This window comes from Camellia sinensis, chromosome 5, assembly GCF_055761805.1.
Source record: "Camellia sinensis isolate YWXY chromosome 5, ASM5576180v1, whole genome shotgun sequence".
Taxonomy (NCBI): domain Eukaryota; kingdom Viridiplantae; phylum Streptophyta; class Magnoliopsida; order Ericales; family Theaceae; genus Camellia; species Camellia sinensis.
In genome coordinates, this window is record NC_138965.1 from 195685719 (window position 1) to 195820914 (window position 135196).

The 135196-nt window shown below is 35.1% G+C and overlaps 5 protein-coding genes, 2 long non-coding RNA genes and 2 pseudogenes across 10 annotated transcripts; 4 read left to right on the forward strand and 5 right to left on the reverse strand.

The window, feature by feature from the left end:
* Positions 1-19295: 19295 nt before the first annotated feature.
* Positions 19296-22076, reverse strand: LOC114315880 (uncharacterized). The gene has a single exon (XM_028262504.2). The coding sequence runs from the start codon at positions 21165-21167 to the stop codon at positions 19758-19760; it is 1410 nt and encodes a 469-aa protein (XP_028118305.2). The 5' UTR covers positions 21168-22076; the 3' UTR covers positions 19296-19757.
* Positions 22077-22286: 210 nt separating this feature from the next.
* Positions 22287-33364, reverse strand: LOC114315881 (galactoside 2-alpha-L-fucosyltransferase). The gene is made up of 2 exons (XM_028262505.2): positions 32886-33364; positions 22287-24001 (listed from the first exon to the last, which is right to left on the reverse strand). The coding sequence occupies exons 1-2, from the start codon at positions 33148-33150 to the stop codon at positions 22545-22547; spliced, it is 1722 nt and encodes a 573-aa protein (XP_028118306.2). The 5' UTR covers positions 33151-33364; the 3' UTR covers positions 22287-22544.
* A 1398-nt stretch (positions 33365-34762) lies between these two features.
* Positions 34763-37148, reverse strand: LOC114315837 (putative fucosyltransferase 8 pseudogene; annotated as a pseudogene).
* Positions 37149-38741: 1593 nt separating this feature from the next.
* Positions 38742-41377, forward strand: LOC114315882 (uncharacterized). Its single transcript, XR_003647948.2, has 2 exons — positions 38742-39120; positions 41009-41377. It is a non-coding gene; the product is annotated as an uncharacterized LOC114315882 (long non-coding RNA).
* A 5952-nt stretch (positions 41378-47329) lies between these two features.
* Positions 47330-50941, reverse strand: LOC145791108 (uncharacterized). Its single transcript, XR_014330774.1, has 3 exons — positions 50862-50941; positions 49053-49149; positions 47330-47773 (listed from the first exon to the last, which is right to left on the reverse strand). It is a non-coding gene; the product is annotated as an uncharacterized LOC145791108 (long non-coding RNA).
* A 13910-nt stretch (positions 50942-64851) lies between these two features.
* LOC114315883 (uncharacterized) lies at positions 64852-75955 on the forward strand. The gene has a single exon (XM_082871005.1). It carries the CDS (start codon positions 75138-75140, stop codon positions 75726-75728), a length of 591 nt encoding a protein of 196 aa, XP_082727131.1. The 5' UTR covers positions 64852-75137; the 3' UTR covers positions 75729-75955.
* A 128-nt stretch (positions 75956-76083) lies between these two features.
* Positions 76084-78411, forward strand: LOC114315838 (uncharacterized; annotated as a pseudogene). Its single transcript, XR_014330773.1, has one exon. The product of XR_014330773.1 is annotated as an uncharacterized LOC114315838 (transcript).
* A 28769-nt stretch (positions 78412-107180) lies between these two features.
* On the forward strand, positions 107181-114634 carry LOC114315886 (cystathionine gamma-synthase 1, chloroplastic). 2 transcript variants are annotated; one of them, XM_028262508.2, is made up of 11 exons: positions 107181-109324; positions 111511-111614; positions 111732-111805; positions 111905-112073; positions 112653-112712; positions 112819-113022; positions 113130-113216; positions 113507-113614; positions 113925-114020; positions 114122-114240; positions 114331-114634. In XM_028262508.2, exons 1-11 carry the CDS (start codon positions 108856-108858, stop codon positions 114452-114454), a joined length of 1614 nt encoding a protein of 537 aa, XP_028118309.1. In that variant the 5' UTR covers positions 107181-108855; the 3' UTR covers positions 114455-114634. The 2 variants fall into 2 exon arrangements, with proteins under 2 accessions (XP_028118309.1, XP_028118310.1); XM_028262509.2 differs by lacking the exon at positions 111511-111614 and having other exon boundaries at positions 108701-109324.
* Positions 113275-120740, reverse strand: LOC114315884 (phosphate transporter PHO1 homolog 3). 2 transcript variants are annotated; one of them, XM_082871006.1, is made up of 14 exons: positions 119797-120611; positions 118396-118747; positions 118170-118218; positions 118000-118071; positions 117724-117853; positions 117484-117604; positions 116942-117200; positions 116748-116852; positions 116614-116658; positions 116370-116519; positions 115606-115884; positions 115372-115508; positions 115126-115269; positions 113275-113695 (listed from the first exon to the last, which is right to left on the reverse strand). In XM_082871006.1, exons 1-13 carry the CDS (start codon positions 120392-120394, stop codon positions 115170-115172), a joined length of 2397 nt encoding a protein of 798 aa, XP_082727132.1. In that variant the 5' UTR covers positions 120395-120611; the 3' UTR covers positions 113275-113695; positions 115126-115169. The 2 variants fall into 2 exon arrangements, with proteins under 2 accessions (XP_082727132.1, XP_028118308.2); XM_028262507.2 differs by lacking the exon at positions 113275-113695 and having other exon boundaries at positions 114977-115269; positions 119797-120740.
* Between the last annotated feature and the right edge of the window lie 14456 nt (positions 120741-135196).

The following is a 135196-nucleotide window of genomic DNA, read 5'->3' on the forward strand; positions in this document are numbered from 1 at the left end:
GAACATGACAAAGTGCTACAACAAGAGAGAAAGTAAAGCATGAATAGGGTTTTTTTATTACCACGAGTACTAAGTCATGATTATCAAATTGATCAAATTTTTCTTATAAAAAATTGCATGCCAAATTTTTTTAAATAATAAAATATTCAAATTATAAAACCAGACTAATAATAACATTTTTTGAAATTCATATTTGAATTCCAAAGACATAAGTGTAGAACTTAAGACGAAAATAACTGTATTTCCTCATGTCTGAGTATGCCTACTACATCTCTTTTGAATCAGAAGGGAAATAAATGGAAATAATGCTTCCAACAATGATTAAGCAATTAAACAGGAGATGTTAACTTCCCAATGACTATACATACCAAATTTGTCTCTATGTTGAAAAGGAGCAAACATGGCTATTGGACCAAATTAACGGACCCAAAAAAACATTCATTTCTAGTAATAAATTACGACAAACTTTACACCCTTTTAATCGCAGAAACGCCTTTAATCTCTCAACCCTCTGTTTCTCACTCTCATTGCATTCCATTATGCGTTTCATCACTCCTCTCTCTGCCATCTACACATCAAGATTCAAGTAAGTTCTATTCTTTTTTCTTTCTTTTTTTTATGCCTTAATTTGTTATTCGTAAGATACTTGTTCATGTTACGTGAAAATACATTTATTTGGAAGTAAGTTTTTGATCCAATCAAATAGAAAAAGCAAATATAATTTGGTAGACCTTTATATAGGAATGTTACTCAAGGTTTGTTTTCTATTATTTTTTTTTTTGGGGATTTTTTTTTTTTTTAGTTGAACATTTAAGTTTTATCTCACCCACTTGTAAATGTGAATGAAACTTTTTTTTTACTATTGCAATTGCAGCATCATACCATCAAATTCCAATTCAAATATTCAGCCATGGTCAATAAACATACAATCGCATATTACCAACCATACATGCAAATAAACACATAGCAATGGATTAGGGCTTTCAAACTACTGAGAGATAGGAACAAAGAGAGGGAAATATATCACACCAGTAAAATATTTACCCAATTTCAGAAATTACAAACCAATGTCATAAATCAAACTAGTTGAACCCATAAAAGTAGTTGAACCCAATTTCGAAAATGGATTAGGGCTAACTATTTTGACCATCAAACCCTTAAAACTAAAGAAAACAAACCAGTTGAACCAAACCAATTTCAGAAATAAACACAAAATTAAACTAAAAAAATCATATCAAACCCTAGAGTATTGTGTGAGAAATGGGGAAATAGATGAAGCGAGAGTGAGAGAGAGGGAGAGAGAGAGAGAGAGACCGAGATTGACAGAGAATGATAGACACCGAGAGTGAGAGAGAGAGAGAAACAAGTGATTCGCGGCAGTGGGGGGGGTGGTGATTTGCGGCGGTGGCGGTGGCGGTGGCGGTGGCGACGTGCAAGGCTGGTGAGCGACGGTGGCCAGTGATGGTGGTGTGCGATGGTAGTGAGTGGGGGTCAGGTTTGGTGCTGACTCTGTTCTTTGTGTGTGTGACACAAACAAAGAGCAATCTATGTAAATGTAGAGAGAAGACACGGGAGCTAATATTAATTCGTTTCCCTCTAAAAAAAAAATTCAACCTTTAGTGACCAAAAAACATTCTGTAGCCAAAAGATAGGTTATTGGCGACTAAACTTTCGTAGCCTAAAGTACCATTTCGCCACTATTTTTTTTTTTTTGGTCGGCAAAAAGTTATTATACAACGACTAAATTTTTTTAGTCACCAAAACCTCATATTTGGCGACCAAATTCTTTGGTCGGCAAAGAGTAAAAAACAAAAAAAATCGCTAACTATTTGGCAACTAAAATTTCTTTTGTTGGCAAATAATTGTATTTGGTGACCAAATTAAATTTTTAGTAGCCTAAAGTGCAGACTATCACCGACTAATAGTTTTTTAGTCGCCTATTAGTGAATATTTAGCAACTAAATATTTTTTTAGTTGCCAATAAATAAGATATCTCAATTAAAATAATATAGTAGCTGAAACTTGAATCAACGCCGACTAATTTTTTTTTTTAGTCGCCAAACCTATCATTTTTGGCGACTAATTTTATTTTGGTCACCAAATTTAGTCGCCAAATGTGTAATTTTTTGTAGTGGATGTTGATAATAAAAAAATTATTTGCGACAACAAAAAATTCATTGTTAAAAAACTATTGTTGTACTGTTTATAAATGTCATTGAAAACTATTTGCGACGATAACAAAATGGTCACCAAAAGACCTGTTAGTATTTTTTCTTTGTTTGTTTGTACGGCAAAATAGCGGTCGCCATAAGTAGTTTAGGTGGTCACAAATAATTTGCACTACTACTTTGCCGTCGCAAAAAGTATTTGCCATCCCCACATTTGCATCTCCCATTTGCAGTCGCAGGGCCGTCGCAAAAGATCTTTTGTGACTGTATTTTTATTATTTGCGATGGTGTGTGACGATCACAAAAAGTACTTTTTCTAGTAGTGTATATGTATTAGCTGTAAACTGATAAAGAAGATGAATTGAAAGCTACTTAAACCAAACCAACTTTGAAATTGAAGAGTTAAATACAACAAAACCTAATACCAAGAAAGAGCAAGGTTCTTGGGCTCTATTTTCTACCCATGTTTGGAAAAAACTAGTTTTCAGTACAAGTCGTCATGCCTAGAACATCAAAATAGGAACCACAAGGCAGTTCGGTAAACTCAACGAACCTAGAGCTTCTATTCTTCATATCATAATAAAGCACCGGTATGCTAACTCCCCACAACAAAAATGGATTGATGAAAGTTAATAGCAAGATCTCACCAGTAGGTATAGAACCAACTGGATAAAAATTTTCATATCGGTAGGATGGATAAGATGAAAAATCAATATTGATAATATGTTTGATCCAAACATGTCTTTGGTAATCCTCCAACACCCTCATCACCATCATTTTATTTAAGGGAATGATTTCCCTCTAGTCTGTGATCGGACTAAAGGGTACTACAACTGTTGGACTCGTGGGGGTCACTATGGGTCCCGTTTTGATAATTCGAACCGTTTAATATGTAGAACTCGTTGAGTACTATATGCCTGTAAAAAAATTACGATGATCGGATATCGATAGCTATGTGATGAAATTAGATTTTTGTAAGATATTTATTTTTTACCGTCTATTTTTTTTATATACAAAGCTGATTTGATCACATAACTATTGATATCCGATGCATATAGTAATTGAACGGTTCGAATTATCGAAATGGAACCCGTGATAAGCCTCTACAGACCCAACAATACCCTCTCGTCCGTGATTGAGTTGGAGGGAAACCATTCCCCTTATTTAATTGATCACTTCGAACGACTGCCAAACATCCTTTCACTTCAATTAGAACAGTGGACCATTCTTCGAAATATGACGCATGGCTACCCACAACAACCCTTTTGGCCAATGGCATTACATGAAATTTCTCGTGTTTCAAGTCAAATACTACAATTTCTCTGTGCAATTCAAGCAACCAATGCATTGCGCCATTTAAACAAACACATTCGTCAAACGAATTGCACCCATCAAACGACAAGGTGAGAGGTAGTTTTCGCCATCCACTGCCACCGCCCAAAGTCAAGACCCAGAACATGGCGTTGGCCTCTGTAGAAAATTCGGACTGAGAAATGTGAATATGAAGCGCTTTGAACTTGGTCGTGGATGGATCGAAACCAAGGAAATAACAAACAGGTTGATGAGTGTAGCCGCCGGGAATGATGGGACGGCGTGGGCCGCGAAGTTTGAGGAATTGTTGAGTGTTGGGAATGCAAACATAAGAGCATGTACTGGAAAAAGGGGGCACCGGAGACACAGAGCAAGCAATTGACGCAGTGAGAGACGAAGCCATACTTATGATCTACATGGGGCAGTGTTAAGAGGGGAGTAAGTGGTCCTCTGTCAAGTCCAGCTAAATCGACAGAGGGACTTTACAGGTAGTCTGGTGAATATCTCGGTGATTAGGAGTTGGAGAGGTATATTCACCGACGATTGATCATCGTCGTCATCAGTGTTTGCCCTCATTTTCTTCCCTTAATTTGATATAAGTTATTCCAATTCTTTCATCAAATTTTGATCAAAATCTTTTAAAAATTTATTTTTTATCCCAAATTTTACTTTTTATCAATTTTCATTATAAAAAAAAAACCCCCAGTTTCAATCTTTTTTTTTTAAATTTATTTTTTTGATTCAAATGAAAGGTTAAAGATACAGTTACAGTCCTGGGATAACTTACTCCCTGCTAGAGTTAGCATTTCTCATATGGTGATTAACATGGAAAGGATGGAACTTGGTGAATCTTCCAAAAAGATGGTATGCCCTTGTTGGTTGACACCTAGGTTGGCCAAAGCATCTGCACTATGGTTAGCTTCCCTGGAAATGGCTTGGATTGTGCATTGACATCTCCTTAAGAGGAAGTTAGCATCTTTAATGAGTGCTCTATAAGGTGAGTTCACTTCTGCTCCATCTCGAATAAGCTCCATAGCTCTCTGTGAATCTGTCTCGATTGCAATGTTGGTCATCCCTTTCTGCATGATGATGGTTAATTCTCTGTAGATGCCCCAAAGCTCAGCTTCCAGGCTGATACAATTACCTAAGTAGCCATAGTACCCCCACACTCAGGTTCTAACTTCATCTCTGAATAGCCCTTCATATCCTGACTGTCCAGGGTCTCCTTTGGAGCTGCCATCTGTGTTTAGCTTGAGCTTACCTATAATAGGACAAGACCACATCATAGTTTAGAATCTCTAAAATTTGGGTTCAGGATGGCCTAGAAGGCGTCCTGGGTTTCCATGGCTTGTTTAAAGATGGAGTTAACACTGATATGGATAGGCTAGGAGAGGTTGTCGAACACTTCCTTGTTTCTCTCTTTCCAAATGTTCCAGATTGCTGTCAAGAACACTATAGGCCATTGAGTGTTATTTACTTGGCCATTACTTCTCATATTGATTTTGATCCATTCCTGCAGAGGGATGTTGTTGTTGTGTTGCCACCATCCAAAGCTTTTGAGGTTGGGCTATATTACCTTGGCTTTAAGGAAGCCTCTAAGTAGATGGTGCATATCTTCTCTGTGAGCTTGACACCTGGGACATGTCTCAAAGTTTGAAAGGTTCCTGATGAGCCTCATATGGTTAGTTAGAAGCCTCTCATGTATGACAAGCCAAAGAAAGTTTTTGAGGTTATGAGGAGCCTTAACTTTCCATATCCACTGCCAATTTACTCCTTCTCTTTCTTTGTTCAATATAGCTCAGTATGCTGCTGCTGTTGAATAGTTGCCAATAAGGGAGCCTTTCCAATGGGGTGTGTCATTGAAAGTCACATACTGGGGTCTATATATGCTAAGAATTCATTTTTCTCTTGTTGGGAGATAAGATCTTGAATGGAGGTTAAGTCCCAGTTTCCATCTTCATCAGTAATAGACCTGTTCCCTTTGTTGTGAAATACACAGAGGTTGATTCCCACACCACCAGTCTGTCCATAAGGATATGGTCTCTCTTGTACCAACATTCCATTTTAAATTCCTGTCCAAGACACCCTTATTTTTTATGATGCTTTTCCATGTGTGTGATGCTCTTCTCTGAGTGGGCTAGTTAGAGACTGAATGATCCTTAAGATATTTAGCTTTTAGAATTTTTCACCAGAGCTCATCAGAATTGGAAGTCAATTTCCATCCCAACTTAGAAATAAGTGTTGAGTTCTGTTCTCTGGCTTTTCTGATGCCTAGGCCCCCATTCCTCTTAGACTTACACATCTGTTGCCAATTAACAAGATGAATTTTCTTTCTATTTTTAGTACGCCCCAGAGAAAATTTATGTTTAGCCTATCAATTTGGTCATAGAACTGCCTAGGAATTTTCATGGTTTGCATGAGATGATTAGACATAGAATAGGTAACAACCTTGACAAGGGTAGTTTTATCTGCTAAGGATAGATTTTTTACTTTCCAACCAGAGAGTCTTTTGCTCATTTTGTCAATGATGTCTCTCAAATGATTTTTGCTGATTTTGTTATGGAGTAGAGGAGTACCCAGGTATTTCCCTACATCATTGGTGATAGAGATGCCACACATATAGCTAAGAGGAAGTGCTTCTTTTCTGGGAATGTTAGAAGAAATAAACATTTTGGATTTATGAAAATTAATTTTTTGCCCAGACATACCACAGAATTCAGAGAGCACATCCATAATACAAACACAATTACTTTTATTGGCTTTAGCAAAAAGGATCAAATTATCAGCAAAGAATAAGTGGGAAATAGAAAGGGTATTATTGAACACTTTGAGTCCCTTCCATTTTCCACTTTCAGCCTTAAGTCGAATCATGTTGGACAGATTTTCCATGCAAAGAACAAACAAGTAGGGGGAGAGAGGATCCCCTTGCCTGAGGCCTCTTCACATGCTAATATTAGGTAAGGTTTCCCCATTCCAAATTATAGCAGGGTTGACATTAGTCACACAGTTCATGATAAGGGTAATCCAGTCAGGATTAAGATTGAATTCATTAAGAGTATGGTGAACGAAATCCTAGGAAATACGATCATAAGGTTTCTCAAGATCAATTTTGATGACCATGCCACCAGACTTGCCTTTTTTACATCGAAGTGTATGGAGGATCTCTTGGGTTATGACAATATTATCAGTGATGGTTCTTCCGGGGATGAAACTGCTTTGGTTGGGACTGATAAGATCAAAGAAGAGAGGTCCTCTACACCATTGCTAAACAGATAGGGAAACCACTCGAGATTGACCTTAATGGCTATGGTCACAAGAGACAAATACGCACGAGTCTGCATCGAAATGGATCTAAACAAACCACTATGCCCCAAATTTCTTTTAGTTAAGAAAAACTATAATATTGAATATGAATCCATTCATTCCATTTGCTTTCTTTGTGGCAGGGTGGACCATCGAAGGGAGCTATGTCGATTTAAGGTAACAAACCACAATTCATAGGCATCTCAAAACACTACCTCGTCGCCGGCCGGAAAGGAAATAGTCGTTTCAGAGAACCCTCAAACGGCACAATTTCAGGAAAATGGCAACCTACAAAATTCAAAGGTAAATGATGTTAACTTTAGGCTGTGGATGTTAGTTACCAAAAGAAGCCGGAGGCCCACACCCAATAGAAAAGCCCAGAACAATGGGCCTAATCCAAACTCCAATAGGTTGCTGAATTGGGCACTACTAATCACCAGGAGGAGGGACCTAGCAAAGGTAAAAAGACCAATAGACTGGGCCTTGAAAAGGAGGCCTTTCCATTCTTTAGTGTCATAACCCTTCCTAGACAGGAAAATACCATTGCTCACCAAAGGAGTCCTAACACCCAGATATCAAACCATACTAATGGCCCAGTCAATGCCCTAAACCACCCTCCACCACATGTACCATCTAACTCACGTGACAACCCACTCTTGAGCTCTGGACCCAAAACAGACAAAGACAACACACCAAAAGAGACCATGCTTATACTAGACCCTATAACTCCTAATCTGAAGAATTCAGCTAGCAAATCTCCAGAAATCCCAGTGGAAGTGACAATTGAAGACACCTCTAACTCTCACCTATCCAACCTACTCTCTTTAAACCAAACCATATCTCTCAGAGAAGGGAAGGCAAGAGCTCGGAAACCACCAGATTCAGATAGCAAACATGGGAGCGGAGATGAACTACCTGGCAGTATCAGTCTACAAGATGGAGGGTACTGCGTTGGGGTTGTTGTTAGAGACAGAGACAGAAGCAATTCACTGCATCGACATAATCTGGTGGATAGGGCAAATCCAATTGAGAATAGAACCAGGGTGGAGCACCACAACAAACCCTCCACCCCACTCGCTGTAGATGGCCTCCATGAGGTCAATCGACTAGGATCATTGTAGGATCTGTAGCCTCTACCAAGTCTTGTTACCGATCCCCTATCTCTATTTCTATTCATGGATTCTCTCAAAATTCTGATTTGGAACTGCCACGAGGCTGGTAACAATACCTTTAGAAGAAACATGCGTAAACTTCTCCACGCCCACCAACTTGGGATTCTTATTCTCATGGAAATGAAAGTCTCACATAGTTCTATAGGAAATTTCTTCAACAACATAGGATTCACAGTAGCTACCATTGTCTACCCAGTTGGATGGTTAGGTGGAATCTAGTTAATTTGGGATACTGACCAAGTCAACGTTCGAGCTTCCGCTGTTTCTAACCAATGCATACAAGTTATAATCCGTAAAGAGGATTATGAGGAATGGGTTCTTAATGCAGTAAATGCCAGGCCCAATCCCTCACTAAGAGAGATACTTCGGCAAGATCTTGAAGACACAGCGAGGAACTTGAATAAGCCTTGGCTTGTAGTCGGAGATTTCAACGACTATGCCAACCAAAGCGAGAGGATGAGCTTTTCACATACCCATAACCTGAACAGAACTTAGAGGTTTATAAAAAGGATCAATAATTGTAACCTCAATGATTTAGGAAGTGTTGCTCCTCTTCTCACGTGGACTAGCAACCGTCAAGGCTTGGCTAACTCCATTGAAATGTTGGATAGAGCAATGAGCAATGATCAATGGCGCGCCTTTCTTCCTGAAGGCACTGTGAGGACTCTCCCAAGAACCTATTCGGATCACTCTACATTGGTGATATATACACAAGGTATGCGTCTCTTTAACCCTGAGAATAGGCCTTTTAGATTTGAAGTGGCGTGGCTTTGCCACCCTAATTTCTCTGAGATTGTGCATATTTCTTGGTTAAATAAGGATTTTCATTTTTTAATAATTTCATCAAACATAAATGGAAAAGGACTTGATGAAAATCCAATGAAAGATTTAGTTCATTTTTGATTTCATGAAAATTTTGTTTCTCCCTTAATTTGATACAAGTTGATAAAATGAATAGTTCTCATTTTCACCAAAAATTTCATTCAATTTAAATTTGATGAATGATTTAGTGAAAGATTTGAGATGCTCTAAGATCAAATGTATTTGTTTGTGTATTAATGTGGTGGTAGTAGTTGATAATAATTAAATTTATGAAATTACGTAAAAAATTTCATTGTATAAAAATTAATTTTGTTGTTTTTGTAATATGGGGACAAAATTGTCTTTTTCATAACCAAATTCCATAGGATTGAATTAGCAACACACTCCTCCCATGAGAAAGCTACTCATGAGTTATGTAGGACATACATAGCCTTCGTTTGGGATGTGGGTTGACTTTTTAGTTTTTTGGCTATTTTAGCCTGGGGCTAAAAAGCCTCGTTTGGAATAGGCTTTTTGGCTTTTTTGACTTTTGTGAGAGAAAAAATGAAATGATTATGATTTAGATGTGATGTTTTGTCTTATTGGACTAAATAAGTTTTTTTTTTAATTTTGTGTGTGTGTGTGTGGCTATTTTAGCCCAAGACCCATATCCCAAACATAGTCATAAATTACTAATTCAATCCCCTTACGTATGTATGGGAGTGACTATCTTCTAGAATGATTTTTTTTTAGAATGCATTATTTTAGTGTAGGATATAAACAAACATAACCTAAGGTCTATTGAAGTTACACCATAATATCATAATTAATTTTGTTTTCAATCATAATTAAAAAAAAAATTATAACTAAACACTAGACGCCCATGTCCTTTTTTTTTTTTTTTTTTGATTCAGATGAAAGCATAAAGAAATAGAGAAAGGTTCTCAAAGAACAAACATCAATTTAGAGGCTAATTCCTCTCAAAATGGGCTCCATTCATATCATCTATGACCACAGCTATTACATTTTCTAGGGGGTCCTCTAGAATAACCACATGGTTATCTTGTTCAACTCCTATGTTTGCCAATCTGTCAGGGTGTGGCCCAGTGTACAGTTACATCTTTTCATCAAGAACTTTATATCTTCTATGATGGCCTTGTAAGGGGAGTTGTGGTTTGGCCCATCCTTGATTAGCTTGATGACTTGAGTGGCATCAGTTTCAATTTCCACATCTATGGTGCCTTTCTGAAACAATATTGTGAGGCCCTTGTAGATGGCCCATAGCTCCGCCTCCACACTGGTATAATGGCCCAACTTTCTATAGTAACCCCATAGCCATGTGCCTGTTACATTCCTCAAGAGCCCTTCATACCCTGCCTGTCCAGGATCCCCTTTGGAGTAGCCATTAGTGTTTAATTTCAGGTTACCTGCATTAGGGAAACACCAATGAATTAGTACAGGTAGAGATTGATTAGGGTGGAGAGGAGATTGGAATGCCTCATCAATCTCAAGAACATAGTCTCTAATTCTCTTGAGACTAACTTGAATGGGATGAATAACGTTATCAAAAACCATTTGATTTATGCTTTTCTAGATCTGCCAGAGGCTAACAATGAAATAAAGATACCATTTTTTGCCCTTTTTTTTTTGTCCCCTTCATATTGGAAGTCACCCATTCAGTTAGGGGCAATCGACAACATTCCTCCCACCATGTGGTATCTTTGAGTTCAATCCAGATAGCCCTGGAATTGGTACACTCTCTTAGAAGGTGGTTCATATCCTCACTGGATGCCCCACATCTAGGACATAAATCAGAGTTAGTCATGTGTCTTCTGAGTCGCATTTGATTGGTTAGCAGTCTGTCCTTGAGTATGAGCCAGAGAAAGCATTTCAATTTCTGAGGGGTTTTGGGCTTCCATAACCATTTCCAGTTAGTCCCATCCAGCTCATGGTTGGCAATAAGTTTATAAGCAGATGCAGTTGAGAAATTTCCTCCAGAGGAGCCAATCCAGGTAGGGGCATCTGTGTAGGTTACATAGTTAGGTCTATGTATCTATAGAATCTCTTGGAGGTCTTGCTAGGACGCAGTATTCATAATGGTTTCAGGGTTCTATTTGCCTTCATCATTAAGGGGTAGACTTACCCTATCTTTTTCATTAATCTAAGTAGAATATTTTTTATCAAAAGGTTTTGGTCCACACCACCAGTCATGCCATAGGGAAGTATTCTCCCCATTGCCCACATTCCATTTAATCCCTTTTCGAAGAATGTCTCTGTTTTTGCAGATGCTTTTCCAAATGTGGGAGGCTCTACACTTGAGAGGCCAAGAATAAAGGGTGTGTCTCTATAAGTACTTGGCTTGAAGAACTTTACACCAAAGTGTATTAGGCTCAGTTAGCATTTTCCAGCCAAGTTTGGTTAGAAGTGCAGCATTATGATCTCTAGCTCGTCTAAGGCCAAGACCCCCCTCCTCTTTAGTTCTGCACACACTATTCTAGTTAACGAGGTGGACTCTCTTGTTGTTGTCAGTCTCTCCCCAAAGAAAGTTCCTATTGATTTTATCAATTTCATCACAAAAACTCCTAGGGAGTTCCATAACTTGCATATTGTATCTAGGAATTGCAGAGGTAGTAGTTTGTATGAGCGTAGCTCAACCAGCTAAGGATAAAGTTCTAGCCTTCCAGCCTGAGAGTCTAGTTTTTAGTTTCTCAAGGGTTTCATTAAACATGACTTTGCTCACTTTATTGTGGAGAAGAGGTGATCCCAAGTATTTGCCAAGGTCCTGGGTGAGGGGGATGCCACAGTGGGAGCTTAGGGCTCTAGCTTGGTTAAAGGGAATATTTTTGGACACAAAAAGCTTAGACTTCAAGAAGTTGATTTTCTGTCCAGAGACAGCACAAAATTCATTAAGGACTCCAATGATGGTCTCACAAGTAGTGTGGTCCGCCTTGGCAAAGAGGATGAGGTCATCAACAAAGAATAGATAGGATAGGACTGGACAATTGTTTGAAGCCTTTAAACCTTTCCAAGACCCCTCTTTCACTTTTGATATGATCATGTTAGATAATCTTTCCATACAAAGAACAAAGAGGTAAGGGGAGAGAGGGTCACCCTGTCTAAGACCCCTCTCATTGTGGATACCCTCAAAAGTTTCCCTATGCCAAAGGATAGAAGAATGGTTGTTAGTGACATAGTTCATGATCAAATCTACCCATTTATCATTGAGTTTAAACTCCTGCAAGGTGTCTTTGTTAAAATCCCAAGATAGTCTATCATAGGCCTTTTCAAGATCAATTTTGAAAATCATACCACCACCTTTTCCCTTCTTGCATCTCAGAGTGTGAAGGATTTCCTGAGTGATAATGATATTATCAGTGGTATTTCTACCAGGAATAAAGCTGCTCTGATTGGGGCTAATTAGTGTATCCAGGAGAGGTCTAATTCTACCCATAATTAGCTTAGTGATGATTTGGTAGGTGACATTACAAAGACTTATGGGTCGAAATTGTTTGATTGTATCAGGGTTCTCAATTTTTGGGATCAGGAAAATAAGAGTGTCATTAACAGCAGTGAGCACCATATTAGTTTGGAAACATGAGTGAACAAAATCATACACAGATTGACCAACAAATTGCCAGTACTTTTGGTAGAATAAAGCTTGAATACCATCTTTGCATGCTGCTTTAAGTGCACCAATGCTTTTAACAGCTTTTAAGATTTCAAAATTAGTTATGGGTTATAGCATACTCGCATTGTCCTCCTGGGTAAAATAGGTTAGGACCAGGTTTTTCCAATGGTCCAAATGCTGAATAGCCTCATTTTTGAACAGGTCGTTGAAATAATCCATAACATTTCTAATAATATCAGCTTTTCCAGTAATCCAATTACCTTCATTATCTTTAATGGCATTAATCTTCAATTTTCTCCGTTTGGTGATGGTAGAAATATGGAAATACCTTGTGTTTCTATCTCCAAGGGTAATGGTCCTAGATCTGGATTTTTGAAACCACCGCATCTCTTCTTGTAGAAGAACATTATTAAATTGAGTAATGAGATTTTTCTCTAAGGTGAATAGACTATGAGAAAAATTATCAGTCAAGGCTTTTTGGATGCCTTCAATTATGGCCAATAAATGTCTTTTCTTTTTAAAGATATTGTCGAAAACCTCTCGATTTCATTTCTGAACTCTAATAGTAAATTCAGTAGTGGAATCCAGGAGCTTGTTGTTCATATCAGACCAAGAGGAGTTAATAACATCCAAAAGGCCAGAATGAGACATCCAAGCAGCCTCGAATCTAAATGGTCTATTTGAGGGATTGAGAGAGTGCATACCTTCAGGCCATGTTTGTTTGGGTGGACATGAGCTTGGGATTGGACTAATAGTCCAATAAAATTATTAATCCGATGTTTGGTTAAACAATTGAAGTAGGGACTAATTATTTTAAACTTGATTATTAGTTAAGATAGGATACATAATCCAACGGATTCGTAGTCCTAGGACTATTAGTCATGGGAATGCTAATCCAGTCCGCTCAAACAAACATAGCCTCAGTGTACACGATGAGAGGAGAGTGGTTTGAATATATTCGAGGGAGCACTTTCACAGTCGCTTCAGGATATAACGTGCGCCAAGCTACATTGCACATTGCCCTGTCCAATCTTTCCATAGTGTTAGCTAGCCCGTGTCGGTTGTTAGTCCAAGTCATTCGGGGTCCTGAGCTTCCCAAATTGATTAGGTTACAATTGTTAATTCTTTCAAGGAATTTCTAGGTCCTGGTTACGCTTTGGCTATTTGAAAAACTCCATCGTTAGCTCTGATTTTCATAATCGTTGAAATCTCCTGCAACTAGCCACGGTTTATCCATATTTTCTGCTACTTTTTCTAATTCATTCCATAGAGTCTCTCTTAGGACAGGGTTTGGGCTAGCGTATACAGCGGCTAGGGCCCATTCTTCGTAGTCCTCCTTATGGATAATTGCATGGATGACTTGAGAACTTACATAGGAGGCTCTCACGTTGACATGGCTGGTGTCCCAGATTATCCATATCCCACCAACTCTACCCACAGGGTCCACAATAGTAGAAGCTGTAAAGCCTTGGCGATTGAAAAAGTTGCCCATTTTGCTGTGAAGGACTTTAGTCTCCATGAGGATTAAGATTTCTGATTTGTGAGTCTGAAGTATCTCTATGATGTTGTGCTTGAAATTTTTATTGCCAGCACCACGGCAATTCCAGAAGAGCAATTTGAGTAAATCCATAGATGGAAAGTTAGGTGGGTCAGACTCCAAATCCCTAATGATGCTGCGTATTCTCTGATGATCGTCTTCCATTGATCTCATGGAAGCCATTTGAACCGAGTGGAATGGTCTCGCTGGATTGTTCTCCCAGTTTGGTTCTATTGTCAGTCAGATTTGCTCTATCAACAAGACGAAAGCGACAAAGTGAATTGTTTCGCTCTCAGGTTCGAACAACAAACTCAGTGCACTGGTCTGCTTCACATGTTCTTGCTCTTCTAGTGTCTGCTTCTCTCGGTCCATCTTCTCTTTCCGTTTCGTCTCTCAAGTCGCTAGGATCTGGAGGGATTGAGGCTTTCCTCCAGTAATATTTAGAAGTCGTATTTGTATTTGTAGGGGTTTGTTGTACTACCTGAGTTGGCAATGAGTTGTCTCTACCATGGTTGAGTCTATATGGCGTGTTGAATCTGTCAAGGAACAGGGTATGGCAGGAAGGTGTGAATGGGGTTGGTGGTCTTTATTGTGCCTGGTAAGGTCTGCCTGTTCACAGACTTCTGGTGCTGACAGTATCTCTGGAGCTTGATTTGTGCTAATCTCCTCCATTGGTTCTAGTTCTGAATGCTTTTGTTATAAGTCTGATTGATCAGTTTTGTGATGGGCTAGACCAATCTTGGTTTTACCTTTGGGGTCGTTGTATTGGAGTGGGCCAATCTGGGGGTTGTGTTCTCCTTGGGCTTTATCAAGCCCTGCTCTTGTTGTTTTTTTTCCCCTAGAGCTAGGAATGGCAATGGGCCGGGGCGGGGCCGGGGATGACACTCCCCGTCCTCAATCCCCGAAGGTAGAAAAATCCCCGTCCCCGCCCCCGATCCCCGATGGGGAACCCCTCACCTCCCCCACCCCCGTCCCCTAACGAGGATCGGGTTTCCCCGACCCCGAAACATCCCCGGCAGATCTGTTCAACACACAACCAAAAAAAAAAAAAAATCTGTAGAATGGAGGCTTCATGGTTCATGATCTGTTCTTCAACACACAACAATCATCAACAACAACAGCAAATATATATAACTTTAAAAAAAAAATGTTCTTCAACAACATATATATATATATATATATATATAGAGAGAGAGAGAAAGAGGGCAACCGAGGATTCATGGTTCATGATCTGTTTCACTATCTTTTTTTTCTTCAACAACAAATATATATATATATATAATGTTCCAGCCAGTCACAGAGATACATACTGATCTGTATATGTAACATACAGAATCAACATCAAAAAAAATAGATCGGTATATGTAACATACAGATCTGTGTATCTGTGTCAGAGAGAGAGAGAGAGGAGGCCGATCGCGACGCCGACAGTGGCGATGAGCGACAGAGGAGGCCGATTGGCGGAGGAGGCAGATCTGTGGCTGTGAACGACGCTGTGAACGACGGAGGAGGCCGATCGTGACACCGACAGTGGCGATGACCAACGGAGGAGGCCGATCGCGAAGCCGCGACGCCGACAGTGGCGATGATCAACGTCGTGAACAGGGCCAAAGAGAGTAGAGGGGGTAGAGAGAGAGAGACGGAAGACAACTGGATGAGGATTTGGTTTGGTTACTATGTGTGTCTATATATGTATCTAGGGGTAAATTAGTAATTTTAATTCGGGGAAAAACCGGGCCGGGTACGGGGTTGGGATACTTATCCCCATCGCCGGCCCGAATCTATTCAGGAATTGATTTTTAAATACCATCCCCATCCCGTCGGGGGTATTTTTCGGAAAAAACCCGCACAATTCGGGATCGGGGGGTCGGGTCCCCATCGGGCCGGTTTCAAATTGCCATCTCTACCTAGAGCTTTCTCCTTGGCCATCTAAGCCATCATCCAAATATTTGAATCTATTCTGTTGGAGGGTTGGGTTCGTTGGAATTTGGGCTTTTTTATGTTGGGCCGGTCTTCTTCCTCTTTTTGTTGCTAGCATCCAAGGCCCAAAGGCCTCTTCCTCAGTCTGCTTGTGTTGCAGGTTACCGTTGGTTTCAATGCTACCTGTGGGCAAAGTTTGCTCACCGAAAATGGCTAGATTTTTTGCCGACGGTTGACTGGGTGGTTCCTTGAATCGACATGCTTACTTACGGTGATCAATTTGTCCACAAAGGAAGCAAAAGGAGTGTAAAGACTCATATTCTATATTGTAGTACCTACCTTCCAGAATAAATTTGGGTTTTAGAGGCTTTGTGAGGTCCATTTCGACGCAGATCTGGGAAAATTTCCCCTTTGTTGCCATGGATGTTGTCCAATCGATTTTGAGAGGTTTACCAATTGTTTGCGTAATACCATATAAGACTTTATCCTGGTAGTATTCGATCAGAAGCTCTGGAAACCGGACCCAGACTGCGGTCGTGGTTTCAAGTGCTTCAAATGATTTGAAATTTGGTTCCCATTACCTCACTGTGAGGTAGTGATCCATGATGACCCATGGTCCCCCTGTGTATACCCTGGTATAATCTTCCCTCTCAGAGAATTTGAAAATGAAATAATTGCTGGCCAGGTCAATTGCATTGAACTCCCCTTGGAGTCCCCAAATTTTGGCAACTCTCGTGCATAGCATCTTGTAGCCTATGTTCTTTTCCAACAACCTTACAATTAATGCATTCTCCCAAGGTTTTCGGATTTTCTCCAGGAGCTTTTTAGGCAAAGAGATCATGGGGAATCCCACGTGTTCAGAGTGGATAGTGGCCGTGGTGGAGATGCATCTTTGTTCATCATCCTCCTCATCAAACGACAGGATGTCAACTCCAGCATCAAAAAGATAGTCACTATTCTTCACTGCAGTGAGGGCTTCCTTGAAGGATTTGGGAGGGGGAAGTGCATCAGGTGCTTCCTGTGTGTTGACCACCTCTGTAAGGACTTTAGTTTCCATGGCCATTTCTTGCGCCAACTCATTTTCCGTTGGTTGATTCGCACTATTAATTTTTTTGGTGCTTCGGATTAGATGATCCTCCTCTTCCGTTGATTTTCCAAGGTTTGGTGAGGCTCAATGGTCAGAGTTTTGGTCGAAAAGAGTGCCTGGCATTGCTCTCTCTGAGGATTTGCTTTAGCTATACTCACACCACAACACTGACACATTACACTAGACGCCCATGTTTGTTTATCGGCATGCGAGGGGAGATTGGAGTGTTATGGCCGTGACTCTTACCCACAGCTTGTTTGGTGGTGTTTTGGGAGGGGAAGTAATAGTTCGACGGATTTAGTTAGCTTAGCTTAACTGGATTTTGAGCGAGAATAGAAAAATAGTGAGCAGATTAAATTTATTTTATATTAAAGTTTTATTTTTTTAGTTTTTATTTTTACTAAGTATACCTGTTTGTTTTAATTTTTTTTTTTAGTTTTTTTTAATAGAAATAATTTTTTATTTATTTTATGTAAAAATAATTTTACAATCCCATCACTAATCATCTCCCATACTATCTTCACAACAAACACACTTTTACTTAATCCCTTCATTGACAATCTTTACATTAACAATATATTCACTAACTATCCTCTCACTAACAATCTCATCCAACTTAATTCGCCAAACAAACGTGGCCAATAAGATATAGGCAATGTTTTTTTCGATCATAATCAAAACAATAATAATAAGAGTAATGTTATTCAAACAAAAAAAAAAAAATCTCACTTTTCAAACCTAATAATTAATCAATTAATTACTCTTATGTTTTATTTCTCTTTCATATTGTTGTTTTGGGAAGTAGATTAAAAGTTAACTTTTTAATTTTTTTTTTTTTAAAACGTGTAAAAAAATAAAGAAGTAATATGACCCAAAATAGGTTAAAAGTCAAAAAAATGACTTTTAACCTTTTCTCCAAAAGAAGACATCTTCTTTAATTATCAACTAAGGAAAATGCTATAGGCCCCAAATTCTACCAAATAAATGACCAAATATCTCACTTGGGTGTGGGGTCCACAAAATTACGGATTCCATACCAACGTGAAACATTTAGTCATTTATTTGGTAGAAAATTTGATATTCGTAATGTTATCCAAAAATCATCTCACTTACACATCATTAAGTCTAAATAGTGAATCTAAAAAATAAAATTGTATATCATTTTTCTAATCACAATATATCATACTCTTTCCGTCCCAAACTATTAGTCTCTTATTTAATTTTTCATTATCTCAAAATATTAGTCCATTTTCAAAAATTAAGGAAGAAAATAATTTGAATTTACTATTTTGCCCTTCTTTTAAATTCATTAATAACACAAAAGGTACAATTATGATAATTGATATTCTCAAAAATATATACTATCAATGGGTAATTTTAAAAAATTAATATTTTTAAAATGTAATAATTATCCTATAAAAATAAATTAATTTTTCAAAAAAGACTATTATTTCGAGACTGAAGAAGTAACTAATATTATAATGAATTATAATCTACCTCACACTATAGAACCAAATAGCATAAATGTCATAAGTGAGCATATACTATACGGGCCTAACGGCCCTCCCATCACAGATCGGATTGGAGGGTGTTATTAGACTTGTGGGGGTCTATCATGAGATTTATTTTGATAATCCGAACTGTTTAATATGTAGAACTCATTGAGTACTATATGCCTATAAAAAATCACATTAATCGGATATTAATAGTTACGTGATCAAATCAGTTTTGTATAAAAAAAATAGAAGGTGAAAAAATAAACAGTTGATAGAAAACTGATCCAATGAGATAGCTATCAATATCCGATCAACTTGATTTTTCACAAGACTATAATACTCGACGAGTTCTACATATTGAACGGTTCGAATTATCGAAACAGGACCCGTGGTGGATCTCCATAGGTCTAACAGCACCCTCCAGTCCGAGGAAAGTCAGTGCCATATTATACGGTCCAAAATAAGGGATGTATTATAAAATTTCCGCTCCTATTAATTAAATCTAACTTATGATATGCCCCCATCTGATTTCGAAATTGGTTTTAACAAATTGACTTCAATAACACGTGTTGGTAATTTCAATTTCGGCTCAATCCGATATGAATAATTCCAAGTCTATTCAGTTTGAAAATTAACAAAATAATGATAATAACAAAAAATTAAAAAAAGAAGACGACATGTTAGAAAATGGGCATGCAATCAAATCCTAACCTGAGGACTAAAAAAACCTAAAAAGTTTACAACCTGACGTCACTACAAAGAAAAAAAAATTGACTGTACAGCATCATAAAAAGAGGTTCTCAATTTGATATGTTCATTCAATCTAAAAATAAATTAAAAAATTGATATGTTCATGTTATTAGAAACAAAAATTGAGCAAAAGAAAAGCATACAGGTCATTCATTTCAGTTTAAGATACAAGAATCACATGCTCCTTTGATGAAAAGACACATTTTAGAGAAATTACACAAGAACAGAGATCATATTGAGATAATAATATCAAATCACATATTTCAACCAATCTCAATCTCATCTCATCACTGACTTGGAACTGATACATAAGTGAATGCATTCTTTAGACTCTGAATCTTGAGAAGCCTACGCAATATTGCAGTCCACATGGACTGTATTCTTGAATTCACATAATGATACAAAAGAGAGACTAAATTCAAAGCTCTTGGTCATGAACTGGAATTCTATAGCTCATTTCAAAAAACAAAAAAGAATCATTATCCATCAACCACAAACCAATTTTGCAATTAGACAGTAGAGTTCGCTTTGTTTCATCCAACGGCTTCATTACCAAATCATGTTGAGAATAATAAGTCGTCGAACTATACATGAAATCCTGTCCATCTTCTGAAACTTCTAATCTCAGTTCCTTCAGACACGGCCATCCCAATTCCCATCTGTCCTCCTCGGCCAATTCCTCTATAATACAACCTCCATTCATCTGCAACCCCATCCATCTGAACAAGACATGGCGATCCCACTCCTTTATTATCCCACCCATCTTCTTCCGATGGCTTTAAAACCGCCTCACTTTGAACTCTCCGCCAAACCTTCAAGCCATCTGTAGACTCCGCCAATCCAATACTCCTTCCCCCGTCTGCAGCAACACCTTCATAAACCATCATATATTTTCCTTCTTTCCGATTTCTCACAACATGAGCATTCACCACCCCAAATTCATCGAAAGCACCATTCCCTCCTCCCCCAATTATTTTCCCCAATTTCACCCACTTAATCCCATCTCTTGACCTTGCAATCCCAACAGAAAACACACCGTTTTCCACATCGAATGAATGATAATACATTCTAAGATCACCAGTACCATGAAAGACAACATATGGAGAGGCAACAAATGTAGAATCCCACTCACCATTAGAACCCACATCAAATAAAGCCCCGGTATGATGTTCCCCTTCAATTCTAGCCCAATGCCTCCCATCTTGACTCATTGCCAAGCCCGGTAAAGATTTAAAAACCTTACTAATCCCACCATTCTCACCATTAAAAATTCGAGCCCTTTCTGGGTTCTGCAATGTGAATTCCACAGAATTATCCCAAATATCAACCTTTTCAGAGCTAAACCCAGTATAGTAAAGCCAATACACAGCATTGTTTGCTCTGACCTTTGTACTAGACATAATCACAACCTCACAAGGCCTGATACTCTGCGTATCAAATGCCCACCAATCTTTACTGCAATTCATGACCAAACCCGAATCCCCACTCGACCGAACTGGTCCACCGCCTCTTTCCCAATGAACACCATTGCTTGAAACCGCCAAACCAACTGAATCCGAACCCGGATTTCCATCAGACCTTCCATGGTACCACATGTACCACCTCTCCTCCTCATCACTGAGGTACCTTTTCACAACAGGGGACCCAATTTCAAAACTGTCCCAAGAGTTCTTGGGGCCCAAATCGAACACCAAACCTCTAGAAAACGATGAATTCGGAGAAGAAAGGGGTTGATTCGAATTGGGTTTTGTGGGTTCTTCTTGAAAATTCGAATTTGAGCTGGGTTCAACGGTCGAATTTCTGTTGTCTCTGTCTGTGTTTGGTTTTGTGGAGCAGTGAGTGAGAAAGAGGGGACGAGCTCTGTTTCTAGGGCTAGAGGCATAAAGATCAAGCATGCTTGGTCTGGTGATACAACAAGAACGGGCTAAGGCGGGAGTTGTGAGGACGTTAACAGTGTTGGTCATGGTGATTGCTGCTGTCAATGCAGTGTCCATTGTTGGACTCCGGAGGGGTCTCAAGTGTGAAGAGATCAAATGAAAATGGAGAGTTTTTGGAGGGTGAAGGACCAATTAAATGGCGACACGTTTGAATGAATATATCACCTATGAGTGAATAGAGAAAAAAAATGTTTTGGATGATATCTCTAAGGCAATGTAAAAACATTCATTTCATGTTATGGATAATATGCTTTTTTTTGAATAGTGGCAAATATCTAGTTTCACCTTTTTTTTTTTTTTTTTTTTGACATTCCATGTAACGTTCGCATATTTATTTTTTAAATAATTGTAGGAAGTGATATTTTATATTATGTACCCAATAAATGCAAATGCTATATTTTATATTTTTTTCAAAAAATAATAAAAAGAATTGCTACTGTGGGCTCATTATGGTGGAGGAAGAGAAATAGAGCTTCAACAAATTTTAACTCAAATTTAACATAAAATTTATAAATGTTATTATTTGATAAGAGTTTGGGCACGCCATTAAACAATTTTTTTTTTTTAAGTTGTGAAATTTTTGCCTCAGCAAAAGATGTATAGCATACAATGACGTTTCCTATCATAGTATAGAGAGGAAGCCCTCTGAAAGTTGATCAATTTAGAGCTGGCAAATTAAAGTAAAATAATATAAAGTATGTACAAATTAATGAATTTGTTGGGTAAAGATAAAAAGAATGATATGAAAAAAAGGAAAAGAGGATCGTATTCTTGGCTATCAAGAAAGGGACATATACATAGACAAGAAAATCTATTGGGTCTTCTACTGTCAGATTCTGCTAGTGACAGTAATGGTGTCATGTGAAGAAATGAGATTCAAATGATGAAGGGTTGTTTGGTTTGCTTCACAATGTGAAGTTCACATGAACTCCCCTTTATGCATTTACTGAAAATACTTTTTAGGTTTGAGATTATATTTTAAAATTATTGATTAATTTATTGGAGAAAAGCAATTTGTTGCCCATTCCTCTTTAGAGTCCTCAACAAATCAAAACTTCGAACACAAGGTTAATTTTATCCTAGAATTATTTAATCCTAAAGTGTATCCTGTTTATTGCTCGGGCATAATCATGGGTTCAAATTCCTTGTACTTGCTAACCATAATATATAATAAAATGACAATAATGATCAGCCCTTGTTGAATTCTGGTACAATTACATAAGGATCACAACTATTCATAATATCTTCTAGTGTCACAACGAAAAGATTAGTAACATTCTCAGACTTTGCAAATAAATTTGGTTTACGCCAGTCTAATTCGGAAAATTTAGAGACATCAACACAATATGCAAACAATTATAAGGTAAAAAGTTGAATTCCTCTGAATCAATTTTCTACTTGCATCCAAAATTGTATAGACAGTTGTATATATAGTCATGATATATCATCATTGACCCCATCAACTAGCTTCAGACCCCATTTCATATCCTCGCAATGCCTAACGTAAGGAACAACAGAACCGGTATCAACCCCTTTCTTTGCTTTGCAGTCGTAGAATGGAGGAGCGTGAAAACAAGGTTCCATCGACATGCCCCAACGACAAGGTGGATCTGGAGCCATCCGATTCTCAGGCTTGTACAGAATCAAAGGGTTAATACCCGCCAAACCCTGAGCCACGTAGCCAAATGTTGACCATGAACTTGTGACCAAGTAATCAGTCAAACTAAGGAGATAGATCTCTGCCCATGCCTTCAAGTTGTGCATCTGCTTCTCAGTCTGTTGGTGCTCTTCATGACTCGGTTGGTAAATTCTGATCACTTCCCCAGTAACGGTCGGGTGTTCCCAATACATCTTTCTCAAATTCTCAGAGTACCCAGGATATAAAGAAGTTATTAAAACTGCTTTTGTTTTCTGGTTTCTAGGCAGAGCTATCACGGGTTCATGAACGTTGACTTGTGGAAGTAATTTGTTCTGTAGAGTACAGGCTAAAATTTGATCCATTACGTGTGGAAACGTTTCGGTTCCAATGTCGAAGACTCTTATTTGGATCCCAATTCGCTCGTCTGCATTTGCTAAGTAAGCCTGATAGTACCTCGTGATTAGTCCCCAGACTTCGTTCGTTGGATGAAAAAGATACCGACCCAAGTGATGGAAAACATTTCCTTTCTCGGGGAATAAATTGCCTAGTTCTTGCTCGAAGGATGGAATCAAGAAGAGAGAAGGGACGAAGTAGTTATCAGTTTTCATAATCAACCAAGGAACTTTTCCGAGAAGAGCTTGTTCTTGGTCGCAAAAGAACAGCTTATCATGATCGCCATAATCATGAACAAGATGGAGATACAGAAATGATGGCAGTGACTCTTTTGAATGATTTATGATGTTATTTTTCAACAAGTTTCCATAACAATGAGAAGAGTTCTGATCAAAGCTTTTGAACTGATTCACAACGGGGAAGTCCTTTGGTAAAAGCCATGATTTCTCAGGAAATGGTTCGCAAAAGAGATCGACGATGTCGTTTCCTCCATCGACGAGTAGGACTCGGTTTGTGAGGAGAGCGTAAAGGAATGCAGAAGCCAGAGTTAGTATCCTGTTCCCCAAGCCACTAAACGATACCCAGACTATATAGCTGCACTCTGTGGGACCCGAGGCTTGGCCAGACTTGAGTAGCTCCACGGTCTTGTTATAGAGTTTGGTGTAGGGTCCGCAACGTTTATGGAGATCCTCATATCTCCGTAACTGAGAAAGGAGATAGGAAGAAGGAACATGGGATGATGAATATTTGTGATAAGAGGCAGACTGGTACCTGCTTAAGCAAGATTGTTCATCGAACCCAGGGACAAGAAGTCCATTGAGCAATTTGTCAACAGGTTGAGAGGAATAATCTTCTGAACCTGTAATATGCAAGAGAAGAAGAGGACATATTAACAAGCTAGAAGTATCAGAAAATACCACTTTTTCTGGATCTGGTAATAGATATTCATTGAGGAATGTGTAGAAATAATAATATCCCAGACTTTTTGAATAAGGGAGTAGAATCAAAGGTTTGGATACTGATATTCTATTTTGGAGCCGTGGTTCTAAACAAAATCTATTTTTTCCAAGAAACTAAAGAAAATAATAAAACTCCAAAGGAGAACTACCACATGATGATAATTAAGCATGTCATTTCAGAAAATTGACAAATGATTCCAAGCCTCCTTCCAAAGGAGTATATGCTCATGATTGTGAAAATATAAATAAATAGGAACAACAATAGTTTAGCTCAAAAGTTCAATAAAATAGCTAATTTAGCCTCATTAAGATTCTTATAACCTGTGTACATGTTTGAATAGCCACCGCTACATGGCTGGCCCTGTGAGTGCCATGTTATCTCCAACTTACCAACTCAGATAAGGAATCTCCAAATGGCAAGCTGTCCTGGTATTATGTCAACTCTCAGACAAACCATTGGCGTAATGAACCTAGCCTAAGTGGGGGGGCACATGAACTACCAAGTATGGTTCCCTAACTACTAAACATGCTTGGTGACTTAGCTCCAAGCAATGGCATCATAGGACAAGTTAAGGATAGGACACCCTGAGGCGTGGCACCTCCACTCAACCACCCTACTCATTAGCAGTATGGCCCAACACCTTTGGCTGAGTGTCACTGGCCAACTCCTTTAGAGGCGCAACGGATCAATTCTTCTCCCGTGTGGCGCTCAAACTTCACCAAGTTTAAGCCCGCCAAAGCTCGTTGACAAATCGAGTGTTGATGATCTCACCCATTTGAACATTAGGACCCAATGCTTTGTCAAGCAAAATAACTTTACAAGGAAATTCCGTCTTCACCCGGATGCCACAAGTAGGCTTGACGCCTCAAGTGCACCAAGCACGGCGTAAGTCGCTTCGTAGCACCAAGCTTACCTCAAGCAAGGTGCTCGCCCAACTTAGGTTCATGTCATCAAGGTGCCTAGCCACACAACGATGTGCTAGCGAAGGCCCTTGACTTAGCCGACAAGCCAACATAGCATGGTAGGTCTTTGACTACATCTCAAAGTGTCACAAGGTCAAGCATGCCTCAATAGATGCATATCGGATAGCCATACGGTTATGCAAAGCCCACAAGCCACCGACGGTCAATCTCTTGCCCACGGCGTAGTCCTCGTGCCAACACGTGTTAGATTCCGCCTAAGGCCATTGCGCACCTTAGCATTGCACCAACGTGTAGCATGAGTAAGGCAACGTCTCAACCCGTAGCTCGCTTGTAACATAATGTCATCCCTCAATGGATTTAGTCAATGCAAAGCTTGATGCTTTCATTCGATAGCCCACATATGGAGTGTTGCCTTCCAACCGCTTAGCTTAAGGCACGGGATCCTCTCATGCAAGGTTGAACCCAAACCTTAGTTGCACGGAGCGGGAGCGGGGGAACTTGGCCACTTAAAAGAGTTGTAGATTAGGAGCGCTTATGTATTATTTTTATTAATTATATTTTTAATTTATCTTCTTTTTTTTTTTTAATTGACATACATGTTTATATATTTTTTTAATAAATAAATTGACATATATATATATATATATATATGTTATAAATGAAAAAAGTAGAGTTGCTACCAAAATATAAATATTTTATAAATTCTCATTAGATAGACAAAATATATCACTAAGTTTGGGCAAAATCTATACACTTTTTTAATAATCCCTCCGTCTCAAAATATTAGTCCCTTATTCCATTTTTTATTCTCCCAAAATATTAGTACTTTTTCAAAAATCAAGGACTAAAATAATATTAATTTTCTATTTTGCCCTTCTTTTAAATTCATTAACACCACAAAAAATACAATTATGACAATTGATATTTTTCAAAAAATATACTATCAAAGCGTAATTTTAGAAATCAATTTTTTTAAAGTGTAATAATTATACTACAAAAAAAAAATTAAATTCCCCAAAAAAGACTACTATTTTGAAATGAAAGGAGTATATTTTTTCTCACATTTCTAATATTAACAAGTGATTTTCCTTATAATATTTGTTCTTCTACAACACTGTTTATTCTATTATCCCAAATAAAATAATTACAGCCTACACCTAGGGCATTGGAGATCTAAAAAGTCTGATTAAAACACTGTTTACTCTCACCCAAACTCTGCATATACACCCATCTATGTTTACTGTCTCACCCAAATTCTACATAAGGCCTCGTTTGGCAACAGGCCGGTTTAGCCAAAAAGTCAAAAAGTTATTAAAAAAATCAAAAAGCCAACAACCCATACCAAAAAGTCAAAGATTCTCTTTTCTCTCTACTTTTTGCACATCTTTTCGTAAAAAACCAAAAAGTCATCCCAAACATATTAGTTTTTTTTAGCTCATATCTCAGCCAAATAGCCAAAAAGTTACTAAGGCCTCATTTGGGAACAGGCCTTTTTAGTAACTTCTTGGCTTTTTGGTTAAAATGTGATGTAAAAAAAACTAATATGTTTGGGATGACTTTTTGGCTTTTTACGAAAAGATGTGCAAAAAGTAGAGAGAAAAGAGAATCTTTGACTTTTTGGTATAAGTTGTTAGCTTTTTGATTTTTTTAGTGACTTTTTAACTTTTTGGCTAAAATAGCCACTTGCCAAACAAGGCCTAAATTAGCCTGTTCCCAAACGAGGCCTAAAAAAAACTCTGCATATACCCCCCCCTCTCTCCTTTATACTTCGATGACCAACGTTCCAGCTTCTTCTTGCCGACTGACTCCACCGCAGTTCTTCTTCCTCTATTCTTTGACAAGTGCTAGGTCTTCTCAACTCCACTACACAGTTCCTCTTCCTCCATCCAAACAGTCTAGTATCTATCTCCTCTCTCCACACCAAACATTTTCCAACCTCAGGCCCAGCAATTGCATTACCGACGGCAGACCCAAAGCCATCCTCACAGATTATGGAATAATGGATATATGAATAGATGTGAACCTATTCATGAAATTGCCAATCAGAATTAGATATACCCAAATTCTGTAAGTAATATTTGAATTTAATGGTTATCTCGTATGTGCTATTAATTTTTTTTTTGTATATATGCTTCATAATTTTTACTCAAAATCTTGTTCAAATCTTTGTTTTTATTTATTTTGCATCTGGAGTTGTTTGATTTTCATAGACGGTTTCATGTCATAGCGAAACATGATTTTCTCCCTTACGAATCACGTTTCTTACATGATTTTGATTCGGGAACGCAAAATCGCGTTTCTCCCACAAAATCGTCACCTATTGTAACGATTCCTACTACTAAGACCCAAACCAAGCACTTGAGTTGGCACACGAGGCCTGTGGTGATGCCTCGATAGCCCATTCAGTCTAAAACAAGTCCCCAAGATGCCATATCGAGTGGCATAATGGAAACAACGTGTCAAACCTCTCCCTCGGGGAACACGCGCAGTGCTTACATTTTTGCACTGCCCAGGGGGCTCCCAAACCCACATGGAGACTCTAGACACCCCTCTGGATGCCTAAAACCCGCCCTTGAATTACCCCAAGGTTGCTCACTTGAAGCCCAGTTTGGGTGGGGAGGCAAGTAGGTAGCACACCTTGCCCTTTTGTATATGCTTGTTAAGCATTTAGCCATCTGGCACAACGAAACTTGTCTTTGTCCGAGAAGGCATAATGATTTTTCAAAAATTCCACAAATTGAGAAAAATCATGAAACTTGGTTGGGAAAACACTTCCCCCAAGACCTCTTTCCAGTAAAAATTTAATCCCAAAATTCTTTCATTTGGATGCCCAAACAACGCGCCAAAAATCTGCACTGTTGACTACTGCTGCTGCTGGGACGCGGCCTGGGCTGTGACTGGCAATGCTGGCAGGCAGCCTGGGCTGCGGCTTGAGCCGCGGCCTGTCTGTGGCCTGCCTGCTAGCTGCTGCTGATGCTGGTTGTTGGCATAGGCTGCGGCCTTGCAGCTTGCTGCTGCTGCTGCTGGTGGCAGCTGGCATGGGCACGGCCTGTGCTACTTGGGCGTGCTGCTGGCTGCATAATGGCCTGTATGCCTTGGGCTTCTTGGGGCCAATGTTGGGCCACGTTGAGGCACTTCTAAGGGCCACTCTTGAGCACTCAATTGGTCACACCACCACAAGCAAAACGTCACGGAGTTAGCCGTGCGCCGTGCAAGGCAACCCGTAACACTCTCTCCACTAGGGATGGCAATGGGGGTTAATGGGGTGGATATTAATTCCCCATCCCCATTCCCCTATAATAAATTTTTCCTATTCCCCATTCCCCATGGGTACCACCCTCCCCATTTCTTAATGAGTTTGGATTTTCCCCAACCCACTTTAATTCCCATTTTTATTTTATTTTTATTTTTTATATTTAATGTTAACAACCACTTTTTTTTTTAAAGGTTCACAACAAAAGCTAAATATACCTTCAATCTTTTTTCTTTCTTTTTTAATATATTTAATGTTAACAACTTTTTTTTTTCTTTTTTTTTTTTTAAGGTTTTAGCTAAATATACCTTCAATCGTTTTTCTTTTTTTTTTAATATATTTAATGTTAACAACTTATTTTTTTATTTTTTTTAAGGTTCACAACAAAACTAAATATACATTCAATCTTATTTTATTTTATTTGGTTCAACAACAAAATCAAATACACATTAATTAATTAATTAAAAAGTTTGATTTATAATAATCAAATATATAATTTTGAGACAATCAAATAAGTTTTAGTAATTAAAAAAAAAATGTGGAAGAACGTGGAAGATTAAAAAAAAAATTACAACCATCTCTCTCTCACTCTCACTCTCTCCCCTACATGTTATAAGAACCTGTTTACAATGTTATAAGAGTCTGTTTGAAGAAATAAAATGTGAAAGAACCTGTTTGAAGAAAGTGTTATAAGACCCATATTAAATTGCATCAGGGCATAAACAAGGAATTGTTTGTTGATCTCTTAGCCATGGACATTTTAGACGTTAAACCATCTTTCTCTTAACAAATTTGAACCATTCATTTTAATTTATCCAAAATCTAATTATACCTTTTAACAAATCTGAACCACTCATTTTAAGATATCTATGCCTTACTACACCCAATCCATCCTCCATCTTCTTCCTTTTGTCCCCCACGAATTCTGTTGTTTGTTACTTTTAAAAAACAAAATGTTTTTTCAATTAAATTTTTACTAATTTCACAACACCATCACCACTATTCTCACCTTCACTATCACACTACCACCATCACTGCCGCCATTACCCCACCACTATGTCACAATCTCTACTTTCACCTTCGTTCCATCACCACCACCACCAAATATAAAAAAATATATTTTTAATTTTTTTATAAAAAATATTTTCATTAAAAAATATTTTCTATCTAAATAAATGAAGCATAACATTGGGAAACAAGCTGATTTCAGTTAAATCTGTTCATAACTAAGAAAAATTCTTTTATTTTAAAAAAAATTATTTAGTAAGACTTTGTATCCCCTTTTTGTTTTTCTAACAAATAAATCTTTGTACCCATCATTTCTAACCAATCACGACTCATGCTTGTTTCGATTCTCTACAATTTCCTTATTTTCAAATACATTCATATATATTTATATATATATATATATATATATATATATGTTGTATAAATTGTGTGATAACATAAACCAAATAGATTCATACTCGTTAATTGAAATTTCAGAACAAGCAAACCATTCTGAAAATTACAATACATAACAAAATAAAATAACATAGAAAAGCAAACCGAAACCTGCACTAGACAGTGTCCTTAATTTTTTTAAATAAATTTAAAAAATACTAGATATACATAAAATTTGACAAGAATAATATAACAATGTTAATTAATGTGTATTTGATTTTATTGTTGAGCCAAATAAAATAAAATAAGATTGAATGTATATTTAGCTTTGGTTGTGAATCTTAAAATAAAAAAAAAAAATGGTTGTGAACCTTAAAAAATAAAACAAAATAAAACAAAATAAAAAAAATAAAACAAAAGAAAAAAGATTGAATGTATATTTAGCTTTGGTTGTAAATTTTAAAAATTAAAAAAAAAATGGTTGTGAACCTTAAAAATAAAAATAATAATAAAAAAAAAAGATTGGAGGTATATTTAGCTTTGGTTGTGGATCTAAAAAAAAAAAAAATTGTTTGTGAACCTGAAAAAATAAATAAATAAATAAAAGAAAAAAGATTGAATATATATTTAGTTTTGGTTGTGAATTTTAATAAAATATATAAATAAATAAATAAATAAATAACATATGAGGAAATTAGTGGGTACCCATCCCCTGTAGATATGTAAAGAATATCACTTACTCTACCCAATGGATAAGGAAAAAAGAGGAAAACCCATGTATTTAGGTTGGGTCTCCATAGATACCCGGGTAGGTTAGCCATTGCCATCCCTATCCTCCACTCCAACCATCAACGTCCTTGTTGATGTAGCACAAAGCTGATGCTGCAGTGCATGTACCGGCTCCTTTGACAAGTCCAACACCTCTGTGTTGGTGGCCTACCTTTAACGTCCAACTCTTTTAGCCAAGCACCCCTCATTGTTCTCTACTCAAATCCAGCTAAAATGCACCCCATTTGTTGCACTCTCTATTGGCAACTTTTCTCAAAACTCCGCTGAGTTAACCGCCCTTGAAAACTTGCCCCTTTTGAAAAATGGCCTCTGCCAAAGCTCCTCTGCGCGTCTCTGAAACTATGTCTTTCGCCAATACTCTAAAACTCTGCCCTTTGCCAAGACTCTTGAAATGCCAAGCGCTCATCTCAAATAGCCTCTCTGCCAATGCTCCCCTGAGCAATCTTAAGCTCCTCTAAGCAAACTCAAGCTCCTCTAAGCTGACTCCTCTAGGCAATGTTCCTCTAATGGTCCCTCGTGCTCCTTCGAGCTAACTCGCAGTGGGTCATCGCATCTTGACTCTCGACCAAGGGATCATCTACCGAGCAATGAGTCTCCTATGCCTCATCCCCCCTTCCTCAACAAAGTCATCTCCTACATGACAAGGCATTTCCAGTACAGCCATGGCCACTTAGGCCGGGAGTAAGGCGTAGGATTCTGTACCTCAAATCACTAGAGGTATGTAGTTTAAAAGCTAGAGTTAAGGCATCATCAGGTCACTCGATTCCTCGAAATAGCCCTACCAGTCTCAGACAGGGAGAAAGAGAGATGCTTTGATCAAGAAGCGACATATCAGAGAACATATCATACATAATACCGGAGCCCCTCTGCAGCACTCATGATACAAATCTCAAGGTGTGATTCTAGGACCAGTGGTAGTTGAGAGATAAATCCATCTTGTTGAACCAAAGAAGATGAGCCACCTATCTAGAGGTGAGTTGGCCTCCATGGTTTGGCACCCAATATGAAAGGCCTCCATGCATATGTTGGGGGGCATGACCATCCATCCTCAACTATCATCTCCTATTCATTGCCACCTTCTCTCTTACTAAGGTTGGCCAAGCTCACAGCCTCTCCCCTCCGGTGCTCACTCTCCATCCAAGTGTCTGCCATCTTCCTATCACCACCAACCATCTACAGTTTGAAACAACTAAAAGCTATAGTGGCTATTTTCAAATATTACAGGCTCAGAAATCATAACTGCATAAGACAATATTTGTAGTAAGCCAACTATAACTTCTTGTTGTAATTTCATAATTAAGTGTTGCGTGCACAACCTAAAAATATGTTGCAAGTCAAAGATAATTGCCCTAACTATATTTACAGATGCAGGCAGGTTGCTCAAATTACAAAACCTTGACTATATCAATGAGTTTAACTACACAGAAATTCATGGTGCAAATCCTGCTAAAATTAATTGGTACTAGTAAAAGGCACAATATTATATTTTAACTAATTGAGTTAAGATATAAGGGCCTTATACAATCACGATACAGCTATGGCTATTTATGGTTAATTTAAATCATGCTTCTTTGTAAGAAAACTGAAAATGAATCTTTTTGATAAAATAGCTTGTGGGGTGCAAATCTTTTTCTCTTTCTTACTGGCTGAATTTGAACCCATTAGTAGGCATTAGCACTTGCAAATTTATAGGAATTTTTTGCACTTGGATTACATTACTTCATTTCTGTGTCTATCAGATAAATGCTACAAAGATGACTTGTTATGAACTCCAAGCCTGAACCTTATACTGTAGGTTAATCTGAATTGCTAAATTTACAGGTGTTCACAGAGAACATTCATATTAAAATTCTTTATTTTCTTCATTAGATATTCCCGCATATTGCAAATTTCTTTTTATTTTTTATTTTTTATTTTCTTATCTTTTTTCTATGCCGCTCTAGATCCATCGCAGATTTTATAATCAAGCAGTTTGCACATATCTCCATTAATAGACAGAACAATCAAGAACACATTACTGTAGATAAGGCAATGATAATCAACCCCATCAAACAAACACAATAATAATCTACACTTCCAAACTTCAAACCCAATAACACAACCAATGAGTTATTCTGAATTTGAATCCTGGGATGCTCATGAAGCAAATTTAGCTTAAAAGCATGAACACATTCCACAAACAAGCTGAACCACATTAATCACTTGTGTACTGTCTTCTGTTCCCAATGACAAAAATCTCAAAAGCACTATATTGAAATTTGAAATTGACCCAGAATTTTCTTCTTGTTTATTTTTTCTTTTGGGGTTCGAATTGAAATAGATTTAATATGTATGTATCATCAAATAGGTATATAAACTTATCAATTCGAACATCAACAACCATCAATTTGAAACATATATGAAAGGCACCAATTAAAGGGTTGGTTCAATATTACCTGTTCTCAGTGGAGCAACTTGAAAATCCGTAGCTTTAGCGAACCATGGGGTGTGATCAGTTGGTGATGGTGTTCGATGAATCACAGAGAGAGTGATTAAAACAGGCAAAGCAACAAAACAAGAGGCCAACAAGATCTTGACAAACTTGGATTTAGTGAACCCCATTTTCTTGACTGGGACTCCGATGCCGATGGTGCTGAATCTTCGTAAAGTGGGGAGCTTCGGTGGCGACAGAAATCGCCTCCTGAAAGCACTCAGATCCATTCAGAACATTGGGGAGTTCACTTCAGCTCATGCCTTCATGTGCGTTGAGTTGCTTCCATGTCGTTGGTTGGGTTTTAATTTATTTATTTTTGTTTGGTTTTTGGCTGGAATCGTCATCGATCTTGGTCGCCATTTCGGGCTCATCAGTCAACAGGTTGATTATAAAATGAGAAAAAAGAGATGGGTTGATTTTGACTTTTGATCAGAGAAAATGGACTTGTTGTAATGTATCATCTGTGATTTTATTTTTATATTTTTTTTCTCAATAAAAAAAGGTTGTTAAGATGATTTAAATAATTACATTTTTAAGTTTTTTATAAAAAAATATATATAAAAATTTAAAAGATAATGTGATTTAAAAATTTTTTAAAAAATGTGTTAATATAAGAAATACTAAATAATACTTAGATTTAGAGCACCCACCTTATAAATATTTAAAGGTTTATTTCAATTTTAATTTTGAGTTAACTGGTAAAAAATTTATTTTTTAAAATTTAAACTAACAAAGCACTCCGGTACTTTTGGTTTAATTTTTAAATTAATATTTAGATTAAAAAAATCAAAAAATATGTTTCATTTACTAATTTTTAAAACTCTTTTCAAAATTATTTTTTCTCTCTTCTCTATTTCTCTTTTTTTAATTAATAAACCAATCAATTATTTTTTTTCTCTCCTTTCTCCTCTCTCATTCTCAAGAAATTATTGGTTGGTCTTAGAGTATCGCCACGTGGTGCCCCAATGGTGTTGTGGTTGGTGAAGGGAGTGGAGCCTACGAATTTGTGTTAGGTGATTGAGGAACATGACGAGGCATGGTGAATTGTGATTGGTGTAAGGCATGACTACGTGACGTCCTAAGACCAACCAATAATTTTTCCTCATTCCCTCACATCCATCTATTCAACTACTAAAAAAATATATATATATATTTTAAAATACAAATCATCTCAAAATTATTCTCAAAATTTATAACTAAACAAATTTTCAATTTTCAAAACTCTTTTTAACAATTTATTTTTCAAAATACAACTCAAAACTCAAAAAAGATTTCTAAAAATTAAACCACACGAAGCCTCCATTTTTTTTAATACTATTCTGAACAAGTTACCTCTTACAACCTATTTAATTGGTTTTTAATTATATGATTTAAATCATTTGAATCATAAAAAAATAAAAAAGGTTAGGGTCAATAGACTAAAAATTCATAGTTTTGGAACGAAATAAAAAAATCAAAATCACAAACTTTTATGATCTTATATGGAGACTCAAACATCAATGAAAGGTCACAAAAAATAATTTCTACTTTGTGGAAGAAAGACTGATCTTAAACAAAGCTTCAACACAGCATTAGGGATCATGACTAATAAGCCTAAGAACCTTGGCACCTTAAGGGTGAGACCAAGCCTTGAAAGCTTTGCTTCTTCTAATGGAAAAGATGTACTCTTTGAGAGTTTGAAGTTTTGTTACTCCTCCTTTCCAGTACAAGCACGATAATAGGAACCACAAGGTGTAGCCTTCCAAGCAACACAACACTACGTACACACAAATACAGAAGGGCTCTCAAGCTTGTGAGTGTCTATGTATCGTTTTATGTATTTCTAATATTACTGTAGCCTTAATCATCAACCAACTTGAGCCCCCAACTTGTATCCTCACAATGTTGAACATAAGGAACTCTAGCCCCGGTATCCGTTCTTATTTTCGCCTTGCAATCATAAAACGGAGGAAAATGAAAACAAGGTTCCATTGATTTGGCGCGATGACATGGCAAATCATAATCCATTTCCTTTTGGGGATTGTTTAAAATCCATGGTCTCAAACCTCCAATCCCTTGAGCTACATATCCAAAGGTTGACCAAGGGCTTGTGATCAACACATCCATCAAGCTAAGAAGATAAATCTCAGCCCATGCCTTCATGTGGTGTGTTAGGTTCCCAAGCTGTTGGTACCCTTCATGACTTGGTTGGAAAACACCAATCACTTCCCCATTAATTGTTGGATTTTCCCAATACATGTTTCTTAAATTTTCAAAGTACCTTGAATCCAAGGATGTCACAAGAACTACTTTTGATTTCGAGTTTTTATTAGACTGGTAATCAACAACAGAGACAGATTCTTGGGGATTCTTGATGGGTTTTAGTTTGGGAAGCAAGTTTTTCTTTACAGAACAGTCGAGTATTCGATCCATCATGTAAGAGAGTGGGCTGGTTACATCATATGAATCATTTCTCCGATTGAAAACTGATTCGTTTACAGCCAAGTGTGGGAGATAGTAGCTAGCTATATGATCCTTCAAGCCTCGGAATGGCAAGTTTGTGCTTTTAAAATCTCTCACTTGGATTCCAATTCTCTCATCAGCTTTCGCCAAGTAAGCCTGATAATATCTTGTGATTAGTCCCCAAACTTGATTGGAAGGATGGAAAAGGTACCGACCCAAGTGATGGAAAACAGTTTCCTTTTCTGGAAACAACTTTCTTAGCTCTTGCTTGAAAGATGGAATCAAAAACAAAGATGGAATGAAGTACTGATCCGATCTGATGACCAACCATGAGACCCCTCTCATGAAATTCTGATCTTGATCGCAGAAAAATTGCTTGTCATAATCATCATAATCATAGATTAGATTGAAGTACATAAATGGAAAAAATGACTTTTCCATTGAAGTATCTATGATGTGATTCTTCACCATATTCCCATAACAATGAGGAGATTCCTTATTGAAGGTATCAAATTGGTTTTTGATTGGAAAATCCAAAGGGAGGGCCCACGTTGTATCAGGGAATGGCTCACAGAGGAGGTCAACCGCTTTGTGTCCTTGGTCAATGAGCAAAACTCGGTTTGTGAGGAGAGCATAGAGAAATGATGAAGCTAAACTTAGTAACCGGTTTCCTAGTCCACCTTGGGGCATCCACAGATGTACAAGATATTTGCAGTCTATGCGGGCAGTGCTGTGATCACCGGGCTGAAAATGCTGTAGGGTTTTGTTGTAGGATTCGGTGTGGGGACTACAGCGTCTGTGGATAGATTCGTAGCTTCGCAACGTGGAGATGAGATGGGGCGAGGGTTTGTGGGGTGAAGTTTTGCGGTATAGAGTGGATTGGTACCGGCTTGAGCATGTTTTTTCGTTGAAATCTGCAGATAGAAGTCCATCAAGCAATTTGCCTTTGAGTTTGGTTCTAGTACTTGAAGAATGATATACTGAACCTGCAAATCAAAGAGAGGGAAAACCAGAAAAGTGAAAAAAAAAAAAAAAAAGAAGAAGAAGGAAAGAAAGAAAGAAAGAAAGAAAGAAAAAGAAAAAAGAGAGCATGTTGATAGTATATAATCAGTGTTTGGATTTGTGTTTGTAGACAGAAAAGAGAGAAAAAATAGCTTCCATTTATTTCACTCTTTCTTTTCTTTTTGTTTATTCACTCAACAATCTAAAACAATCAACCAGAAGTATATCATATAATGGTTAAGGACTTTCCAACAATAAGAGGAAACTCATGTTCAAATTGTTTGCAGCATAATAATTGACGGCAACTCAACGCACGAGTGTCACGATGAGGCCAAAAAAAGATCAGATATATATAGTCTCATCTGTTTTCAAGATGAGTTAGAAGTCCACTGTTTAGTTTTGTTTATCAAAACAGAAAAAGAACAAAAGCAAGATAACATTTAAAGAAAAAATGTATCCAAATTGACTTAGATCTAATCTCAATAAAATCACTCACAGAGAAACTAGTCATCACCCAAATATTCCAAACCCTTTTATGAGCTCAAAAGATAGACATTTTGAGTTCTGAAATTTTAACGTGAAAGTAATAAAGTATGTATATACCTTTTTGGGAAATTTTCCCAACTATTCCCAATCCTCCATTTTCATCCAGTGTTGTTTTACAATAAATCAATGAGACCACTATCAAAGCAGGCCAAATAACAGAACAAGTAGCCACAATCCATCTTCTCCTCATCATATAGAACCCTAATTTCTTGCAATGTAACACAAACATGGACATTTCCCCACAAAGGGTCAACAACGTTCGAGTTGTTATCAGAAAACATTGACTCAGTAACAAAGTCGTTATTAAAAATTTAGTAACATCCGAATTTAGTAATGACACCCATGATAACTCCATGAAATATGAATTTAAAAAAAAAATAAATAAGAAAAAATCTTGCATAGTTTTGCTTGAAAGGGGGTTCTATTACTTGTTAGCACTGATTTTTGACATAGGGAGTTTTATTAATGGCACTTAATGTAATGGATATGTAACATATTCATAAAAAAAATTTGTGCTGTATTTATTCTTATTTAATAAGATGCACGGTTACATCTGTCAATGGCATAACATATGCAAACAAACACCAAAACACATGTGAAAAATAGAACTTTATTAGTACAAAAATCCAATTTGAAATTTCAATTTGCTCATTTGGGATTTTTTTTTTTTTTTTTTTCTCAAAATGGGGGCAAGTAGGAAGCAATTTTTTCATAACCATTTTGTTCTTAACCCCCTATTTTTCTTCATTTGGTACTTTAGCTAAAAAAATATTATTATGACATTACAGTCTTAATTTTGTTGAATTGTGTTTATATTTACAATTCAAAATTTTTTTTTCATATAATTCACTACAAAAAATTAAATTTTTAGAGACTAAAATTTAGGGGCAAATTATTTTTTAGTGGCCAAATTTTTTTATTGAGAAAAATGTCGTCATTATATTTTTAATCACAAAAATTAGACATTAGTGATGAATTATTATCTTTTTGTAACCAAATTTTGTGTCTAAAAAAATAAATCATTTTGAGACCAAATTATTTTGTCCCTAAAAGTGTATTTATTAGTGATATTTTCAAAATTTTGTCGCTAAAAGTCTTATTTTTTACTTTTCAATATGACCTTTTAGCGACTATCCTCACAACGACAGAAATTGATCCCTAAATATCTTTAGTAACAAAATTTTCACTTTTAAAAACTAAATTATTTTGTATGTTGTAGTGATTATATAGACATATTTTAAGAGAGAGTATCAAAATTAGAAAAATAGTTTCTATTGAATGAATGTATAATAATGTCTAAATAGAACCTTTCTAAAAACATTTAAAAAATTGTGGAGTGTATATACTTAGATTGTGGGTACGGTTAGAAAAAAAAAATGTGTGTGCAAATAGTAATTCCATGAAAAGGAATGGGCCCTTTCCATGCTCGGACGTGAAACCGCGGCGTTTGTCTCAAATTTACAATCAAAAAATATTCAATTTGTTTGTCTTCAGTTTTCACAAAATACCCTACTTTAAAAATAAAAAAATAAAAATTGTTTTTAATGAATTTTGAAAAATATTTAAGTAATTTTTAAATTTTTAGACACACTGAAAATAAATACACTAAAAAAATATAATATTTATGAAAAAATTCACTAAATACTAAAAATAAAAATAAAAAAATGAAAATTTGATATATTTTTCATATTTTACCTATTTATTAATTTTTTAAAATATTTATATATATATATGATAGAGATTAAATTAATAAAATATAAAATTCAATTTGAACTATTAATTTTTTTTTTCAATAATTTCTGAACTAACAGGGGGTGAGTTCGTAACATTCATTGATTCACAATCAGACCACTGGTCTTTTATTACCTAAAAAAAAAAAATCAAACCACTGGTTTTTTCATTTTCTTGTGTATATCACATTTTTCCTTGGCAATATCACCTTCCTCAATCTCCTTAACCAGCGCCGCCAATCTTCCCTGCACATCTTAACGTGCGCAGCAACCATGGCTCTGAGATGGCGATGCTAAAAAGCGCCGGGGGGAGATGGGTTGTGCATTCGGACTCAGAAGGTGGACCCACTCTATTGCCCAACCTCCGCCGCTTAATCCTCCGATGAGTCAAACCACCGTCTCATCACCGTTGGTCTTACCTGAACACGACCATGACTCCATTAACAACAACATTGGATTCCAATTCCCAAGAGGAAGGTGATTTCAGGCTCGAATTTCTTGCTCTCTTTTTGACCCCACAAAGTTCAATTGTATTTTTTTAAAGATCTATTTGTTATTCTATGATGTTTTAGGATTTGGGTTTTGCTTAATTTTTGTTGGGTATAGTAGTTTCAGGCTGTGTTTACACTTGTCCCTTACTATTGATCCAAAAAACACAACATTAGGGTTTAGGGTTTTGTGACAATACAGTTTGGACTGATACTATGCATTTGGCTTGAGGTTCTTACTCATCTGTCTCCCTAAAAAAAAAAAAAAGAATTAATTTTCACTTGATACTAGGATTTGAGTTGGATGTAATGTATGCTTCACTCCTTGTTTGGATTATGCTTGAGCTAGTTCTGGTTAGCTTCAATTTTTATTTGTTTGATCCTCAACAACTTGGCCCTTTGCACTTTCATTTTGCTTTACAAACATTGCAAACAATTTGATTTTCAATCTTGTGCAGTTTGTACAGTTTGGTTAAGGTTTCCATAAATCTGATTACTTTCAATTCTACGGTTTTTTATTAGACTCTGTTTGGATCGTGAGATAAGGTGAGAAAAGAAAAGAAATGATTATAGTTTCTTACCATTATGTTTGGATAAATAAAATAGAAGAGAATATAATTTTTCACCTATCTTGTTTAGATAGAGTAAATAACAGAAAAGAAAGAAAAGTGTTAAATTTCATTTTACCAAAATAACCTTCCATATTAATAAGCTATGTTTTTTCACATGATAATTTTGGTACCTTAGAAAACTTCATTAAACCCAATTTCTTTCTCACCAAATCTCACCACTTTAGGTGAGAAACAAAACATAGGTTTGGTGAGAATTCTCTTCTTACTATCTCTCATCATTTCTCACAATTTCTCACCTACTTAACCCATCCAAACAAGTGAAGGGTTTCCTATTCTCACCACTTCTTTTCTTTTCTCACCAAACCCCTCCATCCAAATGGATTTTGAAAACCCATCCAAACAAGTGAATGGTTTCCTATTCTCACCACTTCTTTTCTTGTCTCATCAAACCCCTTCATCCAAATGGATTTTGAAACCATCACACCGTACTATGAAAGGTGACTTAGGTTTTGGACACCATAGATTACTATCTATATGAGACCTTGTTTGTGGCTTGGGTGATGCTGTGTTAATTTGTATCGTTGGGTAGTTTACAAATTATTTTCATGTTGGATTGTCCATATCTTGTTTCATATACCCACATTTTATCTCACACTTTCAAGCATTGGATTTTTGTAATGAATAACTGAATTCATCATCACAAAGTCTATCACATTCACCAACGTACTATTAGGTTGTGCTTTAATCATGGATTTAGGTAGGAATTTAGAAAGGGAAAGGGAAAATGTAAGTTAAATATAGCTACATTTCACCCGTTTTTTCCCTTTCACTTTCCAAATCCCTACCCAAATATATAATTCAAACACAACCTTAGTTTTTATAGCTCCCCATGTGTGGTGATAATAATATGAATTTGTTTTAGGAAAATTGTGAATTAGTTGTCTCAACATCTTTAAAAGTATGAATCTCTTCCCCTTATATAGCAGTCTAGATTTCCATAAATTGTCTTTGCAATATATCATCATTCCTTTATTTATGCAATTGTATATGCTTTTCCCTCGACAATTAAATAGAGTCGTGCATCCTTTTGTTGTGTCATCCCTCGATTTCTATTCTCACCTGTGCTGATTAATCAGCCAAAGTGTTGTCTTGTGTTGAATGTTACAATGTTATAATTAGTTGAATTTTCACCCCAATATATCAATGTCATTGCGGTAGTGTTCTGGCTTTAGAATATTAATGAAAAACAAAAAAATGTTCTTCTAAAGCATGGGTGCAAATGATAAAATTTTCTTGATCATGCAGGTTTCTCCGCACAAGAGAGGCATAAGGAATGGACCAAAGGCTTTGAAACCTGTTCCAGTGATCATCCGCTGCAAGTAAGGACTATGCTCCTATTATTTGCAATTGACATTTTATGTTTCCCATATAAATTTATAGATGCATGACTCCATTACTTTATCTTGAAAATTTTTCAAAACTTCTTACTACAATGACTCTGGTCAGCCTGTGAAGTCACTTCCGCACAAAGCTTTGGTTCGGTGTGTATTTATAAAACAAAGCCTTTAAAGTTCGCAAGTCTTAAAGTTCATATGTTGTTATATCTTATCTCTCAAAAAACAAAATGTTCATGTATGTCCTTGAATCGACTATTGGAGCAGCTATTTTTGTGAACTTCTGAATTTTGTCGTGTGACAATCTGCATACAAATACGACATACATTCATCTGTAGTATAATACTATAATGTTATTGGGGCATGTAACTTATGCTCCAAGTATCTTGTTAAAATAAAGAGTAAATTACACTAACCTCTCTCCTGAGGCATAAAGAAAATACATTGAATCCCATAGTTTGGCATTAATTACATTGAGTTCGATTAAGTTTTTAATTCACATAATACTTGTTCTCATTTTCATTAATAATTTGCTAATTGTGTGCATAGAAAAATAGTATTGTCATCTCTTTTATACTAAAATATATCATTTTTTTGTTTATCATTGTGCCTTCATAGCATTTACATTAATTCTAGTCTCTTTAGTCTTACTAAAAGGGATGTCGTCAAAATTGTGGGGCTTCTTGTATTTTTTATTTATTTTTTAAATCTTAAAGGAGGTCAGTATAATTTACCCTAAAATAAATACGCCCATACACATTGGTCATATTTTTGTAACTTGGTAAACCAAAGGACGTCACACTCGCACTCGCATTTGATTCCTGTTTTTGTCTATGCATTTAGCCTATCATGTCTGTACTTAACTTCTATTCCATCTTTTCCAGAAGTCAATCGTCATTTTCTTGTATGGATTTAGGTTTTTATTTGTTATATTCTCTATTCTATATACCATTTTCTTTTTATCAAATTGCTATATTTTGCAATCGAATCAACCAAGAAAACAGGGTTACAGGTAATCCACTAGTTGAAACAGATTGAAAGGGTTCTTTGCAAAATGAAGCAACAAAGCCTTCGTTTGGCATAAGCTAAAATGGGATTTTTTGGCTAAAATAATCACAAAAACACAAAGTAGACTTTTTAGTTCAACAAAATAAAATGTCACATTTAAATTATAATTATTTTATTTTTTTTCTTATAAAAGTCAAAAATATTAAAAAAATTTATCTCAAACGAGATTCTTTAATTTCAGATTAAAATAATTAAAACATTAAAAAGTTATCTCACATCTCAAGCGAATGCAAAATGTTGTAAATGGAGAGCTAAAACAACCCAGTTTTTAAAAATATCTCATAATGGTTACCACGGCTGAAATTCGTCATATAGAAATGGGCCTTTTCTTCTGGGCCAATTACAAACTTTTTGGGGCATTATTTTTTTATATTTGGAACAGTTTTGGGCCACTACCTTGCCATGCGCTGTGGGTATGGAATAACTTCCCTTTTCCAACATGTAAAGTTAAACAGTTTCTCGAGTTTAGTTTGTTTATTTCCACATTGTTTGCTTCTACAAGGCTTGAGACTCTGGTGGATCTGAGTGTTTCTGTATTTCTACTTTGGAAACAATGTTGAATGCACTGCAGAGCCTTGTTTGGATTTATGGTCTTTTTCAATGGATAATCCATAGGCCTTGAGGACAAGACCTTCTTAAGGGGGTGGGAATGATAGGAGTCTTACTAAAAATTTAAAAGAAGAAAAGACATATAATACAGTAGCCATATCAGTGAGTTGTAGAGCTGAGATTAGAGTAGTGAATTGGTAAATTATCCAGTTGTTAGTCAGTAATGAGGAGAATTGGTAGTTTACAAATAAGTTGTATTTCTTTCTCTTCTATGAATTCTTTCTCTGTTGTGCTCTTTTTTTTCCTTCCACTCTTTCTATATTCTGCTACTAACGGCCGGACACACGTGATGCGTGTCCAATTTCTTTTAGAATTATAATATAAATTTCATATTATTTTTTCAAATAATATACATACAAAAAATAAATAATAAACTATTAATATAAATAATAAAAAAAAACCCAAAAAAAATTAAGACTATTATGTAGTCTAAACAATTGCACACACAAATTATGTAGTCTAATAACATAAATTTTTTTTCTTGTTACTTTTTAATGAAGAAAATAAAAAGTGTAAGCTATAATGGTACACGCAAAATACCAAAACATAAACCCATATTCTTGGAACACTTGCAGTAAAAAAGAATTGATATACAAAAAATAAATAATAATCTATTAATCTAAATAATTAAAAACCCAAAAAAAAATTAAAAAAAATTAAGAATATTATTTTTTTAAATAAATTTTTTTTATGAACATTGAATTGTTTATAAGAAAAACACACACACAAAATTAAGCAATCAAACAAACTAATTTTTTGAAAACATAAATTGTAAACACACAAACACAAATGTTGATAACACAATGAAAATTTTTTAAACCTGATAACACAATGAAACATTTCATTTTTTATAAATTTTTTATAGAAAGTATGATTAACAGTATTACACAAAAAAGTACAAAAAATAAAATAAAATCAAAGACACTCATTTTATATGATTTTTTTTAAGAGCACTAAATTTTATTTTAAATAATATACACAAAAAATTAAGTAAACAAACAAATCAAATTTTTAAATAATGAATTTTTAAACAAAAAAACAAACAAAAGCTTAAAAAAGAGAAATGGGAAAAAACCCCAAAGTGTTTAAATCTAAGTAAGTCTAAAAAATTGCGGACAGTTGTGATAGTGCAAACTGTTCAAAGAAGCCTGCACAAATACGAAAATAAAACATTTTTTGCTTTGAAATTAAAAAAAAAAACATGAAATTAAGCAAACAAACAAACCAATTTTATTGACAACATTTTGTTTTTTAAAACACACACAAAAATTAATCAACCAAACCAACCATTTTTTTAAAAGAATAAATTATAAACTCATAAACACAAAAACAAGAACACTAATTTGAAGGAAAAAAACAGGCACACACCCACAAATTAAGTAAACAAACAAACCAAAATTTTAAAATTGAATTTATACACAAAAACAAACAAAAGTTTAACAAGGAAAAATCCCAAAATTTTTAAGTCTAAGTCTAAAAAAGTGCATGCATTTTCTGCTTCGCAATTTAAAATAAAAAAAATTCAATATAAAAATACAAAAACACACCAAATTAAAAAAAAAATACAAATCTAAAGCACAAAAAACACTGAACTTGAAGCGCGCACACTGAAATAAACAAAAACCAAATTTTTTTTTAAAAACAAATGAAAGTTTAAAAAAATGAAACAGAAAACACTTAGAGATAAAGAGCTTTGTTATACACTTACAGTAAAAAATAAATTAATTAATTAAAAAATAAATTTTATGAAAACTGATTATTTTTTCTGCTATGTTTTTTTTTCCCCAAAGAACCTGAACACTATTAAGAGAACAAATATATAAATCAAAACAAATTTTACGAATACAAATCATTTTTTATAGTGTGTGTTTTTCCCCAAAAAATTTGATTATATAATTGAACTTTGTAATGAAGAAAATAAAAATTATAATTATACTTACTTTTTTTTTTTTTTTTAGATTCAAATGAAAAGTAAAGAACAAGAGTTAAAGAGTTAAAGTTACAAACAGAGAGCTAGTCCCTCACAAAGCTAACTCCAGTCATGTCATCAATAAGGAAAGTTGTAACTTCAATTGGAGGATTATCAAGAAAAACAACATGCTCATTTTGAGCTACTCCCATGTTGGCTAGACGATCAACAGCTTTGTTTCTCTCACGTAAGGTGTGCCCAAGAGAGCTGTTACTCCTCCTTAACAGGAACCTAGCATCTTCAATGAGGGCTTTAGAAGGAGAGTGTTGAGTTGGTCCATGCAAGATTTGGTTGATAGCCTGTTCAGAGTCAAATTCTATTTGGACATCTCTGGAGCCTTTTTGGAAGAGTATGGTTAGTCCTTTGTAGATGGCCCATATCTCTGCCTCTAGACTTGAGCAATGACCCAGCTTGCCATAGTAGCCCCATATCCAAGTACCAGCTTCATCTCGCAATAGTCCTCCATAGCCTGCCTGCCATGGGTTACCTTTTAAGCATCCATCAGTATTAAGTTTGAGCTTACCTACAGTTGGGCAACACCAACTAATAAGTTTAGGAGCTGCAGGAGGTGAGTAGAGAGGGGAGAGAAAAGCCTCATCAATCTCTTGAACATATAGGAAGATGTTCTTGAGATTGATCTGAAGTGGGTTGGAAAGATTATCAAAAACCAATTTATTACAGTCTTTCCAAATTTGCCAAAGAGTGACAATGAAAACAAGGTACCATTTTTTTCGATGAAAAAGATTTTTGTTTTTCATGTTCAAAATAACCCATTTAGTTACAGGCAATTTCTTTCCTTCTTCCCACCAATTACATTGTAAGATGAGTAGTGCATATATACTTTGGCCAATCACTCTACCAACTTGCAATAAAATCATATGATTGCAATGTACTTGATTAGTGTTTCTCCTCCAAATAAAAAAATAAAAAACGTTTTTTGAATAAGTTCCAATGAAAGTGAAAACGTTTCAAAAAGAAAACAGAAAAGTTTTTAGCAAAAATTAAAATTGAGTTATAGAAAGAAGTCTATGATGGTGAAACCTTTGTGAAAGGTGGGAAGTTATTCAATGTGGGAAGTTATTCAACATGGAGTTATGCAGTTGTTATATTTTTAGGACTGCAAAATGCAGTGATGTTGTAACTGCTTTAGGACTGCACAACAATGAGGAGACGTGAAGAGTAGGAAGTGGGAAGTGAAATTGGTTGTTTTCATTTATCATTTTACCCCTAATTAAAACTGATGTAAGTGTAAGAAGTTAAGGTCATTTTAAGAAAAATTAGGAAAAGTTTCTGAGGAGTAGCTTCATGACACCAAAATTATTGTTCCCTTTTAATAATAGAATAGATGAAATAGGGTCAAATTCACAGCCTATTGCAGGAGAGGAACTACTTCTAATGTAGGAGTTGTAATTGAGTGGAGTAGCAGGTGGTTCAAGTTTGACTTGATAATTTAATGAGTTTTAAGCTGTCTTTTAGTTTGTCTTGTTTAGATTATGAGTCGATCTCAAATATGTTTAATTAAGTCGAACTCATGCAGTTTAATTTTCTTTTTTATAATATATGTATATTTATAAATTATTATTACAATGAGGAATATCAAATCAAATATAACACGTGATTAATACAAAGAAACTTCCAAAGTGGGAGAGAAAAATCCTAATGAATACAAGGGTAATAAGGTCCACATACAAGTAGAAAAATTTGAACCACTAATCTCTAATGTGGTGGTGAAGTTCTGGCCAATTGGGCTATTTATCGAGTTGAGTAGTATATTCAAACAACAATTTAAAAGATCACATTTTACACAGAAAATCATATTTAAAAATACAACTTTAAAAATAATCAATTTAAAAATTAAGTTTGCTTTAAAAACAACATAAATTTGAAAAATAAATTTAGAGTTTGAGTTTAGTGAATAAATTTTTGTACAAACTAGAGTGATTGGGTCCTATAAAAAAAATACTAGGGGTATAATTGGCTTAAACTCGAGCTTAGATCATAAATTTTTTTAAGTTTGAGTTACATATTTTTAAATTCAATGCAAGTTTCAATAGAAAGTCAAAAAAAAATTTTAAAAAAAATTAATTTAGGGCAAGCTTGGGCCAAGACAATGGACAATCCGAACAACCTAAATCTCAAATAGTATTTTTAAACAAAAAAAGTGAAATATTAAATATATATCACTACAAAAAAAATTGTTTTTTGCGACGGCAAAACACCGTCGCAAATACCCCAAACGCCGTCTCAAAAGGTTTTTGCGACGGTAAAATGGCTTTTTGCGACGGCAAGTGGGGGTCGCAACAAAGGGGGTTGCAAAAGAATTTTAGCGACGACACAGTGCCGTCACCTTTGTTTTTGCGACGGGAAAATGCCTTTTTTGCGACGGCAAATTTCTGTCGCCAATAATGAATGAAAATCTGAGTTTTTTGGGACGGCATAGTATTACCGTCGCTAAAAGGGTTTTTTGCGACAGCAAAAATACCGTCGCTAAAAGTGTATTTGAGACGGCAAAAATACCGTCGCTAAAGGCGTTACATTTCAAAAAAATTGCTTTTTTGCGACGGCAAAACGCCATCGCTATAGGTATAAGGCGTTTTATAAACGTCACTAATACTTATAGTGGCGTTTTGAACAAAAACGCCACCTTTTTACTTAATTTCATAATTTAATTAATATAAAATACGCTCTGAGCTGGTTATTTACATTCCATTCACAAAAACATCATAACAGAAAATAAAAATAAAAATAAAAATTGATAAAACCATCAAATTCAATATTTTATAAAGAATAATTAAACTGTACATGTTCATAAAAGCATATTTAAATTATAAAATTCACCCCAATCCAAAAAAAAATAAAATAAAATCTGAAATTCACCGATCAGCACACTTGCATATTTAAATGCTCTTACAAAAAATAAAAAAATAAAAAATTTCCAACAAGATTTCAATTTTGGGCCTATTTCAAAAATCAAGCTGCAAATTCCTTCTAGAATCAGATCTTCCCCTCCGCAAAATTTATCCTTTTGACCTACAAATAAATAGATAACAATTGCAAATTATAATCTTTTTGAAGAAAATCTAGAACAAAGCAATAAATACCATCAAAATCATGAAGAGATAAAAGCTAATACATAAATCCCCATGATAATAAGAACATGTATAGTAAGATTTTAAGGTCAGTTTCATCAATCAACGTTTAGATAATCAAACACCAAAACACAATTATAGTACATTGCAAATGCTGTCACGTACTTATTGTCATCTGGTATTCTGGTATGCCATCTGGTATTCCAGGCATAAATTAAGCAAATCACATGTACTTATTGTAAAACAAATCAAAAAAAAAAAGGTAAAATTTATTTATATTGCCTGGATGGAGTTGGGGAGCAACTAATAAGGATAGGCACATATCATATTATTTTCTTGGTTATTATTATTGGATAGAATAGGCACGTATCGTCTCAATTACAGGTGCTAGGCACATTGGACACTTTACTCTTCCTTGGACCAGATTGTCTGCGCATTTTGAACACGTGCACATGTGCCCACATCTGTGACAATATGGTATACAGAAGAGAGCTACGTAGAATTTTATCCAGTATGCCTCTAATCTATATCAAGAAGTCATATAGATTTGTTAATTTTATACCTGTACAGTAAAGAATCTATACTGGTGTCATATAGATTTGTTAATTTTATACCTTTACGATTCACGATTCGATTCGCGATTCGGTACAAGGTCATTTCGATTCACGATATAAATCTCGATTTGACAATTAAGGTTGCGTCCATAAAAGGAGGTGCTTAGAAGGGAATGAGTAATCTTAAGGTCACAAAAATAAGTTTCAAATGCAGATATTCTACACACTTCAAGAATTTTATTCAGCAAATATAACCAAGTCCACCAAGCATATGTATGAGTGAACAAAACGAACACCAGTAAACAGATGTTAATGAAATAATAGAAATAAAATGGATGATCACATGAAAAATTATAACTTATATTTTCTTGGCATTCCTATGATCAAGGTTTGTTACAAATCTTTAAAACCTGGTCCATGCAAATAGGAAATGGTGCATCACAAAGGAATTTTGGCAAATGAAAAGAAAAAAAAAACACAGGAATAGCCGGGATAAAGAAAGAGGGTACATAAATTCTAGTAAGCAAAGAAGGAAATCACTATCTCACCTTATCATTTTGGCAGCACCAAAACCAAGAGTGTCATGGAACAAATCTTTCATGAATTTCTGTTTTACAAGCAGCTGAAGTTGAGGGTTGTTATAAATTGCTAGAAGATAAGCCTCACCAGAGCCATCCTTGTGTTTGTCCCACAAAGCAGTAAATTTTTTGTGGAATAAATTCCAAGTCTCGTCAATTGTCCTCAAGATCCAATCTTTATATGCCTGCAGAACAACATGCATTTAATCATAAAGCACAATAGTGGAGTAACCATTAATATCAATGTTAAGTTTAATATGGTGAAACACCTATAAAAGCATGCAAGCACACTTGCATATACACAGACCACTGACACAGTTTCTCAATGAGAAAAATAAAAGGAAAAACCATACAAGGATTGCAAGTTATCCTTTTCCATTACACAGCAAAAACAAATGAGCAGTGACTTCTTGACAAGGAATTACCTAAATGAGGTATCTTCAAGCAAAAGTGATCTACTAAAAAATCAACAAAATGATATAATCATACTTCCTCTTTCTGCAAAATGTTTAATCATCCAAGTCCTGCATCTTATCTTAGGTCATATTCCATTGATCATTAAAGCTGAGAATACTTCATTTCAGGACATGTGAACATTGGAATCATTTTTGTAGTAAAAAAAGCTTATGCGCGTAGCTCATTGGAAGTTAAGAGTCTTATAGCCCAAAAACGGGAATAGTGATTTTAGTAGTTCCTTAATACCTTATTACTAATCTATTTATAGTCAAGAAAGCCTTTCACCTGGCTAACACACAAAAAAGCACCAGCTAGGAAAAAGGATGAAACACCGATGTAAGGTACATGAGAGTTGTTTATGGCCAAAAAGAAATCAAAATATAATTACGGAATTTCTGTATATTAATGTGCAACACAAAAGAGAAGGTTTAAGAATTACTAAACATGTGACTACATAATGACACTTACACATCCAAACAAAACATCTGGATCTGATTGAATATTGAGTGATGAAAGAATATAAGGGAAAATACCGCATGAAGCAGATTAAACTTTTTTATACTTAAGGAAATGCATCTCTTACATGGATCTTTTCCCATATGGTACACAAAGAGCAATATCAACAGGGTAGACCAGCAAATTTCTTCAAGTACAAGAAGCTAGGTAGACAAGTTAGTCACATCCACCTACTAGACTCATTAGTCACCTTTGCTTTGATAGGTGTATTTTCTATATTTTTTGAAAAGAAAATTTATTCATTTCTTTATTCCCCATTAACCAAAAAGGAGATGGGTCAATGATTAGGAACTTGGGGGAAGTCAGGCTGATCAGGTTTCTCCATTCAAGAAATCATAAAGAAAAAAAGAAAAAAAAAAAAAGAAAAGTGCAGTGACAGACCAGAGGGCAATGAAAAGTTTCAGATCTATTACACTTGATGAACAAGAGAAGCCCCAAACCAAATCATTATTTGTCCAAAAAGGAAAGTATGATAATAAGATAAATTAAATGACGAATAAGAAAAAAAACAAGAAAATGACATCTTTTATAGAGACAAAAGCATACAGATAAGAACCCAACTACATACAAAATGCATGCTTAAAGCATACTGTGCATTTCTCTTTGGACAGAACTAGATTTCACAAAGTATAAACCCCAAAGTAAACGTGAACAATTAAAGAAGGCATACTGTGCATTTATCTCAAGGACGTACTTCTCTTGCAATTGGGATGGACTTCAATGTCTTTCTTTAATATCACAAAAAATAAAATAAAACAAAATAAAAACTCTATTAATGCTCAGAATATCATAAGGTCCATTAACAAATGAATTCTAGTAGCCAGCACATGGCATATTTCTCCATCCAAAAATATAAAAAATATTTTAAATTCCACAAAACAAATGCAATAAATAGAATATAGGACCCAAGAATGAAGACTCTTACCCATAACCCTTTTCAAATGCACTTAAAGCACCTGCACAATTACCATCAGAATCCAAAACATCTCCAATATTAATCTTCGCTAATGCTTGCCCTTGATTCACTACCAAACTACCAGTTCAAAATAATAATATATGAAGTATAGAAATAACATAATAACATAAAGTTGCATATTCATGTACAGAGCACCAATATTTGTGAAACAGACAAAGTCATAGCTATTAAAAGTACTTTTTAAAACCATGTATTCCAAAATCCCTAAGACTGATCGAACGATCGGACGATTTGGAAGAGAGAAGATCAAGCTTGCCTTTAGCCATGAGATTGTCGATGAGTCAGGGAGTTTGGTGAGAAGATCGAGAGCAGGGGAAATGAGTGATTAGGGGTGAAGGAAACAGAGCAGCGAGAGAGCAATACACACAGAGCAGAGCTTGTAGAGATATGAGTGAATGAGATTCGAGATTTGAGAGATTCCAAGGGTTTCGAAGCTTTTTGCAGTACACTCAGAGAGAGAGAGAGAGAGAGACAGATAGCGAGAGCGAGAAGGGTGAAGGTGAAGAGAAGGGTGAGGGTTTTAGGGATTTTGGGTTGGTTTGGGTTTGAAATTAGGGATTTTTTTGGGGGGGGCGGGAATGGGAAAAAAATAAAGTGGGGAGCGGCAATGGAAAAAAATAAAGGGACGGGAATGAAAAATAAAAATAAAAAGGAGCGGCAGATTAAATAAATAAATAAATTTATTTTTTTGTTAAAATATATATATTTTTTTTAGTTAATGAATTTTTTTTAAAAAAAAATTTTTTTTTTTTAGTTACTAAGATTGAAAATTTATTTGTTTCATGTTTATTTTAATGAAAAAAAATATTATTATTTTTTATTTTGTAGAAGTAGGGGTAATATATAGTTTAATGAAAAATATTTTCCACTAAAATAAAAGTTAATTTTCTGTAGTCAATGAAAAATATTTTTCTGCGGCCTATTTTTTTTTATTACTAAAAATCATGAACTAATTTTTTGTGGTAGAGGAAAAGGAGCGGCAACAGTAGTGAAGGTAGTGGATAAGAGATGATGGTGGTAGTGGTGGTGGTGGTGGTGATGGTGATGGTGATGGTGATGGTGATGGCGAAAGAAATTAGTGGTGAAGTTGTGGTAGTGGTAGTGTAAATGGAGTGACAGGGGTGAAAGAGAGGTAATGATAGTAGTAGTGGCAGTAGTGGTAGTGGTGGTAGTGGAGTGGTGGCGATAGTAATAGTAATGGTAGTCGTAGAGGTGAAGTGGCGACAGTAAAAGTAATGGTGGTGGTGGAATGGTGTTTGCAGTAGTGGTGAAGGTAGTAGAGGAGATGGGTGGTGAGAGAGAGAAATGAGTGAGAGACAGATAGAGGAGAGAGAGAGACAGAGTGATGAGCGACAGAGAGATAAAGTGGTCGCTAAAGGTGCATTTTCTTGTAATGGATCGATATTTTTCTGCGGCCCATTTTTTTTTTGTTATTAAAAATCATGAACTAATTTTTTGTGGTAGAGGAGATGGAGCGACAGTAGTGGTGAAGGTGGTGGATAAGAGATGATGGCGGTGGTGGTGGTGATGGCAAAGGACATTAGTGGTGAAGTTGTGGTAGTGGTAGAATAGATAGAGTGGCAAGGGTGAAGGAGAGGTAATGGTAGTAGTAATGGTAGTGGTGGTAGTGGAGTGGTGGCAATGGTAGTAGTAATGGTAGTCGTAGAGGTGAAGTTGGTAAACGAGATGAGTGGTGAGAGAGAGAGAGATGAGTGAGAGACAGATAGAGGAGAGAAAGAGAGACAGAGACAGAGTGATGAGCGAGAGAGAGACAAAGTGGTCGCTAAAAGTGCATTTTCTTGTAGTGGAAAGCTCAGTAAATAGAGAAAAGATGAGGGAGAGAGTGAGCAATGTGAACACAATGGGGGAGAGAGACAAACAGACAGACAGACACATAGAGAGAGTGAGAGACAAACAAACAGACACAGAGAGAGAAAGAAAGAGAGAAGAGTGATAAGTGAGAGAGAGATAAAGAGAGAAAGAGATATAGAGACACAGAGAGACAAAAAGAGAAAGAGATAGAGAGAGACATATAGAAAAATAGAGAGAAACAAGAGATGAGAGAGACATATAGAAAGAGAGCGAAAAGAGATGAATGAGAGAGAGAATAGAAAAATAGAGAGATAGAGAGAAGAGAGATGAGCGAGAGAGACAGAGAGAGAAAAAAGAGATGAACGAGAGAGACAGAGAGAGAAAAGAGATGAGAGAGATAGAGAGAAGAGAGATGAGCGAGAGAGACATAGAGAGAAGACAAATGAGAGAGATAAAAAGAAGAAAGATGAACAAAAGACACACAGACAGATAGACAAACAGACAGAGAAAGAAGAGTGATGAGTGAAAGAGAGAAAGAGAAGAGTGGTGGTAGTTGAATGGCATTTGCAGTAGTGGTAAATGTGGTAGAGAAGATGGGTAGTGAGAGAGAGAGATGAGTGAGAGACGAATAGAGAAAAGAGATAGAGAAAGAGACAGAGTGATAAGCGAGAAAGAGACAAAGTGGTCGCTAAAAATGCATTTTCTTGTAGTGGATCGATAAATCGAAATGGAGCTCAATAAATAAAGAAGACAGATAATTCAAAACTCTTTTCAAAACTTAATTCAAATCAATTTTTAAAATTTTTTAAATATTTAAATATTTTAAAAATATTTTAATTTTGTGAGAGACAGATAAAGAAAAGAGATAGAGAGAGAGAGAGACAGAGATAGAGTGATGAGCGAGAGAGAGAGAGATAGACAAAGTGGTTGCTAAAAGTATATTTTTTTATAGTGGATCGATAAATCGAGAAGGAGCTCGATAAATAAAGAAGATGGGAATAAGAGAGTGAGCAAGGCGAACACAGTGAGGGAGAAATAGACAAATAGACAAGTAGAGAGAGAGAGAAGAGTGATGAGTGAGAGAGAGACAAGGAGAGAGAGATCGACAGAAAAAGAGATAGAGAGAGAGAGATGGAGAGATAGAAAAAGAGAGAGAAACAAGAGATAAGCGAGAGACAGACAAAAAGAAAGAGAAATAGAGCGAAAAGAGATGAGCGAGAGAGAGACACAGAAAAAGAGAGAGACAGAAAGAGAAGAGAAATGAGCGAGAGAGATAGAGAGATAGAAAGATAAGAGAGAGAGAAAAAAAAGAAATGAGAGAGATAGAGAGAAGAGAGATAGGCGAGAGACACAGAGAGAATGAGAGAGAGAAACAGGCAGACATAGAAAGAAGAGTGATAAGTGAAAGAGATAAAGAGAAGAGAGAGAGATAGAGACAGAGAGACGGGAAGATGAAAAAATGAATGAAAAGAGAAATGGTATATCAAAAGAGTAAGACGACATTGTTTTTTTTTATTTTTTTTGCGACAGAAAAATACTGTTGAATTTATTCAAACCATTTTGTGACTGTATATATATGAAGCTATCTCAAAACCACAATCACTATGCTAGGTTAGAGTTTTCCAAAAACTCTTTTGAGAAAATTAAACTTTCTTGTTTTCCGTGTTATATTATTTTTACTAAATTTTTTTAATATTTTAAGTATTTTTTAAAATTTTTAGACACACCTAACATAAATACACCTAAAAATTAAAAAAATTGTAAAAAAAATCTTTTAAAAATTCACTAAATACCAAAAATACAATAATTCAATACATTTTTTTATATTTTTATGTATTTATTAATTTTTAAAAATATTTTTTCATAATTTTTTTATTTTGTAGATACATCTAAGTAAGGTACATCTAAAAAAAATATTTAAAATTTTAAAAATATTCACTAAAAAAAAAACACGAAAGCCACTTTTTGCGACGGCAGAAAATGCCGTCTCAAAAAAGCAGAGTATTTGCGACGGCACCATTTGCCATCTCAAAAAAGCAGAGCATTTGAATGAGAGTATTTGCGACGGTATTTAGAGTCGTCGCAAATGCTCTGCTTTTTTGAGACTGCAAATGGTGCCATCGCAAATATTCTGTTTTTTTTAGACGGCATTTTCTGCCGTCGCAAAAAGTGACTTTTTGAAACGGCAAGTGTGCCGTCACAAATAGTTCCGTCTCATATACCCAGTTTTCTTGTAGTGTATATATATATAAATTGTTAATCGCCATATGATATTAAAATAATTGAACTATTGATCATATTCATATTTATTATATATGCAATTAATATGATACAAAATTGTCAAGAGGCGAGATGACGTAGCCTAACGGTTACCTACAATTCAAATTCACATTCAAAAGGAAAGTCTAAGTGCAAAAGAGGCGTAGTGGAAACTAGTTGAGCGAAGCCACGACCAGAGATCGTGGAAGCATATTTCAACGGTTAGAAGGTCACTTCGACGGTTATCACTAAAGAGTATAAATAGCAGAAAGGGCTAAACAAAAGGAGAGGGACTCAGATCCAGAAATCAGTCATTTACTTCATATTTTCTTTCCATTTTTTTACATTTTCAGTTCTTTACACTTCCAGCACTTCAATTCCTGTACTGCACTTCAATTCCTAGGAGTAGTTTTTCAATAGTTTGTTGTTGTAAACCTCGTCGAGGCTAGGTCATTGTAACTTCATTGTAAGTTATCATTTGCTTAATGAAATTCGATTTCTAAATTATATTTACTTGTTATTATTCATAATTTTCTCCTAAACAAGCCGCCAGTAAAAGCCCTCTTTATTGAGGCTGAAAGAATTTCAACACAATCGCTTGATAATTGGTTGGCAATTATAAATTCTATAAGGACGAATTGATCCTTGCTGGCACGCTTAAATTTACACTATTAACCCTTGAAAGCTAAAAAAACCAACATATATTTTTGGCATACCTAGTGGGACTATTAAAAATGGCTAGACGTAGAGCAAGATGAGAAAATGAATGCCTGGAAGAGAGTGTGGAAGGAGAGATAGAAATACCTAACCTAGAAGACAATGTGATGGATGCACCTATTCCATAAGATCTTCTGCAAATGGTTGAACAGACCAACACTTCAGAATATACAATACATGTCCAACACGCTGGGTAGAGCCATGAGACTGGACCTTCAAATGTTCATTCTACCCAACCACTGAATCTGTGGGGAGGTTTAGTAGATGTTATGGGACAATAACTAATGTATACAATGGAAAGATGGGCAACATCCTTTCTAATCGAATGAATTTTCATCAACCAACTGTTGTAAGACAAACTGAAGAAAATATAAATAGTCCTTAGCAACGATTGGCTCGAGATAAACAGCCTATGCAAAATAATGGACAAATTAATGGTTAGACTAGTAGTCATAACTATGTGAGGCCAGCACCTGTTGGTCAGTCATGGTATGAAACTCCTTCAAGACCAATGGCCACTCAGAATGTACCATTCTCTACAAGCGAAACCATACAATTTGGTGGCTCTAGGCCAGCCTAAGGTAATGGCATGCGAGCATTTCCAAATCCTATGTTTGAGAACATGCCTGGCACAAGAGGTTTCACCAACCCTGTGTTTGAGTTTGCATCTCGGGGGTTGGAAGGATTGTCTGCAATTGGAAGAGAAGCAACACCTACTTCTCCTTCTGTGGTACCTTTCGCAGGGCAACCCCAAGAGGCCAGCCATACCTTCAACAGCAGCCAGTACAATAGGGACAACCAGCCCTGAATGTACCCAATATGGACCAAGAGGCCCACAAGCACATGGTGTTCCTCTAAACCCTGTGTTTGTCCCTCTAGTAGTGGTTCAACTAGCACAAAATATGTTCCAAGGGACCAAATTGCTGATATAGTTAGAGAGGACCTATGGCTTGGGGGTTCCACACAGCAGTATATAGAAAACCTTACCCATAGTGGGTAGATATGGTACACGAGTATCTTAGAGGGTTTAGTATACCAGACTTTGCCCTTTTTTATGATAATGGAAATTAATCGACAATGGAACACATTGCTAGGTTTATAAACCAGTGTGGTGAGTTTGCTAATAATGATTACATCAAACTGAGACTTTTTCCAAGTTCTCTAACTGGAGCAGCCTTCGTATGGTACATAAACCTTACACCTGCCTCTATCCAAACTTGGCAGCAAATAGAGGAAGTTTTTCATGCCCAATTTTTCAAAAAAAAACCTGAAGTTTCCATGGCAGACTTGGCAAGATTGAGCTAAAGGCTTGATGTGAAGGCTGCTTAGTTTATTGCCAGATTTAAAAGGGCACGGAACAAATGCAAGGTCATGTTACCAGAGCTTGAATTTGTAAGATTGGCTTAGGATGGCTTGAAATTTAGGCTTCGAAAAAAGTTTGATTCTACTGAGTTTTGAGACTTAGTAGAGTTAACCTATAAGGTGTCTAGATATGAAACTTTACTCGAGGAAGAACAAGATCGAAGTAATGCCTCATATAAGACCTACTATAAGAACCCTAATTATGAAATTGATGCAGCAGAGATAGTAGGAAAAGAACTTATGACTTGTGAGGCATTAATTCAAAAAGACAGTACAATAGACCAGTAGTTTAAAAAGAAAGACCTGCATAAGAAGTATTCTTTTGACTTAACAAAAGCAGATGACATTTTTGATCATTTGCTTGCAGCAAATTTCTTAAAGTTACTAAAGGGAATCAAAATTCTTACTCTTGAAGAACTTAAAGGAAAACTATACTGTAAATGGCACAATTCTTGGTCTCATTTAACTAAAAACTGTATTGTTTTCCTAGACAAGATCCAAGAACGAATTCAGAATGGGAGGCTAAAGATTCTAGCCAAGTCTGAGAAAACTATGGAAATTGACACCAACCTGTTTCCAGAAATTGGAGAGGCTACAGCTAATGTTGGCATGTCAAATTTCCAAAACCTATCCCTAAAAGAATTTGAGGAAGTCACTGTGTAGATACATGTGGCTAACCAGACTGCTCTCAAGAAGAATACAAGAAGTTCACCAGCTGATGGACAAAGCTCTGTAGGCATAAAAAAAAGCTTTAGTGAAGAGATGTTGGATGATGACTCTCTCGAAGCTACTATAGTGCAGAGGATGTGCCCTAGGTGCAGAATGTGCCCTAGGTGCAGTGGATGATGACTCTCTCGTATCCCTTCAAGTACCTTACAACATCTATGACGCAGCACGTTAAGCCCTTGTATATCAAGGTTTATTTCGATGGGATACAAATGAACATGGTGTTAGTAGATAATGGGGCAGCAGTGAACCTGCTTCCGAAGTCCTCTTTGAAGAAATTGGGAAAAAGAAACCCCAGATTAATCCCAACCAACACAACCATTGCTGGCTTTGCTGGGGATAAGCAGATGGCTCAGGGCATCCTGCCCATCAACTTAAGTATGGAAACCAGAGATTGCATGATAGCATTCTTTGTTATAATAGTAATACCAAGTATAATGCTTTACTTGGCAGGGGTTGGATTCACACCAACAAATGTGTGTCATCCTCTCTACATCAGAAAATAATGATGGCCCTATGTCCCTTAACCCTTTATCGCTTGTGCTGATTTTGCAAAGGCGAAGTTATATAATGAAGGAGTGACACCACTCAATATATTGAGGAAACCTAATGGAACAACCGAAGTGACGGTTGATGACGAAGTAGCACACATGAAGCACTTAGTGCAAGAGAATGCTGATGAAGAGTTTATCACCAAGGATGACAATGATGCCTGGTTGTAGGCAAAAAGATAAGACCCAAGAAGCCAGACCATTAGCCTTAGTCAAGTTTTCAGCATTAGACATAAAGTCAATAGTCCAGAAGGTTTAGGAACAAGAGAAGGAAGCCATGGTGGTTGGCTGTAATCAGGAGCAACAAAAGGTCAGGCCTTTGACCCTTGATAAGTACTGTGCATTGGACATCGAAACAAAGGTCCAAAAAATACAGGAAGAATAAGCCTTATGGACAAATTTTGTCTATGAGGAAGAAAGCAAAGATGTTGAACCAGAGGAGGTGGAGCAGAACAAAACGAAAAAGTTACTTTGAAGCCAGAAGAAGTCAAAGGAGAAGCATTAATAAGTGCTCAAGTACAAGACCTCTTGGAAGAAGTCAATTTAGGGGAAGGATCTGCACAGCAACCCACTTATATCAGTGCTTGGTTAAGTTCTATTAACAGGACCCAATTGTTGGTAGTCCTAAAGAAATATAAAGATTGTTTTGCATGATCTTATAATGAACTGTCAGGATTGGATAAGTCATTAATGAAACATAGGCTCCCTATGAAGCCTAACTTTAAACCACACAAGCAGAAACCAAGACGGATGAGCCCTGAAGTGGTTCAAAAAGTGAAGGAGAAAATTCTCAAGCTCCTTAAAACAGGCTTCATTAGAACAACCAAGTATGTTAAGTGGTTGTCTAACATTGTGTATGTGGTTAAAAAAAATGGCAAGATTAGGGTATGCATCGATTTTAGAAATATGAATTTGGCAACTCCAAAAGATGAATACCCCATGCCTATAATGGATCTATTGGTAGATAGTTCAGCGTGGCACAGAAATTTGTCTATGATGGATGGGCATTCTGGTTACAACCAGATCTGCATTGCAGAGGAGAAAGTCCATAAAACAGCATTCAGATGTCCTGGGAATATTGGCACCTTTGAATGGGTAAAAATGTCATTTGGTCTAAAGAATGCTAGGGCAACATATCAAAGGGTAATGAATACTATCTTTTATGATCTTATTGGAGGATACCTAGAGTGTTACATTGATGATATTGTTGTAAAGTCCTAGTCTATGGAGGAACACTTGGTTCACTTGGTAGCAGCTTTCGAAAGAATGAGAAAGTTCAAGTTAAAACTTAATCCTCTCAAATGTGCTTTTGGTGTAACAGTTGGAAACTTCTTGGGGTATGTTGTGCACAAGAAAGGAATACAGATTAATCAGAATAAAGCCAAAGCCATCATTGAGGCCAAACCTCCATCAAGTAAGAAAGAAGTACAAAAGTTCCATAGTCAGGTTAATTTTCTTCGAAGATTTATTTCTAACACTACAGGGAAAACTAAAGTATTTTCTTCTTTGTTAAAGTTGAAACATGAAGAGGAGTTTGTGTGGACAACAGAGCATCAAGCTACTTTCGAAAGAATTAAAGCCTACTTGGCCAAGCCTCTAGTGTTGATGCCGCCAAAGAGCGACAAGCCCTTGAAGTTATACATTGCTACAGCAAAAGATTCATTGGGAGTTTTCCTAGCCCAATACAATGAAGAAGGCAAGGAGCAAGCAGTTTATTACCTTAATAGGTTTTTAAATTCTTGTGAATGTAAATACTCAGCTGTAGAAAAGTTGTGCCTTATATTATACTTTACAGCAATAAAATTAAGATATTATCTTTTGCTTACTGTTGTTTTGGTAATTGTAACCACAGACTTGGTTAAGTACATGTTATCTAGACCTATGTTGAGAGAAAGAATTGACAAATGAATATTAGCTTTATCAGAATTTTATCTAGAATATGTTCCCCAAAAGGCAATAAAAGGACAAGTTTTGGCTAATTTCTTAACAAATCATCCATGTCAAATAGAAAACCAGGAGATAATGGACCTTGGTATGATCAATGTTGAGCCATGGCAAATGTGGTTCGATGGATCAAAAGCCAGTGGTTTGGTTGGAATTGGTGTTATAATTAAATCACTACAGAGAGTAGAAACCACACATGGTTTTAGAGTGGATGAAACTACTTGTTCTAATAATCAAGCTGAATATGAAGCTTTAAAAATGGGACTTAAGATACTTATTGGATTAGAAGCTCATGCAGTTGATATATTTGAGAATTCCCAATTAGTAATCAGCCAAGTAAAATGAATCTTCAAGTGTCATAGTGCAAGCATGTTACCATATTATGTTGCTGCACTGCATTTGCTTTCTCAGCTTCAAATAACCAATGTGACTTATGTCCCAAAATTCATGAACCATAAGGCCAATGATATGGCCCAAAAGGCTTCGAATTTCAGAAGAAAAGAGAATACCCAAATGGATATAAGTCAAGCAACATACCAAAAGTTAATACCACTATTGGCTAAAAGGGGTATCATGGTAGAAGTTAACCAGAATAACTTAGAAGAGCATGATTGGTGACATCCAATCATTCAATATTTAACTGGCCCATCTTCGAAAGCTAGCAGGAAAATTAAATTACAGTCTATGCAATATATAATGTATAACAATGCTCTTTACAAAAGAGGAGCAGATTGGTTACTGTTGGAATGTTTAAGGCTAAAGGAATCATTAATTGCTATGGCTGAGATCCATGAAGGTATTTGTGGTGCCCATCAGCCTGGTGTAAAGATGCGATGGTTGCTTCGAAGGCATTCCTACTATTGGCCAACCATTCTAAAGGATTGCATAGAGTATGCAAAAGGATGTCAGGCATGCCAGAAGCATGGCATGATAAGACATGTTTCGATAGCTGATTTGCATGCAATAGTAAAGCCATGGCCATTTAGAGAATAGGCAATGGATATGATAGGGAAAATATATCCACCTTCTTCGAAGCAACATTGTTTCATTCTAGTGGTCACAAATTACTTCACTAAATGGGTTGAAGCTAAGCCTTATAAGACTGTGGATCAGACTGAAGTTATTGAATTTATCAAGGAATTGATCCATAGGTTTGGCATCCCACAGACCATAACTGTAGAGAATTTGACTATTTTTGATGGAAAGATGGTAAAATCTTTTGTAGCAGAGTTTGGAGTTAGCCTTGTTAATTCTGCCCCTTATTATACACAAGCAAATGGTCAGGCTAAGTCATCTAGCAAATCCTTAAAAAAAGGAATACAAAGAGTTGTGGAAGACAATCCTAGGGATTGATATAACTTGTTGTTAGATGTGTTGTAGGCCTATAGAACTTCTTCAAGGTCAAGTACAGGAATCACTTATTATGCCTTAGTATATGGACATGATGATGTGTCACATGTGGAAATTAATATTAAATCTTTAAGGGTAAAATGTTAGGACCAGTTAACTTCTGAGCAGTTCCATCAAAGCATGTTCTTGGACTTGGAAAGTGTAGATGAAGCTAGAAGTTTGGCATTAGTATTCTTTTCCAAAAGAAGAAGGCAGCCAAAAACTATAATAAGAAAGTCAGGCACATTAGCTTTAATGAAGGTAATTTGGTATGAAAGACAATACTTTTAATAGGAATTAAAAGCCATAAGTTTGGCAAATGGTCACCTAATTGGGAAGGACCATATCAAATTCATAGAGTCTTGCCTGGGGGAGCATACTATCTGAGAAATCTGAATGGATATGTGCATCCCAAGCAAATTAATGGTAGGTACTTGAAGCCTTATTATCCAACTATGTGGGAGACACACAGAGTGTAGAAAGTGCTAAATAGTATAATGATAGAGCATGATACACCCATACAGATAATAAAAGGTTTTTCATTTTATAAAGAATTAGATACATGCAGTCACAAATTGGCCCAAAAATCAGTACAGTGTTTCAATTGTTTCTTTATTGATTCTTTACTTCTAAAGGATGGGAACATCTGAATGGTTGTAGCCATGTCTTGTTTTTTATCAGCCAGCCCTTGGTTAGTAATTTGTAGCTTCTTGGCATTTCGATCCAAGGCTAGGTTGACTGTTGCTAGCTCTTCTTCCAACTGAGCTTTCTTCTCCAACAACTGGGATCGAAACTGGGATGCATAAGAGTATTGTCCCTTCAATTCAAATACTTCAGCATGGATGTGGGATACAAACTCCTTACCCTTCAGTAGTTTTTCTTCTACAGCCTTAGCCATTTGGCAAATATTGATTTAAAAGTCTATGGTGGCTGCTGCCTGAGATAGGCAGCTTGAAAAGGCCAGATCAGATTGCTCGAAGGCCTGGTAACATTTTAGGAAACCATCCTTGATGATAGGTCTTTGCAAAGCTTCAAATGGAATCCTCGAAAATGTTTGCAGTAAATCCAAGCAAGTGCCCAAGTCCACTCGAGGTAAAGAGGCTTCAGCAGCAGTAAAGGAGCTCTAAAAAATCTCTAGCAAGGAATCAGCAAGGGCCAATGGCTCAGTCTCACTGCTTGGTACCCAAGCTGGTGAAGTGATGCCAAACAAGCTGGCTAGCTAAGCTTTGAAGATGTCTATCTCCTCCTCTAACATTATTAGTACAGAGGAATTGTTAGTTGAATGAAGAGATGGAAGCATGGAAATAGATGAAGGGATAGAAATTCCTCTCGCAGAGTCAATAGTCCTGGCTACCAGCAAGTCTAAAGAAGAGAGACTAGAGCTGGATGGTTGAAAGAAAATTGGTGAGCCACCAGTATCTTCCTTGCGAGTACTAGTTATCACTGACCATGAAGTGACCACTGGAATTCTCTCAAGTGATATAAAAGCAGCCATGATTATGGGAGAAGTAAAATGAGAGGAAAAGAAAGATAGATAGGGCACGTATGGTGTTAAGCCTAGGCATAAAGAAGGTGGAATGTTTTAATTTAAAAAAGAAGGCATGGAGGATGTAGAGCTGAGAAGTGGAAGTACCATTTGAATAGGCTCTATAATCATTGGCACTTCAGTATAAGCCTTCATTGTTCCTTTTGAGACCAAAGAGGCCAATGTCGGAGGAGGAATGAATGTTGTTGCATAAAAAGAAAATAGAAAGAAAATGTTAATTCTTTTTGTTAAGTCTTGAGAGGGAATCAAAAGGAGTTAAGGGAGAAATTACCAGCCTTAGAGGTTGTATTGATAATGATTGGAGAGCTGCGAAGGGCATAGAGCTCAACAGTCTGTTTTTTTCTTGCAGCCTCCTTTTGTAGCGCATTAGCAGCAGCAGTTTCATCCTTTAGTATTTGCTGTTGCCTTCTTTTTTTAGACCTCTTAAATACGATAATTTCTTTAGAATGTTTTTCTTCCATAGCCTTGCCAGCTACCTCGTGAATAAGATCACCAACAAGGTTAGAAAAAGAAATTGTTATTTTCTCCCTCCTCTTCAATGGTGTTTCTTTCTCTTTCTCTGCTTCTTCCTCTTCTATGGGAACCTTAGGAGTCTCCTCTTCAGGATGGTCAGAAAGAGAAACTATTATTTTCTTCCTCCTCTTCAATGGTGTTTCTTTCCCTTTCCCTACTTCTTCCTCTTCTATAGAAACCTCAGGTGTCTCCTCTTTAAGGTCAAGCAAAAGTTCTCTCTTCCTCTGTTGTTGCTGCTTGCCTTTAAGGATATTCAAGGCTTGAACTCTCTGAGGAAAGTCCTCATGTGAGGCTCCTACACCAAAGAGAGGCTATAAATAACTAAGTAAGGCATCATAAAGAGAAAAGAAAAAAAAAAAGGAGGCAGCAGTGCACGACTTTCTTCGAAGCAACTCTAGTAACTCTAGGAGGAGGAGATGGGGCAGGAGGAATAGTTCTTGTGGCAGTAGGAGTAGGAGCTGAGATAGTAGGGGCAGTAGAGGAAGTGATGATCCTAGTACCCTTGGACTTGGCCTAAGGCACATCTAGTCCCACTAACAAATCTTGAGGAGGGATGACCAAGTGCACCGCCATATTGGCCGTCCACCAATTCTGGTATCTTTTCAATGTATTGCCTTGAGGAATGAAGGGTAAGTATTCAAAATCAATTAAGTCTTGGATCAACTTGAAGGTTGCTTCCTCCAGTCTAGACCTTGGAACCTTTAGTTCTCTGCTTATAAGATTTGAGTTGGATTGGTTGCAAAGAGAGATAGGAATCCCCTGAGTGAATCCAAATTGCCTAGTAAATTGGGTAGGGCAATAGGGCTCATAAATACAGTTATAAGCTCTAGGATTTATAGTGCCTCGGAATCAGAATGGAAACCCACATATCTTTGTGTTGAGGCTTAGAGAAGGACTTGCCATCCAAAAAGGCCCTTAGCTAGGTTGGTCCAATGTTGGCTTCGAAGGGACAGAAAAAGAGGCTAGAAGAGGATGTTGAAAGTCGATGGAAAAAAGAAAAGTAGAACGCAAAATTGGAAGGATAAAGAAAGACCCTGGCAAACTTCATGTCGTAAGAGGTAGGGTCTGGTAATAGAAATCTTAGGCATTTAGAGTGCAAGTCAGTGAAGTATGCAAAAAGTCAGAGTTGGAGTATCTAAAATAGGGCCTCCCTAATTGGCGTCTATGGGTTTTTCACAAAATTAGAAGCAAGTTCTTTAGACGTAACCCAAAACATATGGAGCTAAAGTTACATTTTTATGCAAAACAAAAGCTTTGGCGAGAGGGGCAAACTCAGGTATAATCCTTTGAGAAGAGGTACAGAAGAGGAATTTACAAAGCCAATACAATAAAAAAGAAAAGAGTTCCCTATCAGTTACAAGACCTTCCCTTTTGTTCTCAGATTTGACAAAGTCACTATAGGATGAGTTCAGAGGAGGAATAGAAAAAGAGACCTTAAGGTCAAGATAGTCTAGACCAAAGGGAGTGCCAATAGGGGATAACCCTAAAAGATGGCAGATGTCAATGACAGTAGGGGCCTTCATACCACATCTAAATTAGAAGAAATTAAAAGTAGAGTTCCAAAAACAAAGAGCAGCAGGTATTAAAAATAGATCCTCTGAAAATAGTGAACCTGGATAGTTGAAGGGCATCGAAAAGGAAAAGTTCTTGGAGATCCAATAACCTGGCGAAAATAACTCGATCGTACCATTCCTCCCATTCTAGCCTTATTGTGGGCCAGCAGCGATGGGGTCAGTTCATCCTCCAGCTTTCCCAATCAAGACCACCTTCATAGAGGAGGCAGTGATCCTCCAAACACGAGTATAAAAGTAGGAAGCTGGGCAAAAGTCTCCTTAAAAATGGGCCCAAGCACACATTTTTGTTGCTCGTGACGACAGGAAATGAAAATGTGCCCATCGATAACACTTTGTTCGCCAACTTTGTACTTCTCACATACTTCAGCGATAATCCTCGTCAAAGCTACGGATGCACAACTAGTACTTTCAAGGAGGAAGAAGCCATTAATAGAAGTTTTCGGAGGAAGAAGTTGAGAAAAAGAGTAAAGATGAGAAAAAAACAATAGAAATGAAGGGTTTGTATTTTGGGCGAGCAAGTGTTAATAGCGCGAAGAGAAAGGGTTTTTTAAACCTTTTTGTTCGGAAGATGCCCAATCAATCTAAATGGATAAAAAGACTCGAGATAATTGTTTGATTGATTTTGGAACCCATATGAGTTTAAGCCTTTGTCTTAAAATTTAAAAGAGTCCTGAAAGTACAACATAGAAAGTTTCTCTCAAGGGTGATTGTTTGGGAGGGAAACGTATCTCAAATACTCAAATTGGCTTCGAAAATAGATATTTGACTTCGAAGCCAGGATTTGGCTTCAAAGCCAAATGTCAAACATCCAGCTAGGGCTCCAAGAGCAGGTAGTTGACTTCGAAACACGTTTTATGCCTAAGAATGCAAGAATGTTTAGGTTTGATCTGCTTCGAAAGGATTGGGGACTTGCTCGTAGGTTTTTTGTAAAAGGTAAAATCCTTCGAAGTGAACTTTGAAGTATTCTATAGTTGGAATTTGATTCTTATTTAATGTTTTAGACTTCAAAGTTGCAAAGCCAGTGCTAAGTCAAGTAAAGAATCAAAATCCAAAAAGACTTACCTGAACATGAAAAATTCCTTTTGGGATTTTCTGTCAAAATAAACCTTTTTTGGGGAAGCAGCATTGTTACTTTTAAAAGTAGTTCCATATTTCGAAGCACTTAAAAGCAACTTTGATACAAAGGTTGGTTAATTCAAAGCTGTTGGATTATGTTAACCATGCGATTGGAATAAGAAGACCTAAGGCAAAATTGTCAATTATATTCCATACTTTGGAGATATTCAAATCAGGCTTCAAATATTCCATACTTTGGAGATGTTTAAATCAGGCTTCGAAGCAAAAATTGGTTAATTTGAAGCTCTAATTTTATTTGAATTGTGTGAATAAAATCGTCACAAGCATGCAATTGGAACATAGAATCAGATCGTGTCAAATAGGGAAAGAAAACTCCTAATTTTATTGATGTGTAAGTAATTACATTAGAAAGGCTTACTTGGCTATGAATTCGATTTCATAATAATAGGGAATAGAAAAAGTAACTAGTTCATTAAATTTAACCTAGCAGTGTTCAATGAACTTATGTTCTTTTTTTATTTTATTTTCTATCCTATCAAAGCTAGGTTGTTGCAGCTAGTATGCTCTTATTTGATAAAAAAGTTGTTCAACTTTCACCTCAAACACTGTCTCTTTCAAGCCTTGCTTCATTTCGTCTATATTTAAATCATCCCAGTACACTAAATCCTTATTCTTGAAGTCATCATGTTCTTCAATAAGGTTTTCTAGTTCGTACTGTGTCTGAATTTGATTGGCTGTGATTTTGTCCAAAGAGTCACTGGTAGCCAAGGAAATTTTGTACCAATGAAGAAGGAGTGAGGAATCTCGTCTCCAAGAACATTGAAAGGCAAGTGAGAGAAGGCAATAAGCAGAAGCTAAGCTTTGTATCACTCGAATACAGTTAGAAGAGCTGGAGGTTGGTAAGAAGGAAAAAATTAATTCTCGAAAAGAGTAAGTTTCAATTCCTCCATCCAACGAGAATTCTGAGGGAGAGGAGGTGCAGAGGGATCTATCCCGAAGGAAGATGGGAACTGGGGGTCATTTACGCATTTGAGCCAGTCAAAAGAGCAAAGTTTTGCCTTCTTAGCCAAGAATGACGGATTATATTCCTGTGCTTTGTTTGGATGAGGAGTTTCTCACACTATCTTCGCTGGTATAGAAGACGTGTACCATGCCATAAGCAAGTTGTCTTCCAGACTGCTTCGGTGATCAATGGGTACATAGGGGTAAACCACTGAGCTTCGAACAGAAAGATGAACAGAAAGGGGATCATCGAATTCAGCAAATCGATGATGAATCAGCTCCCTTAATTGGGGTTCATCAGGTTTTGACCAACTTTCCCAGCCAGTGGACTTGGAGGAAGAAAAAGCAGTTTTGTCCCATGCAGAGAGTGGTGGGGTAGAAGAGGAGCTTCCAAGATCCATTTCTGCAAATGCTTGGTCCAAAGGTTTGTAGTTGGTGTAGACACCCCACTTTTGACCGCCCTTAAGACTTGGACACTACTGATTGCTTACTTGATGATGTAGGCTATGCTATGCAAAGGTTCAATTTCTTTAGCAAGGAGAACGTCAAATCCAAACCTCACACTCCATTTTTGGACTAAAAAGATTTTAGATCTTAAAACTCTCTCTTTCAAAACATTTTTGAAAATGCTTTTACGATGTTCCGAGACGCGCATTTTGTTAAATATTGTGCTTTTCGATAAACCGAGCAAGGACAAAGTGGGAATAAATGAAGAAGAGGTGAACTCTTTGAAAAAAATCTTTAAAACATCTTGTTTAGAGGTTTGGAGTTAAAGAAAAGAAGAGCAGAGAGAAGAAACCAAGTTGGGAAAGAAGATGGGCATGAATCGTTAAGAGAGAGTCAAGCAGCCCTCTCTAAATCGGGCCTATCCATTTTTACACTTGGATTTCAGCTATGAGGCCACCACTGTTGGAAATAAGACTTTCGGGGCTTCATTTTTCACTCAAGAATCTTCTCAAGCCGAGGCCAGATGAGGAAGATATGGCTGGTTGAACTTGACCATCAATCTGATTGAGCTGAAATTGAGCAGTCTTCACTAAAAGAGAGATATCTCTTAGCACAATTTGAATTTTAAGGTGAGGCTACAACTATTGGAAAGAAGACTTCTGGGGTTTCAATTTAGGCTTAATAATGACCTGAAAAGGAGTCCAGATGAAGGAGTTATGCCTGGTTGAAGTCAGGACCAGGGACTAGTTTTTGTTGTTAGCCCCTGTGGGAGTGTGCCGGCCACAAATGGAGCATGCCGGCCATATGCCGGCCACAAATGGAGCATGCCGGCCATATGCCGGCCAAAAATGATCCTTGTTGGCCAGAAAAAGTGGCTGATCGGCCAGTTGAAGTGGTCAGTCGGCCACTAGTGTCCAGAAAGCCCGGAATTTGCAGATATTTCTCCTTCAGTTGTCCTACACTGCTCCAGATATTTCTAGCTTCAGATATTTTTGACCAAAGCTCCATTTTTGTTATACATTGAAGCCATATCTCATATATTGGAAGGTTAGCAATTTTGGGGAGCCTCTCTCTCTAGAAAATTTGTGAGCAAATTCTCCTATCTCTCTAGAATTCTCTCTCTCTCCTCTTATTTTAGGCTTGAAAGTGAAAATTCCCTACATATTTGCATGCACTTCCTTAACCAAAGTTGATTATCTTTGGGTTGAGGTCCCTTGGAACCTATTTTGGGCTACTGAAGGTTGGTTTTGGCTCAAAAAAAGTGGATGTTCTTGTGCTGTGCTTCTAGGGTGAGCATCTCCCTATTTTAAGCTTATTTTTGTACACAATCTTGGCCACCTTTGCATGCTAATTTTGGCCTAGTTGTCAACTACAAAAACCTCTGTTTTTAAGTGTTTAAAATGATGGTTTGAGGCCTCTTTGAAGTTAGGGGTGGTCCCCCCCCCTCCTTTGTTGCTTATTTGCTAAGTGTTGAGCCAAATTTAAAGCATTTCAAACAACCTTTTTTTTTTTGCCCTTTAACCACTAATTTCCAGAGGAATTTCAGTGGTAGAAAACTTGTTTTGAGGTCCCAAATAGGAGGGGGGGCCTCCCCTCCTTGTCTCTCCATGCTATGCCTAGTTAGCCTTGCAAAATAATATGTTTTTGTGACTTGTCTTAGCTTAGTTTGAGCATGTTTTTGGTTATATTTTAACATGTTTAAACTCTGTTTTTGGCTGGTTTGGCCACTCATTGCTTGCATCTTGCATTTGTAGTGTAAACTTGCTTACTAGCCTAGTGTACTTGATGGTTTAGCCTATTAACCTAGCATGTGTATGCTACACTCCAGCATGTTTTTTGCTCTGATTTAGCATGCTTTAGGACTATTTTGAGTGGTCTTGGCCTTTTGAGGTTTGCTTTGTATAGTTATAGTAGAGTTGGCCTTTACTAGCTTTGTGATTTAAGGCTTCTAGCATGCTTTATTTGAGTTATTTGCATGATATGGCATCATTTAGCATGTAATTTCAGAGCATATACCTCTGTCACACCCGCACATATATCACTCTTTAATTGCTTTTGAGAGTTGTTCCTTATGCCTTGCTTGCGAGCCAATAAATGAGCATGCTTTCCTTGTCTTTTGTGCCTAAGTTTCAGCATGTTTAGGCCACTGATTTGGCATGTTTTAGGTTTGTCCATGGCTGGTTTTGTTGTTTGAGCTTGATAATGTATGCTTCTAGTGTAATACACTTCACTAGCTTTGATACTTTATGACTCTAACATGCATTACATGAGTTGTTTGTATGATTTTGAGTCACTTAGCATGTTATTTCAATGCTGAAATATGTGTCATTGCACTCCATTATTTCAATCTTTCATTCACTTTGAAAGTGGTCTTGAGCCCCTTGATGGCTTGGGTATGGAATTGAAGTTCGCATGCCTAATGGTTTTAATCCTCCCTTGAGGATTTCTACTAACCAACAGCATGAAACCTCTTTCATGCTCAAGGCACTTGTGGCTTAGGCCACATTTCTAATTAAATGACTTTTTCACATTGAACTTAACCGGTTAATAAATTAATTGGTAAGCTAAAATGTGTAAACAAGGAATGGACCAAGTAAAACATGTAAAAGATAAGCATGGTTATGTTGCATTGCATGTGTTTGGATCGGACGTTAATCCAAACACAAGAAATGTGGGACGTTTTATACTCATAGTGATGAAACGTCTTGCATTTCTTGGTCGCCAACACCCTTGATCATGCATGATATAGGGTGCAGGCATTTTGTGTATTGTTTGTGCATTCACTAAGCTTGTACAAGCTCAGTTTTCGGGCCATCATGCATTGAGATGCTTGATTGGTTTGAGACATGATGAGGAGAGTGGCAGTACATACATTTCCTTGCAAATACATTGTTGTGCCTCTGTTGCTCTCTGTTGCAGCAAAACCAGAAGCCTGGAAAAGAAGGTGGCCGATCGGCCACTTGAGGTAGCCGACCGACCACTTTCACTAGCTGACCGGCCAGTTGAGGTGGCCAACAGTCACTTTTTGTGGCCGACCGACCACCAGTTCAATTTTGTGCAGAAATGATCCTATTTTGGTGTAGAAACAGTGTGGAGTTTGGTTCAATGTTCAGAAACCGAGGCAAGTGCAAACAGAGGCAATTGACGGCAAAGTAATGGATTTTTGGGACGACGCCAACCGAGCATGCATGTCTCCCTCGCTCGCGAGGCCATTTCATTACTTATGATTAGTTTGTGTAATTAATCATTCAATTTGTTTTGTAATATTCTAATTAGCTTAGCATAGCTATTTATTTCAATTTGTGTTGTAATAATTAATTAGGTAGAGTTAGTTAATTAATTGGTTTGTAATAAGTAGCTTAGCTTAGCATGACTTCGTTCTTATTCATTCGGACCCCCTTCACGAGGGCGAAATATTGTAATAAGGGTGCGTGTGTGTGTATGTCTTCCAACCCCACTTCTTTCTCATTTTTTACTTAACTGCTTTCGACAGTTAGTTTTAGGGCATTTTTCAATTAGCATACCTTATGCTTGCATATTTGCATCATTCATTTGTATTGCATGCACCGGGCTCGGCATATCATTCAAACTGCATTGTATTTCAATACATACTTGAATACGTGTTTCAAAGCATGTTATCAAGTTGCATTTATATGCCATTTTAGATAGCCAAGCCTATTTTAATTGCATTTTTACATGCGTTGCATTAGGCATTTTAACATAGTTAGGAATCATGCATATTTCTAACCATTTTTGTTTTGGCTTGGAGTACACTGTAAGTGTTTACACTTTAGTATCCTTGCATGAGTGTGAGTGTTGCCATGTTAGCATGCTTGCCATGAGGCTATGTGCTTAAGTGATTAACTGCATGAATGCCTGTGGATGAAGGCTTTATTACTTGAATTGGAACAATTCATCAAATGTGAGTTTTAAGCCCACTTTGCGAAGTGACAAATCATTTTTTAAGCCCACTTGAGAGTGGCGAATCCGCGCTTTAGCCTACTTGCGAGTAGCACTTTCAAACCATTTCCAAAAACAAACATGAGTTGTTTTGTTCCAATTCTCATGATCGAGTCTATACTTGTGTGCTGTGTGCATCACATAGTAAGTTAGCTAATAATCGGAATAAGAACACATGAGGTTTATAAAACAACATATCATGTTTAGTAGAGGCCGATCCTTTGATCGAGTGAGTAGGGGTGCTCATTTTAGGACCTTCTCTTCTCGTACCCAAGTTCCCAAGCCGAGGCAACTTTAGTGATAACGGACACGTGGCCTTTGGCACTAGTCAGGGTTTCCTAAATTTTCCAAAATTAAAATATTTAGGTGGCGACTATGTAATCTGGCAAAGCAGTCCATGTTTGGCGCTTTTTTTATTCAAAATCGATTTTCCAAAACCGATTGCCAGATTTGGACTCTTTGGTGATTTGTCAGTCTTACATTGCACTTTGTGAGATTAGATTCAGAACCGTGACAGGAGTCCAAACTGTGGTAGCACGGACCCAATTCGCGCCCTCTCCGAAAGGAGAGGCGCGGCGAGAGAGTTCGGGCGGTCTACAGTTGGCAGATTCTTGGTCTAAAGGTTGGTAATTTGCAAAAGTTTCCATAACTTGTATAAATGGAGGCGGATAGGTGTAGCCAATAAATGCATTAAGGTTCTTTCGAGGCCTACCATCATCTTCCAAAGACTCCTCGTATGCTCGATCAATGTAAGAGAATGTGTGATTGGCCATTGGGGACGTACCAGTCTTTTCGTCTACTTAAAGAATGAAAGTGCAAAGCACAAGGATTTAATGAAGTTCACTACTTCATTATTCAAAAAGCAATTATACTTCCAGAATATACGGAGTCCATGCACGTCCTAGGACGTAGGTAGATTGTACTAGTCCACTAATATCACCAAGTATTGGATATATTAGTGCGGGGGGTAATGTTGGCTGTATAAATTGTAAAAGCCAATAGCAGAGTGACATATGGCACCTAAAGAGCAATTTGGAGAATTAAAGCAAGTCTCCAATCAAGACAGACACGTGGCAGCTCATATTGGTAGTATCGGATCTGCGTGGCATTTGAATAGTCAAAAGGCGCAAGATGACGTAGTCTAACGGTTACCTACAATTCAAATTCAAATTCAAATTCAAATTCAAATTTAAAAGGAAAGCTTAACTGCAAAAGAGGCATATTGAGAACTAGTTGAGCAAAGCCATGACCAGAGATCATGGAAACGTATTTTCACGGTTAGAAGGCTACTTCGATGGTATCACTAAAGAGTATAAATAGCAGAGAGGGCTAAACAGAAGTAGAGGGACTCAGATCCAGAAATCCAGTTATTTACTTCATATTTTCTTTCTAGTTTTTTTACATTTCCAGGTTTTTACATTTCCAACACTTTAATTCCTATACTGCACTTCAATTCTTAGGAGTAATTTTTCAGTAGTTTGTTGTTGTGTACCTCGTCGAGGCTGGGTCATTGTAACTTCATTGTAAGTTCTCATTCGCTTAATGAAATTCGATTTCTAAATTATATTTACTTGTTACTATTCATAATTTTCTCCTAAACAAGCTACCAGTAAAAGTTCTCTTCATTGTAGCTGAAAAAATTTCAATACAATCGCTTGATAATTGGTTGGCAATTATAAATTCTGTAAGAACTAATTGATCCTTACTAGCACGTTTAAATTTACACTATTAACCCTTGAAAGCCAAAAAAGCTAACTAAAATCTTACCTGCTTTTTTTTTAAAAAAAAAAAAATCAAAAATGACAAAAACCATCACATAGGCACATTGATTATTCAGTTCTCACCTTTCTTCTCTATGTCTCTTTCATTATATAAATTATTTGTTTTGATATAAATAATTTTATAATAAAAAATATTGTGTAATATTAAGAGAAAATTACAATTCAATTCACTTCTTAGAAAATAATTATCAATTTATGAAAAAAATTATAATTTCAATTATTAATATTTATAAAATTTATTATCGATTTGCAATTATTTTTTTTGTACATACAACTGATATGATATTTCCTCTAATATTAATTAGCCTAATTGAAAATATATATTGGTAAATTTGGCAATTCTAACTTTAGCCCTAGTGTTATACTTGAGTTAGGTTTAGCCGTCATTTGACATAAGTTAAACGGGATTTTTTTAGTTAAAATAGTTATAAAAATATAAAATAAATTTTTATCTTAATAAGATAAAATGTCACATCCAAACTATAATCATTTCATTTTTTATCTCAAAAAAATCAAAAAAACTAAAAGTCTATCCTAAGACCATCTCTAACGGTTCACCGAACCTGGCATCAAATTTGAAAATTGGTGAAAAAATTACTGTTTGGAGCTCTAACGATTTCACCAAATCGGTATCAAATCGAGAATTCACCAAACATTTCACCAAAGTGAGAACGCGCCCAGATTTCAGCAAATTACTGTTTGTTATCGTTGGGGGAGAGGAACCGGTCGATTAGCCGGTTGACCAACCGGTCGACCACTAAAAAGTTCAAACAGTTCAAATTTATAGGTTCAAACAATTCAAAAAAAAATTTGCCTTACCGATCGATCACTAAAGGGTTCAAACAGTTCAAAAAAGGTTCAAACAATTTAAAAAATATATATATATATATATATATTTTTTGCCCTTACCGGTCGACCAACCGGTTGTCTCGGCGTAAATTTGATGAAAGTTCACCGTTGAAGCCAGTGATATCAAATTGAGAAAATTATCCTTTTTTTTCTCAGATTTGATGAAAAAAGAAATTCACCACTAGAGATGCTCTAAATAAAACTTTTTAATCCCAAGTCAAAATAATCAAAAAAAATTAAAAAATTAAAAAGTCAACCCTCATTCCAAACCTACCCTAGCCAGCTAAATTTGGATTGCAAATTAGACTTAACACTATTTTTTACTTACAATCACTTTTAATCCAATCAATTTTGTCTGAGTTTTTTTTTTTTCCAATATATATATATATATATTTCAACAATGATTCATCCCACTAAAAACATCACCATTAATAGCACTAATATATTAAAAAAGTAAAAAAAAAAAAAAAAAACACAACTCCAAAACTAAAACATCACATCATTAATGACGAGATCCACTGCCACCTAATTAGTAGGAGCCTAATTAGTGAGAGTACTAATTAATGTTCCCAAGCAATTTTCTATATATTTACTCTCTTGGAGAGAAAGCATCCTATTGACCCAGGAAAAGAATTAGAAAAATTAAGAAAAGAAAAGAAAAACAATTTCAAGAATTTTGAGGAAGGAGAGAGGGTTTAAGGGTTTAAGAGTCGACCATGGGTGGCCTTTTGTCCACACCTTCAACAAACCCTAGTGATTCCCAAAGTCAACACACCACAGCCATGTCTTCATCCAAATCTTCACCAAAACAAGCAGAGAAAGAAACCCCCGAATCCAAAACCCTAGAACCCCAAACCCCAGTAGAACAAGTCTCAAATCCACCAATGGACGATCCCAAAACCCTAGAAGACCAGGCACCGATCAATACAGAACAAGGAGATCAAGAAGAGGAAGAGGAAGGAGAGGAGGAGGGAGAGTGCGGGTTTTGCCTGTTCATGAAAGGAGGCGGGTGCAGAGACAACTTCATTGCTTGGGAAAAGTGCATCGAAGAGGCTGAGAAGAAGAAGGAAGACATTGTCGACAAGTGTTTCGAGGTCACAGGGGCTTTGAAGAAGTGTATGGAGGCTCATCCTGATTATTATGCTCCGATCTTGAGGGCCGAGAAGGCGGCGGAGGAAGAAGCAGTGAGGGAATTGGAGAAAGAGAAAGCGAAAGAATCGGCTTCGGCATTGTCGTCCTCGGCTGGTTCGGAAGAGCGATCAAGTTCACAGGTAGAGGAGGAATCGAAAGTTTCAGAGAATAAATGAGGGTTCTTGATTTGGGGGTAATTGTTTTTTTTTCTTTATATGATGATGATTTATGGCTGGCTCTGGAGGGAAAAGTACAGAGCTTTTTGGTAGGAATGGTGCAAAATTGAAGGAAATTTTTTAGGTAATTATGGAAAACTGAAATCTGATGATATTTTTGATATATTTAGAATAAGTTGAATGATATAACTTGAATATATTTATTCACATTGATTTTTCTGGTGAAATTCTTGCTACCAATTTTCTTTCTTTCTTTTATTTTTGAATGGTTTTGAATTAAAAAGCATTTGTGGAAGAATAGATTGATTTTGTTGGATGATTGTAGTGTTATTAGGGGCAAGTAAGAGTTAGTTGGAGATCAAGTATGGGAATCTAATTTTGCAAGATCATTAAAATTTAGACTATGGTGGTCCAGAAACTTCTCTGTGAGTGTGTGTGTGAGTGAGAGAGAGATAACAAATAACATAGATTTAAACTATGTTCTTATCACCAAATAGAACTTGCTCCTAAAAACTAGTTTGATAATTGTTTCTCGTTTAACAAACAGGATAGAGTTTGGCAGTGCTCTCATCAGCTCTTAGCTCTCTTTAGTACACCCTAGTTTTATACTCAATGATTTGATAGAGGTATATACAATCTTCACCTCAGCTTCTATTTTCTTAGACGGTATAAATGCTACACTTTTTCAAGTTAAATTCTCAGTATAAAAATAGAGTATTAGTGATTGAGGAAACAAATCTATCACAAACTTGGACTACTTTGCATTTGTTTCTAGGCAAATTCAGTTCAACTTTGTAGGTAAAGTTTGTGATAGTCACCGATTTTGCTTGAAAACTACACGTTCACAGTTAACCTACTAAATCAAACACTTAAAATTAAATCTTCTCTTTTAAAAAGGGTAATACATGCAAAAAAATCAAAGAAATTTATAGGAAGGAAACAAAAATCTTGCCAGAGCTACTTGGAGGCTGTTGTGGTGTATGCACCAAGGGAGTAACTTTAAATATGAAGTTTTGATTGGGTTTGGTCTTGATGGTGTGTCGGCTGACAGTGAACTTGCTCTGATAGCACAGTTGGGGCTGAAGTTGTTCTTTTTTCTTTTTTTTTCTTTTTTTTTCTTTTTGCAAAAAAAAGGAAACCATTTCATGCATTATGCAAACAGAATTGAATCACAATAAATCAAAAATTGAATCATAAGATTCACTCAATTTAAGATTCAACTGTACAAATCAAATTTTTTTGATTGGAACTCATATCGAGTCGTATGAATTAAATCGTAAATCATAAGATTCTAACAACCATGCATAGCAATAGTATCTCAGGCTATATGTTTGTGCCATTCCAGTAATTCGGTGTGTCAATTTGCTCTCTTTAGGCTCACCAAGCTTTGATAGATACTGGAAATTGTGGCACACGCAATGCCTATATATAATACATCAAATTAAGTAATTGAAGCAGTTATATGTTGAATGGTTTTGAATATATGGATTTTATAATTTTGTTGTGATGTGACAGTTAAGACAAACAAATGTTTTACCTACATTAAAACAATTATTTTTTATGGATAGGTTTGGAATTAAAAAAAAGCATTACACAACTTCATTTTGTTGTTCACAAGAAATTAGACTTAACACAATTTTTTACTTACAATCTCTTTTAATCCAATCAAATTTGTCTAAGTTTTTGTCAAATATATATATATATATATACTTTCTTGGAGATAAAAATCCTATTGACCCAGGAAAAGAATTAGAAAAATTAAGAAAAGAAAAGAAAAACAATTCCAAGAATTTTGAGGAAGGAGAGAGAGTTTAAGGATTTTAGAGTCGACCATGGGAGGCCTTTTGTCCACACCTTCAACAAACCCTAGTGATACCCAAAGTCACCACCACCACCACCACCACCACCACCACCACCATGTCTTCATCCAAATCTTCACCAACCCCAGAATCAAAACAAGCAGAGAAAGAAACCCCCGAATCCAAACCCTAGAACCCCAAACCCCAGTAGAATAAGTCCCAAATCCACCAATGGACGATCCCAAAACCCTAGAAAACCAGGCACCAATCAATACAGAACAAGGAGATCAAGAAGAGGAAGAGGAAGGAGAGGAGGAGGGAGAGTGTGGGTTTTGCCTGTTCATGAAAGGAAGCGGGTGCAGAGACAATTTCGTTGCTTGGGAAAAGTGCATCAAAGAGGCTGAGAAGAAGAAGGAAGACATTTTCAACAAGTGTTTTGAGGTCACATGGGCTTTGAAGAAGTGTATGGAGGCTCATCCGGACTATTATGCTCCGATCTTGAGGGCCGAGAAGGCGGCGGAGGAAGAAACAGTGAGGGAATTGGAGAAAGAGAAAGCGAAAGAATCGGCTTCGGCATTGTCGTCCTCGGCTGGTTCAGAAGAGCGATCGAGTTCACGGGAAGAGGAGGAATCAAAAGTTTCAGAGAATGAATGAGGGTTGTTGATTTGGGGGTAATTGTTTGTTTTTCTTTATATGATGATGATGATTTATGGCTGGCTCTGGAGGGAAAAGTACAGAGCTTTTTGGTAGGAATGACGCAAAATTGAAGGAAATTTTTTAGGTAATTATGGAAAACTGAAATCTGATGACATTTTTGATATATTTAGAATAAGTTGAATGATATAACTTGAATATATTTATTCACATTGATTTTTCTGGTGAAATTCTTGCTACCAACTTTCTTTCTTTCTTTTATTTTTGAATGGTTTTGAATTAAAAAGCATTTGTGGAAGAATAGACTGATTTTGTTGGATGATTATTGTGTTATTAGGGGCAAGTAAGAGTTAGTTGGAGATCTAATATGGGAATCTAATTTTGCAAGATCATTAAAATTTAGACTATGGTGGTCCAGAAACTTCTCTGTGAGTGTGTGTGTGAGTGAGAGAGACCTAACAAATACCATAGATTTAAACTATGATCTTATCACCAAATAGAACTTACCCCTAAAAACTAATTTGATAGTTGTTTCTTGTTTAACAAACAGGATAGAGTTTGGCAGTGCTCTCATCAGCTCTTTGCTCTCTTTAGTACACCCTAGTTTTATACTCAATGATTTGATAGTGGTATATACGATCTTCACCTCGGCTTCTATTTTCTTAGACAGTATAAATGCTACACTTTTTCATGTTAAATTCTTAGTATGAAAATAGAGTATTAGTGATTGAGGAAACAAATCTGTCACAAACTTGGACTACTTTGCAGCTGTTTCTAGGCAATTCTGTTCGACTTTGTAGGTAAAGTCTGTGATAGTCACCGTTTTTGCTTGAAAACTATACGGCTAAAACAAACCACTTAAAATTAAATCTTCCCTTTTAAAAAGGATAATACATGCAAAAAAATTGAAGAATATATAGGATGGAAACAAAAATCTTGCCAGAATTACTCTGGAGGTTGTTGTGGTGTATGCACCAAGAGAGTAGCTTTAAATTTGAAGTTTTGATTGGGTTTGGTCTTGATGGTGTGTAGGCTGACAGTGAACTTGCTCTGATAGCACAGTTAGGCCTGCAGTTGTTGTTGTTTTTTATTTTTTTTGCGAAAAATGTAAACCATTTCATGCACTATGCAAACTGAACTGAATCGCAATAAATCAAGATTGAATCATAAGATTCACTCAATTTAAGATTCAACTACACGAATCAAATCATTTTGATTTTAACTCATATCGAATCATATGAATTAAATCGTAAATCATAAGATTCTAGCAACCATGCATAGCAATAGCATCTCAGGCTATAGGTTTGTGCCATTCCAGTAATTCGGTGTGTCAATTTGCTCTCTTTAGGCTCACCAAGCTTTAATAGATACTAGAAATTGTGGCACACGGAATGCGTATATATAATACATCAAATTAAGTAATTGAAGCAGTTATATGTTGAATGGTTTTGAATATATGGATTTTATAATTTTGTTGTGAGGTGACAGTTAAGACAAACAAACTTCTTACATACATTAAAACAATTATTTTTTATGGATAGGTTTGGAATTAAAAAAAAGCATTACACAACTTCATTTTGTTGTTCACAAGAAATTGACCTGTCGCCTTTATATAAACAGTATAGATGTTCTGTCATTGAGGAAGTTGAATTCCTGTTGTATCCTATTTTAGTAAGCACAAGACAACATTGGTTTGATATGGTTAATGTTGACGTCTTCATTTTCCCTTAGTTATAGGAACTCAAGGAATTCAATAGTGTTCTTGGGTTATGGTGACCATATCTGCTGGTGTTCCTGACTAGATATTCTTTGTGCATTTGAACTCTTCTCTAAGAGCATCTCCAACGGTGTACCAAATGTTTCACCAAATCTGAGTCAAAAATGGGTCATTTCTTTAATTTGATACTTCGCGCTCCAACGGTTCAACATCAAATCCGTTTCATCAAATTTGTGCTGGGCGACCGGTTGGTTGACCGGCCGGTCGACCGGCCGGTCAACCGGTAACGGCAAATTTTTTTTTTTTTTTTTTTTTTTTTTTTTTACCGGTTTGAACCTTTTTTTTTGAACTTTTTCAACTTTTGGTGGTCGACCGGGTGGTCAACCGGCCGGTCGACCGGGTGGTCGACCACCTAGGCAAAAAAATTTTTTTTTTTTTTTTTTTTGACTGGTTTCAACCTTTTTGTGAACTGTCTGAACTTTCTCTGGGGCGACCGGTTGGTCAACCGGGTGGTCGACCCGTTCGTCTCATCCCAACGGTTAGGAATAGTGTTTTGGTGAAATGCTTCGCCTGCACTCAGTTTGGTACCATTTTTGCTGAATTCTGGATTTGATATCGATTTGGTGAAAACGTTGGAGCTTAAAAAAGTGACTTTTTCACCAAATTTTAAATTTGATGCCAGGTTTGATTCACTGTTGGAGATGGTCTAATTACATCTGCCTTTTGTTCTCGTCTAAATTATTTTCTACATATTTGGCTAAATATAGCACAAACACTAACTAATGTGTTAATATTTACAATTAATTGCTTTGGAAATAAGGTGGTCCTGAAATCATTTCTTATTCCATGAGTAATCAGAAATTTGGACTCTGGAAGTAAAGGAAGAGCCGTGAAAGCACCTAGTTTTAAGAATGTTCCTATATTTTCATCTATTGTATAACCTCTAAAAATATCTTATGCTGTTAAGACAGAGGGAGAAGGAGAGGGAGAGAGCTGAATGGAGAGCACTGTTTTGTGCTTGTGTTTAGGTTAAGCAGGGTTGCTTGGAGTTTTTTAGACATTTACGCTCAGTTTGTTTAAGGGAAAAATATTTTTTGTAGAAAATATTTTCATATGTTTGATTGCAACCTTGAAACTGATGTGGTAGCTGTGGTGTTAGTGTGATGGAGGTGGTGGCATAGGTGGGGTTGTGGTGGTGGTAGTAGTAGTAGTAGTAGTAGTAGTAGTGACGGCGATGGTGGTAGGATGGTGGCTGCAGTAGTGGTGCCGATAGTGTGGTGACAATGTGACATTAATAAGATTTTAATCTAAAAATGTTTTACTTTTTAAATGCTAATATCATTTATGTCCAAATAAGCTTGATTTTTTGATAATTTTTGTTTTATGTCATACCAAACGGCAAGAAATGCAAAAGAAAACATTTTTTGCTGAAACATACAGATCGTTAGAGTGACAAGTGACCCAAAAAGGTGGGGTGGTTGTTTTTTTAAGCTGTGAGTAAACCATGTTTTTTTCTCAGTATGTAGTGGGTCGTGTATTTTGAAAAAAGTATTCTAAAAACGAAGTATATAGTATAGATTGAAACTTGCTGTGGTGTGGACTGGACCATTGATCTACGCTTAGATTTTCAGAATAATTTTCAGATATCGTTTGGCATACAACTTTTTTTAGATTAAAAACTAAAAAAAATAAAAAAAAATCTATAATTCGTACCAAAAAATTAAAAAATTTCTTTTCTCTCTACTTTTTGCATATCTTTTCGTAAAAAATCAAAAAATTATTCTAAACATAGTAATTTTTTTAACTCATATTTTAGTCAAAAAAAAAATTAAAAAATTACTAAAATATCTTATTCTCAAATGAGGCTTTATGTCTGGGTAGGTTACTGTTGATTGCTGGTGAATTAAATAATTTGTGTAAACAGTGAAGTGGCAATGACAAAAACCACTACAAAAGTAGTGTCTGTATTTGCTTTTCCACTGCACCACTGTCCTACTTCCAAATTCAAGAGGGCCTAAATGTGACTTTCAAATTGCTCTCTCTTATTAGAGTTTATGGTTGCTTTCCTGTTCTGAGGTAGGACAAGATTTTAGGAAAATCTATTTTCTTAAAAAATATTTTTTATATAATATTTTATAATAAACAAAATCTTGTAATTTAGTATAAATATTTTAGAATAAGGTTTCTTAATTTGTTTTGATTTTGTTTTGTTAATTTCTTAGGTGTCTTGGTTTCCAAGAATTAGATTAGTCTATTGCTTCTTAATTTTAGATTATTTAGTCTACAAGGTTTAAATTATTATAAATAACTATGTAAGTGTTATGGCAAACATAACTTTTGTTTAATGTAATTCACTTTCTCTTTGAAAATTTGTTTCTTTCTTGTGGATTTAAGGTGTTCTTTGTCGTCTGTTAGAACGATATCTAACATTTTGTGATATATTCCGCTGCGCCATGTTCTGTGTTTCTTCTTATCACTGAAGGTGTTGTTGCTCTCTAGTGGCTTTTGATGTCCTCAATTTTGAGATTTATTTAGCAGATGTTTTTTTTTTTTTTTGAATTTATACCATTATAAATTTTAATATAGATATAATTTTCCGGTGAAACCTCTTTCTTGAAGCAGTGTCACAGTTTTCATGTGAAAAAATCAAAATTCCTTAGTTTGAAATAATTTCACATTCTCTAAACAATAACTAGCGGCATTTAACCCAACTTTCTCTCCTCTCTTCTCTCCTCTCTTCTTCATGTCGTCATCTTCACGGGTCAGATTTTCCCAAACCGGGTACAATTAACCTATACCAGCTAATAGAAAAGGCGACAATGTTACTCATTTTCTTTATTAGTGTTTGATTTGGTAAAGGAAACAAATGTTACTCATTTTCTTTATTAGTGTTTGATTTAGGAATGGCAATGGGGGGCAATGGGGTGGATATTAATTCCCCATCCCCATTCCCTTATAATAAATTTTCCCCATTCCCCATTCCCCATTCCCCATGGGTACCACCCTCCCCATTTTTTAATGGGTATGGATTTTCCCCAACCCACTTTAATCCCCATTTTTATTTTTTATATTTAATGTTAACAACCACTTTTTTTTTTTTTTTTTTTTTTTTTTTTTTTTTTTTTAAGGTTCACAACAAAAACTAAATATACCTTCAATCTTTTTTCTTTCTTTTTAAATATATTTAATGTTAACAATTTTTTTTTTATTATTTATTATTTTTTATTTTTTATTTTTTTTTAACAAAAAAAATATATTTAGCTTTGGTAAAAAAAAAATTTATATATTGGATGAGTTACCTACTCTTTAAAATATATATATTTAAATTATAACCAAAACTAAATATATATTTAATTTTTTTTTTTTTTAAAGATTCACAACCAAAACTAAATATATAAATTATAACAAAGTCAGAACCTTTAGCTCTTCCAACCATGTAGTTCCATGTATAATTGATAACCATCAATTAATTACCTTAAATATTGCAGCGATATGGCAAACGATTGGAAGTTGTTTTCTTTTCAGAATTTAAATTTTTTTTTTTAAAAAAAAAAGTATAAATGGAAATAAAGTTTCCACACATGGAGTATATAACAAAGTCAGAACCTTTATAAAAAAGTCAGAACCTTTAAATTTATATAACAAAGTCAGAACCTTTATAAAAAAAATTAAATATATATTTAGCTTTGGTAAAAAAAAAATTAAATATATATTTAGCTTTGGTAAAAAAAAAGAAAAAAAAATTAAATATATATTTAGCTTTGGTTGTGAATCTTAAAAAAAAAAAAAAATGGTTGTGAACCTTAAAAAAAATTAAAAAAAGGAAAAAAATTAAATGTATATTTAGCTTTTGTTGTGAATCTTAAAAATTAAAAAAAAAATGGTTGTGAACCTTAAAAATAAAATAAAAAAAGATTGGACGTATATTTAGTTTTGGTTGTGGATCTTAAAAAAAAAAAAAAAAAAAAAAAAAAAATGGTTGTGAACCTGAAAAAATAAATAAATAAAAAAAGAAAAAAGATTGAATGTATATTTAGTTTTAGTTGTGAATCTTAAAAAAAAAAAAAAAAAAAAAAAAAACATATGGGGAAATTAGTGGGTACCCATCCCCAACCCATCCCCTGTGGATATTTAAAGAATATCACCTACCCTACCCAATGGATAAGAAAAAGAGGAGAAAACCCATGTATTTGGGTTGGGTCTCCATGGATACCCACAGGGTAGGTTATCCATTGCCATCCCTAGTTTGATTTGAGTAATGTTAGGAATTATGAAAAAAAATATCAGAAACGTTTTATAAAAATTTGTCATCTTTTGATTGGTGTGTGATGTTTTATTATATATATAATCCAAGGGCAAAGAACTTTCATAATATTTTTTTCATGATTTCTAACATTGCTCTTTTGCTAGTCCTTAAAAAAGAAATTATTGTTATGCATTTTCTTTGCTAGGAGAACTTTAAAAATATTTTTCATAAATATTTTATTATTTAAATACATCTAAGTAAGGTGCATCTAAAAATGTAAAAAAAAAATTACTTCAAATTTTAAAAATATTCGCTAAAAACAAAAAAATACAAAAAGAAAAAAACTCAATTTTCAAAAAATTAAATTCAAGAAATTAAAATCAAACATACTGATTGTTACTCATTTTCTTTATGAGTGTTTGATTTTGATTTTTCTTATGGCAAATTATTGGCTTGTTATCTTTTTATCTTTTAATTTACATTTGCATATTGTTTGGGATGATCTAAACAAGTACACTTTTTGACTTTTTATGAAATAGGAGTTGAATTTGGGTTAGGTTTGAAGTGATGTGTTAGAGAGATAATGTGACTTAAATAAGATGATTTAACTTAAATAGGATAGTGACTTTTTGACTTCTTTGAAACTTGCCAAACCAACATGCTTCATGTTGTGTATACACAAATATTTTAAAGACGGTATTTGGATCATAAATTTAGGTACAATTTGAAAAAAAAATTCCACCACATTCACTCTTTTCCATTCATTTTTGAAAGGGTACTTACATGTAGATTCTAATAAGTGGACTTATTGTTTAATATGTCCTATAGGTAAAATTTGTCAAAAAAAAAGTTACTATTTGTAAGTTTTAGCGACAATTTATAAAAATCATGATAAAAAAAGTCACTAATTATCAATTTTTAGCGACATATATAAAAAATTGTCACAAAAAAATTATTTTTGACGACAATTTTACCAAGACTTATTTTCATTAGGACTTGATGAAAATTAAGTCCAACTATTAGTGTCACGACCCAACCCAAGGCTTAGAGTTATAATCGCAACTTACTAACTTATTCTATTCGTAGTAAATTAAACTACGCAAGCGGAAATAAAAATAATTAAATAGGAAATTACTCTATTTTACTATTTTAGAAAGAGAAATTACATTTATCAAACTTTTATTATTTTATTATTCAATGACCGGCCCCGAGTAGAAACAAAAGGGAGCATATATATATATATATATATATAAAGACAAAATAGTTGTTCAACATCAATTCTCGTGCGGGTTCCATTACGTGAGGTTATGAGTTTTTCCTACATCTCGACACTTGAAATAGTAACAGCTATAAGCACACAGCAAAATGAGAAATATTATGTCAAGAGTATAGGGAATACAAAATAACCATGGATAGTTAGTTAAGCGAAAACACTTACATAACTCAATTTGGTAAATAAATTATTTAAGTGGCAAAAACTGAAATATAGAAATTATGTAAATAAATAATTATAACCACAATACAGAGCAGAACAGAACAGAACAGAAGTCACAGAAGTGACAATCAGAACAGAGGTCAATAGATCCATGACAAACAAAGGATCACAAAGTGGCCAAACAGAGACCAATGGTTATTTAAGTCCCTCAAGGTGTGGGACTCCCGTAGTGGTACTTACAAAACATAATTGATTATAAGGTCATAGTCAAATATTCTTTAAAATTTTAACAAGCATATCAATGAGTTTCATTTAAATAAATAGAGTTTAGAAATTAATTCACGTAACTGAAATATTTCTAAAACATAACTTGAATTAATAGAACTTGTATAAAATAAATTATAATAAATCAAAACATACGTAAAATATATTATGATAACTCAAAATATAATATAACTCATCTTAATATTGAGTCTTAAGACGTCCTTTTCTATTTCTATTGTTTTTCCTGATCCTTCACTTGCTCTCTACTTTTGCTGATTTCTTTCTCTTTTTTTCTCTCTTCTTTGCTTTTCGTTCACACTATTACACAGCACCTTCCCCTTTTATACACATATTTAGGTGATGAATCATCCTCCCTAATGGCCCTAAGAATGCCGAGTCACCTCCTCTCCCCTAATCTTAGGTGTACAGATGGCTCATATTTATTTTCTAAATAATATTTGCAAATCCTTCCATTAATTACTACTTAATTAATTGTGAAAATTATTTATTATATTTGTTTTATTTTACTTTTATTTATTTATTTATTATCTTTAACTCCAGTATTATAATTTTTAATTTGTGTTAATTTGGTTTTGAATAATAATTTCTAATTAATTTCATATTTGATAATCCAATGCCAAATTAGATTTATATACTTATTTATTATTATTTATTTATTTAATAATATATCATCACATACAATCATAATTATATATAGTTATAAATATTTATGTGGTATTTAATTAAATACTTAAGGTATCACAATTAAGACCTATCGATAGTTTACATTTTTTAACAACAATGATTCATCCCACTAAAAACATCACCACTAATAGCACTAATACATTAAAAAAGTAAAAAAAAAAAAAAACACAACTCCAAGACCAAAATATCACATCATTAATGGCGAGACCCACTGCCACCTAATTAGTGGAAGCACTAATTAGTGCTCCCAACCATTTTTCTTGTTGTAAAACCAGCCACCTGTTATATTTTACTGACACTAGAGAGAAGTGACACAAAAATCCAACTTTAATTAAGAGAACGAATATACCAACACTTACAAAATTACTTTACCTTTAATATTTAACTGGATCATAAATTTGGGTACAACTTGAAAAAAAATTCCATCTCATCCACTCTGTTCCATTCATTTTTTAAATTTCTATCCAAAATCTATAATTCAAAAACAGCAAAGAGATTTTGGTGACATGAATTTCATATCTGTTGTAAAACTAGTCCTCTGTTATATTTTTCTGGCACTAGATAGACGGAGTTGACACAAAAATCCAACTTTAGGAGAATGAATATACCAACCCTTACAAAATTACTTTACCTTTAACATTTAACAAAAATAATGAGACGGGAAATTTTTAAAAAAAGAATCTTAGGTAGACGAAATTAATAATTTATATAATTTAATTTAATTTTTTTACTAATGTTATTATAGTAAAGAGATTTTCAATAAAGCCCTTGGAAAATAATATAACATAAAAGTTATAAAGCTCACCGATTAAATCAATAAAAAAAAAAAAATTGTGATGAGACGAAACCACTAAAATAATTTTTTGAGTGACTATTAAACCCTGAAACTACTTTAGGAATTTTAAGATGACACTGATTCCATTCAATAGCAAACAATTGTGTATTTACATAATTCAAAAAAAATAAAATAATAAAAAAAAATAACAGAACATGATTAATTGGGCATATTGTCCCGTTAAGTTTCCAAACACTAAGGTCGTATTTGGTTTGTGTTTCAAAAAGAAATCTGAATTTTTTTTGAAAAAATTAAAACTATTTTGATAAAAATAAATATTAAAAGTATAATTTTAAATTTTAAAAAATTAATTTTAATCTCTCAAAAGATAAAATTATGTAAAAATTTATTTTTTATATTTTTTTTTATCAAATTAATTTTTCATTTTTTTAAAAAAAATTCTAAAATAAGTTACTAAAAATCAAACCAAACCTAATGTAAATAATTTCTGCTGAAAGTGGGACATTGACGAATAAAGCTTTGGACCCCCAGTAGGGGTACTTGGGGGTCACCTCCCATTGGTCCAAAAAAAAATAATTTTTTTTTTTTTTTTTTTGAGTTTTCAGCCAACCCCAGACCGACACGTGGCACTGGGGTCACTGGGGTCATCCCCAGTGGAGGTCTGTAGCATTGCTGGGACATTGACTGTTGAGTGTGACGATGCCATTTTGTGTGGGAATAAAAAGGCAATAATATGCAATTTGGGTTCATTTGGTTATGCTGCGATGCGATGACGCTGCTTCCACTAGACCAATGGATTTGATTATAAGTTGGATATTGTCTGCCAATAAGCCTTTAATCTTTCCTTCTTTTGGATTTTTTTTGGTACCTATCTTTCCATTTTAAACTATATAATTATACCTAGTGATTCGAATTGGGTTTTTTTTTTTTTTAAAAAAAAAAATCAAAATTGAGTTTTTCAAAACACAAATTGTTTTAAATTTTTTTGTTAAATTTGTGTTGTTTTGTGAAATTGTATCTTATTTTTACGGGTGAGTATAGTTCAATTTGATTTGATTTTTTAAATAAATTAAGATAAAATCATTATTTATGATTTCATAAAATTTATCAAAACTGGACTGGACTATGAAAATACAATTTGATTCAATTTGAAACTACAACTTTTAAAACCTTCTCATTGTTATTGGATCATAACATGCTTAAATATCAGGTAATATGTCATTATTTTATAAATAATTATTATTTTAAATTAGTTCAGTTATTATACAAGAGCACACTTACAAAACTAAATGGTTAAACACTTGGAGTGGTTTGGGATGTTTTAAATAAATATATTTTTTGACTTTTTATAAAAAAAAAATATAAAAAAAATAGAGAAAGTGGGTCAAAAAATAGAAAGAAGATGTTGATTGATGTGACCTAAATAAGTGTATGTATATAAAATATATATATATATATATATATATTTTTAATATATGCCAAACACTTATTAATATATATATATATATATATAATATATGAGATCCTAACAATGTACTATTTGGGTGCCTACAATAAATGACAAATCTATACTATATATATATATATAAACAAATGTAGTAGAGTATGAGAATTCTCCAAACTCTTAATACTAAATTCTTATGGATTCTCTCTCCTATGTGTCACTGTTCAAGTCTCCCATCCCACTTTTCTTAATTTTTAATCATTTGTCAATTATCTAAATCTCAAAAGCCAAAAGGATTATATATATTTAAATAAAATGATAAATATTTAAATATGAGCAACAAAGAGGTAGAGATAAAAATATAAAATAAATCAAATAAAAAGATAACTATTCAAATTTCAACTACAAAATAATATAAAGAGTCAAATAAAAGATAAAATAAATAAATAAATAAAAAATATTACGAGTCAATTAATTATAAAAATAAAAAAGTTAACTATTTATATATGAACAATTAAAAAAAATTTAAATAAAAAAATATTACGAGTCAAATGATTTTTAAAATAAAAAGGTAATTATGTATATATGAATAAAAAATAAATATAGATGAAAAAATATACAAAAATAAAAATATAACTATTTAATGAAAATTCAAATAAAAGATAACAAAATATTTAAATAATAAAAAAGAATAAGATTGGGATATAAATATCCCAAAAAAATGATAATTTTTTTAACGATCTATATTTATCTTTTGTTAGTTTGTTATAGAATTTCTATATATTTCAACTAAATCTTTTTAAAGTTTATCTTTAAGTGGAACTTAATATTTTATCTTTTAAAATCATCAATTACTTATCCACACAAATTTTAAACATGATAGAATTTCATATATATCTTTTGTTTAAACATAATCTAAAATAAATAAAATAAAAAGACAACTATTCAAATTTCAACTACAAAATAATATAAAGAGTCAAATAAAAGATAAAAATAAATAAATAATATTACGAGTCAATTAATTATAAAAATAAAAAAGTTAACTATTTATATATGAACAATTAAAAATAATTTAAATAAAAAAATATTACGAGTCAAATGATTTTTAAAATAAAAAGGTAATTATGTATATATGAATAACAAATAAATATAGTTGAAAAAATATACAAAAATAAAAATATAACTATTTAATGAAAATTCAAATAAAAGATAACAAAATATTTAAATAAAAAAAAGAATAAGATTGGGATATAAATATCCCAAAAAGATGATAATTTTTTTAACGATCTATATTTATCTTTTGTTAGTTTGTTAGAGAATTTCTATATATTTTAACTTAATCTTTTTAAAGTTTTATCTTTAAGTGGAACTTAATATTTTATCTTTTAAAATCATCAATTACTTATCTATACAAATTTTAAACATGATAGACTTCCATATATATCTTTTGTTTAAACATAATCTTTTTAATATAAAAACAAGTTCCTGCAAAAGAAACCATGAACAGAAAATTGGGGGGAAAACAATCAATATTGAGTCATTTCTAATCCCTTTTCGGTGCCTAAAAATCTTAAATATTTGCTTCACATTTGAAATATATACTTGCATGAGTTTTTGCATTTGTAAGAAAGTGAGTTCATATAAATGAACATTATTATTTTTAATTTTTTTTTTGTTACAGTTTGTATTTTTCCTTATTTCTTTCTTTTTGTTAATAATTTGTTATTTAATTGAGATTTTATTATTTTTTTATATTTATAAAAGCACTGCTATTATCAATTTGTAACTCTCTCACTTATTGATTATTTGTGTTTATTTTATTTTTTTTGGTGTAGATGTTAGATTGAAAATGAAGAATCAAAATTTATTGGATATAGGTTATACTTTAAATGTATTCATATTGATTTTTTATTGTTAATTATCCTATTGAAATAATTCATGATTAAATTTATTTTTAGTAACTCATTTCCTTTGAGAACTAAATCACAAATTTCTTCTTTGTTTAAATTTTTTATTAATTTATTTAGATTCAGAGTTTGAGCAAATAGAAGATATCTCATATTTAAAATGTTAATTTTTTTTGAATAATTTAAATATTTATATTCTTTATGTTTGTCAATTCAAGTATAATGCATTTTCAAACTTTTTTTTTTTAATTTTTTTTATAATCATTTCAATCCTATTTGTGTCTAATGAATCAATATAACGAAAAAACAAATAGCATGTAAAAAATTTTAACCACCCACTAACTAAATATAATGGGAATTAAACTGTAATATCTACTATTGACTAAGCAAAATTAGTGTTACTTTTATTTAATATATTAGTCATTTTGATTAATTATAATATGCCTTTGTTACTCTACTTTTGGTTTTCTAAAATAATTCTTAGATAAATTAGCTATTATATATGTGATGATTTACTAATGTATGATACTTTTTAAAAAATTTTAATAATGTGAAATATTAAATATTTTTAATGATGTGAAATAAGATTTATATATACAAATCAAATAAAAATATTAAGAAATATAAATAAATAACAAATTTTTTTATAGTAATTATTGACTTTTTAAAATTCTGTGCATCGCACAAGTAACCACTAGTTAGATATATATTAATGGTCCACTTCGATTTGGAAATGGAACCACAACTATACATTAAAGTACGGATCATCTACTTTAAAAATCAAAATTGAACCGTGTAGTAGAATGATCATGGGAAAAGTTTTTTTTGGGAGGGGAGGGGAAGGGTTGTGATCTCTCACCTAGGGATGTGCCTTTGTTTAGGAAGTTGGTTGATTTTTTGATTTTTAATTATTTTAGTCTAGAGTTAAAAAGTCTGATTTGATAAGGATTTTTTGACTTTTTTAATTTTTTTTGTGAGAGAGAAGTGTAATGATTATGGGTTAAATTTAATGTTTTATTTTTTGTGACTAAAATAGTCTATTTTATTTTTGTGGCTATTTTAACCCCTAACCCACCAAAACCAACTTCCCAAACTATGCCGTAATCAGTTCGTAACGGTCGATATTTAGGTAAAAAATTATACCGAAACGATAATACCGGTTTTATTATTTTGAATACCGATACAGACCACTTCTCACATCAAATCGCACCGAACTGAACCAATTGAAACAGTTCGGTTTGGTGTAGTTTAATCGGTTTAGAATTTTTCAAATTTGGGCCATTTTTAAATATAATCATTAATCTATATAAAAATATTAAATTAGTTATTTGTCTACCATTTCAAACATATCCAATCCATCCATTTAATATATACTTTTTAATTCCTAAATTAACAAAAATAAAAACAAAAAAAAAAATTAAAATGCTAAGGTTTCAAGAATAATGAGTTAGAGTTAAGATTATATATAATAAGAGTTTACAAATTTAGGTTATAAAGATTATAAGGTTAATTAATTAAGGTTAATAATTTATTATATTTATTAATATCATTAGATTATTAGATTATATATATATATATATATTATAAATATAATATATATTGAAGCGGTCAGTCTCGGTTTAGATCGGTGCACAAGGTGCTTAAACCGATATCGAACCGAAAACCGAAAAAATTCAAATTTAAAAACTGCACAGACCGATTCTTGTTAAAAAACAGATAAAATATAGCCGATTTGATCCAGTTCAATCAGTTTGGTCGATTTTTTCAATTTTTCTTACATCCCTACTCTCAACCCCGCCCTCTATCATATTAGGAGGGGACAAATCGGGTTGGTAGCATGGTGACGAGTTAATTTTATAATTTACAAAATGCAAGTAGTACTTAAAATTATAGATAATATTATATATTATGACTAATGATTTATAATTAATGAAAATTAAAATATGTAAAATGTGATCAAAATAAATGTACTTATTTAGAAGATGCCAAATATTTGAGTTTTAATTTTATTATATTAAAAATTTAAAATAATACATATTACATACATATAAATATATTTAACAAAACATAAATGAGGAAGTCGTTCCCACTTTCTTATCGAGACGGAAAAAAATCTATATAGGGCAGGGTGAGATATAAGAGCATCTATAATAATTTACTAGGGGTGAGTAGCGGATATATCGATTCGCCAAAACCGATCGAACCGAATTGATTCGCCGCATTTTGGACGGATGCGTGATGACGAGCGGACGGTTGCGGATTGATTTTCTTCAATCCACCAATTTGGCGGACGGATGACGGATTTGAGATTTCTTTGGCCGCAACCGAACCGCCAAACCGCCAAATCGTGAGCACCCCTAGTAATTTATAAGACTTTGTATTTTCAATTTGTTTAAATATTATGTTTGTGTTTTCAATTGAAAAAGAATTTAAATATTCTGTTGAAAAAAAATTTCAACTTGAATATATTTTTTGAATTGAAAAAAATTAACGTATTATTTATCTATATTTTTTTGGTTTTTAAATCTAACTCTAAAAATAATAAATAGAAAATATGATATATACTGGTTGGTTTTTTGTTTTCAAAAACTTATGTAGATATAACAATATAGAGATATACAATCTCTACTACTGCTTTGTTCATAATTTTGGTGGTTTGAATTGTTATTATATTTTAAGAATTACAGATTGTAATACTTTATGTGGATGAATCATGCTATGATTGTAATATGTGGATGAGGCATGCAGTGATCGTGATATTCTAAAGTTTCAAACTTTCTTTATTTGGATAAGACATACAGTGATTGTAATACTTTTTTAAGTCATTGACTATAATACTTTCTTCTCTTTTTTTTTTTTTTTTTTTTTTTTTGAGGAAATACACAAGTTGAATTATGTTGAAAATTTATAAAATTTTAAATTGCCAAACCGATTCGCATCCATCCGCCAAACCGTCAATTCGCTCAATCCACATCCGCCGGATTGGCGGACGGATGCGGATTGATTTTCTTCAATCTGCCAATCTAACAGACTGATGGCGAATTAGAGATTTTGTGGCGGCAACCGATCCGCGCCCATCCTTATAATTTACCATTGAAGCTGTTTATTGCTGAGAGGGTAATTTTTGGTAAAAATTGGGCCGAGCTATGTGATAGGCTTCATGGCCCAAAGTGCCAAGGACTTGGTGAAAAAGCCGCAAGGTTACTCCGGCCCAGGAGAGGTATGGTTACTCCGGCCCAGGAGAGGTATGGTTACTCCGGCCCAGGAGAGACAGGGTTACTCCGGCATAAGAGGGACAAAGTTACTTCGGCACAGTGACTATAGAGGTACTTCGGTCCGAAAGCAACTTGGAGTTGTGCCAGTCTTGGGGTGATACCGGTCGAAAGTCGCTGGTTCGGTCTAAAACCGTACTATGGGTTCTGTATGGAAAGCCGAGATAAGAAAGGGAAGACAAAAGAACCGAACTATGAATGAGTTCGGTCCACTCGATGGCTCAGTATAGCCAAGTTTTATTTTGGTCAAATGGTGGTTCGGCCATGCGGAAAACCATCCCACTTGGTTTAAGCAGTGGGGGAGGGTGTAAAAAGATAAGCATTATCCTTAGGAGTATGAATCCTAGGAGGACTCTGCATGGAGAAATGCAAGTCCTACTAGGATTGTGCCACGGGAAACTTATAAAAGCCCACAAGCACCACCTTGGGGGAGGTAATTGAAGATAATACTTTCTGAAAGCATAAAACTTTGTCTATTTGTCAAGCTTACTGACTTAGGCATCGGAGAGGTTTCCGGCACACACCCGCCGGCTAGCTCACCTTTGTGTTTTCAGGTGATAAAGCGACGTCGTACGGAGGAGCGTGGACTTGGTCAACAGGATTATACGAGGAGAATTATTTCCTCCCCGTACAATTGGCGCCGTCTGTGGGAAGAACAGACAAGAACAAAACCTCTTGACTAAGCTTCTCCTTTCTCTCAAATCAATGGCACACATTGAAGAACTACCGCAGTCCGCCGTCGACGGACTAACTCCAGACGGGAGCGCAAGGCGCGAAGGATTACCCTCTGTCCCTCCTATGGCAGATCTGGAGCCCCAACAACATAACTCCAGGAGGAGTGGCAGGGGAAGGCGGAATAACAGCCCTCGTCACTCTCAAAGTCCTGACAGGCAAAGGAGGAGGATTGATCCTCAAGCCCTGGAAGATCGCGTGAAGGAACAAGATGAACTAATTCGAAAGATGGCGGCGGACATGGAAGCATTAAAACGCCAGATGAAGACTAAAGAGGTGGCGACAGGAGAGGGGCGCAAGCACAAGACGCCCCCTCGCCACTCAGAGAATCGTAGTAGGAATACTACACCCTCCCAAGGAGAGAGCAGAAGCCTCAGGACGGGCGACACTCATTCCTTATCTTCCAGGACTCGTCACTCCAGGTCTGAGAGGACGAGATCCGAAAGATCATACATTGAAGGAAGCACGTATTGGCCTTCACATTCACACCGAACCAGATCTAGACAAACAGAGCTACCCAGGTCATCCGACTTACGAACCGTGCTCGAAGAAAAAGCACGATGTAAGGAGGATGCCAGGGCAAGGGATCCACACCGAGTTTCGGCCTTACAACGGTTGGCTCCTCGGACGCATGGAAGCGTCGAGGTTGGAATGCCAATACCGCGACCGGCCTACGAACCAACGGACAAGGCATTGGCAAGACTACAGACTTCGCCGTTTGTCCCAGCAATCGAAAACGCGCCCCTACCATCAGGCTTCCTTCAGCCGAAATTCACCACATATGAAGGGAAGACGGACCCGTATTCACACTTGAGCCACTTTCGCCAAGTCATGGCTGTGTACAGACGAAACGAGACCTTAATGTGCATACTCTTCCCGTCAAGTCTTGGCGACCTAGGCTTGACTTGGTTCGAAAAGCTCCCAGAGGGCAGCATAGCCTCCTGGGCCCAATTGGCAGAAGCGTTCGTAACAAGGTTTCGAACAAACACTAAAACACCGATGGAGATAGACTAGTTACTCTCCATCGACATGGGTGAAAAAGAGACCCTCAAATCTTACAACAGTCGCTACTGGGAGACGTTCAACCAGATTGGAGACTGCCCCACCAATCTAGCCATTGCACAATATAAAAGAGGCCTACCAGTAGGGAACAGACTAAGGGATTCGATTACTATGACGCCACCCCTTACCATGGAAGCCCTGATGGAGAGAGTGCATCAACACATCAGGGTAGAAGAGGATGGCGCACGTGCCAAAGCAAAATCTGGTGCAACCACAGTACCAGAAAAAAAGACCTCAGCAAAGGTCAATACAGTAGATCGGCAGAACAAAAACGGGCGTGGCAGACGAGATAATGGAGAAGACCCAGACAAAAGATGGTTAAGAATCCGCACTGCCATAACTACGGTGTTCACAAAACCAATATATCGGATTCTGAGCGAAATAAAAGATGAGCCTTTTGTCAAGTGGCCAGCCAAGCTAGGGGAAGCTCAGAAAAATTACGACGACAGATCACGGTGCACCTTCCACAAAGAAAAGGGGCACCGAACTGAGAATTGCACACCACTGAGACAGCACTTGGAAGAATTGGTGGCAGCAGGCCACTTGGACAAATACATTGAAGGAGGGACGCAACCGGCCCCCCAAGATCATAATGACCATCCCAACAGAATGCCAATCGACGCCGCACCACAAGGCATCATCAATGTAATACATGGAGTCTTTGAACCTGAGCGTGTATACGAGCTCAGGGGATCAATCAAGAAGGCTGAGCACTTTAGGGAAGTGTTAAGTGCCCAACCAGCCGCCAAGAAGGGAAAGACAGAGGCAACAAATGTCATGTCCTTTTCGGATAAGGACTTGGATCGAATATACTGTCCTCACAATGATGCGCTGGTCGTCACTCTCCGAGTCAAGGATTTTGACGTCAAGTGGATTCTAATTGACCAGGGTAGTTCATGTGAGATCATGTACTACGACACATTCAAGCAACTAAAGCTGCAAGACAAAGACTTGGCGCCTGCAGTTTCTCCCCTGATTGGATTCAACTCCATGCCAGAGTGGCCTGTCGGCAAAATAATCCTTCCAGTCAGAGCAGGGAGTGTAACAAAACAAGTGGAGTTCTGGGTATTGAAGGTCCCCTCCACATACAACATCATCCTGGGCAGAACATGGCTGCATGCCATGCGTTCGGTAGCGTCATCATACCATCAGGTAATGCGGTTCCCCAATGACACCGGCATAATTGAAGAAGTCTATGGCGATCAGATCATGTCAAAACAATGCTTCGCCACAGCGAATGGAAGCCGAGCTGCCAAAGGATACATTCATTCGGTGGAAGAACCAGAAAGTAATGAACTAATCGCGAATGTTGGCAAAGAAGCTGATCAGAAAGCGGTGGAGGACTTGGTGGAAGTAAAAATAGATGAGAATAACCCGGATAAGTTCTTCTTGCTTGGCTCATCGTTGTCCAGCACTGAGAGATTAGAGGTCTTGGAATTCTTGACCTCTAATATCGAAGTGTTTGCCTGGACACCCTACGACATGCCAGGAATTGACCCGAACTTCATCAGTCACCAACTCAATGTCCACCCATCCGCCAGACCAGTCATTCAACGCACACGCAGGTCGGCACTCCACCACGCCGAAATAGTGGCAGAAGAGGTAGGCAACCTGCTGGAGGCAGGAGCAATAAGAGAAGTGCACTACCCAAGATGGATCTCCAACACAGTTGTAGTGCCAAAAAAGAATGGTAAATGGCGTGTCTGCGTCGACTACAAAACAGTCAACAAGGCGTGCCCAAAAGATAGCTTTCCTCTACCAAGGATAGATCAACTGGTGGACCTAACGGCAGGGCATAACCGACTTAGCTTTCTGGATGCATACAGAGGCTACCACCAGATCGCCATGCATGAACCAGACCAGGAGGTCACATCCTTCACAACACCAAGGGGGCTATATTGCTACAAGGTCATGCCCTTTGGCCTAAAAAACGCAGGGGCGACATTCCAAAGGATGGTCACCAAGATGTTCGAACCATTGTTAGGCAGAACAATGGAGGCTTACGTCGACGATATGGTGGTCAAAAGCAAGGATGAGAATGACCATCTTAAAGACCTAGACGAGATGTTCCAGATCCTGAAGAAACACAAGTTGCGCCTCAATGCGTCCAAATGCGCATTCGGAGTTGGATCTGGCAAATTCTTGGGCTTCCTGGTGACCAACCGAGGTATAGAAGCAGACCCCTCTCAGATCAAAGCAATCCAGGAGTTGGAGAGACCAAACTCAGTCAAAGAAGTGCAGCATCTCACTGGTATGGCTGCTGCACTCAACCGGTTCATAAGCAGGTCATCAGACAGACTACGACCATTCTTCCAAGCTTTAAAAGCCAAGTTTGAGTGGGATAAAGAATGCGACCGAGCTCTGGAAAGCTTGAAGGAGTACATGTCTTCCCCACCACTACTTGTTACACCAGTACCTGGTGAAGAACTCTTTCTATACCTGGCAGTCTCTCAGCACGCAGTCAGCGCAGTGTTGGTTCGTGCAGAAGGAATACAGCACTTACCCATCTTTTATGTCAGTAAGACATTGTTGGGAGCCGAAACAAGGTACTTGCCCTTGGAAAAACTAGCATTAGCATTAATGATGGCATCCAGAAAATTGGCGCACTACTTTCACGCCCACACCATAGTCGTCCTCACAGCCTTTCCACTAAAAGCTCCGTTTGAAAGGGCGAACTTTAGTGGGCGAATTTTGAAATGGGCAGTAGAGTTGGGACACTTCGACATAAAATTCCAACCCAAAACCGCAATAAAAGCCCAATCTTTGGCAGACTTCATCGCAGAATTTACTCCTGGAAGTCATCATATCTGCCCAGTCGACCTAACTGACACAACCGAACTAGGGACGGAAGTTGACGCCAGAATAGCGCAACCCCTAGTAGAAGGTAGTCAATCAAGCACCAAGGCAGACCATACTAAGGACAACAAGGAAGAGACAAACAAAGGCTCACCAACAGTTCAAACAGAGGACGAAGGACAGACAGCCAACATGGACCTTGAAGAAAACACCATTCTTGACCTCACGACATCATTTGATCATTCCACTTGCTGGAAACTATTCGTTGGAGAGATGTGGAAGCTCTTTGTGGATGGAGCATCCAACCGACATGGTGCAGGGCTTGGCATAGTCCTCATCTCTCCAGACGGCCTGGTTATAGAACAAGCAATCAACCTTGGCTTCCCAGCATCCAACAATGAAGCGGAGTATGAGGCGCTTCTCGCAGGACTCAAGTCAGCACACTTCATGAAAGCAACCGAACTAATGGTATACAGTGACTCTCTGCTGGTGGTAAACCAAATTTCTGGCGAATACGAAGCAAAGGACGACAGAATGGCCAAGTACCAAGAGTTAGTCAGAACAGAGATCAAGAAGTTTGATGTAGTGAGGATAGAACAAATTGGCAGGGAGGAAAACTGCCGAGCGGACGAACTAGCAGGCCTGGCCTCAATGGCAGATACATCAATCCCTCATCCATTACTCATCGACTTCTTACCAAGACCAAGCATAGAAGACCCCGAAGCAGAAGAAGTATGTTGCACAGAATTAGGCCCTTCTTGGATGGATCCCATCATCCTGTTCCTGAAAGACGGCATCCTACCAGAAGAGAAAAAAGAAGCCAACAAAATAAGGGCAAAGTCGCAGCGATTTTGGCTATCTCCATCTTCAGCATTATACAAGAAGTCATTCTCTGGACCTTACCTCAAGTGCGTTCATCCCAGCAAAGTAGAAGCATTTTTGTTCGAAAATACACGAAGGGGTGTGTGGAAGTCATCAAGGGGGAAGGTCGCTCGCTTACAGGGCTATTTCGCAAGGATATTGGTGGCCATATATGCAAGCAGACTCAGAAAAATATGTGAAGAAGTGTGAGAAATGCCAAAAATTCGCACACCAAATACATCAACCAGCAAGAGAACTCCTACCATTAACTAGCCCATGGCCTTTCGCAATGTGGGGCTTGGACATAGTAGAACCACTTCCAACAGCGCCCGGGGGCAGAAAATTCTTTCTCGCAGCAACAGACTACTTCACAAAGTGGGTGGAAGCAGAAGCATTGGCGACAATCAAAGAAAAAGACGTGAGAAGTTTGTTTGGCAGAATATCATCACTCGGTTCGGTATACCAAAAGCACTGATCTCAGACAATGGAACTCAGTTCGACGGCAGAATCTTTAGAAGCTTTTGTGAAGACTACAAGATAGAGTTCTACAATTCTACACCGGCATATCCTCAAGCAAATGGGCAAGCTGAAGCATCAAATAAAGTCGTCTTGGATGGACTAAAGAAAAGGCTAGAGAAAGCAAAAGGCAAATGGGCAGATGAACTTCCTCACGTCTTATGGGCTTACCGCACCACACCTCGGCGATCAACTGGAGAAACACCATTCTCCTTGGCCTATGGAATGGAAGCAGTAATCCCACTAGAAGTCGGCCTCCCCACAATTCGAAGCGAAAATTTTGATCCAGACTTAAATGGAGAAGCCATAGCCTTAGAACTCGACCTTGCAGAAGAAAGAAGAGAAAGAGCACTAGTCCACATCGCCTCATACCAACGAGAGTTAATCAGAAAATACAGCAAAAAGGTGCATCCAAGACAATTCAAGATTGGGGATTGGGTACTACGCAAAGTAATGGGAAACACCTTGATCCCAGGAGACGGTAAGTTAGGCCCAAATTGGGAAGGTCCTTATAAGGTGGTTGGGTTAGCAGGCAAAGGGGCATACCACCTAGAAGACAAGGATGGCAAGGCAATCCCTAGGCCATGGAATACAGCCAATCTCAAGTTATTTTACTTTTAGCTTTTCTTCTTCAAACATATGTAATTTCTTTTTCCTTCAATAAAACAAGCAAATTCTTTTTCAGCACAAGTTATTTTTTGTAAGAGTTAGCCTTAGTATAGATTAGGTTTAGTGCAGGCATTTTATTCTAAGTTAGCTGGAAAAACTAACTTAGAAGTTGGCTGGAATAAACCAACACTTATTACTCTTCAGCCGAAGTAAGTGCATGGCTAAAGAATGGTTGGCTGGAATAAACCAACACTTGTTACTCTTCAGCCGAAGTAAGTGCAAGGCTGAAGAGTGGTTGGCTGGAATAAACCAACACTTATTACTCTTCAGCCGAAGTAAGTGCACGACTGAAGAGTGGTTGGCTGGAATAAACCAACACTTGTTACTCTTCAGCCGAAGTAAGTGCAAGGCTGAAGAGTGGTTGGCTGGAATAAACCAACTCTTGTTACTTTTCAGCCGAAGTAAGGGTAAAGCTGAAGAGTGGTTGGCTGGAATAAACCAACACTTGTTACTCTTCAGCCGAAGTAAGTGCAAGGCTGAAGAGTGGTTGGCTGGAATAAACCAACTCTTGTTACTCTTCAGCCGAAGTAAGGGTAAAGCTGAAGAGTGGTTGGCTGGAATAAACCAACTCTTGTTACTCTTCAGCCGAAGTAAGGGTAAAGCTGAAGAGTGGTTGGCTGGAATAAACTAACACTTATTACTCTTCAGCCGAAGTAAGTGCATGGCTGAAGAGTGGTTGGCTGGAATAAACCAACACTTGTTACTCTTCAGCCGAAGTAAGTGTATGGCTGAAGAGTGGTTGGCTGGAATAAACCAACACTTGATACTCTTCAGCCGAAGTAAGGGTATGGCTGAAGAGTGGTTGGCTGGAATAAACCAACTCTTGTTACTCTTCAGCCGAAGTAAGTGCATGGCTGGAGTGGTTGGCTGGAATAAACCAACTCTTGTTACTCTTCAGCCGAAGTAAGTGCATGGCTGAAGAGTGGTTGGCTGGAATAAACCAACACTTTGTACTCCTCAGCCGAAGTGATTATATCAACTAAGGAGTGGTTGACTGGTAAGCATAGTTTAACCAGCCAAAACCGAAATAACACTTGAAGTAAATAGAAGACATTACAAGTGCAAGCATACACATCAAAACCGGAGTAAGAGTTGCGTAAAATTTTCATTCAAAGAAAAGTCATTACAAAGGGGCATAGTTCGGTTATAAAGAAAAAAGTACAAAATCAGGAAAAAAGTTCTTCAATATCAGCATCAAAACCTGCATCACCACCAACTTGAAGACCGGTTTCTGGAGGGAGCTCATTCACAATGGGGAGAGTCACTTCGGCCGGAACCACGGTTTCACTGGGAAGATCAACAGTTAGGTCTTCAACAGTGGGCACCGACCGAACTGGCTGGTCCACATTATCGACCGGAGTATCTTCAGCAGAGGAGTCATCGGAATCTGAGTCTTCCAGAAACTCTTGCTGCAGGGTATCGACATACTCCGCAAGGGACTTCGGTATAAAGTAGTCTGGAGGGTTGAAGACCTCGGTCTGTTGATCATGACCGAGCTGCTCAACAGCCGCCCTCCAGCCACATTTGAAGAACAACTCCTTGGCAGCATCGCATTGTTTCACATAGGCTTCCTCTGCCTTCTTGTAGCCCTGCTTGTAACCCTGCTTTTCGGCTCCCTCCACACTCTTCTTTAGTTGGCTTATTTCGGTATCCTTTCTCTTTTCTAGCTTTAGCAGCTCACGCAGATATTTGTCTTTAATTGCAATGGCCGCTTTCTGCCTTTCTGCCTCGGTCGAACTAACCAGATCGGCAAGACGGCCGTTCTCCGCTTGTAGCTCGGCCATTCTCTTTTCGACTTCTTCTAGCTCGGCCGCTTTTGCTTCGGCTTCAGCCATTGCCTGCCTTGTGGCTTTTCGGAGTTCTTGGACTTTCTTGTAAGTAATGTTGTTCTTCTGTAAGGCCTGACAAAACACAGACTTCTCTTAAGCCGAAGTAAAAGTAGGAAAATTCAAACAAGAAAAAATGGACAGAGCTATTTACCAAAATCATGGACTTGGAAGCAGACCGAATTGACTTCATTTCGGTGTTCAATTGCTTTAAGTGGTGCTCCATGTCCTTGGGGAGGCACACACTTTTGGCCAGGTTAAAGGCCAATTGGTGATCTTTTTCAGCCACGACCGAGTCAGTAGCTTTGATGTCTCGGTCGTTGAAGGTCAGCGGCGGAGCCCACTTCGGAGATTCAGCTCGGACAGTTTGCTCCGGTTGGGGGGAAGGCTGAGGACTCTGGGGGATGGATTCAACCTCATCGACAAGTTGCTGTTCGGTTGATGTAGATCGGGCGCGTTTGGAAGGGCGAGACGAAGAAGGCCGTTGAGAAGGGAGGGCCACAACGGCAGGCTGCGCTTCAATCGTTGGTGGTACTTCGGCTCTGGTTGTTGCGGTCAGAAGGGCCCTAACTCTGCTTTTCTTTGCCATCTCTTCTTCAGTAGTTAATGGGACAAGACGTATTTCGGGTAAGGTTGGGTCCGGTTCTGGTGCTTCCTCAAGAAGGAAATCGGTTACTCTTGCTTTTCGGCGACCGCTATACCGGTAGGTCGGCTCAAAGTTTAGAAGCTTAGCCCAACTCCTTTCTTGACACCGTAGTGCGGCTCGCAAAATCGCAAGGTTGGGATAGCTATATAGGGAACGAAGGTGGGCGAAATCTGCAAAAAAGAGAAGTGTTAGTTCGGTCAATAGACTAAAAAAATCGAAATAAAATACAATGAAGAAGACCGAAGTCAAATTACCGGGCTCCCCCTTTTTCCAATTTATAGGTCGGCCAGGAATTTGGGCTTGAAAGTCCTCAAAGTTCCCAGAGACCCAGAAAAAATCGTCGTCATTAAGATCTTTGTCCGGTGTGTGTTTAACTATCTTCTCTCGGCGGCGGCGAATCCTAAGGTAATAGACCCATCCAGCATCTTTTGAGCCGATGGAGTATTGATGGAATATTTCGGCTAGGCCAAGGTTTAATCCGGTTTGGTGGTTCAGTGCGGCTATCCCCATTATAATGCGGTATGTATTGGTGGACAGTTGGGTGGGGCATAATCTAGTCTGCCTAAGAAATTCGCAGATCAACGGTTGGACTGGAAACCGTAGTCCGGTTTCTATTGTGGATTGAAGGGTAAAAGGGACGAAGCCTTCATTTTCCCAAGGAATAACATCTTTTTTGGCCAACGTCAGATGGACGTCATCAGGAATTTGGTAATCCTTCCTAAATTCGGCCATGCCACCAGGGGTCTCAACTAGATACCTATACTTACCCATCTGATGTATAATTTACTTATAATTTATATCGGTGCAAAAATCGTGCTCAGTAGCTCGGTTGAGCGCACGCAGGAGTGCCTGGGTAACCTAAGTCTGCAAAGTAAAAAACAGAGGGGGTTAAAGCACTGATCAACGGACCGTGCTACAATTTAAAAGCAAGGTATAAAAGCCCTACTTCGGCCTCAAAAAACTGGTTCTATCTCGGTTCAACAAAAGGTTTGGTAGCTCAGTTTGAGCAGTTTGCTCGGTAGACCGGTTTAACGTCTAGGGGCAGCTTTCTGAGTTCGGTCTAAAAAACTAAGAAAGCTGGTTTAGCCCCAAGGCCTAAATCGGTTGCAGTGTGAATAGAGTTACTTCGGTTAAGCCTCTAGGGGCGGTTTCTGAGTTCGGTTTAGGAACCAAGAAAGCCGGCTTGGCCCCAAAAGCTTAGTTCGGTTGACAACCGAGGTTCTTAGTTTGCTATATTCAAAACTTGGTGATCTTATTTCGGCTAAAGTGAGTCAGGCTTTGGTAACCCTTTGAAACTTTCAAGTTCTAGTTCGGTTATTGACTACAGAGATCTACCTATTTGGGGCAAACAGGATCCTAGTTCGGTTGCTATGTGATTTTGGATCTAAGACTGGTTTTTCTACATAATAGTTCATACACACATGAAGTTCTACTGGTTTTTTCATAAAAATACGGAAGCAAAAGCAACAAATGGAGAAAAGTGTTTGCAAAAAGCATACAAAACAAAAACAGATGATAAAACAGGTAAAAAAGCAAGAAGGATAGGCTTGCTTACCCGAGTAAGAGAGAAGCTAAGAGATGGAGGCAATGGCAGCAATGGAGGCACGAACACAGCAAGCTCAAAGCTCAGGGGCTCAGGAAACAAGGGAGAAGAGAAGGTGAAGAGAATGGGTGAATGGTTCAAAAAAGAAAAGAGTGTTTTGTGGAATAAGAGAGAGAGAAAAGGCGGGAACTGTACAAAATTTCTGCAGGGCGGCGTGACAGTTGGCCACAGCTTATCAGAGCTTGCCACGTGTCACTGGAATGGGAAGCGTTACAGACGCTATGGTTAAAGAGACGTTTTTGACCGGACAAAACGGAGCCCGGAGTAAAATTAGCTCGGCTTAAAAGTTCGAGGGTTTTTTAGCTCGGCTGGAGAGGCTAAGGTATTTTTAGCTCGGCTGGAAAAGCTTGAAACGACGCCAGCTCGGCTGGTGGACTGGTAATCCCAATCATGCTATGCAGATGGAATTAAGGAGCAATTGAGAGGGTAATTTTTGGTAAAAATTAGGCCGAGCTATGTGATAGGCTTCATGGCCCAAAGTGCCAAGGACTTGGTGAAAAAGCCGCAAGGTTACTCCGGCCCAGGAGAGGTATGGTTACTCCGGCCCAGGAGAGACAGGGTTACTCCGGCATAAGAGGGACAAAGTTACTTCGGCACAGTGACTATAGAGGTACTTCGGTCCGAAAGCAACTTGGAGTTGTGCCAGTCTTGGGGTGATACCGGTCGAAAGTCGCTGGTTCGGTCTAAAACCGTACTATGGGTTCTGTATGGAAAGCCGAGATAAGAAAGGGAAGACAAAAGAACCGAACTATGAATGAGTTCGGTCCACTCGATGGCTCAGTATAGCCAAGTTTTATTTCGGTCAAATGGTGGTTCGGCCATGCGGAAAACCATCCCACTTGGTTTAAGCAGTGGGGGAGGGTGTAAAAGGATAAGCATTATCCTTAGGAGTATGAATCCTAGGGGGACTCTGCATGGAGAAATACCAGTCCTACTAGGATTGTGCCACGAGAAACTTATAAAAGCCCACAAGCACCACCTTGGGGGAGGTAATTGAAGATAATACTTTCTGAAAGCATAAAACTTTGTCTATTTGTCAAGCTTACTGACTTAGGCATCAGAGAGGTTTCCGGCACACACCCGCTGGCTAGCTCACCTTTGTGTTTTCAGGTGATAAAGCGACGTCGTACGGAGGAGCATGGACTTGGTCAACAGGATTATACGAGGAGAATTATTTCCTCCCCGTACAATTTCCATAACATGTCAGCTGCAAAAGAAAAGTGTGCTCCAATTGTTTGAAATGGTAGTTGCCAAAACAAGAAAAAACGAAGGGAAAATTTGTTATCCTAATTAAGGCTTTCAAATTTTACCCCTAAAATAACGTGGTTAAGATCCAAATGAATATTCGCACTCTACTTTTTCTATTAAATTTTATTTTTTTATTTATATCGTTAAGCGTAGAATTGAGAGCACTCAATTAAGGGATATGGTGAGATTGAAAATGAATGCATATTTTGCATTGATAAAGGGGTGTTTGTTTCAGTTTTTTAGAGTTAATTTATGATTTTTAGTTTTAAAAAAATTATTTTGGACTGTTTGGTTAAACTTATTTCAAACAGCTTCTGATTTTAACAGCTTATTTTAACTCAAAAAAATTGATTTTGAGAAGCCGCTCACCCCTTACTGCTGATTATCAGCTTCTGCTGTGGACATGTTAATTTATGGTTATACTCTTAAATTTTTTTATTTTTTATTTTTTTAAAAATAGAAAAAAACTCAAATGGACTATAGATTATTATTATTATTTTTTATGAGAAATGTAGACAAATAAAAAATAAAAATTAATTGAAAAAACTATTTCACAGCTTATTTAACAAGCACTACTCATCAACTTAAATGTATAATCCAACAGCTACACCAAATAGATTAACAACTTCTGATTAAAGTCATAATCTATAATCTGTTAAGCTATAATCTATATACTGTTTTAACGGCTACACCAAACGGTGCCAAAATGTGTTAGAGCATCTTTACCAGTTTGTCTAAATTTTATCTTAAAATATTATTAAAAAATTTATTTTTTATTTTAGGAATAACTTTTTTATTTACTTTCTCCAATAGCTCCCTATTTATTTTTTATTCTATTAACAAACTCTCTATTTTTTTTTTATTTTATTAAAATATAAATTTTAATTATAAATTTTTAAAAAAATAAAAATTATAAATGTGTACTGCAATCCCTAAACAAAAGCAAAACAAAGCAATATATATATATATATATATATATATATATATATATAAGGGAGTTATAGTGACTCCCTACAAATATAAAGTCACTGTAGCAAAAACTAATTTAAGGAATTATTTAGGAGAGCTGATACAGATGTATAAAAAGCCATTTATTCTTTAAAATAAGTAAGGGGGGAAAAGCCATTTATCCTTTAAAATAAGTAAGGAGGAGATTTAAGGGAGCTGGTGGACTTACATTTTCCAATTGAGTTATCAAGGGCGGAGGCAGCATAGGCCAAGGGGGGTCACGTGCCCTTCCTCAGTTTTGCATTTTTTTTTTTTTTGGTTATTGTTATGTATAAAATGCATTCTCTTTTTTTTCTTAACATGTTTTTGGCTAATAATTTATTATATTGTTCACAACAAGTAGTTATTTGATACTTCGAGAACACTATGTGGTATTATTTATGTAATAGTTTAAATCAATAGTGTAGCGAAAAATATTATAGATTAGATATAATGAATTCATTATTTTCAAGTAATTGACATACTATTTAGTATGATTTGTGATTTTCTATACTTTAAACATCACGTAGATAACGTCATATGGTACCCTAAGACTGTTTAATAATTTTCATTCAAAATATATTATTTATAAGCAATGTTATCTCTTTAATATTTTTCTGTCAAATAAAAATTAAATAGATTTTATAATAATTTGTGCTATAAATGATGTGCTTTTATTTTTTAAAATTATGAATTTTGATTCATAATTTTTTATGCTAAAATTGCAAACTTACATCATCATCTCACACAGAACTATTCCACACTATTATAGAATTTTGATTTGTCCTTATTAAGAATGAATATGTAATTTTTTATGTTTAAATTTATCTTATAAAATAATTATTATCTTAATGTTGCTTATGAGTTTTTTTAAATAAAAAATTATAATTAATAAGTGTCCCTAACCTAATTTTCTAACTCCACCACTGTGAGTTATGTTAGAAATCTTAAATATTTTATCATGGGGTGTTTTGGGAAGTTGGTAACAAGTTGACTTTTGATTTTTTATCAAGTTTTTTGGCTTTTTTGGAAGTAATTTGAGAAGTTGTTAAAAAATTGACTTTTTTAATTTTTGGTTTAATATTTTTTAAAAGTGTCACATCACTCTAAAATGATCAAAATATCTTTACTTTTTAATTAAATTTATAATTTTACCCTTTTACATGTCAATATTTTTTTGAATTAATTAATTACGATGTTTTAAAAGGTAGTTTAGTAAATAACTGAGTTACTTTTTTCGATCTTTTCAAATGAATTTTTTAACGTTTTTGCATGATTTGACGTTTTTGATGAATTCACAAAACGTAACTTTTTATTTAAATTGTCAAAACGGCACCATATATGAATTTATGTGAATCATACTTATATAAAAAATTTGATAAAATATTTAGCATACGTAACATTTCCCCTTTCAATGTTGCCGCTCAAACCTTATTCTCAATGGCGTGTCCCACCCTTTGGTCTCACACTCTCTTTCTGTATCAACTTGAGCTTCTCTAATTCCACACAATTGAGCTGAAATTGAGGGAGGAAAATTAGGGACAGATTATTGGCCCTATTTGATAGGATTTATTTTTAATTTTTAATTTAATTTAAATTATTTTGATGTATTTAATTTAATTTAATAATATAATTTATATTTTTTATAAGTCAAAAATTAATTTATTCTTTGAATGAGAAAAAAAAAATTTAATTCATAAATTAAAAATTAACTTATGTTCATAATTAGAAGTTATAATCACGTTCTTACAACTACATTACACGGGGCGTTATTTTTCAAAAAAATTGAATCAAGGCAATTCACATCACATCTATGGTGACTGGTGACGTGTCAATAGTAGTAGCAACCAGCACATCCCAACCCAATCCTCACTTTTAACGGGCCACTTCAACAGCCACACCCCCCTCCCCCCCCGGCGCGAGAAGAGAGAGAGAGAGAGCAATGGCCGTATCAAGCTGCTCTAGGGTTTTACCCATCTTCGAGTGCCGGTCCGACCCCGAATACTCCACCAACTTCCGCCCCGAATACCCCAGCTACGGTGACCGTAACTCGGCTCCGCCACCGGTTCGTAAATCTCTCTCCGCCTCGTTCGACGGCTCGCCCGGTTCCCTTTCCTCTCTGATCTTCAAGTTCCCTCCCAACTTCGAGCGCCAGCTCAGCACCAAGGCCCGGAGGAACTGCAGCAACATCGGCGTCTCTCAAATCGTCGCCGCCTCGTGGTCCACCAATCCGCCCCCCGCTGCCTCCGCCTCCGCCGGTGCTCCTCCGATCCATGTGGAGGACTCGGCGGCGGCTGTTGGCGGCGGCGATGATTCTTGTAATTTAAACGGTGTACAGTTGTCTGGTCTGGCTGGTTCGAAGAAGACTGCCGATTTTTTGAGCTTCGATGGGAGTGTCGCTGTTCATGCTGGTATGTTCCTGTTTTGCTTTTTATTACATTAATTTCTAATTCAAAAACATATAAATTGATTTTGTAGCTCTTTTGAGCTGATAATGGGTTTTTTTGGTGAAGAACTTTGGACATTGACGGGTTTGCATTGGGTGATTTGGAAAAAAAAGAAAAAAAAAAAGTGTTTTTCTCCCAAATCACCTATGTGGATATCTTGATAGAGCAGAAATGGAGGATTTCTATTAAAACTCTTAAAATATGCTTTAGCTGTATTTGAATCGTGAATTTGGGTTGCGATTTGGAAAGAGAAAGGAAAAGGCTAGAGAAATGGAGAGAGAATTTAGCTTATATTTCATTCGCATTTTCTTTACATTTTCCTTTCTATTTTCAAATTGCTACTCAAATCCATGTTCCAAACAGTTAAAAGGAATTGGACAGAAAAGAGTTGGAGTTTCCTTCACCTTGGTCTTCTTTCTTCTTTCAGTTTGCCAGACTTGACTGTAAATCACTTCACATCTCTACGGTGTGGATAACTTTAATTAACAAAAGGCTGTGAAATAAAATTTCTTTTTGACTTTTTGGGTGTCTATTGATTTATTGAGAGAATGGTGTTGTGTGAGGGTTTTACTATGGAAGGTCATTATGTCCAACTCAAGGTTTTAAAAAGTGACTACAACCGTTATGTACCACCATCATTTATGGCCGTTTTTACAGTGTGATTGAGATTTATAGGTGTGTCAGTCGTAGCCATCATAATGGTGGCGTAATGTCCGTAATGACCTGTTACACACCGTTACGTAACGGTTCCAAATTGTTCTTTTAAAAATAAATAAATAAATAAATAAATTAAAATGAGGGAAGGGGGATAGAGAGGAGGGAAAATGAAGAGGGAAGATGGAGGGGTAAGAGATAGAGAGAGATAAGAGGGGAGATGAAAAACAAGTTATTGATTTGTTGAAGCTGTAAGACCTATGCTATTCTATTTAGTTGCTATCACTCAACCATCATTTTGTTTGAGTGTGTCTATCTATAATAATAATAATAATAATAATAATAATAATAATAAGTGTAGTCATTATTTATTTGACTTGATTAAAAAAAATATGTATATATATATATTTAGGCTTTTATTTATTTTCTTACTTTTGTTATTGTTTATCTTATATATAATAATTAGTGCTTGATTTTTTTTTGTAAAATATTTAGAAAACATAACACCAATAATTATATATTAATATATATTTTATACATGTCAATTTTTTTTGATTAGTTTATTTATTTTATTTTTATTTACAGGTTATCCAAAAAGAGAATGAATATTCAAGTGATCCAAACTCCAAAAAAAAAAAAAAAAAAAAAAATATTCTTCATTATTTATTTTTTAATTTTTATATGATTACATTATTAGCATATATAATTTATTTTTTAAAACTATTCGAATTAAAATTTACATATGCTTCCACAAGTATAATAATTTTAAAAAAAAATAATTTTATACATCTAACTCCATTAAGATTTTTTTTTGCCATAAGTATAATATGGATTTATGACATATAAAGTCCTTAATTATTAAAATAAAATGTAAAAAACTCAGTTTACAGTGATTTAAAAATATGAAATATATTAAATCATACCAAAAAATTTACAAAAATTGATAAATATTTATTTTAAAACCCCATAAATATGATTATGAAAAAAAAATATGCGTATCTGTAAGTTTTTTTCAAATTATCCAAAAAATAAAAAAATTTATGGTTCCGGTTACCACAACCGTTACGCTACGGCCTTTACATCCTGCAACCGCAACCGCAACCGCACCACCGTCACCGTTACGGTGACCGCAACCACTTTTCAGAACCTTGGTCCTACTTGTGTTATATGGACATCAATTTCCATTTGTCATCTCTTCAATGAGGGATCCATTTGAGGGATGACTAAGATTACATCTCCTGTGACACCCTTGTTTGTATATTTAAAAACTCTGTATCTATTTGATTGACTCGTTGAGAGATCGGTTGGAAGGAGTTTGAAGCTGTGTTTGGGTTGTTTCATATTGTTTATGATGCTGAAGTTTAAGCAAATATACTTATCGGATACATTCTTAGTTCATAATTCTTTGTTTAGTATCGATAATATGATGATGTCAACCATGTTGAGTTTAGGGGGTGAGAGAGTGTAACCCAATTGGCTTTTTTTGGATTTTTTAGGTGAAAGATTAGGTCGTGGCATCGTTACTGATGCAATCACCACCCCTGTTGTTAATACCTCTGCCTACTTCTTCAAGAAAACTTCCGAGCTTATTGATTTCAAGGTATCTTAATCCAAAGGTGTTTCCTTTTCGATTTTTTTATGCAATACGACCACCCAAACTTCATGTAAAAAATATTAGTTCTTGTCTTATAGATAGATATCTTGGATGTTTTCATAGGAGGGACGACATGCAAGTTTTGAGTATGGGCGTTATGGAAATCCAACCACTGTTGTTGCAGAAGAGAAGATAAGGTGTGTGCTGCTCTTGGAAAAGCATTTGCAAGGTCTAAGTACTATTTGTTGAGAACATATGTCTAATAATAATTCAATATTTGCTTCATATTTGTGCAGTGCACTTGAAGGTGCTGAATCAACACTGTTAATGGCATCTGGAATGTGTGCCAGCATTGTAATGTTTATGGCACTGGTTCCAGCTGGTGGGCATATTGTGACAACCACAGATTGCTACAGGAAGACAAGGATTTTCATTGAAACTGTTCTCCCCAAAATGGGGATCGAGGTAGTTTTGTTTGTTTTCTTCATTCTTAAACATTTTTTTAAAAATCCCAATTGTCAGTGTATCTAGCTTCTGCAAATGCATTATGTTACATCTGTTTGCTTTTTTCATTCTTGAACATTTTTTTGAAAATCCCAATTGCCAGTGTGTCTAGCTTCTGCAAATGCATTATGTTACATCTATGTGGTATCATGGGAATCTGATTCTATACTTTTCTCTTAATATTGTCATGATCTATATGGCTTATCAAAAGCATGTGAAAAAATTCATTATCCATAGTTATGAGGGCTTCATGCCATACTTGGAAATATCTGTATGCCCTCTGCTTATTCTACTTTGAATTATTTTGGATCCATGGCTTGAATAAATTTTAAGTGGTCGTAAAATCAACCACTTTCATCAAATTTATGTCAATGATTGGTTTAACTATGTCAGGCTTTGTAAATCACATACTCATCATGTACGTCTTGTTTATATGCCCTAGGATTAGTACTTGTAAGGTTTTGTGATTTTTTTCCTTCCTTTTCTTTCTCCCTTCTCTTCTTCAATTTATGATCCTTATTTGTCATGGTGTGTATGCAGGCCACTATCATTGACCCTGCAGATGTGGATGCTTTAGAACATGCACTTGATAAGAATGAAGTAAGCAGCTCTCTAAATTGTGGTTGGTTTGTTTCAATTTTCCTTTGATAGAATCTCACAGAATTGGCATTCCACCTGAATGAACGACTTTGTTTGGTGGATGCAGGTTACTCTTTTCTTTACGGAATCACCAACAAATCCATTTCTCCGGTGTGTTGACATTGAGTTGGTTTCAAAGCTTTGCCACAGTAAAGGAACGTTGGTCTGTGTTGATGGAACATTTGCAACACCTTTGAACCAAAAGGCCCTTGCTCTTGGTGCTGATATTGTTCTGCATTCTGCAACAAAATATATTGCAGGCCACAATGATGTATGTTTTCTCTTTGTATCTATTGCTAAATACATAAAATAAAGACCGATAGTTCTAGTGCAATCTGGAATTGCCATTATAATAACCAACAAACACTTTTATTTTAGGTTCTTGGTGGTTGCATCAGTGGATCTGAGAAACTTATCTCTGCAGTTCGTACTCTCCATAACATTTTGGGTGGTGCTCTTAATCCGGTAAGTCATACTTTGATTGCCTGTCTTGTGGGATTGCAAATTATTATGAACCTGAAACTAAAAGACTAATGCTTTTTTTTTTTTTTCTCCTGTTGGGTCCATCATGTTAATAGAGAGCGCACTTAATTCTATCAATCTTATTGTATGTAAATTACAAACTATCTGTATGTAAATTACGAACTATCATATGATTATATGATGCTTGATAATGAACTAGTTGCTTAGTCGCTTCCACAAGTTCAATGCCAGTTGGACAAGCATGACTGAAAGCTGGTAATTCTATTTTACAGAATGCCGCTTATCTGATCATTCGAGGCATGAAGACACTGCATCTTCGTGTACAGCAGCAAAACACAACAGCATTGAGGATGGCCAAACTTTTAGAGGGACATCCCAAGGTATGTAGAAATTATGTCATTGTCATGTTTTTCTCTGCTAAATATTGATACTTCGATAGTAGTCTTTTGATGAATAAAATTCTGCATAAATAAAATTGCTTTAAATCAAAATATTGATAATTTTTGGAGATGAAACAAGAGAGAGCATTCAACAAGAAAATAACACCAGAGGATGACTTTGGTGGCATGCTACTATTTTTGGACTTTTTTATCAACTTCATTTATATTTTTGCATCATCTTTTTCATAATTTGGATATGGAAGTTGAAACATGATTTTTTCACCATGCTAATAACATTAAACTTTTACAGGTAACTCAAGTTTATTATCCTGGTCTTGTTAGTCACCCTGAACACTATGTTGCCAAGCAACAAATGACTGGTTTTGGTGGTGTGGTTAGTTTTGAGGTAAGCCCCAAATTGTGGTTTGACTCTGTGTTTCTCAACAACAATGTTCTGGGTTGTTTCTTGAAATTCTTAAAAGTCCTTATTAGCATTTTCAAATGTAGATTGATGGGGACCTGATGAAAACTGCGAAGTTCATTGATGCCTTGAAAATTCCTTACATAGCTCCTTCATTTGGTGGCTGTGAGAGCATTGTAGATCAGCCTGCAATCATGTCCTACTGGTGCTCTCTCTCTCTCTCTCTCCATATTTGTATTGTTTGCTTCTTTCCATCAAATTTTTAAGAGTGATTTTTGGGTACATTTTGAAACAGGGATCTTAGCCAATCAGACAGAGCTAAGTTTGGGATTAAGGACAATTTGGTTCGATTTAGCTTTGGAATTGAAGATTTTGAAGACTTGAAGGCTGATATCCTTCAGGCCTTGGAGACTATATAAGGTCATCGCCTTCATTTTATTTCCCCAGCCTAAAACCATACCCATCTGATTCTTAGCACGTGTAAGGGAATGATATATTATGCTTTATATGTTTCTGTTCCAGGATCTATTCACTAAATGCTTAACCTAGCCTACTAACTATGATGATTTTGTTTTAGTCTAAAATATCTTTTCATACAATTCTTTCGTGTCCTATTATTATTATTATTATTTGCTATGAATTGTCACTCCTTTTAAGTTGCAATATTAATATCCTACTGGGGCAACATTTCTACTTTAAAAACACATTTGTACAGTTCAGAGTAAGAATGTTGTCAGAATTGCCTTTCCGTTCAAGATATAATTGTGGTTTGGACCACTTAAACATAGTTTAAAGAAATCAAAGAAAGAGAATACATATTAGTATATTCTAGATTTTGACTCGTCTTTAGAATTAAAAGATGATTTTTTTTTATAGTAGAAATTTCAATTTGAGCTGCGTCAGGAGTAAGTGGTAATATGTATGTTTGTGACAAATTCTTATTTCTGTAATGCAAATTTACTATGCTTATGTTTATTGGCTTAATTTACCGTCAACAATGAACATATATATTACAACTAAAATAAATAAATAAATAATTTTATAATTTTTTGTAATATAAAATACATTAATGCTTCTTGGCCCTCCAAACCTCTGTGTGCTCTTCCTCGCCCATACTCCCGCTTTGTGCTGTTTTCACTCATTTTTGTCGTCATCTTCATCGTAGTTGAAAGGCAGAGGTACTGACTTAAAAGCACGATATTTGCCGACATTATTTAGATGTTCATTCTCCAACCTGATCAACAAATCAAACAAAAACAATCACCATAAAAATAGTAAATTAGATAATCAATCACAAGCTCTATAAATGAAATCATGACAATATCTTGAAAAATACCTGAAGAAACTCCATATGCCACGACGAATGATCTCTAGGACAGCTACAATTGCAGCTAAGGTTTGTTTATGCAAGAAAGAAACCTGGTAATCCAACACTGTTTGCAACCAAACAAATCTCAACAAAACATTCAAAACCTGCATAATTTTCATGAAATTCATTAGTAATTTTGAGATCAAATGTTCATTAAACTATCCATATGGTAAATCCCAAAACTTATTGTTTCTTTCTCACCATGGCTGCAAAATAGACACTCTTGTGTGGGACTAGGAGCTTGTCTCTCAACCAACGGTTCTTCGACTTTTTTTGAAGGAGACCCCAGTCGAAGACTAGGTCCCAATAGGTACTAAAAACCGCGGCAATCGCAGAGGCAATCCATGCCAATATATTCCAACTAAGCCCTTTGTTAAGAGAGTAAGCTGTCCTCATACAAAGAGCTACTATGGTTATGAAATATTTCAGTCCATTGAGTCCTTGCATACCATCTTTCTCTTCGTAAAAGCGTCGAAGGCACTGAGAAGAAGAAAATGAACTGTTTCAAGTGTCTAATTATAAGATTGGTAGCTTCAAAAAAATAATTCCTTGATTCTTTGTTCTTGAACTTGGACATAAATTTTCAGCCAAGCTGAAAGTTTTGAATTGAATTGCAGAGGTTTAAAGTCATGCATTGAATTGCATTCCTTACAATGAGTCTGTTTGGTGTAGTTTTTTTTTTTTGTAAGCTGAAAGTTGATAATTAGAAAGAAGAAATGAGAAGCATCATTTCTCAAACTTTCTAATAATTACTCTTTTATTTTTAGACTTGTAAGCTGTAGGTAAAAGCTATACACTTTGAGTAAGTACAATGCTACAAACAATGTTTCTTTCCCCCACTCCCCCAAAACAAGAACACAAACTCCAAAGAATAATGGGTACTACTAGCCCTAGGTGACGGCCTTTAAAACTGGTAAATCTTGCGAACAAACCCTTGAATTGGAAGAAACCAAACAAGGACTTACCTGAAGGAGACGAGACACAAATGGAATTGTGGCAACAATGAAATAGAATGTGTTGTAGACACCACTATCCATACAAGTATTTTGCCTGTGTTTGTAGTCTCCCCAAAAATAGTAACAAACATAGAACTCTAGGCTTCTAAATGCTTGCACCTGCAACAACACAATAATCAACACTTCTAATTATTTCCAAAAATAAAATTATAAAAAATTGGAACTTAACCTAACGGAAATCACATCTATTCACCTGGCTTGTTAGCTGATCTGCCAAGAAAAAATCAGGAAGTGTCACCTGTAAGGAAAAGAAAATCTTATATAAGTAAACTGTTTAGATTGTCAAACCTTTTCATTATCGGATCACATTATCAATCAGATTTTTACCTTGTAGAGAGGAGCACAAAGGCAGTGAAATGCACATGCAAGTAAAAAGAAGCGACTTGATCGATAAATGATGTTGAACGGGCAGAACAATATGACAATCAAGAACTGTAAAGAGGGAAAGATTTTACAGTTTTAAGCGAACTATATATACAAGTGGGAATTACAAAGAAGATGGTTGAGTTAAATCAACTTACGACTAGAAGTCCCATAGGCACGAGTTCAGTGATTGCTTTGTAATCTTGAGTTTTAGGGTCTATTTCCATGTCGAGGTTTGCATGCACCGATGCTAATGCTAGCAATGCAACACCAAAGCTTAGGAGGAGAACTTCTCTGTATCCCAGTTCAGTTCCTTCCTTGAAACCAAATATAAACGAATAATTGACTCTGTACCGCCTCCAGTAGTATATGTTTCCAGCGTACATGAGCAGGTGAAGCGTAATGAATCCAAACAAGCTGCAAAAGGTAAATTCACACGTATCAAACAAATTATAGTGCTAATTGCTACCAAAAATTGAAATCCCTAGCTGTTTAGCTTTGGGTGTTAAGGCATTGCTTAAGTTATGTTTAAGGACTTGACAGTGCGTTTATCCTTTTTTTTTTTTTTTTTTCCTTCTTTTTTTTTCACAAGGGAATTGACTTTTCACATGTCCACACACAGACAACGGCCACTATAACCCTTTTGAACATAAACCAAAAAACACATAGGAAAACAGCATTTGGAGGAGTTATAATTTACCTATAAAGGGGAAACAATGTAACCATGTACTGTTCGTGGCCTTTTTTGCCTATGATATTGCGAGTACGTATGGCCAAAATTAGGGCAATTAGGAGTGCCATTGAGCAGCCAAATAGGAACCCTGAAATTTTTTCGAGTCAACGGATCAAAGAAAAGACAACAAACAAATTAAGTTAGAGATTTGGACGTAAAAAGAATTTCTTTTCTCAATGAACCATGTGAGGAGTGTTGAAATCTTACCCAAGGAGAATGTTATCCTATGTCTTTCTCTCTTCACTTTTGGTCTTAAGATGTTCATGCCTTTACTTCGGTTTGAGTTCGAAAAATGCTTGATGAATGTAGCTTCAACCCTGTCCATAAGCTTATTAACCTGCAATTTCCCAAATTGAATCATCAGATTTTTCAAATTTTTGTGTGTGTGTGTGTGTGTGTCAGAGCACCTAAGAAAGCTATTATATGTATTATATTTTAGCTTGAAATAACTATTCTTGAATCATAAGTGTCCCATGTATTCACCTCATCAGAACTGCCAAGGTAGGAGTTATCTACCATCTTCAAGTAAGCTTTTGATGCATTTCTTGAAGTTATCTGCAATAATTATTTATAAACAAACAACTTTAGTAAAAATAACTATTTAGATTGCTGAGAAGAAAAAGAGAATTCAGATTTTTTAGATAGAAAAATACCTTGTCATATTTCTTCATGATCTTTGAAAATGCCAACATATTCAAGAAGCTGTTCATTTATTCGCAAAAAGATCAAACACAATTCTATGCAAAAATCTTACTGCATTTTTCAAAAATAGAAAAAAAAAAAAAGAAAGGCCGAAAAGTTGTGTCTAGTCTGCACGCTTTAATTTTTTGCCAACTTTTCAAGTAATTTTTTCGGACTTTATAGCATTCAGTTAGTTACCTGTAACTCTTAAGAAGCCGGAGCTTTTGATAAAATTCAATGAAAGCCCGCTTAAGTTGTTCTTCAACTTTCTTTAGGTTTTCTCTGCTGAATTTGATCTCTTTCGGATTATGAACACTAAGAAGGCCTTTAATGGTGGACCTAGGAGTCTCGAGAGTGTTGTTCATTTTCACTTGGTTAAGTATTTCCAATGGAGCTGGCCTAGGGTGGGCTTTGGAGTTCTTTGGCTCGTGTTGCTTGGCATTTTGGTTGATGGATCTGTTCTCATTGGAAAATTTATCATTTCCTGATTCGTCTGAGTGGCCATGGCTGATTGATTCCTCTTCTTCTATTACATCCATGGCAGCTCTTCCTGCAAATTTTAATCATGAAAAATCACAACTTTAATTTGTTACTAGGGATTGGTTTATAATTCTTAATTGCCTAACATTTCCAGTAATGTTTGGATTGTTTTGATGAAAACATTTTCTTGAGTTCTATAGAAAATATTTTTCAACAAACAAATGTTTGGATTGTTTGGGGAAAAATATTTTTCGGTGTTTGATTGCTGCCTTAAAAATGATGGTGGTTGTATGCAGCAAATTAAAGTTAAATTTTGACATAAAATTATTTTTAAGGGAAAATATTTTAGTTAGTGATGAATTATTACCCTTTTAGACTAAATTTTTTGTCACAAAAAGTAAATGGGTTCGTTTGGTTTGTATTTCTGAAAAATTTTTGAGAAATTTTCTCTACAAATAAGTTTTTAAAAGTAATCAAACCAAATAAATTTTTCTAAAAAAATTTCTCAAAACTTGTAAACCAAACAAGTTTTCAAAACAAATCTCTCTCTCACATACACATCAAATCAATCACTTTTTTCAAAACTCTCTTTCAAAATAACTTTCCAAAACATCTTTTAAAAAAAACCAAACCAAACAACTTTTCGTACTTTTTCTCTATTTATTAGTGATATTTTTAAAATCATATTACTAAAAGTTTTTTATTTTTTTGTTTTTGGTACTTTTCAAATTGATTTTTTAGTGATAATTTTTACGACGGTAAGAATTGATTCCGAAAGCACCGACGCAAAATATTTTAATCACAATTATAAATGCAAACAAAATGTGAGAATTCAATAATTTTGATGTTTTTGTTTTTGTTTTTACTTTTATTTTGATTTATGAGAATTCATTTGTTCAAGAAAATTATTTGGTTTGATTTTTAGAATTTATTTTTTGGAAAAAAAGGAAGAGAAAACTAAAAACTAATGTAGTGAAAAATAATAAAAAATAAAAAATACTTAACATTTTTATATAATTCAATATTTTTTTAGGACAAAAATAAAACTTATGATGTAATTAAAATTAAACAGAAACCAACCAAAGCATTTAAATTAGCTTTTGAAAAAGAAAAACTCACTGTTAGCTCTAACCCCAGAAGGAAGAGAAGCATACAACGCCGCCGTAGAAGCTTCAACCTCCGCGGCGAGACGACTGATCTCCACCGACCCTTCACTTTCCGGCCACCTCTCCGATCTGGGTCCTTCCACTTTAATCCTAAAAGCAATCAAAGCATCCATTTGCTTATTCAACATATTAGCTTCCTTCACAACTTCCTCTACTTTCAACTTATAAAACTTAACCACTTTATTAAACTCTTCATCAAGTCTCCTAAAGTACACCAACTCATACTCTCCTCCCTCGTCCGCCGCCCTCAAAAACATCGTTTCGTACCGATCGTCACCATCAGACCGCTCGGATTGTACTAAAATGGCCTGGTTTTCGAGGTCTGAGGAGGTAGAAGGACTTCTGGGAGAAGCGATTCTTTGGGTTAAGCCGCTGAAAGCTCTGTAAAGGGTGAGTTTTCGTTTGAGGCCGGTGGGAGGTGGTGGTGGAGGTTTGTGTCGGAGTTTGAAGCGTTGGATTTCTTTTAAATGGGTTTTGAGGTGGTTGTAGTTCATGTATGCTTCTTGCCATTCTGGTACCATTTGGGATATGAATTCTTGGCCAAACTTCATGGTTTTTTGGAAGGTTTGAAAAGGTTTACTGTTTTGTTTTTACAGTACTGTGTGAGAAGAAGGGCTTGTTGATATAAGTGTTTTTTTTTAAAGTCGATGAAGGGTTTGCAGGAGTGAGTTTCACTTAAACAACTCTCTCTCTCTCTCTCTCTCTCTCTATGTATATATATATAGAGAGAGAGAGACTCTTTCAAAACATGAAATGAAACAGTCACCCATTGAAAAATGGCCTCCAAGGAAAAGTTTCATAGTGTGAACTCTATGATTGAAGAGTTTGTAAAAGAGAGCAGAGGGTTGAATAATTAAAACAGGATTTTGGTGAATTTTACGGGTCTTATTCTGATGGTCAAGTTCAAATTTTAAAATTGAGAGAAGTTTAATCTTTAATAATTTTTTATTAATTATTGACACAACGTAAAATAATGTCGTTGTTACATAATTAATTTTTGGTTTAGAAAATTACGATATACTACTGAATTGTTTTACAAAAAATTTATACGTGGTGAATCTCACTATTATAATGAAGATAGATTCTCTCTATTGGAAGGGTCTTGCTGGGCCAATTGCAGACCTATTTGGGCTCCATTTTTGTGTTTAGAACTGTTCAATTTATAGTGCATGTTAAGTAGATTATTTTGTAAAAAATTAAATTGATAGGAGAAGTAACTACATGATTGGATTATATATGTTTATAAAAAATGAATGCTAACTATGATTTTGAGAATAGATCTTCCATTATTTTTTATATAAATGTAATCAGATCATTTGACTATTTATGTTCGATCAATTTAATATTTTTGTGTGATTGATCTAATCTATGAATCTCATGAATTGAGCGATTTAAATCACTAAGATAGACTCAGGATGAATGAGCCGACTGCCTGCCCAGCGGAACTCTTCAATTCATTCATATAATCTACTGAAGAAAAATTGTCTATTTTTTAAATATGATGAATCTTATATATACATATGATACATATATAGGTGATGATATAAATATAGGTAGAACAAATTCGATGATAAATAATATTTCAAATTTATTTATGTAAATGTTATTAATTAAATGACAAATGTTTAATGAAAGTAAATAATATGCCATCAGATAATCTAATAATATAAAAGAATGAAGGAAAAAAGAAAAATATGAAAGGAGGAAGAAAAAAAAGAAAAGAAAAGAAAATTGAGATATCATAGTCCTACTCTAATACAATGTACTTTTCTCGGACTAATTAATAACAAAGTCTTCAACAAAAATCATGAGGAACTGGAATATTGTCTTTTCTAACGTGTTGATTGTTTCTTTCGCAATTTCTAGAGTCACTCCAATTGACCAAAAGTCGATAAAATTAAAGCTATAATCCCAGAAAAATAACAAGAATTTTTACCTTGATTTTAAACGTGTGGTGGAGATTTAATAGATATTTTATAAGATTTATGAACAAAATAAATTTGAATTATATATTAATATTTTTGAATAAAATTTTAAATATATGTTCTAAATTTGTAATATATTAGTCCTATAATAATGAGAAATAAGTGTGGATGATTTATGTTCTTCGTGTTTTTGCTGAATTTTATTTGATAAAGATATCTACGTGGGGCTAAGAACGGTTTTAACTAATATCGTGGAAAAATTGCTCATTAGGAAGAGTCAAAAGGTTGCATAGCAATTAAATAATTAAGATGAATTAATAGGTACACGAAAGGTTCAATACAATGTAGTTTTCAATGTCAATCATCTAAAAAGAAATAATAAAAAAACAAAAATCTTAGGGTGTGTTTGGTAACGTTTACGTTTTCAGTTTATATTTATAAAATTTTTATAAACTGGTTTTTGTTTATTTTTTGTTTATTTTTAGAAAAACATAAACTACAAATGCGTTTGGTAATTGACAAAATGTTTAAAAAAATTTAAAAATATAAAAAAGAGTGAGAAATGGCAAGTGGTGGCAAGTGGCGGCGGAAGACGGTGGTAACGGTGGGTGATGGGTAGCTGGTGGTGGTGGCGGGTGGGTGGGTGACGATGGCAGGTGGTGGGTGGTAGTGAGTGGGAGGTGGTGGTAGCGGGTGGCGGGTGATGGTGAGTGGCGGATGGCGGGTGGTGGTGGGTGGCGGGTAGGTGGCGGGTGGTGGGTGGTGAGTGGCCGATGGTAGGTGGTGGTGGGTGGCAGGTAGGTGGCGGGTGGTGGTGGTGGGTGGGTGGGTGACGGTGGCGAGTGGCGGGTGGTAGGTGGTAGGTGGTAGTGAGTGGGTGGTGGTGGTGGTGGTGGCGGGTGGGTGGCGGATGGCGGGTGGTAGTGGGTGGGTGGTGATGGTGTGTGTGTGGGTGGGTGACGGTGGCGGGTGATGGGTGGTAGCGAGTGGGTGGTGGTGGTGGTGGTGGTGGTGGTGGTGGTGGCGGCGCGTGGTGGGTGGTGGTGGTGGGTGGGTGGGTGGGTGACGGTGGCGGGTGGTAGGTGGTAGCGAGTGGGTGGTGGTGGTGGTGGTGGTGGGTGGTGGTGGCAGATGGGTGACGGGTGGTGGTGGTGGTGGATGGGTGGGTGATGGTAGCGGATGGTAAGTGGTAGCGAGTGGGTAGTGGTGGTGGTGGTGGGTGGTGGGTGGTGGTGGCAGGTGGGTGGGTGGTGGGTGATGGTGGTGGTGGTGGTGGGTGGTGGTGGCGGGTGGGTGGCAGGTGGTAGTGGGTGGCTGGTGATGGCAGGTGGTGAATGGTGGTGGCAGGTGGGTAGTGAGTGGTGGTGGCAAGTAAGTGGCGGGTGGTGGTTACAGCCGGTGAATGGTAGTGGCAGGTGGTGGGTGGTGACGGGTAGATGATAGGTGGGTGGTGGTGGTGGTAACGAGGGGTGGGTGGGTGGGTGGTGGTGGTAGTGGTGGCGAGGGGTGGATGGTGGTGGCGAGTGGGTAGCAAGTGAGTGGTGGGTGGTGGGTGATGGTAGTGACGGGTAGTAGCTGGTGATAGCAGGTGGGTGGTGAGTAGTGGTGGCAGGTGGTGGTGGAGGGTGGGTGGTGGTGGCAGAAGACGGTGGTGGAAAATGGTGGCGGGTTGTGGCTAATGTTGGGTGATAAAAAAAAAAAACTGAAAACTCAAAATGGAAACACATTTTTTGTGTTTTTATTTTTTGGCCAAATTTATAAACTGAGACCACTGATTTATAAATCAAAAATTTTACCAAACAAGTTTTTATTTGAGTTTTTAAAATTTTTGTAAATATAAACAGAAAACTGAAAACGTAAGTGTTACCAAACGGCACCTTAAAGAATGATATATTTAGGCTATCTCCAATGGTGCATTAAATTTAAAAGTCACTTTTTAGGTCTTTAATGATTTCACTAAATTGATATAAAAAATGAGAACGGAACAAAACTTTCATCAAACTGAGAACAAACTCGCGATTTTAGTATTTCACTGTGCTATAACGTTGAGGTGGGCCAACTGATCAACCAGCCGGATGTTCGGCCGATTGACCCACCGGTCAACTGGTTCTCTCACTTTTGCACACAGTTTATTTTTGTGGAACAAGTTCGCACAGGTGCGAATTGGTTTATTTTGAGGAACAGGTTCAAATAGATCAGTTATTTTGTGGACTAAGAATAAATTGAAGGGTGATATAATTATAAATTCTAGCTTGCAGCTGCTGTTGATCCGTCTCACAACATACCAACTGCAGAGCAAGAAAAGGTAATTTTACAATTTGGAAAGATTGGAAAAGACATCTTGACCATAGATTATCGATACCCACTCTCAGCCTTCCAAACTTTCGCAATCTTTGAGTAGCTTCGACACAAAATCAGCTTGTGAATAATGATATTATCCATATGGAACATATCTGTTGTTGAGCATGATCATAATTTTGCTTAAGTTGCTCCTATAACTCTGAATCTGAAGTATGTTTGTTCTCAATAGTAAAGCTCATCATGCATGGTCGGGCTTTATAACTGACAGTTTTAACTGTAAGTTGCTTTTTGTAAGTGCCATATATGTGTTTAGCAGTAGGGGATAAATTTTATGCCTTTCATAGCCTTATCGGTCGATCGGTTGGTTGACCCGCCGATCGACCCTTCGCTTTTGATGCACACCATTGGAGTAAGTCATATCAGATTGAAAAAATTAATTATTTTTATTCAGATTTGATGAAAAAAATAATCAACCATTGGAGATGCTCTTATAAATTTTGGAAGTTATTACTTTTCGGTCCTGTCAGAGTTAAAAAAATACAAATTCATAATTTTTTTTATAAATTTAATTATTAATATTTATAATTTTTTTTATTAATTTATAATTATTTTGTTACATGTCACTGATGTGATATTTTCCTTAGTTTTCACCAAAAAGTCAAAAGCAAATAAAAAGGAGTCAAATGCATACAAAACGGAATCAAAAGTCGTTAAGGTGGTGGGTCAGTAGTATTCAATGTTTTTTGGTGGATTTGTGGCAATCAAAAGGAGCCAAACAATATTAAACGGTCTCACCCAACAACAGTTCACTCGTAGCTATTCAAGGAGAGGGAGGTGGCGGAGGGCGGTGACTGGTGGTGCATAGTGGCAGGGTCGGTCATGAGTTATTAAGGGTTTAAGGTAAATTTTTTAAATTAAAATTTTCATATATCATTATCTAAAAAGTAAATTATTTGGATAAAATAAAAAAGATAAAAATCTATATTTTGGACATATTCCTCATTGGGGATACATACATGTTGATACAAAGACTTTTTGAAAAGTAATGATGAGGAAGTTTGCGCAAATACATATTTAAAGACATATTATTGACACATTTTTTGTAAAGTATATATATTTTGAAAAGTTTTAACTCATTTTTTGTAAAGTTTTAATATACTCTTTTGGAGTATGACAATATAATTTTAATTTCAGATTTTTGTTCAGTGTTTACACTTTTTTTACTGCCTTTTATATTTTGATGTGCAATATAACTTTAAATCTTATATGTTTGTTTTTTAATTTGCACTAAGATTAGGAGAAGTTATTATTTTATTTGAGTTTTGTAGAGCGTGTAACACAAGTAAAATTGTTATAAGTTCTTTGAGAAAAAAAATATTTCAATATATTTTTTCAATATCTTTATCAAAAAAATGATGCAAACTTCATAAATTTCAACATAATATGTATAAACTATAACTGTATTTTAATTTTAAAATTATTTACACCGTACCTTTAGGCACGGGCATATGCTAGTTTATTTATATTGCATGACAATTTAACAAAATTTAGTTAATAAATATATATATATATATATATATATGTATGTATAAAATAGTTGAATTTCGATTAGTTAAATCAAATCTTTAATTTTTTTAGCTTACCAATGCTATAAGAACTAAAATTAATTGGGGGTAAGGATGAAAATTTTCGACACAACTCAAGAAATATATAAAATTAGCAAGTTACGGTTGACTATTTTTCTACATGAACTCAAATATGATACAACTTAATAATATGAATTATTAGTTATATATTTTAATATTCACTAAAGGATGGCATGACATTTTTTTAATATTTTATTTAACTCCATCTAACTGAATAAAAAAATATGTAAAATAATAATGAAAGCTAATATCTTTTTTTCATTTAAGATATATATTTTTTTGTTACCTATTTTAGAGTCAATCTGGCAAAAAATATATAGTAATAAGCTACAATTTTTTTAATTAGAAAAATATAATTGAATTAAAATTAAACATTCTATGAATAATTTCATTTAGTAGAAATAAATTTTATAAAATTCAACTTATGGAAAAAATTTTAATCTCTCCACACACTTCTTAAGTTATTTTTAACTAAAAGTGAAAGATTTATATTAAACATCAATCAGACATGAATCAAAATAACATCATACAACAACATGAAAATAAATAAATTGAGCTAATATTAAAGTAGTTATAAAATAATACGACATTATACACTCTCCTGATTAAGACCTCTAAATTTTGTTCAAAACTAGAGGTCCGAGACGACCGCCTTAGTCGCCTCACTTCAAGATCGACCCTGCATGGTGGAAGTGAGAGATGAGAGAGAATGTGCTTGCACTGAGAGAGAGGAGGGATGGTCACATGTCGGAGTTGGGGCGGATTTGTAGTAATCCACACCCGCCCTGTATCATATTAGAATGAGACAAATCAGAGGATGGAAGGGGCAGGTGAGGGATATGAAATGGGTTAATTTTATAAATTAAAAAATAAAAATTAAAGATAATATAGTATATTACACACAACGATTTATACTTAACGAGAATTATAAAATATAAGATAAAAAATAAAAGGAACTGCTATTTTCACTTTACTTTGTTCCAAATATACTCTCTTCTTTATTCTTATTATATATAGTTACATTAATACCTTTATAATTTTGATTTTTTAGACAATGTATTTTGTGTGAAAGGATATTAATATAACTATACATAATAAGAATAAAAAAGAGAGTATTTGGAATAAAGTGAAGTAAAAATAACGGCTCCCAAAATAAATGATTAAAATTAATATTAAGTATAATATTTTAGTATTTTAATTTTATCATAGTGAAAAAAATTAAATTTTATCTATTATATGCATATAAATATATTTGATAAAATATATTAGGAGTTGGGTAGAAGGAGGCGGGGGAAGCAAAATCCGTTCATGCGCTATTTCTTTAATGGAACGGAAAAAAATGACCATTTCTAAGAATGAGTCACAAAATAGTCTTTTTTTTGTTGGTAAATTACACTGAACTCTCTTGAAATTTAAAGAAAATATAATAAGATACATAATTTTGACATAATTATACCGACCCTCCTTTTAGTAAGGCCAAAGAAACCAAAACTAATTTAATTGGTATGAAAACACAAAAATACAAAAGAGAACATATATATTTCGATGTAAAAGAAATAATAATAATATTATTTTTTTTTCATACGACTAACGAATTTTTGATGAAAATAAATAAAATATTATATAAATTAAAATTTTGAGGGAACCTAATGTAATCATGTCAAATTTATAAGATTTACTATATTTTGTCGAACTTCTGTGGTGCTATAGACTGGGGAAGTAAAGAGAGCAATGACATTTAACTGGGGAAAATGAGGACGTAGCGATGGACATGAAAAATGTGTGGCAGTAGATTGAGGAAGAGGTGAGGTAAGGTCCCGTTTGTTTGGCGAGTTAGAGGGGGGATTGAGATTGATAGTGAGGTGAGACTCACTAACATTGTGTTTGTTTTGAGAGATGTGGAAGGGATTGATAGTGAGTTCCGGATTCGGATGGGCCTCAACAAGAGGATTCAGATGGGTTTCCAAGAGTTGGCATTAGAAAAATAGTCCGCCGGACTAGAAATTTTTATTTTTATTTATTTTTTACATGTTGGGCATTTTTTTGAACATTAATGTTTAATTTTTTTGTATTTTTTGTTAAATAAAAATCATTATTTTATTTGTTTTATTTTTTTTCTGGAAATATTTTATTTATTTTTTATTTTTTAATTTTTTTTTTACATATTGGGCATTTTTTTTAAAACATTAATGTTTAATGTTTTTTTAATTTTTTTATTTGTTTTATTGTTTTATATTTATTTTATATAAAAATAATTTAACAATCCCTACACTAACAACTATCATCAAAACAAACACAATTTTACTTAATCCCTTCACTATCAATTCCCTCACTAACAATCCCTTCACTATGAATCCCTTCCATTCTACCTTTGAAAACAAACAGAATATAGAGGTCGCTATCAACGTTATTGAAAGAAAAAAAGTGATTAAATTATTTAAATTGTCCTTTTTAATAAGTCATAACAAACAGATACAAATAGTTGACTAAAATTAATATCATTTTAAAAATTCAAAATTTAAATTAAAATAATTTAAAAATAGATTTTAATATATAACAAAGGCGAAATCTTTATTTTTATTTTTTTTTATATTTTATTATTACATATTTATAAGTCTGTTCATTTCAAGAAAATTGGGTAAAACAATACCAACATCACAATGTTTCACAAGTCCCTTTGGTGTAGTAAGCTTATTACCATACCAATTGGGTAGAACGATTCCGAGAGAGAGAGAGAGAGAGAGAGAGACTCTCGAGATTTCTGGTGGTATTTTGGTGAAGTTTCGGCACCTCTTTTACATTTCTAAACTCTTAAAATATTGATCTAACTTTTAGGGTGTAAATCTCAATTTTTTATGCCTGAAATAAAGGTTTTGGATTTTTCTTCTCCGATTTTGATATAGATTTTTAGATTTTCGACACCGACAATGATTCCGTTTTTTCTCAAGTCTTTTCTCATACCATTTTGGGTTTTTTGCCTCTTCAACTCTAACTTCTGGCAGTGTCCAAAATTCGACTGCGGCAATGGCGGAGTTATACAATAGTGACGGGGATGACGTTGACGTTGATGGCGACGACAGGTGTTGATACAGATTTTACTTTTTAAATTACATCTATGAGAAGATCGATAGTTTTTTCTAAGTCGTAACTGTTTTTTGGTAGATTTATTTTTGTTGTTTATAATTTATTTGTCTCTTTAGGATCTTGTTGTTTTTATTGTAATATTATATGTTGTTTATTTTATTTTAATATAACTATTTTTCCTATTCTTCATAAAAATAAAAATAAACAAATTCTTTAAATTCTAAACCTTTAACCAACCAAATAGGCTAGGATTAGGGCCCGTTTGTGAATATGTTATTTTAATAATTTTTTAATTTTTTGATTAAAATATAAGGTAAAAGAAAATTAATATGTTTAGGATGACTTTTTAATTTTTTATAAAAAAAGTTTAAAAAGTAAAAAAAAAAAAGAATCTTTGACTTTTTAGTATAAGTTATTGACTTTTTAATTTTTAAACTAAAAGATTAAATTACCAAACAAGACCTGCGTCCAAGTTTTTGGTCATCCTTGGTACTTTCCCACTCTAGCTTCAGATCTAACTTGTGTGTGTCGAATATTAAGATACAGACATAACTTTGCCTAGCAAAAATATAACTTAAGGTCAAATTTTAGGACTACTTGAGCTATGTGATTATTATTATTATTATTATTATCTCTATATATATTAAGAAAAATGAAGCTTTTAGTAAGTAATCTTTTAGAAGTTCCAAATCTCCATTATGAAATTATTGAATTTTCAATTTACAAAATATTAAAAAATAAATTATTGGCTGATATATTTAATTAATTATTAATTACTTTGGAAATAATAATTATTCCTTAATTTATGAATTTCAAATAGAAAGATAACAAAACATTCTATAATCTTTTTTTATCATAATCTCTCTTACCAATTTTAAAAAAATTAAAATCTTTCTTCCTGCTCTTTCTCTCTCTTCCCGCCTATCTCTCTTATCAAAAAAATCCTAACTACCAATATTTTTTTTAAATGTCATATGCAACTTGTTTACCCCTAAAGTGGTTATATCATGCAAGAGAACATCACACCATTTTTATTATTTTTTCTAAGCTTAGTTTAAGCTAAAATAGATTTTTTAATTTATCTTGTGATGTTTAAGCTAAAATAGATTTTTTTTCTAAGGTTTGATCCAGCTTTTCGAAATAACTTATGCTTATTAAAATATAAAATTTCTTCATCATCTTTTTGGGGTGTGTGTGCTCGAGTAAAATTATGAAAGTTCACAAATTTCTCAGCTTTATTGTTTACATAATTTTATGTCAAATATGAATCGTGTTATATAGATCTCACAAGGATATAATTTTTTCATATCACCTCCCTTATGGAATTTTTTTTTTTTTTTGGGGGGGGGGGGTTTGGTTTTTTTTAAGGTTAGATTCAGACAAAACAAGCTCATAATTTAAAAACGAGACTTCACACGACGAAAATAAAAAAATAAATTTATGATAAGACTTGATCTTAAATGACTCTAAGGGATTGTTTGGGTAACAATTAAAACAATATACTTATTAAATTTTTATCTTTTTTAGGTCACATTACTTCTCTATTTTTGCACATATTTTCTTAAAAAGTAAAAAAATTATTAATGTTTCCTTACTTATCAATAATTAACTTAGTTAGTAGGCCATCAATGTTAGAATGCCTTGTATATATTTATTTGGAGACAGACTAGCGGGTGCTATTTGGGCCCGTGGAGTTCATCATGGGTTTCGTTTCAATAATTTAAACCGTTTATTTTGTCAGATATTTTGTATATTTTATTTACACAAAAAATTAGGTCGATCTGATAATCATAACATTTCATGTATTAATTGTTTAACATATTTTTTTATAAATATTTTACTATTTAGATACATCTAAGTAAGGTCATTTAAAAAAATAAAAAAAATTACTTAAAATTTTAAAAATATTTACTAAAAAAATAAAAAATTTAATTTAAAAAAATTAAATTCAAAAAACTGAAACCAAACTCACTGTAATTTTGGTTTTGGCCTCTTATGGAAGCTTGTTAATAAAATGAAAAGTCATCAATTTCAACACTTAGGCCAAGTTTGGGTAGTTTAAAAAAAGTTAAAAAGTCAAAAAGTTACTCAAAAAGTTAAAAAGTCATCACTATTCACCAAAAGTCAACAATTACGGCTGCACAATTCCCAATTCTAATTTTCTCCTACAAACTAATTTTTACAATTTTTTATTACACATTTTTCCATAAAAAGTCAAAAAGTTAACCCAAACATTCATATTTTCAACCTCAACTTTTTAGTCTAAAAAGACAAAAAGTACACTTATTTAGTCTTCCCAAACTTAGCCTTAACAAAGGGTGCAACTTGGTGACAGCCTATTTCAAAAAAAAAATAAATAAATAAAAATAAAGCGTGGATGAAATATTTTTGAATGGAACAATTATGGGCCAATCTTATGCATTTTTATTATAATATTATATATTTTATGATTTAAAAAATTGTAATGTAACATCGTCATAAAATGTATAACATTAGAACTTTTTAAATAGAAAAATATTATAAATTTTAAATAATCTACTAAATTTTTTACCAACCTCTTACATGGGGTGTGGGACCCATACAAACCCACATATGTGTGGGTCCCATACTTATGTGAGAGGTTTGGTAAAAAATTTAGTAAATTATTTGAGATCTCTAGCATAACTTTTTTGAATATATTTGAATCATAATGGGATAGAGTGCTCCGGTCTCGAACCACGGTAGAATGAATTTTACCTTTAAAATAACTAGCATAACACTCATGCTATGTTCAAGTATAAATAAATAATCAAAAAATAATTTTTAAAATTAAATAATAATGATTTTTAAATTTTATTTATTTTTATTAGAGTTATACATAACATAAGTTATTTATTTATTTATTTATTCTTATATCATTAATTGTGGGTTCTAAGTTCTTAATAAAAAAAATACATGTCATAATTTAATTAGTAAAAATTAAAGAATAAATCACAAAAATTAATTTTAATTTATCATATCATAATAATAAATTACATTTGTCAAAATAATAATTTTTCTATGTTTTATAAAGCCTAAAAATTTGTCCCGTCATACATCAAAATTATAATTTATCTTGTGTCATATCTCTAACATAAAATGTATTAAGATTGACTTGCGGTGTTAAATTTTGGCTAGAAATTAGTCGATTTAATATTTATCCCAACTTGACCTTCAATTAATTATTAAAAATTGTCTTCATCTATGCACAATTTATAAATTGTTTGACATATTTATTTATTAAATTGGTAAATAGATATTTGTAAGTATTTTTTATAATAAAAATGAGAAATATGGATATATTGTATGCATACTTATTAAATTTTTTGAAATTAGCTAAAAAAATTGTATATTTATGCTTAAAACTATGAAATGAATAGTTACATATATTTATATATGAAAAAATTACCTAAGATAGAGTCCCCATAAATTATAGATCAAATTGTACTCCTGATCTTACATTTAATCTAAAAAATTGATCGGTTAATTAATAAAAATATTTTATAATAATAAATTTAAATTTTATGTTTAAATTATACCATAGTTTATCCGGTCATGACCGGTATGAGTTAGTTTGAAGGTTTTAATATTGGATTAAACACTACAAAGTAGCCTAAAAATAAAAAAATTGATGGCAAATAACATGTGATAAATACATGTGGTTAGATAGTTATAAAATATGTCTATATTCAACACTTATGTAGTAAAATCCACCTTTTGAACAAATCTCGACCACACATTACTTTTTAAAATTAATTCTTCTCCCAAACTATTTGCTATTCTTTTAAGTAATACTCACTCTTTCAAAACTCACCCAAACAATACTCTGGCTTAGCTCATCATCATCCTCGTTGCCACTATGTTCACCACCTCCACTAACTGTAATTGTAATTTCTTTTTTATTTTTTGTTTTATACTTAGCATAATTTTAAAATTAAACTATAATTTGTAAGTTATTTAATATATTGACATTTAATTTTAATTTTTATCTTTACTTTTAATATTAAATGTTAATTATAGGTTGGACTTTAACAAATTAAACCATTTAATTAATTTTTGCATTATTCTAAATAAAAAATAAATATTTTTTTACAAGTGTACCAAGCTCTACCCGTACCCTATTTTTTAAATTTTTTTTACAGTATCAACATACCCATATCATACCAATACTAGTATTCGTACCAGTATCCGTGCTTTATAGCATTCAACCAAGGAACGGTGGGAACAATATTCCACAATAAGGGATTAACGTAGAATTCTAATCTCAACGAAATGAATAAACTAAAGCTTATAATATCTCTATCGGAGGAGGAGGATCCCCTCTCGTTTGAATTGAAGGATGCTATTTGGGTTTGTGAAATCTATCACAGGCCTCATCAGGCCTCATTTTGATAATTTAAACTATTTATTTTATCAGTCACTTCGTACATAAAAAAAATTAAGTTGACCTGATAACTGTAACTTGTTCAATTTATTGCATTTTTCACAACAAAAAGAAAAAATAAATGACAATTGTATTTTTAAAAATAAACCATAAATTTTTTAATGACAAACCTAATAAATTAAACAAGTTACGTTATGAAAATATATTAAGAGTAATTGAACAAGTTAGCAATAAAGATACTCCAACATCGTAAATTGTTTATCTAACAGAGAAAATATGTCTACATTGTAAAATAGATAAAAGATACATCCTAAATTGTTTATCTAAGAGAGAAAACAATAACTTAAAAATAATATATTTGTTGTACCAAAATTTTCAATTTTTTTTTTCCCACAAATTAAACCTACTTATTGGGATATTTTAAGGAGAAATTACCAATAGGTCCTACTTTTTAGACTTATTATCCATTAGGTCATATTGATGAATTTATCAAGTGATAAATTTATCAGTCTCTTATTTTTATGAATAAATTTATAGTGATAAATTTATCAGTCTCTTTGTTTTTATGAATAAATTTATAGTGATAAATTTATAGTTAGAACCTGTAAGTAAATAAGTCTAATTAATAGGACTGATTGGTAAGTGTCCATAGTTTAATTGGTGAAAAAAATTAAAAAATTGAGTATGAAAATATTTTACTTATAAGTTTTTGCTTTTTTATGCCGGACAAATAATTTTACACAAGGGAGTATAAAAAGTCAATAAGTCTACCACCATTATAATTGTATATGAGCAAAAATAAATTAAAAAAATTATATTGGCCCGCATTACCTCATAGTAACTTAATAACTAGCAGACTTCTTCGAATTAAGCCTTTGATTAATCTATATATAAATATATAGTTATATAAATCACCATAAAAAAAATATATATAAATATCATCCAAGGTGTCATAAAGTAGCACGGATAATATGTGATTTCATTTGAGGCTATCAACTATCTACCGGCCGGAACAATATATTAACGGGTGTTTTGGAAACAAACTAAAAAAGTTAATTTTTTGATTTTTTAATTTTTTTGTATAAAAAAGTCACAAAAAATAAGTTTTTTTACACAAAAAAATTACAAAAAATAAAAATAAAATCAAAAAATCAGCTTTTAATTAACTTTCCAAAACACCCCTAAGAGTAATGATCTTCATATTTTATTTTTAGTTTGTCACATTTAAAAAAAAAAATTGGTAAGAATTTTAAAGACAAATAATAAAAAAAATGAAAATTTAAACTGAACTGTCAATGCCATAATTCTATATTAATGATGAACGAACGAAATTATCCTTAAAAAAGATATCTTGACTTGAGGGTTATGCCTTTTCATTAAAAAATTTCAAAGTTGTCGAGAATTTTTTTTTTTTATTTTTTTGAATTCCATCTCTAGCCCGCATCCATCATCACCATTTTCAGTCCCTTCCAATCCCGGGCAATTCTATTTTCACATACAAATTTTTCGTAATATCACATTTAATAAAATTTTGCTTTAGTATAATTTTGTTTTAAAATAAAAATATCATAATACCTTTATTTTCTTTCACTACAAGAATTAACACTTTTGCCGACTAAAAATTTAGTCGGCAAAAGTTCATTTTTAGTCGGCAAAAGTCATCCGCGACTAATTTTTTTGGTCGCCACTTTGGTCGCCAATTGAGGGTCGCGGAAAGTAATTAGCGACTAAAAAGTTTTTTAGTCGCGAAAAAGTCATATTTGCTGACTAAATTTTTGGTCGCTAAATATATAATTACTGCGACTAATTCATTTAGTAGCTAAAACATTTTAGTCGCGAAAAGTCAAATTTGCCGACTAAATTTTTGGTCGCTAAATATATAATTACTGCGACTAATCCATTTAGTAGCTAAAACATTTTAGTCGCGAAAAGTCATATTTGCCGACTAAATTTTTGGTCGCTAAATATATAATTACTCCGACTAATCCATTTAGT

Excerpts from the sequence above, each read along its gene's own strand:
- LOC114315880 (XM_028262504.2), bottom strand. The coding sequence starts at position 21,167 with ATGGACACTGCATTGACAGCAGCAATCACCATGACCAACACTGTTAAC.
- LOC114315881 (XM_028262505.2), bottom strand. The coding sequence starts at position 33,150 with ATGGATCTGAGTGCTTTCAGGAGGCGATTTCTGTCGCCACCGAAGCTC. Across the intron at positions 24,002-32,885 it reads AGTTGCTCCACTGAGAACAG|GTTCAGAAGATTATTCCTCT; the intron begins GTAATATTGAAC and ends TGCATATTACAG.
- LOC114315883 (XM_082871005.1), top strand. The coding sequence starts at position 75,138 with ATGGGTGGCCTTTTGTCCACACCTTCAACAAACCCTAGTGATTCCCAA.
- LOC114315886 (XM_028262508.2), top strand. The coding sequence starts at position 108,856 with ATGGCCGTATCAAGCTGCTCTAGGGTTTTACCCATCTTCGAGTGCCGG. Across the intron at positions 109,325-111,510 it reads GAGTGTCGCTGTTCATGCTG|GTGAAAGATTAGGTCGTGGC; the intron begins GTATGTTCCTGT and ends TGGATTTTTTAG. Across the intron at positions 112,074-112,652 it reads TCCCCAAAATGGGGATCGAG|GCCACTATCATTGACCCTGC; the intron begins GTAGTTTTGTTT and ends GTGTGTATGCAG.
- LOC114315884 (XM_082871006.1), bottom strand. The coding sequence starts at position 120,394 with ATGAAGTTTGGCCAAGAATTCATATCCCAAATGGTACCAGAATGGCAA. Across the intron at positions 117,854-117,999 it reads ACCTTGGCAGTTCTGATGAG|GTTAATAAGCTTATGGACAG; the intron begins GTGAATACATGG and ends GGGAAATTGCAG. Across the intron at positions 117,605-117,723 it reads TAGGATAACATTCTCCTTGG|GGTTCCTATTTGGCTGCTCA; the intron begins GTAAGATTTCAA and ends AAAAAATTTCAG.